Genomic DNA, 144,179 nt, shown 5'->3' with positions numbered 1-144,179 from the left:
GAATTTCTTACTTAAACTCCTAAGTTAATATTTCCCTGTAATAACCTGGGAGTGTAACATGTTTCTGAATTATATTTCTGATAGGCAGACAGTGCAGAATAATGGGAAGGTCAAGACTTGGTAGCAGAAAGATCTAAGTTTCAGTGTTGCCTCTGCCAATTTTTTTAATAACTTTTGGCAAGCTGCTTAAACTCCCTCGATTTGTCATCTGTAAAACAGTGATATGAATACATTCTTCCAGGTTGGTGTGAGGATAAATAAAGTAGGAAAAGTGGCTGGTATGAAGTGAGCACCCACTAATCCATTTTTCCTCCATCATTTCCCTAATTCCCATGACTACATACCCAGCCATCTTGATGGTTTTAAAATGCTCTTTACCTGAAATACAGTCAAAGAACTCATTCAATTGTTTGATTTTAATAAGACTATAGGACTCGATTGGTCAAAATGATTAAACTGATAGCCTAATCAAAAAGGCTTAAAGTTAGGACACTGAAGTAGATTTTATGGAGGATTACGATGCTTTCTGTCCTTCTCTTTGAAGAGCAAAGATGACATGACTGAACACAAACCCTCCTGAGGCTCCTGGGAGCTGTGCAACTGGAAAATTGCTGAAGGTGATCGCTTCACTGTACTTCACTGCGTAAATTCTACACCAGCTTCAAGGTGGGAGCTCTGTTATTCTTGCAGCCATACTCCTTTTCTGGAATACTGAAGTTTCAGGAAGAAAGCAGCAATAATTTATTGTCTATAGAGAAAACGTACGTATGATATTTTAATCTCATAACTTATCCCTCTCGTTTAGCATAGCCCAAAGCCTATAGAAATGCATATTAAAATCCAAAGCTGAAGTCTCTGACTTCCCTGTCTTTTCCTAAGAGCCCTGACATGAATGGCTAAAGAGGGCTTAGCCACGTCCACTTTTGATGGATGGAAGCACCACTTCAGTACATCTAAGGGGCTGCCTGTAAGTGTATGAAGTTAGGACTTGTGAGCTATCACTCTCTCCTGCCTCATGCCTGCTGATCCAAATCCAAGATCTCCCAATTACTTCCTCTCAGTGCTACTTGCCTTATCCACCTGGTAAACTGACTCTTCCATATCTCCTCCCACTTTCTAGATGCCCTGGTTGCCACTGTTGGTACTACAAAATGATTTGGCAATTTCTGCCAAATATCATATGAGATATTCCTGGTAGGACACACTATAGTGAGTAATTAACAGCATTAACACTTACCTACAGGTTATATGTATTTGTGTTATGAGCTTTTGAGCTTCATTTCTGATTCTGGCTCTCCTGTGACTTTGGACAGTTTACTCCCCTGGAGTCAGCCAAACTGCAAAGGTCAAGGATATAATCCTGCAGGCTTCCAAATCTGCACAAAGACTTCTGGCACAAACTGCAAGAAGTTAGAGTCTAACTACAAACTTAGAGGAGCAAGTCCATACAGGAACAAATTCACTTCTGACGCCACCTACAGGTTTGGAGGGGTTCCCAAAACTACCTCAAGTATGACAACTCATGAGAAGGATGCGGAACTCACCCAAACCTGTTATAGTTGTGCTTACGGTTTATTATAGGGGAAGGACACAAATTAAAATCAGCAAAGCAGGGATGCCCGGGTGGCTCAGTCGGTTAAGCATCTGCCTTCCCTTCAGCTCGGGTCATGATCAGAGAGTCCTGAGATCAAGTCCCACACTGAGCTCCTTGCTCAGTGGGGAGTCTGCTTCTCCCTCTGCCTGCCACTCCACCTGTTTGTGCTCTCTTTCCTTCTCTCTCTCTCTGACAAATAAATAAATAAATATAAATAATAAATAAAATAAAATCAGCAAAGCAATTGATTAATAGGCAGAATCCAGAAGAATTCCAGGTGGGAGGTTTCCATTGTCCTCAGGACAGGTTGCCCTCTCAGCCTCAACATGTGAAAATTTACATGGCGTTCTGCCACCAGGGAAGCTAAGTCAAGCTTCCATGTTCAGATATTTTATTGAGGCCCCATTGCATAGACAGGATTAAACTGATTGACCTTATGACTGGATTCAACCTACAGGCTGACTAACCGTTTGTAAACCCATGACGTCCACCCTAAACCACGTGGTTTGTCTCTTTGGCCTGAGCAGCCATTACTCTAAGAATATCAGGTCTGAGCAGCCTCCACCCTAAACAAAAACATTCTATCAAGTATAATATAGATCACTTCCTGGAAGTCAAGGACAAAAACCAGACCTCTCTTTGGGCAAGGTCAAATTCTTTACTACACATTACTTAACATCTCTGAGAGCCAGTTTTCTCATCTATAAAATGAGAATAATGATATCTGCCCCATGATTTATAAGCTTTAATTCATTTTAAAAAAAATGCAACTATTCCCTAAATTTAAAAACCCTACTTCATAAAAGAATCCTTTGAGTTTTCTACTCAACCGGAGTAATTTTTCTATGTCTGGCTGTCAAATGGCTCCTGCCTTTAAAGCCTACTTCCCAAAGATCTTTGGTAATTCTAATTGCACAGTGTTCTCAGGAGCATACACTCTCTCCACTGTCAGAGGAAAGAGTACACCATAATGAGAAGTGCACTGGGCCAAGCACTGGTGATGAAGAGCTTGGTTTGAGACTCATTAGCTGTATGATTTAACATCTTTGAGTCTCAACATCCTCATCTAAAACTGTAGATGTCAGGACACCTGGGTGACTCAGTTGGTTAAGCATCCAACTCTTGATTTAGCTCAGCTCATCAGCATTGTGAGATCAAGATCCTCCTCAGGTTCTGTGCTGGGCAAGGAGCCTGCTTAAGATTATCTCTCTCCCTGGCCCTCTGTACCCTGCCTCTTTCTCTAATAAAATAAAATAAAATAAAATATTTTAAAATAGAGATGTCATAACTGGTCTATCTTAAGGGTTTTTATAAAATAAAATGAATTTATATATGAAAATGCTTGTTCAGCAAACTTTATTGGATGTAATGGTGAAGTCGAGCCCTCGGGTGCTGGAACTTCTATCCTCCAGGAGATTGGACATAAAGAGCTGAACAAAGTGGTTGATGTGTCAGTGTGAAGTGTCTTTTAGGTCACATCCAGCTAAATAGAACAGTTTGTAAATGGATTGCTGAATTTTCTCCTCCATCTCCTCATAGTACTTGTAAGTGTTCTCCATTCCTCGATTAAGTAGCATTTGAGATAGTTTGCTCCTACACTCTCTCTTTGGCACTTATTCAATCATAAACACCCAACTGAACAGTAAAAGCCTCAAAGATTTTTTTTACAATGTATAATACTTTGACAGATGAGAGTGTGGTTCCACTTCCCTCATACCTTTTTGTCCTATCAGGATCTCTGAGGCCCCTATGTTTATGAAAACTGATGCTGTGCTGAGCCACCCTTCCTTACTCCCTGGAATCATAGGAGACAGCCCAGCCCCAGTCAAGGCACAGTGCCATCAAGCTCTGCTTCCTTTCTTGCTCTGGTGAGCCAGCTGAGCAATCAGGAGAGAAAGATTCCCCCAGAATCTTAGCAGCCAGCCCCTGCTTCTATTCCACCAGGCCCTGTCTGGCACCTCACACATCCTCAGAGCCAAATAGACAGAAGGAGGGTGCACTCAAAGGTTCCCCAGATACTATCAAACCAAAAGTCTACAATCAAACATTCCCTAGCCAACAAAGCTTCAGCAAAGCTCCCCATTTCCATCCCTCCCTTCTCCATCTCCAAGGTCTATGATGATTTCTCTCTTCCTTTCAAAGTTTCCCCCATTTCATCTCTGCCCCAGCTCCCTTCTCTCACTTGCTTTTAAAATTAGGGAAGGGGAAGTGCAAGATGGCAGAGGGGTAGGAGACCTAAATATCATGGGGTCCCCAGGAACTCGAATAGATAGCTATCAAACCATTTGGAACACCTACAAACTCAATAGGAGATCAAAGAGAAGAATAGCTGCAATCCTATGAACAGAAGAGTGCTACTTTCTGGAAGGTAGGACTTTCAGAGAAGTGACTCCAAGGTGATATATGGGAAGAGAGACTGTGGGGGGTGGGGGGCAGCTCCCGGCAAGTTAGAGAGCAGCAGAGCACAAAATCTAAACTTTTAGAAGTCTGCTCCACTGATGGACATCACTCCAAAGGCTAAGGGTGGGGGCGGGGAGTCCTTGCAGAGACAGTGTAGTCTCTAGACCTGTGGGGTCACTAAAATACCGAATGTGTCAGAGTGTGGCAGAGTGCCCAGGCATTGGAGAAGGGAAGCCAGCTGCAGAGATGAAACCGAGGAGTGCGCTCTCAGCTCAGGGTTACCTTAAACCATGATCCAAGGCACAGTTGGGCCACTGCTCTTTGAGCAGGGATCCCACAAGTGACATATCTGGGGAGATTCACCTTCCTCCTCCAGGATGAGGGGCGCAGGAGTGTGCAGCACAAATCTGCTGGGTTTGGAGACTCCAAATGGGGCCGTGACAGCAGGAAACCAGGGAGACAGGAGGGATTGACTGCTTTTCTCTGAGGGCACACTGAGAAGTGGGGCCCTGAGCTCTCAGCTCCCCTGGCTAGAGATTAGGAGGCCACCATCCTCATTCCCATCCTCCAAAGCTGTACGGAAAGCATTCAGGGAACAAAAGCTCCCAAGAGTGAACCTGAGCAGATTACTTAGCCTGGCCCATGGCAAGGGTGGTGCAACTCCTACTCGGGCAAAGACATTTGAGAATCACTGCAACAGGCCTCTCCCCCAGAAGATCAGAAAGAACATCCACCCAAGACAAAGTTCACCGATCAATGAGAACTGCAAGACTTCAGAGCTACAGGAAAACAGCACAGAGAATTCACAGCTTTTTACCCCCATGATTCTTTAGTTTTTCAAAATTAAATTTTTAAAATTTTATTTCTTTTTCTTTTTTTTTAATTTTTTCTCTTTCCTACTTTAACTTTTTTAAACTATTTTATCCTATCAATAATTTTTTTTAAATCTTTTTAAATTTTCGGGCACCTGGGTGGCTCAGTGGGTTAAGCCGTTGCCTTCGGCTCAGGTCATGATCTCGCGTCCCGGGATCGAGTCCCGCATCGGGCTCGCTGCTCGGCAGGGAGCCTGCTTCCTCCTCTCTCTCTCTCTGCCTGCCTCTCTGCCTACTTGTGATCTCTCTCTGTCAAATAAATAAAAATCTTAAAAAAAAAAAATCTTTTTAAATTTTCATTGGTATAGTCCTATCCCTTCATTGCATTTAACCATATTTTTTGTATACATATAAGTTTTTCTTTCTTTAAAATTTTGGGATACAGTTTCTTCTAACAGATCAAAATATACCCTAAATATAATGTATGACTTTGTTCTAGTCTCCAGCCTGATCACATTCTCTTTTTTTTTCCTTTTTTTTCTTTCTTTTCTCTTTTTTCAACCAACTTCTTATCTCATCAATTCCTTTTTTAGAATCTTCTTTAATTTTCATCTTTACAGTCATATTCCAACCCTTCATCATGTTTGTTATTTTTGTTTCCATATACATTTTTTTTTCCTTAAAGTTTTGGGAGGCAGTTTCTCCTAAGAGACCATAATACACCCAAAGTCAAGTATGTGGCTCTGTTCTATTCATTTGTGTGTGTGTGTGTGTGTGTGTGTGTGTGTGTGTGTATACACACACACACATATATATATATATATATATACATATTTTCCCCCTCCTTTCTTATCCTCCTGGTTATGGGTCTCTTCTGATTTGGTTAGTTATATTTTTCTGGGGTCGTTGTTACTCTTTTAGTATTTTGTTCTCTCATTCACCTATACTTATCTGGATAAAATGACAAGGCAGAAAAACTCACCTCAAAAAAAAGAAGAAGTACCAGCTGCTAGGGACTGAATCAATATGGACTTTTAGTAAGATGTCAGAACCAGAGTTCAGAATGATGATTATCAAGATGCTAGCTGGGATTGAAAACAGCATAGAAGATACTAGAGAATCCCTTTCTGGAGAAATAAAATCTTTTTCCAGAGAAATAAAAGAACTAAAGTCTAAGTTTAAATCAAAAAAGCTATTAATGAGGTGCAATAAAAAATTGAGGCTCTTACTGCTAGGATAAATGAAGCAGAAGAGAGAAATTAGTGATATAGAAAGCTAAATTGTAGAGAATAAAGAAGCTGAGAAAAAGAGAGATAAACTACCAGACCACAATGGGAGAACCTGAGATATAATTGATACCATAAGACAAAACAATATTAGAATAATTGGGATTCCGAAAGAAAAAGAAAAAGAGAGAGAGGCAGGAGGTATATTGGAGCAAGTTATAGCAGAGAACTTCCCTAATTTGGGGAAAGATACAAACATCAAAATCCAGGAAGCACAGAGAACTTCCCTCAAAATCAATAAAAATAGGTCCCATCATCTAATAGTAAAACTTACAAGTCTCAGTGACAAAGAAAATCCTGAAATCAGCTCGGGACAAAAAGTTTGCAACATATAATGGCAGAAATATTAGATTGGCAGCAGACCTATCCACAAAGACCTGACAGGTCAGAAAGGACTGGCATGATATATTCAGAGCACTAAACAAGAAAAATATGCAGCCAAGAGTACTATATCCAGATAGGCTATCATTGAAAATAGAAAGAGATATAAAAAGCTTCCAGGACAAACAAAAACTAAAGAATTTGCAAACACTAAACCAGTCCTACAGGAAATACTGAAAGGGGTTCTTCTAAGCAAAGAGAGAACCTAAAAGTAACAGACCAGAAAGGAACAGAGACAATATACAGTACAGTCATCTTACAGGCAATAAAATGGCACTAAGTCCGTATCTAGTTACCTTGAATGTAAATGGGCTAAATGCTCCAATCAAAAGACACAAGTCATCAGAATAAATTAAAAAAAAAAACAAAAAACAAGATGCATCGATATGCTGTCTGCAAGAAACTCATTTTAGACCCAAATACACCTCCAGACTTAAAGTGAGAGAGTGGAGGGGCGCCTGGGTGGCTCAGTGGGTTAAAGCCTCTGCCTTCAGCTCAGGTCATGATCTCAGGGTCCTGGGATCGAGCCCCATATCGGGCTCTCTGCTCAGCAGGGAGCCTAATTCCCACCCCCCTCTCTCTGCCTGCCTCTGACTGCTTGTGATCTCTGCCAAATAAATAAATTAAATCTTTTTTTAAAAAATAAATAAAAAAATAAAGTGAGGGTGTGGAGAACAATTTACCATGCTAATGTTAAATCCAAAGAAACCTGGGGTGGCAATCCTTTTATCAGACAAATTAGATTTTAAGCCAAAGACTATAATAAGAGATGAGGAAGGACACTATATCATACTCAAAAGGTCTGTCCAACAGGAAGATCTAACAATTTTAAATATCTATGCCCCTAACATGGGAGCAGCTAATTATATAAACTAATTAATAACAAAATCAAAGAGACACATTGACAATAATACAATAATAGTAGGGGACTTTAACACCCTCCTCACTGAAATGGACAGATCATCCAAGCAAAAGATCAACAAGGAAATAAAGGCTTTAAGTGACACACTGGACCAGATGGACATCACAGATATATTCAGAACATTCCATCCCAAGGCAACAGAATACTCATTCTCCAATAGTGCACATGGAACATTCTCCAGAATAGATCACATCCTGGGTCACAAATCAGGTCTCAACCAGTACCAAAAGATTGGGATCATTCCACGCATATTTTCAGATCACAAAGCTAGAACTCAATCATAAGAGGAAATTTGGAAAGAACCCAAATACATGGAAACTAAACAGCATCCTTTTAAAGGATGAATGGATCAACCAGGAAATTAAAGAAGAATTGAAAAAATTCATGGAAACAAATGATAATGAACACACAATTGTTCAGAATCTTTGGGACACAGCAAAATCAGTCCTGAAAGGAAAGTATATAGCGATACAAGCCTTTCTCAAGAAACAAAAAGGTCTCAAGTACACAATCTAACCCTACACCTAAAGTAGCTGGAGAAAGAACAACAAAGAAAGCCCATACCCAGCAGGAGAAGAGAAATCATAAAGATCAGAACAGAAATCAGTGAAATAGAAACCAAAAGAACAAATCAATAGAACCAATAGAACAAATCAATGAAACTAGGAGATTTTTCTTTGAAAAAATTAATTAGATTGATAAACACCTGGCCATATTTATCAAAAAGAAAAGAGAAAGGACCCAAATTAATAAAATCATGAATAAAAGAGGAGAGATCACAACCAATACCAAAGAAATACAAATAATTATAAGAACATATTATGAGCAACTATATGCCAGCAAATTTGACAATCTGGAAGAAGTGGATGCATTCCTACAGATGTATAAACTACCCAAACTGAAAGGAAGAAATAGAAAACCTGAACAGACCCATAACCAGTAAGGAGATTGAAGCAGTCATCAAAAATCTCCCAAAAAACAAGAGCCCAGTGCCAGATGGCTTCCCAGGGGAATTCTACCAAACATTTAAAAAGAACCTATTATCCTGTTCCAAAAAATAGAAATGGAAGGAAAACTTGCAAACTCATTTTATGAAGCCAGCATTACCTTGATCCCAAAACCAAAGACCCCAACAAAAAGGAGAATTACAGACCAATATCCTTGAGGAACATAGATGCAAAAATTCTCACCAAAATACTAGACAATAGGATCCAACAGTACATTTAAAGGATTATTCACCACGACCAAATGGGATTTATTCCAGGGCTGCCAGGTTGGTTCAACAGCCGCAAATCAATCAATGTGATACAATACATTAATAAAAGAAAGAACAAGAACTACATGATACTCTCAATAGATGCTGAAAAAGAGTTTTACAAAATACAGCATCCTTTCTTGATCAAAACTCTTCACAGTGTAGGGATAAAGGGTGCATACCTCAATATCATAAAAGCCATCTATGAAAAACCCACAGAGAATATCATTTTCAATGGGGAAAAATTGAGAGCTTTCCCCCTAAGGTCAGGAACACGGCAGAGATGTCCACTATCCCCACTGCTATTCAACACAGTACTAGAAGTCCTAGCCTCAGCAATCAGACAACAACAACAAAAATAAATAAATAAATAAAAGGCATCCGAATTGACAAAGAAGAACCCAAACGCTCACTCTTTGCAGATGATATGATACTTTACGTGGAAAACCCAAAAGACTTCACTCCAAAACTTCTAGAACTCATACAGGAATTCAGTAAAGTTTCAGGATATAAAGTCAATGCTCAGAAATGAGTTGCATTTCTATGCACCAACAACAAGACGGAAGAAAGAAAAACGAAGGAGTTGATCCCATTTACAGTAGCGCCCAAAACCATAAGACACCTAGGAATAAACCTAATCAAAGAGACAAAGAATCTGTACTCAGAAAAATATAAAGTACTCATGAAAGAAATTGAGAAAGACACCAAGAAATGGAAAAACTTTCCATGCCCTTGGATTGGAAGAACAAATATTGTGAAAATGTCTATGCTACCTAGAGCAATCTACACATTAACGCAATCCCTATCAAAATGCAATCAATTTTATTCAAAGAAATGGAACAAATAATCCTAAATTTGTATGTAATCAGAGAAAACCCTAAATGCCAGAGGAATGTTGAAAAACAAAACCAAAGTTGGCGGCATCACAATTCCAGGCTTCAAGCTCTATTACAAAACACTAATCATCAAGACAGTATGGTACTGGCACAAAAACAGACACATAGATCAATGGAACAGAATAGAGAGCCCAGAAATGGCCCTTCAGTGCTAAGGTCAACTAATCTTTGACAAAGCAGGAAAGAATGTCTGATGGAAAAAAGATGGTCTCTTCAACAAATGGTGTTGGGAAAATTGGACAGCCACATGCAGAAGAATGAAACTGGACCATTTCCTTTTACTACACACAGAAATACTCAAAATGGATGAAAGACCTCAATGTGAGACAGGAATCCATCAAAATCCTTGAGGAGAACATGGGCAGCAGCCTCTTTGACCTCAGCCGCCTCAACTTTTTCCTAGAAACATGGCCAAAGGCAAGGGAAGCAAGGGCAAAAATGAACTTTTGGGACTTGATCAAGATAAAAAGTTTTTGCACAGCAAAGGAAACCAAAAGACAACCGACAGAATAGAAGATATTTACAAATGACATATCACATAAAGGCTAGTATCCAAAATCTATAAAGAACTTATCAAACTCGGGGTACCTGGGTGGCTCAGTGGGTTAAAGCCTCTGCCTTCAGCTAAGGTCATGATCCCAGGGTCCTGGGATCAAGCCCTGCATCGGGCTCTTTGCTCAGCAGGTAGCATGCTTCCTCCCCTCTCTCTGCCTACATGTGATCTCTGTCTGTCAAATAAATAAATAAAACCTTTAAAAAAGAAAAACTTATCAAGCTCAACACCCGAAGAACAGATAATTCAATCAAGAAACGGACAGAAGACATGAACAGACATTTCTGGAAAGAAGATATCCAGATGGCCAGCAGGCACATGAAAAAGTGCTCAACATCGCTCGGTATCAGGGAAATACAAATCAAAACCACAATGAGATACCACCTCACACTAGTCAGAATGGCTAAAATTAACTCGTCAGGAAATAACAGCTGTTGGAGAGGATATGGAGAAAGGGAACCCTCCTACATTGTTGGTGGGAATGAAAGCTGGTGCAGCCATTCTAGAAAACATTATGGAGGTTCCTCAAAAAGTTGAAAATAGATCTACCCTACGACTCAGCAATTGCACTACTGGGTATTTACTCTAAAGATATAAATGTAGTGACTCAAAGGGGCATGTGCACCCAAATGTTTATGATAGCAATGTCCACAATAGCCAAACTATGGAAGAAGCCTAGTCCATTCACAGAGGAAGGAATGTCCACCAGCAATGTCCATTCTTGGGGAAAGGGAGAGGGGGGAACCCCAAGCCCCATCTCTCAAATTACAGTATCTTCCATGGAGAGCTACTTCATGGCGAGCTACTTCATGGCACCTAACTTGGCTCAGGCCACAATAAGCCAACCTAGAAATCCAATTTCTTTCCATTGTAATGAATGATTTATAAGCTTTGAACAGTTTGGTTCCAGATTACAAGGAGACCAATTTTCCTCACCTGTGCCCTCCTGCAGCCAAGAGCAAATGAGATTTCACGAGTGAAAAAGAGGGGACAGATGCAAACAATGAATTGTTCCTGAAAGAGATGACTGTTCCCCTGCAAAGGCCAGTGCCGCTTTACTACAATTGTTCCAGAAGACTAAACAGAGAAGACTGTATGTCTTTATCTGATGTGGCCCAGAGCCAACCTGTTGGAAACTTCATCTGCTCATGTAAGAAGTAGGAAAAATATGAATTTGGAACATAGATTTGGTCTGTAACTTATAGAGGCAAGCATAGACACCATTTCTAAACAAATGATTGCTGTGTTTAGTATTGCAATCAGTCGGCCCTGGCAGAGACCAGAGGGCACACTCCCTCTGGCTCAGGGTGTGGGAGGGGGGAGTTAACAAAGGTAGAACATAGACTTGAGGGAAACCAACAAGCACGACTCAGCACTAGAGCCACTTATTATCATCAGCCCACACCCACAGCGAGGGGATGCACACATGAGAGAACAGTTAAGGCAAGGGCCACCTGACAAGATCTGAGGAATCTGGTAGAAGAACACAGCTAACCCACAATGCCAGGACAGGGAGACAGCCTGGGGAATAAGCACATTCCTCCTGACCTCCAACCTTGACATCTTCCATTGGTATCACCCAATCACAAGTCCAACGACAAAGGAGCACATGGATGTGGGCCAGGACGAAGAATGAAGAGTAAAGAGAGGAGCTGGAAGGAGAAGCAAAAAGTAGTTAATACAATAATCCTTTATATGTTCTATATTATGTGGGAATATATCATGAGTTCTGAATTGAACTGGGTCCTCCAAAAATATACGTATAAACCCTAATCCCTAATGACCTGTGGATGTGGCCTTATCCAGAAATAGGGTCTTTGTAGATGGAATCAAGTTACAATGATGTCCTACTGGATTAGGGTGAGCCCTAATCCAACGACTGGTATCCTTGTAAGAGGAGAAAAATTTGGACACAGGCCCAGGGAAAATGTTATGGGACTGCAAAGGCAGAGATGGAAGTGACTGGTCTTCAAATCAAGAAATGCCAAGCAGTGTCAGTAACCACCAGATGCCAGGAACAGGTAAGGAGGGATCCTCCCCTAAAGACTTTGAAGACACCAGGGCCCTATCACTTTACTGATTTTGGACTTCCAGTCCTCAGAATTGTGACTCAGTCAATATCTACCATTTTAAGCCATGCAAATTTGTGGTAATTTATTATAGCAGCCCTAAAAAACTAGTAGACCATGTAGACCATTGATAATAGACCCTGTATCAGCATCAACAATGTAAATGTTACTGCACTTCAGGGAAAACGGGACAAATGAAAAACTAATCCCAGAAGCAGTAATTTCAGGATGGATGAGTTGTCTTTTGAAAATGGAAGGGGCAGTGTCACTAGCATTCCCCAGGGTTCATAAACCCTGTAGGTGACCTACAGTCTAGTCACCATTCTAGATATCCAGTGATATCTGAGTGATAGAAGATGTTCCTATAATTACCCTCTATGTGACATTTTTGTGGTTATCTTAGAAGCTTTTCTAAAGACTATAAAGCTCTGGTTCTCAGCCAGAGCTTCTTTTGTCCCCCAGGAGCCATTCAGCAAGTCCAGGAACATTTCCGGTTGTCACAATTGAGGGACTCTACTTGTATCAAGGGCATAGAGGTCAGGGAGCCTCCTAATCCCCTTGCAGTACACCAGCCAGTCTGCCACAACAAAGAATTATCCACTGCTATGTCAATAGTGTTGAGGTTGGGAAGCCCTCACCCAAAGGAATATTCCAGCATTGTAAAATTGGAAAATGATTTGTACCTACAGAAGCCATGACCAAATCCATGTTAATCCTAATGAAGATTATTAGTGGAAAACTTATAAGGGCACATGTCAGAGATGCTAACCCACCAGTAACTGCAAATACAGACTTCACGATTTACCCCTCATTCATTTTTAATTCTTCTTTGGTTTCCTCATCTGTGAAATGGGGACCCAACATAGAATCTAGATTTGCTAGGGAGAGTAAAGGGGAAAATGTAGGAAATGTGCTATTGCACAGTAACTTCTCCAATAATGCCAGCCATTATTATTATCATCATCACTAACACCATCATGATTATTATTAGCATCCATCCCACCAGAGTCCCAGAGACCACGTCCCACCACCACTTTGTCCCATCTCACTTCTGAGTTGTCTCTGTTTTGACATGACCTGACTCCATGAAATCTCTGGAAAAACAATTTGCTGATCTTTGTCAAAAATTATAAAATCAAACTGCAACTAAATGCTAAATGGAAATCTCCTTTTCTTTGAATGACTCCATATCATTATCAAGACAGACTCAAGCTTCTGTGCACCATTTCCTTATTTTGTAAATAAAAAGAAAAATACCTCTACTCTATATTTGTTTCTTTCTTGGTTTGTCAGAACAATTCTAGCTTTTTCACTCAGCTATGTGTCTAAGAAATGTTTCTATAATTTTACATAAATTAAGCTGATTACATAGTTCTGTAAATATACTTAAGTTTGTTTGTACTTATCATCGTTCTTTTAAAAGGCAGAACATTGTTTTCCCTACATCCTGAATTTGTCCAGGAAAAAAAAAAAATTAATCGGTCTCTAGTAGCAGAGGTTTTGTATACTTTATCTCAAGTACTTCTCATAAAAACCAGGCAAAGTTGGTGTTTTTATTTTTGGTTTTGGATTATAAAACTAAGTCTCTAAGCAATTAAATAACTGGCTAAACATCACACAGTTTCTAGAGAGTCAAGCCTGGATTTGAACCCAGAGATGTCCTACTCCAAAGCCTGTGCCCTTCCCAGGACTCACCGTGCTCCCAATCAGCAGTCTGCCCCTGAGCCCTCCCTCATGATGGAGAGAACAACCAGAGATCATTGTAGGGCACTCAGGAAAGGGATTATAATGAATGGCCTCCACCCATCTATGTTCACTAGGGAAGGCTTCCACCTAACACTTCTGTAGTTAGATCATGTCTATTGATCTCATCAAAGTCTCTCTAACAGCTTTAGAAACAATTTTGAAACATCCCAGTCCTTGCCAGGCTACCAAATCTATAACCCTTTTGCCCCTTTATTTCACATGCAATTTGTTTCTTGCACCCACCCTTCAGTCCAGTTACTGTTTGGAGCTCAGAGGGCCTAAATGCTTGTTAGAGCAAAAGGACTCTGGTTCTCCAAAAACAGATTCCAAAGAAAACAGTGCCAAACCAAACCCAGAAGGAATGGGGAAAGAATATAGGAAAGTCCATTTTCCTTCCATCGTGCTCTCAGACAACCTCAACCCGAGTGCATCCTGCCCCATCATAATTTCTTCTAGACCTTGGATATACAGCCAAAGCTCGTTTTCCTGACAGATTCTGTGATGCTTTCTTTCACACATACTAGAACTCACCAGTAAAGGAAGCCAAAAATTAATGGGAGGCAAATTTAAGAGGTAGGCTTTGTTGAGCACTTATGATGACCCAGGCACTGTGCTAAGTGGCTCTTCTGTGGTATATCCATACGGAGGGAAAAGAAAAGAGTAGAAGGAACTCTTCTGAAGTGTGACTTCCAGTAAATGTGAAGCACCAAGCGCCACCTAGAGGCCCTGGAGATCCGCTCTCAGTTTGGGTTAACACTGGCATCCCAAAATATTTAGTCACTAGCTAGCCAGCATGCCCTGGTCTCATTCTTGTATCCTAAGTGATGGTTTTTAAAGAGGGGAAGATGAAGGAGAAGGAGAGGGGGAGGAGAAGGAGAAGAGGAAGAAAGAAAGAGGAGGAGGAGGGAAGGAGGAAGACGAAGAAGGAGAAGAGGAAGCGGAAAGAGGAGGGGGAGAAGGGGAAGGAGGAGTGTGAGGGGGAGGAAGAGAAGGGGCAAAATGGGGAGGAGGGGGAGGTACAAAAGATATGCCGGACCAGGACAAAGTTTGACATTCAATAATTAACAGACGTTCACATAGATGCAATATTTTAAAACCAAAAGTCTGTGTGATCTGAATTCTACAAAGCGGGTTTATACCTGAGGAGTATTTGTGGCTACATGACCCCAAAGCAGCTTGCGGCCAAGTGTCTTTTTCTCACTTGGACACGGTTACGTACTTGCTTTTGTCTTTTAGCAAAACAACCTCCTGCAAGAAAAAAGTAATATGCCTTTTAAAACTCAGAAATACTTTTTTTTTTCCCAGAAATTATGCACAATTTGTCCACAGTGACAACTTGACAACTTTGCTATTACCGGGCACACACACATATAGTGATACAAACGTCATCATAATCGCATACGGGCCCATAGCACAGCGGCTTTGCCATACAAGCTCAGTGTTTTCTTCAACACTATTCTGATAATGAAGCAAGAAGACTTTTTCAAAATGCCCTCTGAGCTGTGGAGAGAAGTTTAAAGACAACTTTTCTCAGCTCACTTTAAGAAGTGGGCATTTTACCCTGAGGTTCTTTTTTTTTTTCCTCTCTCTCTCTTTTAAGATTTTATTTATTTAACAGAGATCACAAGCAGGTAGAGAGGTAGGCAGAGAATGAGGAAGGGAAGCAGGCCCCCTGCTGAGCAGAGAACCTGATGCAGGGCTTGATGCCAGGACCCCGGGACCATGACCTGAGCTGAAGGCAGAGGATTTAACCCACTGAGCCACCCAGGCACCCCTAGCCGGGGTTCTTAAAAATGAAAGAGAGACAGGTCTGTTGAATACAGAGAGTGTCTCTTCTCCCACGTCTCAGGTTCCAGGACAGAATCCGCTCAGAGTTCTGGTACCCCTCATCCACCCAGTGGACGTGGCTGATCCTGAATGAGGTGCTGATGGCTCCTGGGCACAGCTGGCTATAGAGGTAGAGATCGGGATGGAGAGGAAGAGGATGAGGGGAGGGGAGAGGCAGGGAGAGAAAGAGAGGATGATACAAGTCCTATGTCAGAAGGATGGAGAGGGGGGCACCTAGGTGGCTCAGTTGGTTAAGCAACTGCCTTCTGCTCAGGTCATGATCCTGGAGTCCCGGGATCGAGTCTCACATCAGGTTCTCGGCTCCATGGGGATTCTGCTTCTCCCTCTGACCTTCTCTGCTCTCAAGCTCTCTTTCACTTTCTCTCTCTCAAATAAATAAATTATTTATTTTTAAAGAAAGATGGACAGGAAGAGGGTGAGGGGAGGGGAGAGGGAAAGAGAGAGGGAGAGGATGAGACAGGTCCTGTATCAGAAGGCGATGGGTAGAGTGAGACCATCCTTCCACACTTCAGATTTGAGCCCAGCTGCAGCCTCCCTGACAACCACCCCCAACTCCCAACCTTCCAGCCTTGCTCCCTCTTGCCCTGGTTCCTGTGCCCCATTATCAGCGCCAGTGCTGGCTGAGTCCTCCAACTCAGGCTTCTGGGCATTCCTTAGCTTCACTCTGTGAGGGTGTGGTGGTGCACGGAGTCGGTCTGGGGACTGGAGGGCTTGTCTTGCTCAGGGAGTCAACATTATCAACAGCTAGGGGTCATCATATTTTATGGCCATATTTTATCGCTTTCCAGTTCAAAGCTATTTCTGGACCATGGCACATTTTAATCACAACCTAAAGATTTTTGTGTACTTTCCATTTTTGACCTTCCCTTATATGCTACAGGAAATTTTCTAGCCACAGACTTATGAAATCAGTAGGAAAAGAACTTTACTAAATGTCTAAAAAGCAACTAGACTGTCTTCCAGCTCAATATGGGGAGACCGAGGTTCTCAGAGGTGCCCGCTCCCTGAGACTATCATTTAACAAGCTGTGGCTGCTGCTCAGGGAGGAGCTGAGTCCAGGGCTCTGTCTTCTCCGCCACACTGTCCTCGCTTGAGTTCATCCTTCCCAGTGTCCAGTGAGTCTGTTTGTGGCTTCTCATATATGTCAATAGCGAAGGAAGCAATGTAACTCTTCATGGAATTTCGGCGTCACCCAGGAGACCGGTTTCAGATAAGCCAGGACAGACTCCAAAATTAGGATGTAGGCTCCTTGGGTCAGGGCTGGGCTCGGGGGAGTTAGTTATATAGTGATAGAGAAGGTCAAGGGCGGTTCTCTAGATGCCAAGCTGCCCTGGGAGGAGCTCAGGCTAAGGAAGGCCTTTTCAGAGGACAGCCCCTTCCAAAGGGAAGGCTGACAGTTAGGGGGAGGAAGGAGACAGCCTAAGCAGTTTGCTCCCAGTGGCTTCCTGGACGAATGCAGTCCTGAGCCTCAGAGGTCTAGAAAGAAGGGAGAGAGAGCAAAGAAGGAGGGATAGAGGAGGCAGGGGAGAAAGAAAGACAACAGGCAAAGGGAAATTATGAATGTCTGTGACAGAAAATGTATCTGGGAGACAGGAGATCAGGAAAACAGAAAAGTATGAGAAACGGGCACCATATTTTAGGCTGCAAAAACTCAAAAATGGTAGTGGGTTTGAAGGTGAGTCATAAATGGGGGGAAAAAATTACTTTTGGACCTACTATTTTTTGTTTCTTGAGCTACCGTCCCAGAGGATCCATCCATAATGAGCAGCTACCCGAGCACCTAAGATGGCCACGTGCAGGGTCTACGGACAGTTGGTTGGGTGGTTAGGTGGTTAGCTGCCTCAGTGAGGAAGTTAGGCAACCCCCCACCTCCACCCCCATTGCACTCCAGGATAGCACAAGGTCCTATTCTCACTTCCGCCTGGGTGAATAAGAGGAAGAGGAGATAACACGACCAGGTTCGTGCAGGCAGGAGCCTGCACGCCTGTTCAGCTTGGCGAAGGACCCAACCAAGAATCCAGCATCTAATCCCTCTTTTCAGGATCTGTCCGCGCCTCCCCAGTTCTGACAAAGAGCAAGTGTGGCGGTCGGGACCTTGAGGTGTACAGAAAGCGGGCGTTTTCTTACTTTAATTACACACATACTTGGCTTTGAAATACCTCTGTGTATTTAATGTGCAAGAAAATATATTTTAAGGTTTAAAGCAAAGAATGCTGCACCGCCCACCGTTTTAATCTTCCCTCACCAGACCCCAAATCCCACAGCAGTGGTTCGTGCAGCCAGAGAAGCCGTGGCAACAAATTTATGATGCTCTGGTTAGACTCACTGCTGTTTCCTTGCCATCTTGCTCTTCAAATGTAAGGCTTAAAATAAACACCGAGGAAAAGCTGCTGCGAAGTTTCTGGAGCAAAGGGTAGCTGCAGGCAAGTGACTGTGGCCAGCTGCTTTGAGACTGTTTCATTGCAAGGGCAGGGAATGGAAGTGTGCCTGGTGGCGTCAGGGCTGATTTTTTTAAGGAACTTCTAGAATAAATATTAGTGTAAATGTGGGTAAGAAGAAATAGCAGTTTTAGCCAGAGGGTTCACTGAAAAAATTCTAAGTCATGTAATCAGGACATTCAGAAGAATGTATTATTATAATATTCAAATTCATGAAATTTTTGGTTTACAGATTTTATACATGTGTTATGTTTTATCTTCTAATAATCAACTGTGCTGTTTTAGCAATTGGTCAAATATCCTATTCACGTGTCAGTTTTCTTAAGTCTATGAACAGGATTCCAACCAGATCAACTTCAAGACACAGAGCCAGTAAGTTAAATTTTGAGAAACTGTATAGAAAAAAAGTATGAGGGGCGCCTGGTTTTGAGCCTCTGCCTTCTGCTCAGGTTATGAACTCAGGGTCCTAGGATCCAGCCTGGCATGGGGCTCTCTGCTCAGTGGGAGTCTGCTTCCACCTCTCTCTGCCTGCTTCTCTGCCTACTTGTGATCTCTCTCTCTCACTCTCTCTCAATGTCAAATAAATAAATAAAATCTTTGAAAAAAAAAGTATGAGAAAAATACTTTCTTCCTGTTTTGTAGCAACTGCCGTAGGTAATTGGTAAGTGTTTATAAAGTTTACAGAGTAAAGGGGCAGGGTTATTCGTGTGGATGTCTTTCACGAAGTGTTTTCTTCCTGCTACATTTCTAACAGTTTCAGGTTGCTTGCTGTTGACAATGCTCTGGTTTTATTTTTAGGTTAATGTTGGAACATCTTAGTTCAAGTGTATGCTGCCCACCTTGTCTCTGAGCATATGCTCATTCCTCAGACAAGTCCCTGTAGATAGAAGTGCACATCCGATCACCCAGAACTTCTGGGCAGTCTCTCCAGCTTCCGTCACTCTCATCACCAGATGACACTTGGATGGTAACATTTCGGAAACACTAAGTTTTCACAGAGCACGTTGGGCACTAGCCTCACAAATCCTGAAGAATAAATTCACTATAGTTTTATCTTTCTCATTGGATCATCTGACCTTCATATTGCTCACAGCTATAAGTACAAACAATACAAGTAATTCTTTAAATTATTTTTCAGTTAGTCAAACACTTTAGAGTTGATACTAATATTATTACTTTTGCAAGCGGTCCAGCCAATTTTATGCCTCTTTATTTGTGCTCTCGACTGAATACCATCAGCAGACTTGCGTGAACTGTGAGCGCCGAGACCGATCTTGATGTCACATAGGTATATTTTTATCTTATCTACCCCCCTATGTTACATCATCACTCTTACAATAACTGGATTTCCACCTCATTTCCAAGCACTGGTCCCACCGTGGGTCTTCTACCTGGGTTTCTCCCACGGTCCCAGTTTCCAAGTAGCAAATCTCATAACTTAATCTTGCAACAATAGTAATAGTAATAAAAATAACCACCCTTTTTTTTTTTTTAAGATTTGTTTATTTGAAAGAAAGAGAAAGAGAGAGACAGAGTCAGAGTAGGAGAAGGGGCAGAGGGAGATAATCTATCAAGTAGGCTCCCGCTGAGCACGGAGTCCAACATGGGACTGGATCCCCCAAACCATGAGATCCTGACCTGATCCAAGAATTGGATCCTCCACTGACTGAGCCACCCAGGCATTCCTAACCACACATTTTTGAATAATAATAAAGTGTTGCTGAGTACAAGTAACTACATTTTTGACCACTTGCTACATACCACTTGCCGTTTTCTAAGTGCTTTACATATATTAATTAATATGTGCACCACAGCCCCCTTCTTGCCAGGATTACAGACTGGCCAGGAACCATGTCCCGGAGCAGAAGCCTCACTATCCACGAAGAGCCTCCTTGAACCTAAGGGCCTGTGTCCCTTAATATATTCCTTTATTAAAGCATTGTCTTCATCAATTTTCTGTCTGATTTCAGGAACCCTAATACTTCACTTTATACCCTCCCTCTCCATCTCACTGTAGTCCGCTCTGACTACAACTTCAAGACGGACCGAACTTCTGCAACCAGAGCCTGCTCTGATCAGCTTCTCAGGAATTCTCTGCCCCCAAGGAGGAAGTGAGGGACAAGGAAGCAGGTGTCATGCCACATCCTCTCTTCACCTGTCATGTTCTTCTGTAGGTTACTGGACATGCCGTGTGTCTCTTTGCAGCATTAATTTGTGGTCAAGCATAATATCAGTGCCAAACATCACCAGGTCCACTGGGAATCGGATCACACTAACTGGATTCATAGTAATTCCACCTAGCAAGAAGCTATAAAACAGGAGCTGGTTGTATTTATTTGCAGAATGTTTTAAAATTATCTTTAAAGGGTAGGTAATAAACCTGCCCAGAAACCCCAAGTATAGCGATCAGCGTATGTGAAGTAGTCAAAGGAATTTAAAACAAAGGTATGTTTAATCAAGAATATAACCCTTTTGGGATCATGTTAAAGAAGTGAGGTGAGGTAAAAACAGATAGACTTGAGGTCAGGCAGACATGAGTTTTAATCCTAGTCTACCACTTACTCTTAGCTCTGTGAGGTATGGAATTTAACTTAAATTCTGAATCTGTTTCTTCATCTGTTAGACAGGAATGCTGCAACACTTCCTGTCTCACAGCTTCATGGTGGGGTTTCAAAATACTGCATTTCATTCAAATGCCCAGCACAAGGTGTGGTACAAGATATATGCTTGATAATGGTAGCGACTACCATGGTAATGGCCATGGCTACAGACCATGGAGATATGTTATTACAATCTCTGGTCAAGATCACAGAATGAGCATTTAGTACTTGCTGAATGAATCTTCAAAGGAAAAGAATGGATAAAGGAAAAGGAGGGAAAATGGAAAAAAGAGAGCTAAGATAGGTTAAAAATTAGGAGGAATAGAAGAAAATACAGCAACCTACAAAATTAACCTTGTAGGCCCTGGCATCGTGAAAATTTTCAATAAGGTGATTTTTCTTTTCTGAGCCACTACAGGCCATAGTCACTGATGACTCTTAACCCAGGAAAGTTTTTTTTTTTTCTATTTTTTTTATTAACATATAATGTATTAGCCCCAGGGGTACAGGTCTGTGACTCGCCAGGTTTACACACTTCACAGCACTCACCATGGTACATACCTTCCCCAATGTCCATAATCCAACCACCCTCTCCCTACCCCTCCCCTGTCAGCCCTCAGTTTGTTTTGTGAGATTAAGAGTCTCCCTCCCAATCCCATCTTGTTTCATTTATTCCTTTCCTACCCCCCAACACCCCCACATTGCCTCTCAACTTCCTCATATCAGGGAGATCATATGATAGTTGTCTTTCTCTGATTGACTTATTTCACTAAGCATAATACCCTCTAGATCCATCCAGATCATCACAAATGGCAAGATTTCATTTCTGATTCTCAGGGAATTTTGCAATGACTTAAATAAATCACATAAGACTAAAGTGATGTACTATGCTAGAAACCCAGGTTATGATTGAATTGATTCACTGGCTGACTGTCTAGTAGAAAAAAAGAAAGGGTACAGAATTAGAACATTGATAAGTACCTAGAATGATGTTTTTGTTTGTTTGTTTGTTTTTAAAGATTTTATTTATTTGACAGAGAAAACATAAGTAGGCAGAGAGGCAGGCAGAGAGAGAGGAGGAAGCAGACTCCCTGCCGAGCAGAGAGCCCGATGCCGGGCTCGATCCTAGGACTCTGGGATCATGACCTGAGCCCACTGAGCTACCCAGGCGCCCCTGTTTGTTTGTTTTTTAAGATTATATTTATTGGGCGCCTGGGTGGCTCAGTGGGTTAAGCCATTGCCTTCGGCTCAGGTCATGATCTCAGGGTCCTGGGATCGAGCCCCGCATCGGGCTCTCTGCTCAGCAGGGAGCCTGCTTCCCTCTCTCTCTCTCTCTCTGCCTGCCTCTCTGCCTACTTGTTATCTCTCTCTGTCAAATAAATAAATTAAAATCTTTTTTAAAAAAAAAGATTATATTTATTTATTTCATAGAGAGGGACACAGTGAGAGAGGGAGCACAGGCAGGGGAAGTGGGAGATGGAGAAGCAGGCTCCCCACTGAGAAGGGAGCCCAATTCAGGACTCGATCCCAGGGCCCTGGGATCATGACCTGAACGGAAGGCAGATGCTTAACGACTGAGCCACTCAGGTGCCCTCCTAGAATGATGTTTACCTAAGAATAGCAAAACCAGGATAGAGTATATTTATAAGTGAGTTCATTCCATCTTGACATTTCTGAGGCAGAACCTCCAAATGCTGTCCAGTTCTATCCAGAGAAGAATTCCTCATGAGAATTTTGAGAAGAGAAGTTGAGTCATGTTGGAACAAATGATGATTTTTTAGCCTCCCACAACACCAAATCATGGAAAGATTTCAAAGGTTGGGCAAATAAAATATGAATATCAAAGTTCATGTTTCCCTTCCTACAAAAATGTTTATCTTTGTTTATGCAAAGAATTGAAAACCAAAATGTGAGTGGAGATTAGCTTCCATAATAATGTGCCTGATTTTTCATTGTCAATGGGGGGGGGGAACAAAGTTTAAAATGTGTTCATCACCACCACCCACCACCACCACCACCACCCCACCACCACCAACACCACCACCACCACAAAAAAAAAAAAAAAAAAGGAAAATAAAAATAAAAATAAAAAAATAAAATGTGTTCATTATTTCATAAAAATCAACTCCCAGTCCCCTCCCTTTCTGATTTTTGTTACCTACAACAATTTAGCCCTGTTGTTCAGAACACAAACCTGTTTAATTCTCAACCTTCAGATGCTCCACATTCATGCCTATTCTAACATTTACTTTCAAACCAAATAAAAAACTTTAATGCAGAGGGGCACCTGGGTGGCTCAGTGGGTTAAGCCGCTGCCTTAGGTTCAGGTCATGATCTCAGGGTCCTGGGATCAAGCCCCACATCGGGCTCTCTGCTCAGCAGCTAGCCTGCTTCCCTTCCTCTCTCTCTGCCCGCCTCTCTGCCTACTTGTGATCTCTCACTGTCAAATAAATAAATAAAATATTTAAATAAAAAAAAAACTTTAATGCAGAATTTTCATTTATGCCAAATTTATATGAGGCAACAATGTGACATGAAACCTCCAAAAAATGTCAGTCCATCTTAGTTTGTATTAAGAGAAGTTCGATAGTCAAAATGAGAGAGGGACTGGTCCCACTTGACCTTTGGGGGAAAAAAAACACCTAATGTATTAAAGTATTATACTTTTTTGAGGATTTTAGGGATTCAACATATAATCCCCATTTCTTCCATTCCTGAGCTCAGGACCCCTTGAAAAGTAAAACATGGGAGATCAACGGACAGAGGTTAAACAGTCAGCTTTATCATTGATAAACTAACTGGAGAAAGTGATGTGAGATCTGTGGAACAAAGAGTCTGTTAATATTCTAGGCCCACGAGCCCTTCCTCTGTCCCTGCACACATACCCAAAGTCTGTACACTCGGTACCCCAGAGAGACTCTGGAGCTGCCTCTACCTAGGGTACGGAAGAAAGTGAAAGGAAGCTTACCATCATTTCATGGATTTGTCCCACCCAATTAGATTAGCTCGCCTGTCATAACCTAACAATTAAGTGACTGACTTCTCTGCAGGAAAGAGTAAGTGAGAAGTAGGACTAGAGGCCAGGAGTTTTATTCCAGTGGAGGTCTTTGAGTACGGAAACACTGACCAGGAGGACTTTCCCTACCAACAGCACTCCATTCCAGACCCTTCGTTTGATAAAATCAGAGCATGCTGAGAGCAGGACCAGGAAAGCAGGGACCTTTGAAACCCTGCATCATGACAAATGGATGCAAAGGCAAGACTACATGGAGTTGCGTTCCCACAGTTGTGTGCACAGCCAACTTGGTGTGTATAGTCTTCTGGCAGAGGCAGATATTTTACTTGCTCCCCCATATTTCCTGCATCCTGTTCAATTAGGCAAACCCACATGACTAGCTTCGGCCAACAGATTGTGAGAAGAGCGGACACCATGTCACTCGCAGGCTAAGTCAATAAAAGGTCCATTCTGGATTCTTCAGTCTCTCCTTTGGTCTGCTGCAATGACCAGGGAGCTCCCACATTCCCAATGATGCACCTCCATCCACCCACATCCTGAGTGAAGAACAGGGGAGTTCAAGAGCACCATGTCATGGCCTTGCAGAATGCACCATGTCATGGCCTTGCAGAATGAGAACAGGAAGCATTTTTCAGAGTCCAGAATCAATTCTGGAACCAGGACCACTCTCTATGCCCAGAAGAGGAGGCTATAGAATAGCCACTTGGCAAGATTTCAGAATTGCTGCAAACCAGCGAATACTGTGCATCTCTCGTTTCTCACCATTCTAAGGAGGAGTGTTTACTGACCTTATTCTATTTTATGTTGGGTGAGAAAGATTCCTATAAACTGTCTTTTTGGTTTGTAGATTTGGACAGCAAGAGGGGCCACTTGCTGATCTAATAGAGAGGTCATTGTGAGATCCCTCAAAAATCCCAGACTTGAGGCTCCAAGCTTTGATATAAGTTACCTCACTCACGCACGAAGAGGTCAAGTGAATTCTATATTTGGAAAAAAGGGAGCAAACCTATGTTGCAACCAGAAAGGAGAACTATAGTAGTAACAGTACGACCCACGAAAGATGGTGATTCAATAAGCTATGTGACTAGCTCTGGGCAATGAGCCATGGGCAGAAGTGACTTCAGGTATGTCTTACAGATATCGGAGTCAAAAATTGACTTTTAGTGTGCTTAAGGCAATATATATTTGGAGGTGGCAATATATATTTGGAGGTTTGCTATTACAACAGTTAACATGACATTAACAAAAACCTACCTGGATAGTAATCAGCCACACCATCACACCACCACCACCACCACCACTAACACACACTCACACACACACACACACACCCCTACACTGCATTGCCCACACCTGCTCCTATTTTAGGCGTAGGCTTACATGCATCAAGAGGCTATTTCTGAGTCCCCTCAGCCAGTCTAATTTAAGTTTCTCGGTCATTCTCTTTTTCTGAACACCCTATTCTTTCCTGCCATCTTACTCATCATGAGAGACAGTTACATACTCATTTCTGTGTACATTTATTTAAAATCTGATTCATAAGATCCATGGAGTCAGAAACTTCTGTCCACCAACACGCACAGGGTCTGCTCTGTGCTTGGCAAACAGCAGCCACTGGATAAATTTTTAAATGGTAATAAAGATAGGGGTGCCTGGCTTGTTCAGTCAGTTAAGCAGCTAACTTTAGCTCACATTGTGATCTCATGGTCTGGGACTCAAGCCCTGTGTCAGGCTCCCTGCTCAGCGAGGAGTCTGCTTCTCCCTCTCCCTCTGCCCTGCTGCTCCCCCAGCTCATGCATGTTTTTGCTCTCCTGCTCTCTCTCTCTCAAATAAATAAATGCCATCTTATTTAATGAATTAATTTTAAAATGGCGAGGATTAGCAAGTAAGAAACCATTACAGAAAAAAGACTTTTCATCCCAAGACCACAACTCTACACTAAAAATCATAGAGAACTAAAATAAAATAAAGACCGTGGGGATATTTTTTTTTACCTTTATTCATTCAGAATGCAATTCTAGACCAATCAACAACCAAGAGAAAACCCTTAAGCTTTTAAGTGGCGTTAACAGGTTGAATAATATAACAGTATAGCTCCCATATGTACAAGCAAGAAGTCGATTTCCATTCTCATGAGATCTCTTCCTAAACATTTGCATTTCCTTACCATCCAAAAAATGCATTAACATGATCATGTTTATATAGCTAGTCGGCACGAGACGAATGACAATTTATACTGAACTACTGAAATCGTGTGGTATAGTGCCCACCACTCCATGCTGTAGCCCTTGACCTTTTCAGCGGCATTTACTATGTGGCATCGTCGCCAATGACAATGAAAGCACTTCATTAATTTTGAAAAGCTAGAGTTACTCAGAAAGTTTCCGTATCGTAAATAACACGTGGAATATTGCATTTAAGTCTAAAATAGCAAGATCGCGTAAACATTTGCTACAGTCCTCCTTGTAATATATGTAGGAAAATGAATGCTATATGAGAAGAAACAGATCAAGTTCTTATATTTTCACCTAAAAGTCTAGTTATTTAGTTTAAGTAGTGTCTATTAATATTGAAATGATTACAAAATAAATCAGTGTTAAATACTGCACAAAATCTAAAAGAAAATGGTCACGTTACATCATACTATATTGTAGAGATAATGATTAAAAGCAGCTAGTTAGAAGCCTCTTTTAAAAATTTAAAGTTTCTGACATCATTTTCCACCATTCCATCAATTCTTCCTTCTCCTCTTCTTTCCTTTGAGAAAATGACTCCAGTTCAAAATCAACCTAAAAGAGGAAATCAAGAATATATTGTTACCAAACTGCATGTGTATTTTTAAAAGCTGAAGTTTTAAAAATGAGCACAGTTCTAGAGCTTATAGAATAAGCTCAGGATAGCCACCTAAATTAAAGTATATCCTACAAATCTCTTGTGATAAACAAGATACTTTCAGAAAGGGGGAAAAAAAAAAACAATCAAAAGCCATTATGTTTGAAATGTGCTTTGATCTTACAGTCTTGTAGGATTATTTAAAAGCAGATTATTCAAAAGCCGCTTATTTAAAGGCAATCTTTAACCTGAATAAGAAGATGTAATTTATAATTAATTTTTTCCCTTTGAGTATTCACTGAACGTCCCTAAACCTTGAATTTTCTCCTAAGAACTGGGGAAAGATGGCAGAATGTAGTTCAGTGTCCTGGTGTCCCAAACCATAGGTACTGCTTTCCAGAATCTTGAATCTGCTAAGGAAACTGACAGAGACATACACATCTCCAAACCACCAGAGAGGCCAGTGGCGCAGGAACTCAACTCTGTGCAAACTGCAAGTTCTCAGCAGGTCTATGAAAATCCACAGACTTCAGCATAAAAGGCTATTCAAAACCTGTACTTCCCAACCTCCGTCCTCCTCAGTCCCTCTAGATACCCCTGCTTTCATTGCAAATAGAAGTAAGGTTCCTTGATCTGGCCACTAAGTCCCTGGTTATTTAGGAATATAACACTCACTACCTTCTTCAAGCAACACTGGCCAGAAAGGCTAAGATCCACATAACTGAACATTTAACAATCTGTTTCTGGGGCTACTTTTTCCCAGGTTTCACTTGCCCAAAATTATCTCTTGATTTTAATACATATACAGCCTAATGTACATAGACACGCAATGAAAACCAAAGCACCAGGTAACAACTAAGATATTCTATTTGTGAAGCCAAGTACTTATAGTCCAAACTTTGGCTGTATGCACAAAAATGCAATAAACTCCTCTTAAGTAAACCTTTCAATTGGAAATCCTGCCAGCCATTCCCTGGTTACAAAAATGTAATGCAAAGATTGCAGAATGCCGTAGAACCCTGCCAAGAGGAGTTCTGGTCTCACCACCACCACCTTCCCAGCAAAATAAGTAACACCGACTTAAATAAGATGTACTTTTTGATAGCTTTTAGCAGAGGGTCTCTCTCATAATACATACTTATTACATATTTGGTTAATGCCTAAGATCACCTGACAGACATAATTATTTTTTCCAAATGCTTACTGAGTATTATACTGGATTCTAGAAATAAAAAGATAAATGGAACAGAAATCTCATTTTCTAAATTTCTAAAATGAGATTTTAGATTGACATCAATGCGTCAAATAAAAGTTTGATTTTGTTAAGTTGCATTTGATTTTCTTGTGGAGGTCTTCAAAAAAACTGAGAAATAATAAGGGAGCTTTGCACTAAGTAGCATAAAATCAAGCAAGGAGCCTTTGGTCACCTGCCTTTGCTTGGCCACGATTTTCTCATCTGTTAAATGGAGGTTAATAGTGGTACCTACCTCACAGGGTCATTATGAAGACTAAACATACATCATTTGAATATGTGTGACACACACGGAGAGCTCAATAAATCCTAGCCATTACAATTTCTTACCCCAACAGCAGGGCTATAAGGAACTGCTACTTTCTTTGTTATTGCCAGATACCCCGGAGCAGAGGCTGTGAGTTTATAGTTCCCAGGAACAAGCAATCTCCAGTAATCACCATCCTTCGCTGTAGGGAAACAAAATATCCACTCACATAATTATGCCATTTTAGGAATACCCACTATACCTCAGTTCAACTTCTCTGATTCCCTGTTTTTAAAATACATGTTTAGAAATTTGATAAAATGCCATTGAAATGAATGTTACACTCTCTTAGAGAAATACATACTTCTTTTTTTTTTTTTAACATTTTTTACTTATTCATTTGAAAGAGACAGAGCAAGCAAGAGAACAAGCGGGGGGAAGGGCTGGAGGGAGAAGCAGACTCCCCACTGAGCAGGGCGCCCCATGTGGACATCATGACCTGAGCTGAAGGCAGATGCTTAACTGACTGAGTTATCCAGGTGCCCCTAGAGGAATTAATTTCTAATGACAATTTTACAGATATTAATGTCAAATTTTCAATAAATCTTCGAAGACAATGGATTCTCATAATCATGTCAGGAGTGACACAGTTAAAAAGATAAATAAAGCCCCCAATCCTGGAGTCAGAACATCTGGTGCTGTGTTTCGAGTCTGGCCAAGCATCTTGCCGTGATCTCCTGATGGACTGAAGCTAATCAGTGTGTCACAAAGTGTGACCCAGGACAGCCTCATCCAAAACCAGGCACTTGCTAGAAATTTCTATTTCTGAAGATTCAGAATATGTTGGTCTAGAGTGCTGGTGTGGAGGGACCTCATTTTCAACAAGTTCCCTGGAGAATTCTTTTTTTTTTTCCCCCCTGGAGAATTCTTAAGCAAAGGCAGGGGTCATACTCTTTCTCACCCTACATGTCCACAGCTCCCTCCTCATCTCGTTAGGATCCCTGGCCACTCCTACATCATCAGTCTCACACATGTGCCTTCAACCCATCACCTGCTTTTCCCTCTTGGTTATCCATGCCTGACAAGCCACCAGCCCTGGCTCATTTCCAGAGCTGCACCTGCTCCCATGGAGCTGGAGGAAACACACCACCATGCTCCTCGGTCTCTGACACATATACACGGACATAACCGAGGGCACAGAACCACTCTGTATCCCTTCTCGTCCCTTCTTCCCTGGTCCTTCCACACTCTCATCTTCCTAGACCAGTGAAGATCAATCACCTAGGAAACTGGTCAAGTGCAAATTCTAATTCACTAGCCCTGGGGTGAGGCCTGAGATTCTGCATTCCTAACCAGCTCCAAGGCTGTGCTGACTTCAGGGGCCGGTCAGGGCCACACTTTGAGTAGCAAGGACTTAGCAGACATTTCACACTTTCTGCTTCTTCCTAACACCCCTGACATATCCTCTTCATCCTCCCTCTCAGTTGATGCTTTCCATCTTATTTCACTGTGAAAATAAAACCAGAAAAAGAAAAGCCCCTGTGACCATCTCTTCCAATCTTCCTCTGACTCCCACATCTCCTTTCAACTGGGGCGTCACTGATCACCTTGCTTTTGTCTGAAGAGATCTGTCAGTACTCTCTATCTCTAATGTCTCTCCTGTTCTCTCTTAGACCCTCCAAGGAGGCTCCCACTGTCCCACGGAAACAGATTCTGTCGGGATCCTCCATGCTGGTTCATTCACAAGGGTCATCTTTCTTGGCACTCCTAATCACTCCCTCCTTCTTGAAACCCTTCTGGGTTTCCAGGGCAATTCATTTTGTTCTTTCACTACCTCGGGCTCCATTCCCCCTTCCTACCCTGCCCTCAAAAAGACGGAGTGTCTCCTCAGATTTCATGCCTTCCTGCCTGTGTGTATTTCCCATGTTAGAGTTCCATAAAATGCCTGAGTCATGGAATGCAGAGAAAATCGTATCTCTCTGGCACTCAGGGTAACAGACAGAAGAGGCTCCCTTTGGCCAGAGAGGATGGATGCCTGGGTGCCTTCTCCAAGCTCCCCCGAGGGCTAAGGGGGCAATGTCTTGGCACAAATTCTAGTATAGTGGTTGGCAAGATGTGCTGGCACTTAGGGGGGTGTTGATAAATATTTGTTGAATAGATAAATAAATGGAGCTTTAGATAGGCAAATGTTAAGGATTTTTTTAAATACCCAAGTCATAAATGAGGAGGTTAAGAAAGAGGTTATGGTATAGAGTGATTTGGGAAATAAGGTAAATGCTCATTAATTATAAGGTATAAAAACATGCCAGTAGTTCCTCCCTAAAAACATATTGTTGTTGTTGAAAAGGCCCCAACAAATGACAGCTAAACTAGAACGAGCTGCATAAATGTTGATTAACAGGGGCAGGCAGGTTTGCCAGGAAAATATATCCTCGTCCCCAAACAGGGAAAACGGAAATGGGGCTTTGAACTCAGAAATAACTAATATCCACCTCCACGCTGTTAACACCTGGTTTAACCCTGAGAAAGTCTGGATTTTTTGTACAGATTAAATGAAGAAAACAGGAGAGAAATCCTAGACACGTCCTGATACACTGGCATTGTTCTTTCCTATCCTTCCCACTCTCTCCCCGAGGTCCTGCAATTAACAGCCTGTCAGCACCTCAGAGGCATCAGAAAGGCGCTGATACTTCAGCTCCAGCCAGTTCATTTGCCTTTGCCTCAAGAGCTACACAGACTCTCCAGTGGAGGCTTCCCAGGGGCAGCTCCAGGCCAAGACAGTGAGGAAAGGGCGCCACCTGCTGCATGCCAAGTTCTAAACCAGCAACCGTCCTAGTAACTGCCTGACTGTGCTCCCACAAAGGAAATGTAACTTATCAAAGCGGGCAGAGGGCGGAGGTAAAGAGACACTAGTCATTCGATTGTTTTGTTTAGAACAAGGTAGGAACTGTAACTAGGATGACAAGTAATCACGCTCTGTGTGTTACACTAGAGCCTCCAGATCATGGCAGAAAACACCCACCGGATGTAACATCATGGTCAATTCCCTCCACGGAGATAGTGGCGTTGGCAATCGGGTTCCCTTGAAGGTCTCGGACAAAGCCTTTAACTCCTCGGTGTATCTGTGAAGATCAAGAACAAGCAAAAAAAAAAATCAAATTCAAAATGCTCTAAGAACACGTTTCATGCCAAGAATCTCCTTCTTTTCGAGCAAAAGACTGTAGATCCTCAGTGTTTAAGGATCAAAATATGCTCAAAAGGCTGCTCAATTTTTTTTTTTTTAACATCCTCTACACTGTTCTTTCTCAAGTGGACAAATGAGAAGTAATCCCCTGAAAACTGACATCTTATTCTGTCAGATAAAGACAATGAAGTAACTTCCAAACCACCAAAATAAAACAAAAGTCTGTCCTAAGCAGTTCTGGTCATTGGCAGATTTCATGACTTTCTCCCTCTTACACTGGGTCACCTGGGTATAGGGGTATGGCCCCCGCCAGCTAGCAAGAATTACATTACAGCCTTTTTAGCACTTGTTCATGTTGAGGAAAAAGATAGATTGTGATTACTCTTGTAGTGAACCCATTAACAATATTCTTTTGGCTGAAAATAAGTGACCTGAAAGATCTGTGGACTTTAAAACTGAAGACTGGGTTTAGAAAGGAAACGGAAGAATAACGCCCCTCCATTAAGCCACAGTCGACAACTACGGTGCAAACTACAAAAGCAGCTTTTTCCTTCATTTTTAAACAGAATTCAACTAAGTCAGTATGTTTCAAGTAAGAGAGAGTCACTTCAGGTCCCCGAGAAAGTGCTGCTTCTGGAAACACCAAAGGGTGATACACTAAGCTTAATTAATTAACAGAAGTTGCCCAGATTCCCAAAGGCTCAGCTCGCTCCTCACTCCATCTAGCCTTAGCAAGTGAATTTGCTTTTGCTACTGAGGACACTGGAATATTTCCCACAGAAGGTAGAATAAGTCTCAGGCCTGCCTTTGTCATCAGAGAATAAATCTGGCAGCAGTACAATGTTTTATCAAACAGATGTCCTGGATTATCAATCAGCAAATCTTTTTGCATTTGCTATTAGTTTTAAAAAAACAGAATCTCTACAACTCTACAAAAATAACATGTACTTCCTTCCTCTAAAGGCACTTTGGGGATCAGAAAAATTTTAGAGAAAAGGAAGAGCGATACACATAGAAAAAAAATGCAAACCTTAAATATCTTAATATGAGGGCTCTTCAAAGAAATTTAGAAAGCTTGCAAACAAACCATTATTTACCCACATGTACTTTATGCTCATTGAGGCACCATAATCTGGATATTGTCAATATTATAAACCTTAGAGAGATGAAAGTTTTAAATTTCCTTACCATTCAAAAATAAGTCAAACAATCACTTCAAAAACATATATAGTTCGCCTGCATTGGGCAAAAATATACCCAGTTAATATTCATGACTTTACTTTTTCTCTGCCTCTGCAACCCAAGACTTAGAGTATGCCATTTAAGAAATAGTGAAATAGGGGCGCCTGGGTGGCTCAGTGGGTTAAAGCCTCTGCCTTCAGCTCAGGTCATGATCTCAGGGTTTTGGGATCGAGCCCCACATCGGGCTCTCTGCTCAGCAGGGAGCTGACTTCTTCCTCTCTCTCTGCCTACTTGTGATCTCTCTCTGTCAAATAAATAAATAAAGTCTTTAAAAAAAAATAGTGAAATAAGTAGATATCTATCTCTGATACGACAATTTTGAAGAAAATTTCTCTGAAAAATTACACAGTAGTAATAAATCTCAGTGAAAGTGTTACAGACTTTCACAACTCCACATGAATGCAGATCAGAAAATGCTGTCATTTTATGGCTTTTGCAAAGGAAATCACAGAAGTTCAAATTTCACTCATGCCTGAAGCAACTATTTACTACCATTGTCCCTCCTATAATGCTCTCTCCTCAGATTCCAGGACATCAACCAACCAAGCCTGGAAAAAAAAAAAAAAAAAATCCAGAGATTCTCCAATGTCACCAGAACTGTTCATATCAGTAACCTTTAAGCCCTCCCCCAAAGAGCTTGCTGAAATGGACTTACTCTGGGATCCTACCATGCAAGCAGTGGGGTTCACTGATGGGACAGGAAACTCATTTTTAACAAGAACCTAGGTGATTCTGATGCCAGTGCCCACGAAGCATTCTTTGAGAATTTCTTTGGGAATTCTGAGAACTAGACCGTTGCAAAGCTACTGAGTGAGAGGCTCTCCACCACAGCAAACTATTTATCCTAATTAACTTTGCAATTCCAGCTCCTACAAACATCCCTTTAAAGCCCTGCAAGAGATTTCTTTTCAACCAATTACAGAATTAGACCTCCTAATCACCTATTTTCCATGAATTCTAAACTAGTCCACACTTAGACGTTAGGTCCAGGTGTTCAGTTACTATACCCCACTGTACTCTGTCCCATCATCAATAAAATAATTTCAACACAGAACTTCTGGCAGTCTTCACTGACCTGTCATCAGCCGTTGATACCCTAAACTCAGTGTTCTATGAAGCAAGCTGGAGGAGCCCATTGTAAATATCACTGTCACCGCCTCTCCACAGCTCGTACCATAACACTGAGGTTCTATCACGGTGGATCCTATGGGTCTTTGGACAAATCAAATTCTGATTCCAAGTGGCATAAAACAGGATGGTATGACCTGTTCCCTCTTCTTTCCAGCTTATGTCTATATAAATTGATGAGTTGATACATGCCTACTTACCACCATAAATACAACACATATTCTTCTCTTTCCTGATGGTACATATTTGTGGGTTTTGTTCTGTCTAGAATTTTTTCTTAAGAACTAAGGCTCAAGCAGCAGCTGAACCTGTTGTTTTAACTGATGAGCAGGACCAGGTTATGGACCCAGCGCGCTGCCATGGCTCTTTGTAACTGACCTTTATTTGAGCAGTTATCATGCTCTCACGTGATTCAGTTCTGACATTTCTGAACTCACTGATAATCAGACTTCTATCCCCAGCACTTCACAGCATGCCTAAGACACTAGAGTAGCTGAATAAATTTTTGTGGAAAGAACTATGTAAATAGAATGAAAAGCACTGCGTTAAGTAGGCATTATTTGACATCTAAGAGGAGGAGGACACACCAAATAGCCCCGTCTTACTTTCTCTACCCCAAAAATATAATTACAGCTCTCCTCGAAGGAGAAACTATTCAGGGGTTCTTATCAAGGTTGTTCTAGGGTCAACATGGCTAATTATCTTTACCTTTTGCTGTTGAAAATGCCTTTTTTATATTAACATGCAGAGGATTCCACTGATTGAAAACATCCTGTGTCATGAGTAATTTTTAATCTTTGTAATTAGCGCATCAATTCCATGAGAATCACTTTTAGTAAGGTATTCTATGGATATCTGACACGTGTAAAAGAACACTTAAGCTGATTTTACATCTTTTTAAATGCATCAGTTTCCTACGTACATGTTGTCCACATATATGAAAATAGCTTCATGTTTATTTAACATAATTTGTTCATATCAAATTAGTTTTTAAATTAGTCTGGACCATCTGCTGGCATGTGAAACTGACATCACTCTACCTAGCTTTGGGTGTAAATAGCCACATACAGAATGGAGTTTGAAGACCATCAAGGCACTGCAGGCAAGGATCAGAGTCTTTGGGTCTTCTTCCCCACCGAAGCCCTCAGAGCCCATGTCCACATAGTATAGAGGTGTGGGGTTGGCAGGGTATCAGTAGGTAAGGTATCTTACTCCCTCAGGCGGTGAGATTCCCCCCAAATTCTGTATAGACCGTACTGGAATGGCTCCATTAAGTGCTTCTCTAGCACAGATATGGGACTGTGTCATCAGAGGCAATGTGGCATGGTGATTCTGGAAGGACACAGCCTGGATTTAAACTGTGCCTGAGTGACTTCAGGCAAGCTGTTTGACTTGTCTGTGTCTCTGATCCCTCATTTTTAATTCAGGGATGATGATGATGATGATGAAGATACAACTTCCCTTATGAGGTTGTTGTGAAGATTAAATGTGTTTATGATCACATGTAAGGCATTCAGAACAATGCCTGGGAAACAGTAAATGCCCAGGAAAGGTAAGCTATAGTTATTATGATTACCTCAGATACCGCTGAGTCGAGGGTGAAACAAGTGGGGCACGTTAGGGCACAGAAATTAAGGAGGCACTCACACTCGGGTACAGATCCTATACCTGCATGCCCCTGAGAGTAAGTGCCTCCCTCGGTTTTGGATCCTCGATGCTTCACTTACCTCACCCTTGTCCTGATCCTGTCTGGGATGCCTGACAGGCCCAAGACAATCAGGGTAGAGGAGGGTCCTAAGACTGCCTGGCTTAGAGCAATATGAATGAACACAGGGTGTCAACTCACTTTACCACAAATCTCAGTTTAGTCGGTTCTCAGTGAATATCATGAGGCACAAAACCTATGACAAATGAAAGCCTGTTTGGACCACTGTTGACATGTTTTCCAAATGTAGCGGCCTCATTCTGAGTCAGATGGACTTCCCTGACTCCTGAGATGGGCTCAGTATGCCTGGATTAAATGCTCTTAGATCTCCCATTTTATGCTGGAGACAGTGTTTACCTGCTCGAGGTAGCTAACAAGGGAGTTTTTGTTATCCTCCCAGTAGCTCTTCAGAGTGTCTTCAGGTGGAAACTTTTCACAGCTAAGCTCCACGGTGATCTCGAAACAGTTGCTGCTGAGGTAATTGAAGTCTTGCATTCCTGCCAAGGTACCAAATGGAAAGTCAGAATTTACATGTGGAGACGAAAACCCTACACAAACCGTTCTGCTGAATTGAGAGCCAAGCAAAAAATACACCAACCGCTGCATTTTAAGTAGTCTGTGGGAAACCACAAGGAAAATCACCTACCATAAGGGACATAACAACAGAACTGGGAGGCTGTTATTGCTTTAGAGCAGAAATTCTCTTGGGTTCTTAAGCAATCACTTAGCTGAATGCATTGCGGCTGCTGGGTGCTAAAGCAGGCAACAACAGTGTTCCGCGTTGCTGGAATTGTCTTCAAAGAAGATAACTGGGCATCAAAATGACAGAAGAGGAGTTTTCTACCATCTTCCTCGAAAAAGACCCAATTTTGACAATCATGCATGGAACAGAGCGCCTTTGTGGAAAGCCAGGAGTCCAGAGCAAAAATTCCAGCACACCATTGAAAGAAAAAAATCAGAGACCAGATGCACTTAAGAAAGTAAGAGTAATGGTTTTGCCTTCCTTGCATCACCCCTTCCCTAAGGTGGTACAGCTCAGTGACAACAGAGAACTTTTTGGTCCATGATTTCTCTCAGGAGGCAAAGTGGGAACATGTGAGTGAGTTTACTGGACACAGCTTCTTTCTCACTCCATCCAGAAAACTTAAGTATGCTATATGACTGGGGGCAGGGAATGGCTAGGAGAACAGTAGGCAAGACTTTCAGAATGTATCAAAGGAATATGGATCTTACTAACCTTGTCAGAGAATCCATCAGAAAGCCTACCCATAAGCCACTGGGGACACCTTGCCAGCAGACCCCTCGACTGGCCCACAGGCACCCCTAAGGTTCTACACACCCCATCCACACACCCCGCCCTGTAGCAAGCTCCCCCTGCATGCCACTGATGGTAGCAACAGTGAGTCTTTGCAGATGACTGATGAGCACTCACAGAAAGCTGGCCCAACACTGCATGGCTGAGAGAAAGGACACAAATTTGAGCATTTAGCACTGCCCTAGGGAAAGCAAAGAGGAGGCTATCAGCAATTGGCCTGACTTTGCAGGATCAAAAGAAGGCATACAATTTTAAGAATATTCCCCTTAACAAGTAAGGAGGAGGCATATCATAGAAAAGGTCTGGGAAAGCCTTGGAATTCCTAACAGGACTAAGAGAAGTTATCATTCTACCAAAGCCAGTCGGTAAAGAAAGGAGGTGGCTCCTTCTTTAGATGGGAAGGAGGCAACAGAAACCTTCAAGGAACATGAAAAATCAAGGAAACATGACACCATCAAAGGAACACAATCATTTTCCAGTAACCAAACCTGAAGAAATGGAGATCTATGACTTTCCTAGTAAAAAATTTGAAATAGTTGTTTAAGGAAGCTCAATGACCTACAATAAAAAACACAATTCACGAAATCAGGGAAATTATATATGAGCAAAATGAGAAGTTTAACAGAAAGATAGAAATCATAACAAGAACCAAACAGAAGTTCAAGAGCTAAAATAACAATAACAACAATTACAAAGAATTAAAAGGGGTAAAATGCAGTAGGAAGCATTAATAGCAGACTGGATCAAGCAGAAAAAAAAAAAATCAGGAGGCAGAAACAGGTCATCTGAAATTACCCAGTAATAGGAAAACAAAGAAAAAGGAATGAAAAAGAGTGAAGAAAGCCTACATGACTATGGGATACCATTAAGAAAACAATCTATACATCACTAAATTCCCAGAAGAAGAGAGAGAGAGAAGAGGCAGAAAGTAAATATCAAGAAATAATGGCTGAGAACCTCTTAAATTTAGGAAGAAATTTGGACATCCAAGTTCAGAGGTCACCCAAAAATTTCAATTCAAAAAGATCTTCTCCAGGACGTATTAGAAAAAAGTAATCAAAAAAATCAAAGACAAAAAGATAATTTTAAAAGGAGCTAACGGGGGTGGGGGGAAGCTTATAACTTACAAAAGAACCACCCCCACCCCCACACATGAGGCTATCAGGAGATTTCTCAGCAGTAACCTCATAGGCCAGGGAGAGAGTGGGATGATATATTCAAAGTGAAAGAAAAAAACTGCCAACCAAGAAAACTTTACTCAGCAAAGTTGTCCTTCAGATATAAGGCAATAAAGACTTTCTCAAACAAAAGCTGAAGGATCTCATTACCATTAGAACTGTCTTACAAGAAATGCTGCGAAGTGTTTTTTTTGTTTTTTGGGGTTTTTTTTAAGATTTTTATTTATTTGCTTGACAGACAGAAATCACAAGCAGGCAGAGAGGCAGGCAGAGAGAGAAAGGGAAGCAGGCTCCCTGCTGAGCAGAGAGTCCGATGCAGGGCTCGATCCCAGGACCCTGGGATCATGACCTGAGCCAAAGGCAGAGGCTTTAACCCACTGAGCCACCCAGGCACCCTGAAAAGTGTTCCTGAAGCTGAAATGAAATAATTCTAATTTTTAACATGGAAACATATAAAAAATGCAACACACTGGTAAAAATAGGTATAGAGTTAAATCCAAAATACTCTAACACTGTTATGGTAGTCTTAGTCACTTAACTCTAGTATGAAAATTAAAGGACAGAAGTATTAAAAATAACTATAGCCACAATAATTTATTAATGAATATATAACATAAAAGAATGTAAACTGTGACATCAAAAACACATTATTGGTGGGGCATGGTATAAAATGTCTTTTTGTAAATGATCAAAATTAAGTTATTGTCAGCTTAAAATGGACTGTTATGTCTATAGGATGTAAGTTTCATGCTAACCACAAAGTAAAAACTTAATACTTCACAAAAGACAAATATATAAGAACTAAAGCACATCACTAAGGAAAATGATCAATTCACAAAGAAGGTCAGAAAGAGAGGAAGAAAGGAACAAGGGAACTACGAAAACAGAAAACAATAAGATGGTATTAATATGTCTTTTAAATGTTAATGGTTTAAATTCTCCATTAAGACATAGAGTATCTGAACAGATTTAAAAACAGGAAAGAAAAAAAAAATCAGGATCGAACTATATGGTGCCTACCAGAGCCTCAGAGCCTCACATCATCTTCAAGGACAAGGAAAGCTTAGAGTGAAGGAATGGAAAAAGATATTCCATGCAAGAGGAAACCTAAAAAGAGTAGGGGTAGCTATACTTTTATCAGACAAATACACTTTAAGACAAAAAGCTCTAACAAGAGACAAAAAACAGTCATTATAAAATGATAGAAGGGTAAATTTCTCAAAGGACATAACTCTTGAAAATTATATATGCATTCAACACTGGAGCATCTAAATATATTAAGCCAAATATACTAACAGACCTGAAGGGAAAAATAAACAACAATGCAATAATAATAGAAGACTTAATTATCCTAGTTTCAACAATGGATAGATTATCCAGTCAAAACTCAATAAATAAAAACTGCCCTTGAACTATATGTTAGACCAAATGTACCTAACAGACATATATGGAACATTACACCCAACAGCAGAATTACACATTCTTCTCAAACCCACATGGAATATTATGCAGGATATATTCACAATTCTGTAGAAAATTAAAACAACAGACCTCTGAACAACCAATGGGTCAAAAAGGAAATCAAAGGGTGAGTGCTGTGAAGTGTGTAAACCTGGCGATTCACAGACTTGTACCCCTGGGGATAAAAATACATGTTTATAAAAAAAAAAATTAAAAATAAATTAATTAATTAATTTTAAAGAAAGGAAATCAAAGGAAAACCAAAATCTCATGAAACAAACAAAAATAGAAACACGGCATAACAAAATTTACAGGATGCAGTAAAAGCAGCTATAAAAGGAAAGTTTATTATAATAAATGCCTGCATTAAGAAAAAAGAAAGATCTTGAATAAACAATCTAATTTGATACATGAAAGAGCTAGAAAAAGAAGAACAAACTAAGTCCAAAGTTAGCAAAAAGAAGGAAATAAGAAAGATCAGAGCAGATACAAATGAAATACAGACAAGAAAAACAAAAGGAAAGATCAACAAATCTAGCAGCTGTTTTTTTTTTTTTAAGGTAAGCAAAGCTCACAAACATTTAACTAGAGTAAGAATTAAGAGAGTGAAAACTCAAAAAATAATCAGAAATGGAAGAGGAGACATTACTACAACTGATATGACAGAAATACAAAGGATCCTAAGAGACTACTATAAATGATTATAGAAAAACAGCTGGATAACCTAGAAGAAACGGATAAATTTCTAGAGACATACAGCCCACCAAGACTGAATTATAAATTATGAAGAAATGGAAAATCGGAAACAGATCAGTTACTAGTAAGAAGACTGAACCAGCAATCAAAAACTTCCCAAAAAAGAAAAGCCCAAAACAATATTGTTTCACTTGTGAATTCTACCAAACATTTAAAGAAGAATTAACACCAATCCTTCTAAAACTCTTCCTAAAAATTGAAGAGAAGGAAACACTCCCAAACTCATTTTACAGGCCAGCATCACCCTGATACCAAAGCCAGAAAAGGACATTACAAGAAAAGAAAACTACAGGCCAATATTCCTGATGAATATAGTTGCAAAAATTCTCAATAAAATACTAGCAAACTGTATTCAACAGCACATTGAAAGGATCATACAGAATGATCATGTAAAGTGTATATTTAGGGCATAATGATGGTTCAACATAAGCAAATCAACAAATGAGAAACACCACATTGATAGAATGAAACATAAATATAATGATAATCTCAAAAGCTGCATAAAGAGATTTTGACAAAATTCAGATTCTTCTCATGATTAGAACTCAACAAATTGGATGTAAAAGAAATGTAGCACAACGTAATAAAGGCTATATATGACAAGTTCACAGCTAACATCCTACTTGATGGTGAAAGGCTGAAAGCTTTTTCTCCAAGATCAGGAACAAGAAAACGGTGCCCACTCTCACCATTCCTATTCAACAGAGTATTAGAAGTCCTAGTCAAAGCAATCAGGCAAGAAAAAGAAGTAAGACATCCAAATTGGAAAAAAATGAAGTAAAACTGTCTGTTTGCTGATGATATGACCTTATATATAGACAGTCCTAAAGAATGCACCAAAAAACTCTTGGAACTAATAAATGAATTCATTAAAGTTGCAGGCTGCAAAACCAAAATACAAAAATCAGTTGCATTTCTATAACTAACAATGAACTATCCAAAAAACAAACAAAGAAAACCATCCGATTTACAACAGTATCAAAAACAATAAAATACTCAGGAATAAATTTAACCAAGGAGGTAAAAGATCTCTAAACTGAACACTGTAAAACACTGATGAAAAAAACTGAAGAAGACACAAGTAAGTGAAAAAATATCCTGTGTACATAGGTCAGAATTAATATTACCAAAATGCCCATACGACTCAAAACACAGATTCAATGTACAGATTCTATCGATGCAATGTAATCTACAGATTCAATGTAATCCCTATCAAAATTCCAAAGGCATTCTTTATATATAGAAAAGAAATCCTAAAATTTATATGGAACCACAAAAGACACCAAAGAACCAAAGTATCTTGAGAAATAAGAATAAACATGGAGACATTACACTTTCTGACTTCAGTCTATACTACAAAGATATAATAATCAAAATGGTATGATACTGGCATAAAAACAGACACATAGATCAAAAGTCCAGAATCAAGAGCCCAGAAATAAATTCTGGCACATTCAGTTTACTAATATTTGACAAGGATACAGGGAATACTCAATGGGGAGAGGTTAATCTCTTTAATAAAATGCATTGGGGGAAAAAAGAAACACAAACGACACACAAAAGGAAGACACTGGAATGTTTTCTTAAACCATACACAAAAATTAAAATGATTTGGAAATCATATGGGCCATATGATTTCAGGTCCATTGATTTGCAATGGACCTGAAATCATAAATCCCTAGAAGAAAACATAGAGGAAAAACCTCCCTTGGCAACAACATTTGGATATGGCAACAAAACACATAGTTAAAAAAAAACAAAAATAAATAAGCAGGACTACATCAAACTGAAAACTTCAGTACAGAAAAAGAAAGTCAAAAAAATGAAAAGGCAATCAATCTATAGAATGGGAGAAAATATTTATGAACTATCTGATGAGGTGTTAATATAAAAAATAAACAAGGAACTCATACAACTCAATAGCAAAAAAACAAATAATCCAATTAAAAATGGACAAAGAACCTGTCTAGACATTTTTCCAAGGAAGACATACCCATAGCCCACAGACATCCAAGAAGATGCTCAACATCACTAATCATCCAGGAAATGCAAATCAAAGCCACAATGAGATATCACCTCATACCAGTTAGAATAGCTATTATCAAAAAGATAAAAGACAATAAGTGCTGGCAAAAATGCAAAGAAAAGAGAACTTTTGTGCACTGTTGATAAGAATGCAAATTGGTACATTCACTATGGAAAATGGTAGGTTCAGAGGCTCCCCAAAAAATTAAAAATAGAATTACCATATGATCTAGCAATCCTAATTCTGGGTATATATATCTAAAGAAAATGAAATCATTATCTAAAAGATAGTGATCTGCACTCCCATGTTCACTGCAGCATTATTCACAGTAGCGAAGACACGGAAACAACCTAAGTGTCCATGGACAGATGAATGGATAAAGAAAATGTGGTATATATAAACAATAGGATATTACTCGGCCATAAAAATTAAGGAAATCCTGACATTGCTAACAACATGGACGGACCCTGAAGGCATTACGCGAAGTGAAATAATTCAGCCAGAGAAAAATACTGAGTGATCTCCCTTACATATAAATTTTAAAAGCCAAACCTGTAAAAAATAGGAGTAGAGTAGTGATTGCCAAGAGGGGGACGAGGAAATAAGATGTTTGTCAACAAGCACACACTGCCAGTTACAAGATAAGAAAGTTCTGGGGAGCTGATGTATAGCATGGCGACTATAGTTAACAATACTGTGTAATATATTTGAAAACTGCGAAGAGAGTAAATATTAAATGTTTTCACCACAAGAAAAGAAAAAAGAAAAATGGTAACTATGTCAAGTGATGGATGTCTTAACTAGCCTTATTAGGTAATCATTTATGCAATACATTCATGAAATAAATCACATCATACACCTGAAATTTACATGATTTTATACACAACTATAGGTCCATAAAGCTGGGGGGAAATAAAATTTTTAAATAGTAATTTTTTTTGTAAGTGACAATAGGGCCAAACCTTCAATCCTAACTGGGCTGCTAAAGAAATGTGCATCTGTCTAAACCGACCTCTCTATCATGGAAGAGCTTGGACGGTCATATAAGATAGTCTGACATACTATTTTGTTCCTTAAGTCCAACCAAGAGCACAGTAGATTCCTAAGGGCTTGGGAGTCTTACTAATATACTCCATACTAATTTAACAGTCACTGAGTATCTACTACAGATGAGGCATAAGAAGAACACTGCAAACAGCACTGAGAGAAGATTCTGCATCCAGAACAATTTTACTTTGAAGCTGAATCAATCTAGTAGTGAATGCTGTCGCTACCCACAAGATTGCTTTTACTAAGCCAGGGGGTCCATCCCCAAATTGCTGTTTGAGTGTTGGCTGTTCAGAGTTCAGAGCTGACCCCTGTTTTCTACGAGAGCTGCTTGCTGATAGAAACTACCTGGCTTGGGAGGTCACACCCTCCTATCCTCCATTCCAAAATCCTCCTCTGCAATCCCCAACCAAAGACTGACTGAAGCCACCAAAGGCTGGTCGCCTTGCCTCAGGGCGCGATAACCCCCCTGCGGTTTACACTTGAGGACTTCCTCCCAATGGCTCAGGCCAAGGCTATCGCTGTCTCTGTGACCACATCCTCCTTCAGCTCTATCCATCTCCCTACCCTGCCTCCCTCACTTCCGTGCAGGGTTTTTTCTAAAGAGCACTTCCTCAATAAATTACAAGCAACCAAATCCCTATTTCAGATTCCACTTCTGGAAAACATGGACCTAAGACACTGATTTCATTCACTATCTAGGGAGCTAAAGGAAGTCAAAACTTTCGTAGACTGATTATTGTGGTTTATAATCACTGATAAAGATCAGTATTATTATTATTATTAATATTATTGTCATTATTTTGCAGATCTAGATCTCTTGGTATTCTGTAGACAACACATTGTTTGTCCATAAATGTAATTCCAAAGGTATCATTAATTTTTTTATAAAAATTGAATTATGAAATTACTTCCCATCTGATGTATGATGCATTTAATATAGTCTAACTCCTAAATCTGACTTTATTTCTCAGGCTATGGGAGGAAAAAAAGTGCTGAATCTGATCTGGTCTGATGCGAAATACAAATCAAAACAGAACAAACAAACAAACAAACAAACAAAAACAGAACACACATATATCAGAAAGAAAAATGTCAGGAAAAATGGTTTTCTCCAGGCATAATTCAATAAAAGAAGCATAATAAACAAACCCAAACCCTATAATTCGCTAGTGCTGCGACTGGCCTAATTCTCTAGCATTTACAGGTGGATCATAGAAAATCATTTTTGGTCAAAGAGGGAAAACAAAATCAGTTATCTTTACATTTCATTCTTCAAACTGGGCAGAGTGAGTGTTACATAACTGTTGGTGGTCCAGCTAGCCATGACAATAAGAGTTCTATGAAGTCTACTTGGGCAAAGGGAGCCAGGACTGCTGCGGTGGTTGCCTAGAAAATGGCTTCCTCCGGTGGCTGTGCTGCCTTTTCCCTTTTCAGACCCCATAAAAGGTAAAGATCTTCATGATCTAAGAGTGCTTTTTACAGTAGTGAATATCAACTAATATTCCACATCAAACAGTCCCCATTATCCCATCATTTAAAAGAAAAATAAAAGGTATATGGATGAAGATACACTGCCCTCCAATATATTCTTCTGCCTAAAAACTTAACTAACATATAACAAGGAAGCTCTTATTCCCTAAGGTCAGAATTTGAAAAGTAGGATATTTCACAATACTCAGTCTATATTTTCCCTATGGACATCTTTAGTTCATTCTTATGTCTTCTCTTAGCATCTTAATTTTTAAAAATCCACACAAACGAAACTATACATAGCAACCATTCATTCTGAAAACTAATTTTAATGGGTGAATTATAGGTTCCATCGATTTCTTAACGTCTGAGGACTGAAAGCTCCCCACATCTAAATGGTAATTATAAATAATTCAGTACCTCCGAAGCACAAGGTGAAATGGACACTCACCGCCAGGAACACTGTACCAAGCAGCACCATTGGTTGTTCCATCTATGAAGCTGCTGTCATCATCGTTCTTGCGACACGGTGGCCGATTGGGATCAGACATGGGTGGGTTAAAAGAGGAATATGCCCGAGCCAAGCTTTGGAAAATGGCATCATCTGGGCAGGAGCTATATTCATGAGCACTCCCTAGAAAACAAACCCACAGGATTAAAGAAATCAATATAGACCAAAGAGCTCTGCGTGTTTTCCAAAGAGTGATTCAGTGTTGTCTCTTGCTGATATATTTTCTTTCTAGAAGAGTTTATTTATTTATTTATTTATTTATTTGACGGATTGAGAGAGAGAGCAGCAGAGGGAGAAGGAGAAGCAGACTCCCCGCTGAGCAGGAAGGCCCATGCAGGACTCCAGCCCAGGATTTGCGATCATGACCCTGAGCAGAAAGTAGACACTTAACTGACGAGCCACCCAAACACCCTCTTGCTGGCTTTTTTTTAATTTTTAAGCAACATCACTATGGAAAATAAGTGATGGTCTAAGTGCTCAACAATTACACTTAGTATGTAAGTGCTATATGATTCCATTCCATACCACAATGTAGAAATTGGGTAGAATAGGACATCCTACTTAGTATCTGAAAGCTTCACAAGAAAAGGTGAAAGTTCATCATAAACTAGACCTGAGAAAACAGAAAGGAGATTTCCACTGTCAGAATTTTTAATTTTAAAAAATGTGACCTCTGAGTGCCTGGGTGGCTCAGTCAGTTAAGTGGCTGCCTTCTGCTCAGGCCATGATCCTGGGTGGGGCTTCCCTGCTTAGCTGGGAGTCTGCTTCTCACTCTGCTTATGCTCACACGTGCTCTCTCTCTCAAATAAATAAATAAAATCTTTTAAAAAATAATAATAAAATAAAAATAAAGTAAAAAAATAAAAATGTGGGTGCCTGGGTGGCTCAGTGGGTTAAGCCTCTGCCTTCAGCTCAGGTCATGATCCCAGGGTCCTGGAATCGAGCCCCGCATCGCATCGGGCTCTTTGCTCAGCAGGGAGCCTGCTTCCTCCTCTCTTCTGCCTGCCTCTCTGCCTACTTATGATCTCTGTCTGTCAAATAAATAAAACCTTAAAAAAATAAAATAAAATAAAATAAAATAAATAAAAAATGTAACCCCGGGGCGCCTGGGTGGCTCAGTGGGTTAAGCCGCTGCCTTCGGCTCAGGTCATGATCTCAGGGTCCTGGGATCGAGTCCCGCATCGGGCTCTCTGCTCAGCGGGGGGCCTGCTTCCCTCTCTCTCTCTCTGCCTGCCTCTCCATCTACTTGTGATTTCTCTCTGTCAAATAAATAAATAAAATCTTTAAAAAAAAAAAAAAATGTAACCCCATAGTCACCATGCATCATTTTCACACATACTTTTTGGTATTCAAGTTTTAAAGTTTAAAAAGAATCCCCCAGGGGCGCCTGGGTGGCTCAGTGGGTTAAGCCTCTGCCTTTGTTCAGCTCAGGTCATGATCTCAGGGTCCTGGGATCGAACCCCACATCAGGCTCTCTGCTCAGCGGGGAGCTTGCCTCCCCCCCTCTCTGCCTGCTGCTCGGCCTGCTTGTGATCTGTCAAATAAATAAATAAAATCTTAAAAAAAAAAAATCTCCCATGTGTAATATGGAAATAAATTATATTTTGATACACTGTAGTCTTCTTCATATATGATAAAATATGCTAGGTTTTTAAATTTCCTAGGTATTGACAAAGTACAAAATCTCTAAATTTTAATGATGTTTCACCAAAGACTTTTTTCAAGGCTCAAAGTTTCCAATATCTAAAATTATCATCATGTGCTTGCAAAGAATGAATTCTTCAAAGGCCCCCTGAGAACCCATCCAAAGTGGGAAATTCGCTGGAGCAACAAAAAGTAAGTTGAAAATAACTATCTGGCTAAAGCTTGCTGTGCCTGAAATTTAACTAAAACGAGTTCAAGAAAGTCAAAGCACCAGTTCCTCTCCCTGACACCACTAAAAAGAGTCCCAAATGCAAAAGCAGGAGTGCATGGTAAGACACAGAGAGACCACACAGGCCCTGATCAAGCTCCAAAAAGACCGCTTTCATTTTTAAGCCCTCTTGTACACAAACTGCATAATTTCCATTATCTCTTGATTCTACCTGGGTTCACGAGTGACCAAGTTCATGACCTCTGTTTTCTCCCTTTCTCTTACATTCCATCACAATCATATTCCTCGTCCACTAAACTTACTAAAAAGTTATAGTCTTTTTCTGCCAAATATTATTATTATAATATTTATATATACATATATAATATTTATAATAACCAATGCCACATGAAATAAACTTACGTCCTTCTCTAGGCAAAATCGTTTAATGGCCAGTTCCTTAAAAGAGTATTATAGAAATCATCCTATAAACCAGCACAAAGCAATTATAAACCTTGAACCATTAGAGAAGCAGGAAGGACACCTACCAGTCCTCGTCTCGTCATAGGGGTAATTGGCCACAAGGTCTCCTCCGTGGAGATTGGCTGAGAGCACAAAAGGAATATCCATAATCCAGTGAATAACCGCCTTAGTCTCAGGAGCGAGCTGTATTAAAGATTAGAGAGTAGAAGGGTTATACACTTGGTTATCACTGGTGGGAGCGCTCAGCAGGAAAGACAGAAAAGAAAAAAACAACAATAAGGTGAAAGCTGGTCATAGGTCTTCTCTCAAATGCTTTGTGGTTGTTGTCATAAAAATAAAAAAGCTTCCAGTAAGAGCAGCATTTCCATCTCTATCTTTCTCACTTACAATAAAACATATTTCAATAGTGTTTGAATTTCCTTAAATGTTTTACTTTTGTGAGCTGCCAGATTTTCTCTCTCTCTCTCTCTCTCTCTCTCTCTCTCTTTTTTTCTAGCTTTTTTCTCTTTGAAACTTAAAAACCATCATGCAAATCACTTACAAATTCTGGGACACTTCCATCTGATCTTTGTTAATAACAGCTAAGAGTAAGACAAAGAGGAAAGAAAATAGTTGGGACTGAAGAACAAGGTTCTTTCTCCACAGTGGTTGAGCTCTAGAAATGTATGACAGATTTTATTTCTTTTGTTACTAATTATTATTATTATTTATTATCTTCTTTTGTGGCTTACTATTTTTCCAATTCCCTCCAAGTACCTCTAACATTGTCCCTACAAAAAAATACTAGGGCGCCTGGGTGGCTCAGTGGGTTAAGCCACTGCCTTCGGCTCAGGTCATGATCTCAGGGTCCTGGGATCAAGTCCCGCATCGGGCTCGCTGCTCAGCAGGGAGCCTGCTTCCTCCTCTCTCTCTCTGCCTACTTGTGATCTCTCTCTGTCAAATAAATAAATAAAATCTTTAAAAAAAAAAATACTAAATTGGGTCTCTTTGAAAACTCAATATAAAACAACACCTTACTTTGGGAAAGCCATCTTAAACAAAGGCAGAAGTTTCAGAAATTCATTTTGCCTTAATCTAATGACTCACAGCACTTCATATCCTGGTAGCAAAACAAAAGAGGAAAGAAATTTATACCAAAGAATCCATCTGGAGCCAGACACGTGATTCATATGATGAGGTTTTAATAGTAACTAGAAAGACTCTTAATCCCCCAAGTACCTTATTGATCTTAAAAAAAAAAAAATTCCTGGAGCTGTGATTCATATTCTTCTTTGGGATGGAAAATTTAACAGCAGCAGAAGGGTGTGATGGTTACGAGATCTTGTATTTCTGTACCCCTATTCAGTTTCAGTTGTGAGCTTCACAATATCCCCATTGGCTAGGCAATGATTTCATGCCCTTTTCACAGGAAAGAATCTAGGGATTCACCATGTTAATAACATGTCCAAGTTCACACAACTGAGAACTCAAATCCAGTCTATAAAACTATAAAGTCCATGTTTTTTTCAGTTGATATATAGTTTGATACATTAATGTATAAAATCTATTTTTCATGTAAGGGAACTTATAATCGTGAAAAAGTGTGATTTAGAATACGGTGTTGTTTTTATTATTTATTTGATTGGTTTATCTCATTCTTCCTATAAAAAAATGTCTACTGTTGAAAATGTAAAGGAGACAAACACAAAGAAAGAAGATTAAAGTGACCCATAAGTGTACCATCTAAAGATATAAACTGCTAACATTTATATGTATCCTTTTCAGTCTTTTCCCAATGCACTAATGTAATTTTTTAAATGTGATAATTTATGTATAATTTGTATGAGAACCTTTTTCATTTCATAATGGGTAACAAATACTTTTTCATGCTGTCAAACAGCCTTCTAAGTTAATAGGTTAATGGCTGAATAGTATCCAATATATGGATATATCTTTTTTTGTTTTTAAGATTTTATTTATTTATTTGACAGAGAGAGATCACAAGTAGGCAGAGAGGCAGGCAGAGAGAGAGAAGAGGAAGCAGGCTCCCTGCTGAGCAGAGAGCCTGATGCGGGACTCGATCCCAAGACCCTGAGATCATGACCTGAGCTAAAGGCAGCGGCTTAACCCACTGAGACACCCAAGCGCCCTGAATATATCATTCTTAATCATGAAAAAATAATAGCCAATACTTACTAAACATTTTCTGTGGTTTTTTTTTAAATCTGTCATGTTGACACATGACAAATTAGTATTTTTTAACTGTGCATTCTTTGATTAACCAATAAAACTAGAACCATTTTTGTATGTTTAGTAACCATTTATGTTTAGTCTTCAGTGACATATTTATACATGGTTTAATTGATTTTTCTATTGAAATGTTGATCTCTTGCTAATTTGCAAGGGTTGCTTACTTAGTAAAAACACTAACCCTCTATATTATAGATATTTTCTGAGTTTGTCATTTGTCTTTCAAATTCAGTTCTTTTCAATTTAATAACAATAATAATTAAAATACAAAATATTAAGATATTTATGTTGTCAAATCTACTGATCTTTTCTTTATGGTCTCATTTGCTTTCGTATTTTATTCATTCATTCAATAACTATTAAGTGGCCACCAGGTGCCAATTTTTCTATATAAGGGATTCAGAAAGTTCTATCTCCCTCCCAAAATTATATATTTACCAAAGTTTTCTTTTTGTAAGTTCAGACTTTTTATATATAGATTTTATGTTGCTCTAGGCTGATATTTGTGAGATGAATTTATCTCAATTTCATTTATTGAATTATCCTTTCTTTCCACAATGAGCTGAAAAACTCCCTTATGTTATACTAAATTCTTATACATACTTAAATTTGTTTCTAGAATTCAAATTAATTTAAATTAAATCCAGCTTAAGTTTTGATTTAAATCAACCTTAAAATAACTAATACAGAACATTTAATCAGAAACAGTCTTTAATCCAAAAAATGCATATGCTTTTCTTCGTAATGAATTTATGATTTATTAGGCTCAACTGATAAAAAAAATGGCAATAATATTATATGATATGAGTTTAATACATTCTTTTATATTCTGTTCAAAGTTTTCCTTGTAGTATTGAATTTCTTTCCAATCCTCTTCCTTGTACATCCCCTTCTTTCCTCCTATTTACTCAAACCTATGGTAGGTACTGGTAAGTATCTCAATGAGTTCAGAAGAGACAGAAATCTCTGTGGTTTGGAAGATCATGGAAGATTTTTGGAAGGAAGTGAAACTCCACTAGGCCTTGGGAGAAAAATCAGGTAGGCTTTGGATAAGTGGAAAAGAGAGGAGAAGAAAGAAAGACAGAAAGAAAGACAGAAAGACAGAAAGAAAGAAAGAAAGAAAGGAAGGAAGGAAGAAAGAAAGGAAGAAAAGGAAGGAAAGGAAGGAAAGAAAGGAAAGAAAGAAAAGAAAGAAAGAAGGCTTCGGGGAAAGCAAGCAAGCACTGCCTCGGGCAAAGGATTGGTTTGAGTGGGAGCTCACAGGCAAAGCCCTTACAGGGGCAGACTGTGCTTTTGGATTTATTATTCACCTAAAAGTGTTCAGAACAGTGTGCATGTATGCTCCCACATGTTTATAGATTAATACATGCCTTAAAAAAATAATTCTAAAGGAAACATTCCAAGATGTGAATGGTGGTCATTTAAGACTACAGGATAATGTATTCTTTTTCTCATCATCTATATTTACTTTATCTTTTTGTTCATAATAGCATAATAATTTTGTAATATAACATTTTTTTAAAAACTCTTTTGGAACAAAGATCCAGTCCTGAATACACGAAGTCATATTCAGCTATTAGGTTTAGCCTACTGCTAATTCTTATATATACACTTCCTAATATACATATTACCGATATATTCAAAAGCAAGCAAGTAAATTCCACAATTTGACAAATTAAATACAGTTTGTCTCTAGCTACTAAAAGAACTTTTTAGGCTGACTAAATGCTGAGATCCCCTAGGTACTGTAATTATATATTTAAGTAATCTATAGAGAAGCCTCTGGAACATCTCAAGATTGAGCTCCAAGAGAATCTAGAGCTAATTATGACCTATCTTTTTTTTTTTTATATTTTATTTATTTGACAGACAGAGATCACAAGCAGGCAGAGAGGCAGGCAGAGAGAGAGGGGGAAGCAGGCTCCCCGCTGAGCAGAGAGCCCGGTGCGGCGCTCGATCCCAGGACCCTGGGATCATGACCTGAGCCTAAGGCAGAGGCTTTAACCCCCTGAGCCACCCAGGTGCCCCTATGACCTATCTTTAAAATTTCCATTTAAAGACTGTAAATATAGCTTAAATTTATTTTCTATAACTAGATGGCTTTGGCTCTTAAAATATATTAAAGCCATGTTTATTTCCATTTCTTCACAAGACAAGCATAAGTAGTTTAATAAGTTGTTTGACTCATTTTAATCGACTCCATTTTCAAGCAATCCAGGCCAAGGAGCCCAAGAACAGATGAGAAAAGACAGCAGGAAAAACTCCAGGACAGCAAGGGAGAGCTTTTATTCAGAGGTTCAGAAGAATAAGGAAAGTCTCTGGAACACGTGGTAGAAATGCAGATGCCATTTTATCACCCATTGTCACAGCGTACACACCCCAGACTTCCTGAATCTACATTCATAAGTCTGCATTTTTAGCCCCAAATTCCTACAAAGCTTGAAATTTTAAAAACCACTCTCAGGACAGATTGGTGGTGGCCAGAGACAGTTGGGGGGTGGGGGCAGCAATGGGGAGGGAAAGGAGTAAAGGTGGTCAAAAGGTATACACTTCCGGTTATAAAAGAAGTCATGGGGATGTGATGTACAACATGGTGACTACAGTTAAAAATACTGTAGTCTATATTTGAAGTTACTAAGAGAGTAGACCTTAAATGTTCTGTCATGGGCGCCTGGGTGGCTCAGTGGGTTAAGCCGCTGCCTTCGGCTCCGGTCATGATCTCAGGGTCCTGGGATCGAGTCCCGCATGGGGCTCTCTGCTAAGCAGGGAGCCTGCTTCCTCCTCTCTCTCTCTCTGCCTGCCTCTCTGCCTACTTGTGATCTCTCTGTCAAATAAATAAATAAAATCTTTAAAAAAAAAAATGTTCTGTCACAAGAAAAAAATTACAACTATGTATGGTGACTGATGGTAACTACACTTAAGATGGTGATCATTTCACAATATATACAAATACCAAATCATTACGCTGTACATCTGAAATTAATTGTATTTTATATGTCAACTGTATCTCCATAAAAATAAAACAAATATAGAAGCTACAGAAAGGGATATAGAAACTGAGAAGGGGGAGCAAGAAAAGGCAAGATGTGTGATAACATTCCCGAAATGCCTGCGACATGTCTCCTACTGGGCAGCACCTAAACACAGTCTCAGTCTTAATGACAAAGATGGAAAAAGGAGAAGATAAACCAGACATGAATAATACCATTCCAGGATTATTATGCAGGTTTACTGAAGATTTAGTCTAATGTAAACAAACATTGATTCTGTTCCAGAAAAGAGACTTAACTTAAATTTTTATGTATTTCTCTTTAGTTTACCTTCACCCAGAAAAAGTATTGGCATTGAGATATTTTTATATCTCTAATTAAAGCTCTAATTTGGGGGGTGCATATGGGTGGCTCAGTCAGTTAAGCAGCAGAATCTTGATCTTTTTATTTTTATTAGTATTATTTTTTTTTTAAGATTTATTTATTTGACAGAGAGAAATCACAAGTAGACAGAGAGGCAGGCAGAGAGAGAGAGGGAAGCAAGCTCCCTGCTGAGCAGAGAGCTCGATGGGGGACCCGATCCCAGGACCCTGAGATCATGACCTGAGCCGAAGGCAGCAGCTTAACCCACTGAGCCACCCAGGCGCCCCTTATTAGTATTATTTTTAAAGGTTAAAAATTAAATTAAAATTTTAAAAAATTAAAAGATTATTTGTATTATTATTTTAATTTATTTTGTTTATTTATTTGAGAGAGACAGTAAGACAGGGAGTGGGAGAGGAAGAAGCAGGTTCCCCGCTGAACAGAAAGCCCTATGCAGGGCACGATCCCAGGACTCTGGGATCATGACCTGAGCCAAAACAGACACTTAATGACTGAGCCACCTAGGAGCCCCCAGAATCTTGACTTTGGCTCAGGTCATGATCTCAGGGTCCTGGGATAGAGCCCTGCTTCAAGCTCTGTGATCAGTGGGGAGTCTGCTGGAGATTCTCTCCCTCTCCCTTTGCCCCTCCCCCACATGCTCCCTTGCACACACTCTCTCTCTAAAATAAATAGATCTCTAAAAAAGTTCTAATTGTTTTAAGTACCATGAGCATATGTCTTTTTTAATTTTATTTTTTTCAGTGTTCCAAGATTCACTGTTTATGTACCACACCAGTGCTCCATGCAATACATGCCCTCCTTAATACCCACCACCAGCATATATCTTTTAAATAAGTGTTGCTTACCCTAGAAATAAGAAAACACCTAACACCACGGTTCTGCAAATATTACACAGGTTCTGCTGGGGAAGAAGAAAGTGGTGCAGATGGAAAGTGTATGGCACTGCACAAAGGCTACCCAACAGATGTCCCCTGAACATGAGTTTATTCCATAGATTCTTCTATGCAAGGTAGCAGGCATTATTTGTCCCATTTCTTGGAATTAATGGAGAAGCATAGACAGCTTAATGTAAGCAACGGGGAGCGCCTGCCTGCTGATATCAGCACTGGGCTTCCACAGTGGTTTTTCATTTCTGCCTTATCCCTCACAGCTTACCACATAGGACTGCCCTCTCTTTACCTCTGGTTAAGAAAAAAAAAAGACCGTCTTCTCTCCTTCCAGCTCTCCCTTCATCCAAGAAAACTGCACCAGAGGCTGAGAAATTACAAATGTGTCTGTGACTCAGAAGCAGAAATGTTTAAGTCACTCACTAATCAGGTTCTACTAGAATCCTCAGCCCCTGGCAGCCCTTTTCTGAGACCAGTTTCCACTTGTTGGCTTAGCCGAAGTTTCTGGAAGGAATCCTAAATATAGGCAGGAAAGTTATAGGAACCTTACACAGATAATCCAGGACCCTCCCTATCTCCTGGATCCTCTATCTAGTCCCCAACCGCATGATGAATGCTTGTCTGGAACTCCAGCTGTGGATCTTCAGATACTGTGACTTGCTTGCCAGGCTGGACTGCATTCATTCATAACAGGTTTTCAGCCTACTATGTGTCAGACTCAAATATAAACCATAATTCTTGCAACCAAAAAACTGAATTCTAGAACTAAAAGAGAAAATAGCTATAGAAATAATAATAACAAGCACAGTTCTATATAGCTATAAGCACCAGACTGGAAATATTTTTAAAGAATGGAAGGGAAGCTTAACAGGATCTGTCTGGAAGAGCAGAAGGCTTCACAGAGGAGATGACATGGAAGCAAAGGGAAGAACATTCTAGATGGTTGGAACAACACATATGAAGACATAAAATTACTAGAAAATGCTTTGCTTAGGGAGCAAAAAGGAGTTGGTGGACTGGAGTCCACAGACTATCAGAGCCAGATTAAGGAGTAGGTCAGCCAGCAGCTGCCAGGGGCCAAGGGAAACTTGAATGGCGTTAGCACTATAATAAAATGGAGAAATGGTACTTTCCACATCCTCACTTGGGAAAGGTACAAAAAGGAGTTGATGAACCAGAGCCGAATTGCCTGGAAACACAGAAGAGGAATGGAGAGCTGCCAACAGCAGTTCTTCTCCACCTTTCCTCCATGATGGCTCTAGATCTCTCCAAGTAATTGAAAACAGTGTTCAAACAATATTGGTTTGAAGGGGCATGAAATGTTTAGTGGATATGTCAATGCACCCATCTAACTCTAAGGTACATAACACAGAGTCCCGAGCAATTTTGCCAAAATGGTAATAATAGTTGTAGGTCCTGACTTCAAACACTTTATATATATTCACTCACTCAAGCCTTACCCCAAGGGGGTAGATCGTCATTGAGTATTATCATCTCCATACTGCAGCAGAAGCAGCAGAAGCATACAGTGGTTAAATAACTTTCCAAAACTCAGGTAGCAAATATGGAGCCAGGCTGCCCCCAGAGTCTCCAGACGACTAAACCATCACATAATTCTGACATACTGAGTTTTCACTTTATCCTCTGGGCAGTGGAGAACTGGCAAGGTTTTTTTAAGCAACGGAGCAGTAATTTGTGCAGGAAGATCACTCTCAAGGGATTCGAGAAGATTGAACAGAGTTGGGAAAGGCTGAACCCAAAACAAGAAGAGGGAACTGCTGGTACTCAGGAGCAAGAGACAGTGGGGGCCTGAACCAAGCAGTGGAATGAGTTTGCAGAAGAGGAGAGATTGAAGAAGCTTTAGAGCCTTCAGATCACTGAGATCCTCCAACTGATTGCTGGTGGTGATGACAGTAATGGAAAAACCAAGGCTTTGATCATAGAATAAGAGAAAACACTCTTTTCTTATGGAAAATGTTTGGTTTTGAGGCCCTGCATGTCCTCGCCAGATGAAGAGACTCAGTGAGCCAGTAAAATAGAGAAAGAACTCCACAGGAGATCCGGAGCTGGAGAGATGGATCTGTAGAGAAAGAGATAAGGGTAACAAATGGGATCTTGAAGGCCAGCACTTAGCCAAGGTAGGGGAAGCAGGGAAAGAAGCTGAGCAGTAACTGGAAAGGCAGTAGAAGGATCAGGAGAAAGTAGAATTGTGCAAAGCAAAGAAAGAGAAGGTTCTAGAAAAGAAGAAAAAAAATCAACAATGTGAAATGCTGTGATGTGCTGATATAGGTCCTCTGAAAGGGCCATGAAGACATTCAAAGACACAACTAGGTTCCTTCCTCCCATCCCCTCCCCTCCTCCCGTTCTCTTGACAGCCCCTGCCCAATTCCAGGGTGTCCAGCCATGACTTTCTAGGTGCGAGCTAACTATCCCACACAAGCTTAACATTACTGCTACGTCCTCCATTATGATGAAGATATTAGAACATACTTCCTTAGGCTAGAGGATGGAACCCAAGAAAACAATGTATTTTCCCTACCTTTGTGTTTTGATCCACAATCTTCTTCAGATTTTTCAACAGATGATTATTTGGACCACCTTCTTTCTCATTAACATAAACTATCCTATCCAGGTCTGGAAAGTTCCGATTCAGATCTATTCCCTGGGCATTGCTGCGACCCACAAACCAGTCCTTGAGCTCACCAGGCTAAAAAAAATCAAGAAAAAAAATAATAAGTTACGTATTATTATTGTTACTATCTAGTTAAGGTCTTCATTAATAAATTTTAAAATTGGAATTAATCATTTATTTTAATAATATCCTCTCAAAACTGAATTTTCACTCTTACTAACAAACACATGAAGGTATCAGGCTTAAAGTATTTGTTATGGTAATTTCAAAAATATTTTCAATGAATAATATCTGGAATTTTAATAATAATTATATTTGAAAGATAATTATCATCAAACTACAAAAAAGATCTATATATATATCAGTAATAGATGATGCCTTTCAAAGCATATATCAGTCTATAGTTGGGTTTAAGTGAAATATTCACTGGCTCTGTAAATCACAGGAATCTATTTCTTAAATATTCAAAAGAATAAACTACTAAAGAAAATTGGAGGTTTAGAATGAGTTTAACATGAATTATGTACATATTAGTAAGATACCTTCCTCTTACAGTCTTTATGAAAAAATATGAGCTCTAGAACAAAGTTCAAGAGCTTTGTAAGTTGAGAAATTTCTGTTCAATTTTAAATCCTTCATTTCAGTAATGGTATAACCTAGATTTCCAAGACATTTAGCTACATTCCATAATGAATATTTTCTTGTTTTACTATTAAATTTTACATAATCTATGATATAGAGCTAATTCCCATATTCTTGAAGTTATATAAGCTCAGACCCTTTAGACTCCAAGAAATAAAAATCTACTACAGAAAATAACAATGATAGTTTTTTGTCCATTGATCTTACAGATCAGAATATCACCTTAAAATAGTAAACAATTTAATTTTCTATGTTATTAGAATTTTTCTAACTTTAGGAATTTTATCAGTGTTATTTACAGAAATCCTGTTTGGGTTTCTTACAATGTCAAACTGTCACATCACTGGATGTTTTATTTTTAAGGTAAAAATCAACTTCCTAACTATATATAAACATACCAATACCCCCATAAAATAAGAAAATCACTTCACGCTGTAGAAAACAACTAATGTTCTCCATGCCTGTGCAAACAAAAAGGGAACACACAGCACTAATCTTCTCTTAAAGTGTCAGTACTTTCCAGCTTCTCTAACAGTTAAAATGTATGCACTTCATTTTAGAGGTAGGAGAGGATTTTGTTGGTGGCGGGGGTTTTTTGTTTTGTGTTCTTTCCTTTTTTTTTTTTTTTTTTTAAACTTTACTGATCATACATAGACAAGAATTAAACACCAGTGCAACATTGATCCGGCCAAAATTTTTCTTCATTGCTGTCAGTAGAGGGCGCTATGACATCATCTCTTTCAAAGACAGCACTAGCCTTACTCTTCAACACTTGGCAGTAGTCCTTTCAGTTTTTTAGAAGGAAATTTACCTAGTCACAAACGTGGGTAAATTCAATATGATTTATTTAACAACAAAACAAAACATTACTTAAACATTGGCTGAACCAAATTTCTCATTCGCAATCTGCTTAAGAAACTCTCACCCACCACCTCTTACCTTCTGAACTTTTTTCTTAGCAGCAAGGTGAATAGCGTATCACTTATATCCTCCCAGGCCTTGTCCGCAAGATTGATGTGAGTGCAGCATTACTTACCGACAAGCACACATGTTCAAACACAGAGTGAAGAGAGTGCTCCCTGCTCCGGGCTGGCTGGAACTCACCTGAGAGGCAGCCTTCTCAAAGCCGTCCGGGTTGAGGGAAGGCATGATGTGGATACGAGTGCTGTGGATCAGTTTAACAATTGTCTCGTTGCCCTTTTGGTACTCGTTGCACAGGTATTGGGCCAGGAAAATGAGCAGTTCCCGTCCAACAGCCTCATTGCCGTGCATATTGCCAATGTATTTAAATTCAGGCTCACCTAAAAGAGCAAAAATAAATAGTATGGAGACATTTTCTAGAGCTCCGAGTAGAAGACAAATGGCATCCAGTTACAAGTGTGTTGTACATCTACTAATTTACTAAACAGAGCTGACAGCTACTTCTCCCTCCGAATTGACATCCAAGAAATCTACTTCATTTATTTTTTTAAAGATTTTATTTACTTATTTAAGAGTGAGAGAGAGCACGAGGGAGTGAGAGAGAATGAGAGAGAAGGACAGAGGGAGAAGACGACCTGCCATGGAGCAGGGAGCCCGATGCGGGACTTGATCCCAGGACTCCAGGATCATGACCTGAGCCAAAGGCAGTTGCTTAACCAACTGAGCCACCTAAGAAATCTACTTTCAACGTCAAACTACTCCAGGGCACCTGGGTGGCTCAGTCAGTTAAGTGACTGCCTTTTGCTCAGGTCATGATCCCAAGGTCTTGGGATCAAGTCCTATGTCAAACTGCCTTTTTCAGCGGGTAACCTGCTTCTTCCTCTCCCTCTGTCCCTTCTCCTGGCTTGTGACCTCTCTCCCTCGCTCACTCTCTCAAAAATATAAAGAAAAATCTTTTTTAAATAATAGACTAATAAATAAATAAATAAATGTATGCCAAAATATTCCAAACACTTTTATCTTTCCGATTCTCCCTCCCCAGCTACCCACTTGTTAAGGACTGGATTGTGTCTCCCCCAAATTGATATATTGAAGCCCTAATTTCTGATGTGACTGCATTTGAAGAATAGGGCCTTATAAGGAGATAATTAAAGTTAAATGAGATCATAAGGGTGGGACCCTAATTCTTACAAGATGAGAAAGAGACACCAGCAATATCTCTCCACACCTGGGTGGAGACCACCTATAAGCCAGGAAAATGGGGTCTCAGAAAACTGCTGTACTGGTACCTGGATCTTGGACTTCCAGCTTTCAGAACTGTGAAAAAATACATTTATTTTGTTTAAGTCACCCAGTTGGTGGTATTTTTGTTAGGACAGCCTGAGCAGACAAACATACCATCTCATCGTGAATAAATAATAATAATAATAATAATAATAATAATAATGCGTTGCATGCCTTCTATTGATTAAACACTGAACTTCACATTTTCCCTTATTTAGTCCTCACCAAACATCTGTAAGTGGGTATTATTTTATGATGAGCAAACTGAAGTTCAGACTGCTTAAGGCATCTTACCACAGGGGTGCCTGGGTGGCTCAGTCGTTAAGCATCTGCCTTCGGCTCAGGTCAGGATCCCAGGGTCCTGGGATCCAGACCCACATTAGGCTCCCTGGGAGCCTGCTTCTCCCTCTAGCACTCCCCCTGCCTGTGTTCCCTCTCTTGCTGTGTCTCTCTCTCTCAAGTAAATTTTAAAAATCTTTAAAAAAAAAAAAAAAGAGAGAGAGAGAGAGAATGAGATCTGACTATGGTAACACAGTCCATGATGCCATATTTTTTTAAAAATTTTATTTATTTATTTGACACAGAGGGAGAGAGAGAGAGAGAGAGTGAACACAACCAGGGGGAGTGGCAGGCAGAGGGAGAAGCAGGTTCGCTGCAGAGCTGGGGAAGCCTGATAGGGTACTTGATCCCAGTACTCTGGGAACATGACCCAAGCAGCAGGCAGTGGTTTAACCAACTGAGCCACCCAGGCACCCATCCCCCCTTTTTTTAATCCTAGTGATTAAAAGCATGAACTTCTGGAGCCAGACTGCATGGGTTCAAATCCTTGCACCAAGTCTTACTGGCCGGCCTTGAGCAAGTTACTTCCACTCTCTGGCTCTCTTTTACCACCCATAAAATGAGAGAACTATAAAATTATCCTCAGTGGGTTAAAGCCTCTGCCTTCAGCTCAGGTCATGATCCCAGGGTCCTGGGATCGAGCCCCGCATCGGGCTCTTTGCTCAGCAGGGAGCCTGCTTCCTCCCCTCTCTCTCTGTCTGCCTCTCTGCCCACTTGTAATCTCTGTCTGTCAAATAAAATAAAAATAAAAAAAATCTTTTAAAAAAAAATTATCCTACCTATAAAATTATTGTAAGAACTAAGTGAAGGAATAAGTATAAATGCTTAGAATGGTGCCTGACAAAGAACAAGAGCTATGTGTTTGCTATGAGGATGATGTCACATTATCTTATCAGTGTGACAAGCTTTACTACATATAATCTAATTTTCTCAACGTCCACTAAAATGGGGAGGACAGATATTTGTATTGTCATTATTATACAAATACAGCCCCAAGAAGATATGTTTTACTAAAGGGCTCAGAATTCGGACATAAATCACTGTTGCCTATTTCTGCTGTGGTCCGTTGCATTTAGGAATCATAAAATTGCAGAGGGCATAGCAGCAGATGCCCTCAATTAATCCTGTTGTTCTGCTCCCTTCTGCTTCATCCATTCCCCAGGCCCGATTTCTACCACAGGAAGGATTCTCCCACTTACAAAATCACTAGGACTGCTCCCCCCTGGTGAAAAATTTAAATTTATTAAATTTTTTTTTAAAAAGCACAACAAAACTGGAATTCTTTTTCTCTTGGAAATATGTTATGAAAATATCCTTTGCAGGAGATTCTTGAGCATGTGATTTAAATGACTGCTAACCCCTCCGAACCACGTCCTTGTGTGACCTTTCAGCCTGCATCTAAGCTAATCTTAATCTAAGGATCAGGTAGGAGCAGGATCAGGGGCTACTTATCTGCCCCTCATTTTTCACTTTGAGGGCAAGTCGCTCACAAAACTATGCCTAGGGACTTGCCCAGAAGGTACGTGAAAAGAGATGTTTTCTTTGCTTCTGATTTCAAAAATCTTAATAACCTTCCTTTCTGTCAAATTCACAAGCTTTACACCTGCCCCTCACTGGATATGAATTTGTTTGAGGCACAGTAGGGAGGGTAGCCAGAGGAGTATTACGAGCCTATTCTGCGAAGTTCTGTGAGGAGACTATACTGGGGGAGGCAGGCTGGTCCGGCCCCTGACCACAGCACAGTTCTGTGTACTGCTTCAGTCATTCCAAAGTGCTTGCTTGGCCCGCAACCCATAAGAGTAGGTAAGCTCACTGACATTTTGTATTACTTCCCCGGATTTAGAAAATACACTCATAATCATTTAAAGGAAAAACAGCAAACTCATACTCACTTAGCCCCGCAGTGTGTGTTTGGTGGTCACAGTAAATTTTGTATTGGAATCCAAATGTTCTCCTGATTCTGCCACAAACCACACCACTCCCTAACGCTGCAACACCTGATTTTCCAAGTCAGAAATTGCCAAATTTCCAACATGGTTTTGTTTCTTCAACTCTATAGGGAATTGCTCTCAGAAGCAAATCTCCCCCAAAATGTCTATTCTATCTGTGAGGAGATGGTAATAATAGTAACAATAGCAAAGCTTTCGTTTGACATGAAGATAGAAATATAAAGGTCATTTTATAGAAGACATTAATGTATGGAAATGAAATTCAAGGCACATACGACTTAGCGAAAGAAAAGGCAAGTGTATTTTTATCTTCCTCTGCTTTCTAGAATAAATTAGATTGCTAGATAACGCTCTCATCAGAATACAGGAGAGCTGCTGCTAAGCCTACTGACGTGTCTTGTAAGATGAAGAAGAGCCACAGTGTTGTTGGATGTGCACATGAAAACCTTGGTGTCTGACACTACAGGAGACCAGAAGCCAAGAGAGCAGGATTCTTAAACTCAAGGAACGTGGGGTCTGGAGGAAGACACAGACATGCACACGAACAGTGTTCGGCAGTTAGGCGATAACGAGGGAATGTCAGATACATTAACCAACCAGCTTCAGGCTTCTAAAGTGCAACAGTCCTACCACCCAGATGGCCCTTCTCCAGCCCTGTGCCTTCCCAAAGACAAATTTATTTTTACAACACAGCCCCCACTGGGTCCCCTCTGCCTAAAACCCATCAGCTGACTACCTTCCCATTTGCTTTCACCATAAAGGCCCAAGTTCTCTCCAAGAGCTTTAATCCCCTGGTGGTCCAGTCTTGTCCACCTCCCCAGTCTCCTGAGGCACCACCTTCACTCCCAGTCTTTCCACCACAGGGCCTGGCCTAAGATGGAAGCTCTTTACTTGTCGCGCACACACACAGTTTGCCCTCATGGTCTCCTAACCGTGGACCACTCTGGTTTCCTCAGAGTACTTGGAGTCTCAGTCCAGTTCTTTTTTCTTTTTAATACCTCAGGGTGAATATATACATTCATCAGCGTGACTGTTTGCTCTTCCAGCCGACTGCGTGGTCTGTCAGTGTTGGGATGGTATCCACTAGAGTTCACTAGTGCCTCACTTCTGCCCAAAGGAGAGCCAGAAACACAGTGAGAACACAATAAATATCGATTAACTATAGTCCCGAGTCAATGAAGAAACAATGGGTTGTGCTTCTCGCTCCCAGCCTCCCAGCGCGTGACTGACAGCACAAAGTGCCCCTGACATGCCGGTGTAGCTGTGGGCACCTGGAAACTTCCTGGCACAGTAAGGGGGACAAAAGGATAAACTGAAGGGGACTTGAGTCAGGGTCAGGGAGTCCATACCCCAGGGGCAATATTTAGAGACTTCCATGCTTGTCTCTGTATCCGACATTCAAAGGGAAGAAATGGAAATTCTTCTTCGGGAAGGAAAGCAGTCGAGTTGTGTGAACAGCTGATTTGCCAGGAAGAAAATTAATTTCCATGGTCACAAGAGAACCACGAAACCTCTAGGCAAGGACTCCCTAGGGCTCTCTTTGTCGTGAAGTCTAAACAAAGGAATCTGAAGAGACTTTGCCTGCCGAATCCTTAATTTAGAAAGAGAAGATGGAAGCTTTCGGGCTTTGGATAAGCCTCTGTCAGTTCACCTTCCATTTATTTTAATGGAGGATTGACTGCTTTTCGTCAACACTGAATTTTCTTCTCTGATTCTCTGACGCTGGAGTTGCCACAAACTGTGCAAAGGATGACATGTGAGTGTCTATTTACAGTGTCGATACAGAACAAATCCCAGGTTAGCAGGTGTGTCATCTCTTGTGGACACAGCTGCTAATGCACATATGCCCAGGCTCAAGCTCCTCTCTCCCCTAGCAACGGGAAGAAAAGGTGGCCTGAACCGCTCTAAGCGCACCTGGGAATGGTTGGCTTTGCCTTCATCTTATGCTCTGCACTCACCATCTTGTTCATTTTCCTTTTTACACAGTGATGAGCCTGAGCTCCTGATCCTGCAGCCGAGGCATTGTGTTTGCACGGGTGGCCAAAATGTCAATGGCATTGGCTCGGAAAGTACACTTCCCCTGTTGCACCCATTTTCCCACAATTTCATGTAACCATCTGTCTTCCAGTTACTTTGCATAGCACTCGATCATCTGTCAAGGTACCATTAAAAGATAATCACCCGAAAACCAAACGCAGCCTGGCTGGACAGCGTTTCCATCTTCTTCATCTGCGTCACAGAACAATCAATGCGCCTCACTGGATTTGTGTTTGCATCAGAACTATATAAGAATAACAGATGTTATTCTGTTAAAATCAGACCAAGGCTTTACTGAAGTCAGAAATAAAAAATTCCAAACTGAGGAAGCAAATGATTTTAAATTCCATACCTGTAACTCTTCATTTGCTCCAAATGTTTATTAATATGATTTGAAGTACCTAATCACTAAAAAAAGAAAAAGAACAAAAGAAAGAAAAGAAGAAAAGGGTGCCTGGGTGATTCAGTCAGTGTCTGCCTTCAGCTCAGGTCATGATCCTGGGGTTCTGGGATCGAGCCCCACATCCGGTCCCTCCTCCCCAGGAAGTCTGCTTCTCACTCTCCTCTGACCCTCCCTTGCCATTTGTGCATGCTTTCTCTCTCTCAAATAAATAAATAAAATCTTAACAAAAAAAAAAAAAAAAAAAAGGAAGGAAGGAAGGAAGAAAAAAAAGTTTTAAAGAAACATCTACTGCTTCAAAATTAAAACATACGTATTGTATACCCCCAGAAACTCATACCCCCTTGGGCTTAGTACATGGGTGAAGTTTAAAGTTGAGAGCAGACTGGCAAAGCCCCCAAAGGGTAGGAATTAATGGATTTTATTAAAGTGACCAGATAGCTCCTAAAGCAGAAGTTCACAGGCCCAATAGGCTGAGCCTTAAGAAAAGAAAGAAGTAAAAGTAAAAATAGTAAAAAAAAAATTTCCTTCTCGCAAAAAGGAAATTTTACTTTCACTACCTTATTTGACCCAAGGGTCATCCTATCTGTCTCTAATATTTTTTCCTCTTGGAAATAGCTGACAGGTTGACCATTGGATTGAGGTCTTGATCAGAATGAAGGTCCTTCCCAATCATAGAGTCAATTATTCAGTGCCCTCTACATGGGAAGAAAAGAACAGAGGGAAAATACCAAATGGAAAATGAGATAAACGTGAAAATAGGTTGTAAGCTGTGAAACTCTGGGTAAGTGTAGCATCATTATTTAGAAAAAAGTAACTAGGTTAAGGGTATTATAATAAAGAACTTGATTATAGTATCAGAACCTTTTCATCTTTCATTCTGTAAATAGAGACGAAACTCCTACTGAGATGAACGTATTCTTCTTCCAATATCAAATTATTGCCAAAATATAAGTTCACTAACTCATTCAAAAGGTATGTTTTACTCATTGATTTCACAGTTCTTAGAGCTGGGGTAATTTCAAGAGGCATGTTCCTGCTACGTGTAATATACTAACCACATCGCTGAATAACCAGAGCATCCAAAAATAAAATGCTATTTCTCAAAAAAAGCATGGCAAAATGTGCACCTCACCAAAGATTTTGAGAAATGGTCACATAAATAGCTACCAAAGCAGCAAAATCACTGAACCAATCCGATTTACAAAAGGCTATGCAAGCAAGTTGGAAACCTCTCAGGAACAGATGGGCCTTCCCATCAATGATCTCCCTCTCTCGGCGGTAAACCTGGGGTTAAGACATTAGTGCTACTAATTGTTTCCACTTGTTCGACATTCTAACATCTTAGAGCTTGTAAATCACTCTTGCAGAATGAACCCTGCAAGTTTCCAAAAACTTGTCAATAAATGCGTCATTAATTGGCTCATGTTTTAGCAGATTTTAGCAGCCTAAAATGCTGAGTGCATTCCTAAAAGAAATCCAAATCTCCAAGGGCCAAATAGATACTAGAAGAGGGTGGATATGGATATGAAAATAGATTCTTCTTCTACAGAAGAGATGAGGAGAGAATAAAAAGAAAAAAAAAAGAGAAACAAGGAAAGGTGAAAGAATAAAAAGCAGCCGTAAAAGACAATACAGAGTGTAAAAGATTATCTTACCTCCCCTTGCTTCCTCCTTCATAGTCATATCTTAAAATAACTAAATTTACATGTCATCTTGAAAGGAAAATCTCACTTCATCTGATTTTTAATGGACAGCCAACACGGAATACATTACAGAATTATTCTGCAGAAATCCATTCCAGAAGTTTTCAAACTATTAATTATGAATTAGCCATAACATAGCACTTTAAAGTTCTCTTACAAATAATGTCTAGCGGGCGCCTGGGTGGCTCAGTGGGTTAAGCCGCTGCCTTCGGCTCAGGTCATGATCTCAGGGTCCTGGGATCGAGGCCCGCATCGGGCTCTCTGCTCGGCAGGGAGCCTGCTTCTTCCTCTCTCTCTTTCAGCCTGCCTCTCTGCCTACTTGTGATCTCTGTCTGTCAAATAATTAAATAAAATCTTAAAAAAAAAAAAGAAAAAAGAAAAGAAACCCAACTTCAGGGGCACCTGGGTGGCTCAGTGGGCTAAGTCTCTGCCTTCAGCTTAGGTCATGATTTCAGGGTCCTAGGATTGAGTCCCACATCAGGCTCTCTGCTCAGCGGGGAGCCTGCTTCCTCCTCTCTCTCTTTCAGCCTGCCTCTCTGCCTACTTGTGATCTCTGTCTGTCAAATAAATAAATAAAATCTTTACCAAAAAAAAAAAATAATAATGTCTAGCATGTACCTAGTAAGATCCTAATTGAAGTAAGAGGGATAAGCAAAAAAGCAGAAGTTATTTCTAACCTTGGAAGTCTATAAAAACAATGTCAAAGGTCCAATATCAATAAATACCTTTAATTTTTTTAATTAAAGTATTTGTTTTTAACACTAGTATCCTAGAAACTTTATACAAATACCCCTATTCGATGATGAGTACATAAATGTTTAACAACTAGCTCTGAGCTGCTGGCCGATTTCCGTGGTGCAAATGTGCCCACTCTGGAAATCTGGAATTACCAATGCAAAGTCAGTCAGCTCACAAATTTCCCGAAAATTAAAAAGAGTTCTCTTGGGACACCTGGGTGGTTCAGTGGGTTAAGCCTCTGCCTTTGGCTCAGGTCATGATCTCAGGGTGCTGGGATCAAGTCCCACATAAGGACTTGCTCCTTGCTCCGCAGGGAGCCTGCTTCACCCTCTCTCTCTGCCTGCCTCTCTGCCTACTTGCGATCTCTCTCTCTGTGACAAATAAATAAATAAAATCTTTAAAAAAAAAAATAGTTCTCTTAAACCAGTACAACCCTACTCCAACACACCTCCACATTTGAAGCAACTATTTGAAATATGTAGCTTCTAGTTTCTTCACAGATTCTCCAGAAGGTAAATCTGAGGTCTAAGAAATCCAAAGGATTTTCAAACATGTTATGAAAAGTATAACCAGGGGATGCCTGCGTGGCTCAGTCGGTTGAGCATGTGCCTTTGGTTCTGGTCATGATCCCACTCGACCCTGGGATCGAGTCCCACATCAGGCTCCTTGTTCAGCAGGGAGTCTGCTTCTCCCTCTACCTGCTCTGCTTGCTGATCCCCCTGCTTGCACTCTCTCTGACAAATAAATAAATAAAATCTTTAATAAAAAAAAAAAAAAGAAGAAGAAGAAGAGGAAAGAAAGAGTAATCAGGCTAGCCTCTACCGTACTGCCCTTTTTATGTTTTGTTTTATGAAGTAAGAATTAAAAGATATTTGGTTTGGGGTTTTGTTTTGTTTTTATTGTTTTGAGATAGAGCTGTTTTCCAAAGCGTTGCACCATTATCCATCCATTCTAGGGAGAAAGAAAGGAAGACCCCTCTTTTTTTCTTTTGACTAAGTGAATTATTCTAGCAGTTACTGATTGACTGGATTACATCACTTTTACTCTAAAGCTGATTATAAATAAATCAATGAAAAAATTTTACTTTAACCTCTTAAGTAGTTTTTCTAAAATAATTATCATTTCAGATATTCAAAATTCTTTCTGTTCTTTCTACCATCTTGACCTACAAGGCTATCTCCACAATGAAAAAGGCAGTAGAATTTCTGTGCCCAGTCCCAGAAATTCATAGTTTAAAAATCACAGGAATTAGTTACTTAAAGTTCATAACATGAAACACGTTATAGCTACTATCCAAGGAGAGGCTGCTACAAAAGCCCTAGACTCAGAAAAACCTTTGACTTGTTTAAGAATTCCGTGACATGAACACGGTATAAGCTTTAATATAGAAATCAGATAAGGCAGAGATTGTTTTAATGATGTAGTTTCATGATTTGAAATCCTTCTGTACACATGAATCACCAGGAAAGACATAATTATTTTTAAAGTACTCTAATAGCTATAGATCACATCAAATTGTTATCAGGATGACTTTGTGCAAGTATTTACTGAAGATGAATTCTGGACATCAAAGTATCTTTTGAAAGTATTGATTTTATTTTAGATAACTCTCTTAAAAGACTTTGGTGTTTTTCACCAGTATTTGGATCATATAAAATAAAATGTGAAGACAAATGTACCTACAGGGCCAAGAACAGAACAGAGTTAAATGAACTGGCACCAGAAGAGGGGGAAAGAAAACATGAAAGAAAGAAAACATGACAGGGGATTATGATACCCTCTTTGCTGGCTCTCGCATTACCAGATTTGGTTGTCAATGGTATGTATCTCTGGGAAAACAATGCCCATGAGGAGTCATGTCATAGTTCTGGAAAAGAACTTAGGTGCTACATTAATTTCCCAGAGGTGGTTGTAGGAAGAAAGGTTTGGCTAATTCTGCAAAATTCCAGAAGACAAAACTAGAATCCTGACTAGAAGTTCCAGAGACAGAGTGTTTACCACAGCTGAAGAACAAATTTTCTTTCAGCGAAAGCTGTTGAAAGCCAGAGCAGCTCTTGTGAAGTCATCAACTCCCCTAGAAGACACAGCGGTATCTCGTAGCCATGCCGTAGATACAGGGCTGGATGACCTCAAACATCCTAGCATTCCACAGAAATAGAACCTGACAGCTTTTCTTTGACAAATTATTGTTATTCAAGTTCCTCAACTTGCCCTACACAAATCATAGCTCTCAATAAATGTTAGCTGACAGTTTTGACAGTTCTCTGGAACAAAGAGAAAATGGTACATCATCATCGTGAACTAAGGAATGATTACAACAAGTAATGGAAAAACACAAGTCCATTTCCACCAGTCATCACTCTGTATGCCCATGAAAAACAGCCTATCTTACTCCAAAGGTGAACAGATGAGGGGACGAGTGAAAGCTATGGCCTCAGAACCTACATGGGCCGAAAAGGTCAAGCATTTCTAGGAATGGAGAAAAACTTCCGTTTACAATGAAGCAGGTGAAGTGGTAGCGATATCAATGACCTAAAGCGATATCAGCAACGTCAGACTTAATTGAACAATCTCTTCCCAAAAACTCTTTGGGAGTTTTTCTTTCTTCTCTCAGGAAGAAGAGAACTCAAAAGTCAAACGGATTTGTCAAAACATCTTCAGGTTGCTATTCCCTCGACATCAGAATAAAGCCAGGCAGTGCAAAACGTCCACCACCAGTCTCAGAAGTAGTGGGCAATACAACAGAATCTTTTCCAGGAGAGTAGAGGGCAAAATGGAGGCCCCTGGGTCTTTTGCATGCCTCAGCACCTTGGAAATTCTAGCCCCTGTGATCTGGTGATGATTCCTTTGTAAAAGGGTTGCAGCCACCCTCCATCTCCTGCCAGGAGATTATTCCATACTGGGGCATGCAGGAAGTATCCTCTTTTGTTCAAAGTCGTTAAAAAAAAACTGTGTTGACTTACTGCACTCTAGGTCAGGATCAGTTGTGGGCTTCTTACAAATACAGATTTTTTTAGCTCAATTCCCAAAGATCATACTTCAAAAGGTCTGAGGAAAGGATACAAGCACCTGAATTTTTTGAAAGATTTAGAGGTGGGAGCCCCTGGCTGGCTCAGTTGTTAAGATTCTGCCTTCAGCTCAGGGCATTATCCCGGGGTTCTAGGATCAAGTCCACGTCGGGTTCCCTGCTCGGTGGAAAGGATACTTCTCCCTTCCCCACACCCTCTGCTTGTGTTCCCGCTCTTGCTCTCTCTCTGTGTGTCAATTAAATAAATAAAATCTTTTAAAAATAAAAAATAAAAGATCTAGAGGTGATTCTAAATAACAATGATTTGGGAATAGCTACGGAGAAAGTCTGGTGATGGAGAGGAGTTCAATGATGCCAGCAGACAGGTGGGAATTCCAATGGCCAATGGTCAGTGGGATACAGATGAGAAGGGTGATAGTTCTTAATTTATGGGACATTGGCTTTTTTGAGAATTTGATTTAAAAGAAAGTAAGAATTCTCTTCCCTCACATTTACAAAAGAAATTCCACAAAATTATGGAAAGATCTTATGGACGTAAGGAAATTGTACCAGACATTTAGAAGTCAGAATCCGGAAACAGAGAAATCACCAGCCTCCATAAATATCAATATACATTGCTTACATACACTTGTTTCCTGATCCAGATGAGCGGACTATTCCATGCTCTTCCTTACTGCAAATAGAATACAGCAACGTGGCAGCAATAGAGAAAGAAGGTCAGGGGAGTGGGGAGCATGGGCTTCGGTAAGACAGACTTGGGTTTGAATTTCAGCTCTAAAATCCTATATCTACCTTTTGCAAATCAACTCTTCCCCAAGCCTCAGGATTCTTTTCCCTATAAACTGACTCCCTAAAACTTCTTTTGTTGCATTGCTGAGAAGAGTAAAATGAGAAAATGAGACGTTTTCTGCCAAGCTCGACCACTAAATGGTTGCCCATGACTCATGGAGTTGACATAATATGAATAATCCTCCATACTGGAAATATAGAAGCTAGAAGCTAGAAGATTCTGACGGTAATATGAGGCGATCCTGAATCTTTCAAAGTGAGTTGAGAAAACTGACCAATCCTTCCAGAATTATAGATAAACATATCAGCTTGGGGTTGAGCTATCCCATAGAGCAGGTTCCTCAGACTTGGATGTGCATGGGAACCACCTGAAGATCCTGTTAAAAGGCAGACTCCAGTTTGGCAGCTCTGGAGAGGGGCCTGAGAGCCTGAAACTCTAATAAGCCCCCAGGGGACATCTGGTGCTGGTCTGTGGACCACTGTGAACACAGAAATGTTATTTGGCACTTCCAAAATAAAGAGTATGGGACAGAGAGAAAGAGAAAGAGCAAAAGACTGCCTTTCAAATAATAAAAAAAAGACTCTTGAGAAACCTAAGTGCTTTGTCTTAACATTGGCTCACTCCAAACAGGGTTGAGTGCCTACCCTGCCAAAGGCACACAGCATAATTCTGAGAGCCACTACATGGCTTCAGGCCTAAGGCGCACTATGAATGCTAAACCGCACAGACAAAAAAGTATCCGCTAATGTATAATGAGCCCAATGTTAGATGCAAGATGGTGGTAGAATATTATGAGGCTTTATTGATACATCCTTATAATGCCCCAGAACCATTCAGATTACAGGAAAGTATTTCACTCTTCTCAATTTTAAATTCAATATTTAAATTTTTAAAATACATTAAATAATTACACACAGTTCTACATTTTAAATGTCATTATAAATAAATTATGAATGATCATGGATTCTTACAGGCTATTACTATATTTTGTTTATAATTCTCTCACTATTTTCAAGATTTTTACTTATTGCAATTATTCCAATTTTATCTCCCACTCCATCTCACCCATCTTCTGCTAGTCTTTTATTTATTTCTTTGGGGACTAAGATAAGAACTTTAGGGACTTTTTTTGCTTTGCAATGAAGAGGAGAAAGCAGTACAATGAATGACAAATCTCATACAAGGACAAGTAGGCAACTAACGAGATATGCACAGCCCCAAACAACGACTAGAGATTTCTGATCTTATAATACATTTTATAAATTTGTATTAGTATTTCACCTGACCCTTCCCTTAGGGATGTTTTTGGTGGGGAGAGGCAGAAGGAGAGAGAAAGAGAGAGTCTTAAGCAGGCTCCACATCCAGCATGGAGCCAAACATGGAGTTTGATCTCACGACTCTGAGATCATGACCTGAGCCAAAATCAAGAGTTGGACACTTAACAGACTGAGCCACACCAGCGCCCCTCCCCTAAAGATTCTTTAATGTTGACTTAAATATTCTACAAGAATTCTAAAGTAGAAATAATATTGAAATGTTTTAAGAAAATAAAACCACCTGGTTTCAATAAAAAGCTAATGACAGTTATTAATATTAACTAATTATCTTGAATTTCATTTGTCCCAAGTAAATAATATCTACAATCCCAAAACATCAACAAAAAATATTATACTGAACCTTGTCATTTTTCTTGCAATAAGTTCGTGATTCTTTTAACATTATCTAAGATTCTCTATTTGGATGGTTTGAGTTATCGTGCCCAAAACATTCTTATTAAAACATTTCTTGTTAATAAAATAAAGGGCTACCTGTTTCCAAAGTTAATGATAAAAATCACCATGTATATCAAAAGTTGCCATTAAAAAAATGACTTCTAACTGCTTAACAGCTCAGAAAAAGATAAATAACTATATCCCAAGCCCAGCAAGAGAAGAATTTCTTTTCTGATAATAACAACAACAACAACAAAAAAAAAAGCCAAAAAAATCTCTCATGAAATTGCATGACACCAAAAGAAACAAGCTCTATTTTCACAGTTTCATCACATATCTCAACTTTGAGGTAGGAAGTACAGTTATTTCCTTCATATATCTGCCACTCTCTTTTCATTATTCACCAATCACTTTCCTGTCTTTCCACTCACTTCTCTGACCTGTGGATGGTCTCATCCCCACAATACATAAAATGTGAAACAACATACCCAATTGAGCAATAAGAACAGTCATGAAAATTAACAAACAGAAGTCACAAAAAGAATTAAATCCCTCCTGGGGCGCCTGGGTGGCTCAGTGGGTTAAAGCCTCTGCCTTCGGCTCAGGTCATGAACCCAGGGTCTTGGGAATGAGCCCCGCTTTGGCGGGGGGGGGTCTCCACTCAGCGGGGAGCCTGCTTCCTCCTCTCTCTGCTTACCTCTCTGCCTGCTTGTGATCTCTCTCTGTGTGTCAAATAAATAAATAAAATCTTAAAAAAAAACAAAAGAATTAGATCCCTCCTTAAATAAACCAGTATTCTTTTCTTTTTTAAGATTTATTTATGTATTTGTGAGAGAGAGAGAGCATAAGCAGAAGGGACACAGGGAGAGGGAGAGAGAATCTCAAGCAGACTCTATGCTGAGCGTGGAGCCCAATGTGGGGCTGGATCCCATGACCCTGAGTTCATGACCTGAGCTGAAATCATAAGTCTGATGTTTAACCAACTGTACTTCCCAGGTGCCCCAAACTGGTATTTTTTTTTAAGATTTTATTTATTTATTTGACAGAGAGAGAGAGAAAACAAGTCAGGGGAGCAGCAGACAGAGGAAGAAGAAGAAACAGGCTCCTTGCCAAGCAGGGAGCTGGATGCAGGGCTTGATCCCAGCACCCTGAAATCATGACCTGAGCTGAAGGCAGCCACTTAACTGACTGAGTCACCCAGGTGCACCATAAACAGTCAATTTTTAATAAATGTTGAACTCCACTGATCGTGGGTCTTTTTCTTGGCAGCCAGATTGGTATTCTTGAAAACAAAATGGCAACTCAATATTTCTGGTGTCACATATGAACACATTAACATACATGGCAGTGTTCAAATGTTTACTAACCTCTATCTCATCTTATTCCTCTTTAACCTCATGGTATACATGTAGGCATTATCATTATGACATTGGTAAGCACAGACTAATCATATCACAACTACACCATCTTATTAGACCTAGAATCTGAAGTTTGGTGATATTAACAATGGTGTGCATGTATTAAGGGCCTACCCTTTAGCAGAGGCTATTCCAAGGGCTTTTTGTTTATTAATTCATAATGCACACACACACACCCTATGAGATAAGAACTATTTTCATCTACATTTTACAGATGATGAAACCAAAGGCATTGAGAATCTAAATAATGTCCTCAATATCACACAACTTACTAAGAGTAGTACTGGGATTCAACACCCTTGACCTACCACCATAGCCAAGTTATTTAACTACCCTGCTACCTGCCTCACTTAATCAAATTTTGATATTCCATTCTGCTTTGCCTTGGATATCCAAATTCTAGTTTACCAATATGCAATAATCACTGAACAGTAGATGAAAGATCAAAAATGTCTTGGTGTGTCAGCCCGTTATTACAGGTGTGGTAGAGTAAAGGGGTCAGTTAGGAATGATTATGGTGCCCCCAGTAATAAAAGAGATTGGGTCTTTTGTTTTACTCTTTGTTGGTTGCTACCAGGGCCACAGCCAGCAGTGTCTTCTTATGGCTCCCTTTCCCAAACAGAAGAAAGGCAATTCCTGTCCCACACATCAGAAGACGCAGCTATGGTATGGCCTATAAGAAAGAGACATTTGCACTCCCGTGTTCATTGGAGCACCATTCACAATAACCAAAGGTGGAAACAAGGTAAGTGAACGCTGACAAATGAATGGATAAAGAAAATGTAGTATAGGGGCGCCTAGGTGGCTCAGTGGGTTAAGCCTCTGCCTTCAGCTCAGGTCATGATCTCAGGGTCCTGGGATCGAGCCCAGCATCGGGCTCTCTGCTCAGCAGGGAGCCTATTTCCTCCTCTCTCTCTCTCTGCTTGCCCCTCTGCCTACTTGTGATTTCTCTCTGTCAAAAAAATAAATAAATCTTTAAAATAAAAAATGTAGTGTACACATACAATGGAACATTATTTGGCCTCGAAAAGGCAGGAAATCCTGCAATCTGTGACAGCATAGATGAACCTTGAGGACATTATGCTAAGTGAAATACGTCAGTCTCAGAAGGACAAATATTGCATAATTCCACTGGTATATATACATGGTATCCAAAATGGTCTAACTGAATAGAAGCAAAGAGAACTACAGTTGCCAGGGCTGGGGTAGGGGAAATGGGGAGTTGCATATCAATGTGTATAAAATTTCAAAATGAGTATATTCTAGAGCTCTATTGTCCAACACCGTACCTGTGGTGAACAATACCCTACACTGAAAAATCTGCCAAGAGGATAGAACTTGTGTCGTGTTCTTACACAATAACAAAGACAAAAAGCAATGTAACCAAAGAATGTCATCCAATTGTTCATAACGAAGATCTTGTTCTTCAGTCACTACAGCCATCCTGTAATTCATGTGGGTGGTACAAATGAACACTGGTGCAGCCCAAGATGAATCCCTCTACTCTCCAAATAAAACTCCAAAAACACAATGAGGGTAGGAGAGAGGATATGGCTGGAGTAGCAGGACCTCTGTAGGAAGTAGAGTTGGTAAGTATTACAAAAAATAACAGTGGCAACAATGACTGTACCCTATCTCTCCCGCTTGGCTGTCATCACCCACTATACTCGACCTCAATCAGCAGTTATGTCTTTTCCTAATTAGGTTCAAACCCCAGTGGGTGGCCAACTTCGGAAGAACCAGACACTCTCCCTAGGGGTTCAACGTGCAAGCTCTGGAGTCAGGCTGGGTGTCTGTCTGTGTTCCATCATTTACCAGCTGTCAGACTCGGGCAAGTTCTTAACCCTGTGTACCTTGATTTCCTCAACTCGGATGTGGGCACAACAAGAATACCTACTTGATGGAATTCTTGGGAGGATTACATTTTTAAAATCTATGGAAAGCATTTAGATTAGTGGCTTGCATGTCATAAGTGTTCAAAAAGGTTAGCTACTTGATCATGATGACAGTGACAGTGAGGGAAGGGGAAAGAGAAGGCAGAGAAGGAAAAGAAGAACCACTCAGAAAATGTTCTTTGCTCTATTCTTTGTTCTTACTTCTACGCAGAAGACTTTTCCAATGACTCTGACTTAGTCCCCCTCATAATTGCTGGAGAGCACTTGACGTGTGGTGTGGCGTGCGCAGTTTAGAACCAGATTTCTAATTATATTTAATTGTAATTAAATTTAATAGCTGTATGTTGAACAGCACAGTACTAACTCCTTATTTTTTTCCCCTGTTACAACTCAGAAACATAATTTGACTCTTTTGTATCTATTGCTTATATGATAAGTATATTTACTTGGCCAAAAGACAAGTTTGAAGAATGCCAGAAGGAAATCAGAAGCAGTACTATGGACCACCAGCACAATTCCATTTTGGGATGAAATTATTTTGGAATAAAATAATTCTATGTTGGAATAAAAACTCATTGTTGTGATATAGAAAAAAAAAAAAAAAAGACTTTCCTGAGTGGGAAAATTTTTAGAAGGTCCTGCCAAACCAGAAATGTGATTTAAATAATAAGAATTTACAAAAAGAATGCTATATTTTGTACAAAATATGGAATGCATTCCTTACTCCCCTTTTTTGGCAGAAAAGATGATAGATCATGATTAGAACCGTGTAGAAGAGGCACTTCAAATGCATCTGCGTACACAACCTGAGGCCGCAGCAAGAGAACTGTAGTAACGGCAGTCATTTTCAGTTTCATCAAAATGTCTATGGCTCCTCAACCATAACCCATGGCCTCCAGCCAAGGATGAAAGGCCAACCCAAAATTCCGAGTGGACTTAAAGCCAAGGGAAAATTAAAAAGATCTGTAAAGGAAGCACCAATATGATGGTTTACGTGATTGGGAGTAACTGAAACCAGGATCTCATGGGAAATGCCCACCTTGAAAACTTTAATGATTGGTCCAAGACTGCTACCTGGAAAACAGGCTAATGAGCCTAGGCAGCTGACTTGAGAGTGCCCTGAAAACTCAAGGACCACACTGGTCTGCTCCAGAGACAGGCATTGACAGCACATTCAAACGATGGTGCCATTCTTTAGCAAAATGGGGCTGGGTCATTGTGCTATCCTTTCCTGTCATGGACAGGAAAGGTCCACCAAGTGCTGCCCATCAGGTCTCTTGAGGGGCTCAGGATATATATGAGCCCCCTCTTTTCCAAGTTGTTTCAATTCTCCAGATACCCAATACTCATAAGTTTCCTTACGCTATTCAAGCCATTAAAAACAATCTCACTATTCATCAGATCACCAACCAAATCAGGACTCTTGAGAGTGCAAGGGATCCCAGCAATTAATTACTCCAGGAAAACAGTTACAAACTGGGCCATCGCGAACAAGCCAGATCACGTGGTCACCCTGGCAATCCTGGTAACTGGCTCAAAGGCCCCAGGTTTGCAGCCAAAAGATGTTTCAGCACATGCATCTCCCCTAGTTTGTGTTTCCCTTGGGATGTGTCTTTGTACTGAGGAGTTTTCCTTCCAGAGATATCCCACAGTCCCTTTAAAGTAACAATATTTTATATTCTGTTTTTATGGTTGAGATTAAACTGTCAGGGTTGCATTTTTAAGATTTATGTCCTACTGACATTTGCTGATGCTGTCCATGAGATAAGGAGCACCGTGGCCTCTCTAAGTACCTACAGGTCCCAATCTCAGAGGGAATTTTCAAGCACTAATTAACCAATCCTTTTCAAGGTCTCACATGACACTGAGGAAAATCCCTCTGGGCAAATATTTCCCCATTTGAGAGATAGTAATCTCTTGTGCACTCCTCAGAATTCGCCCAGCACTGATGTTCATGATTACTAAGGGCTATGGGTTGTCATGATCTGAGCTGAAATCAAGAGGACATCATGATACCATATGGGAATGCAACTGGGAGGGAGATATTTTATAAGTGGGTAAGGCTTCAAGTATAGAAGTCATTATGGACGTTTACTCTTGTTTATTCCCTCATGCTCATATGAATCACGAAATCAGTGACATTTCCAAAAACACTGACAATCATACCATCGCTCCAGAAATTGTATCTTGGGAGGGCCATGGCAGTAGTAGCTGGGGAATTCTGAAACAAGTGCTTGGTTCATTTCTGCCACGAATGAATATCTTGGTAACCTTCCATTTGCCAACATCTGGCAAATTATGGAGAGGTGTGGCTTAAACTGATCTGACTTCTGGATTAGAGACAAGGTTATTTTTTTTTTTAACATATAATATATTATTAGCCCCAGGGGTACAGGTCTGTGAATCACCAGGTTTACACAACTTCACAGCACTCACCATTGCACATACCTACCCCAATGTCCATAACCCCACCACCCTCTCCCTAGCCCCCTCTCCCCAGCAACCCTCAGTTTGTTTTGTGAGATTTAAGAGTCTCTTATGGTTGAGACAAGGTTATTTTTATAATGACAAAGATTAACTTTAAAACTACCATTCTTTCTGCCTCCCAGTGATTCAGCACTGACAAAAACACTGAGCCTTTCTGGTTAAAGACGTCATAGCATGAGAGGCATGTTGAAAAGTTGAAGAGGATACACAGAGAGTGAAAATAGAAAAACAAACACACACACAGTGGTTTTAGTAGGAAAAACTAAAGAAAGCAAGAAAGGCTGGTGTAGAAGTATTATGTGAAGCTATGTAACAGCATAATTGTATTATATGAAAGACAAGCTTTGAGCTAAGGTATTAAAATCTAAAAAATTCTAGAAAATAGAAAAACAAACTGCATTCTGTTCATTTATCAAGCTATGAGCTAATCTGGGGAATGGTTTCACTCTCATTATTCTCCCAGTTACCATAATGTCAATGATTTTTTTTTTAAGATGTTATTTATCTATTTTAGAGAGAAAGAGAGGCAGCACAGCAGGAGGGGAAGAGGGAGTTGGAGAGAGAGAATCTCAGGTAGACCCCACACTGAGCAGGGAGCCTGACTGTGGCTTGATCCCAGGACCCCGAGATCATGACCTGAGCCGAAACCAAGAGTTGGAGGCCTAACCGACTGAGTACACCACCCAGGTGCCCCTCAACACTCTTTTATCCAGAACACTAACATGTACAACTTAAGAAAGCTGCTTCCCTTTTCTAATCAGATGGCTGCCCCAATCTCTTGGTATATAGAAAGTTCTAGAGTGAACTATAAAAATATATTCTCTCTAGTAATGGTATCCTTTGTTAGTAGTCTCTGAATTTTTTAGAATTTTTTGAGAAATAGGGGCGCCTAGGTGGCTCAGTGGGTTAAAGCCTCTGCCTTCGGCTCAGGTTGTGATCCCAGAGTCCTGGGATCGAGTCCTGCATCTGGCTCTTTGCTCCAAGGAAAGCCTGCTTCCCCCCCCCCCTCTCTCTCCACCTGCTTCTCTGCCTACTTGTGATCTCTGTCAAATAAATAAATAAATATCTTAAAAAAAAAAAAGAATTAGAAGAAGAAGAGTAAGAAATATAGCATGAACCTCCTGTCACAGGGAGATAGAAGATAAAAGTTTGAAAATGAAGTAAATCTTCAGAGTGTTATGAGTCACATAAAAAAAAAATATTGCTTCAGCAGACTTCTGCCACAACATATTGTTCCCTCTGTGTGAATAAGTTGGCAACAGAGAACACAGATGGCTCCTCCATGAATAATTTATTTCTAACAATTTAACTAGGAAATGAATTCCTCTTGACTTATAAATCAGAATGATGAACACCAAAGACATGGTCTACTATCCTTCCCCCAGCTAATTCTACGGTTTTTTTCCTCATCTTTTACCTTATCCATTTCCCTTTTTACATGTTCTGTTGCCTTACCCAGTTTTAAAGTCGCCTCAACACAAAGCTACCTTCTGGCAATTACCAGACAACTGGTATTTACGGTGTTATTTGGGATTTGGGCATTTGCTTTTGGTTTTGGCAGGGCTGTTTTTGTTGTTGTTGTTCATATTGCATTGGTTGGATGATTCGTTAGTTTTTTCAAACATAAAGCTAGACTGTTTATCCAGAAACACATTTTATGAACCAGGCAAATGAAATGTTCCCCATTATTCCCTTTTTTCTAAGTCGGAAATATAAGAGCCAGATTCTCCGAAGGTATTTAAATCTCTTCCTGAATCCCAGACATCTTTGAAAATTACACACACTCTTTTAAAGTACTAATTAGTAGTAAAGAATTCATCAGGAGGGCCTTGCACAAAATCTGCCCCGTGTTAAAGGGATCAGTTTTCACACTATGGGTCAGTCTAAGGATCCCCACCTCTGCCTTTGGCTGGCCTTGCTCATCCTTAGAGCAAGTGCTCCTTGAAACTCTGATAGGAACTCTGCCTTCCATGAGTTTCAAGAAATCCTAAATCAGTTCCATAAATTGCCCCTGTTGCAACCACTGGCATGAACCTTTACATTTCTTCTTTTCTTTTTCTTTTTTTTTTTTTTTTTTTTTTATTTAACAGACAGAGATCACAAGTAGGCAGAGAGGCAGGCAGAGAGAGGAGGAAGCAGGCTCCCCACTGAGCAGACAGCCCGATGTGGGGCTGGATCCCAGGACCCTGGGATCATGACCCGAGCCGAAGGCAGAGGTTTTAATCCACTGAGCCACCCAGGTGCCCCTGAACCTTTACATTTCTTAATACACATTAGCCTTAAAGCCAGAATGAACGCTTTCACTGCATTTTTAAAACCATACTTATTTTAGTGACTTTGTAACACTAATGTTTGAAATTGCCTGTTCAAGTTATCTATTTGTCTTCCGCACTAGACTATAGGGTACAGGGGAGCAGGGATTATGACTGTTGTGCTCACTATTAGGATCCCAGCACAATGACCATCATAAAAGAAAATACTCAATAAATACATGCGGATAAAATGATCAATAGAGGGGGGAACGTGATGCAGCATAACTGTGTCTCAAATAAAGAACAGATGTCCAATTATTCCCCTCCTCCTTCCTCAGAAGCTTTTTTGGACTTCCAAGTGTACCTGTTGCTTTGACTAAATCAAAATGGTCTCCCTGACATGAGGACTAGTGTCTGGAGGAGACATGTACCACAAAACAACTCCCACACCGGCCACACACACACACATAGATCCAATTACCCAGCTTTGCCAATATTTCCTATATCCCTTCCCTTCTGAATACTCTTCCATTCACTATCCTCATTATCTCCCACTAAGTCTATTAAAATAGTCTTCTGTGGTGACTTCCTAACCAGAACAAACCCTCCCCTCATTCCCCTTCCACACAAGCGATCTGAAATGCACATCGTGCAATCCTTTCCCTAACTAAGCTCCCTTAAGATCTCCTTAACCCTCATAGGATAGAGTTCAAATTATTTTGTATTTGATTAATCTAAACTCTAGGTGGCTTATGTTGACATCCAACACCCGGCCCTCATCTGCCCATTTAGCCTCACTCTGCCTCATCCTTCACCCTCAGGTAACATTAAATCATTTGTAGTTCATCACATATAAAACTTGGCTCTATCACATGTCCATATGTGTGCACATTATGTTCCGTCTGCCCAGATATCTCTCATCCAAAAGCTCTTACTCAGACTTCAAGATTCAACTCAGATGTTAGCTCCTCCAGAAAACCTTGACTAAATTCTTTCCATATCCCACTCCCTGCTTCCAGACTGACTGTGTGCCTTTCCTCCCATGAAACCCAGTGCATGATGACATCATAAGTCTTATATTGTCTTGAATTCATATGTTTACATGTCTTTTATTAGACATAATGATTTCAAGAGCCACAACAGTGCCTTCTCTATTTATAAATTCAGGATCCAGCAGACTGCCTAAATTATTATTTAACAAGTACTGACCAAGAAGGTTTCACTTTAAGCCTCTCCCCATCTCCCATCCCTTAGAAAACAATAAACTCAGATGCAGGGAGGTTGGCAGAATAGGACCAATTCATTCAAGGTCCAGCCCCTCAATAAATATCCCTGAAAAAATTACTGAAATGGCATCTAAAATGGACCTCTGATGGATTTCCTGATCCAGAATTATTATCTCTTTTGTTATGTAATAGCATCATGATTTCCTTTACTTTCAATCCACGTGAACCAGACCTAGCCAGTGTCAGCACACTCCACGTCTGTGACTACAGCAACTGTTTCAGGTATGAATATGCGACACAAGTCAGACCAATAAGACCCAATTAAGAATTGGGAACTTCTCCTTCTTAGAGAAATGCCTGTCTAAGAAACAAAACAACACAGAGAAGAGCATTCCCCCTAACCAAGCGCTTGAGATCTCACTTCCTCTCTGATCCAATGATGCCTATTCTAGTTTGTCATTTCTGTAAACCAATATACTCTCTTTTTCCCTGAAGTTGAGCTATCATTTGCTATAAGAATCTCCATACAGGGACGCCTGGGTGGCTCAGTTGGTTAAGCAGCTGCCTTCGGCTCAGGTCATGATCCCAGCATCCTGGGATCGAGTCCCACATCGGGCTCCTTGCTCGGCGGGGAGCCTGCTTCTCCCTCTGCCTCTGCCTGCCATTCTGTCTGCCTGTGCTCGCTCTCTCCCCCTCTCTCTCTCTGATAAATAAATAAAATCTTAAAAAAAAAAAAAAAGAATCTCCATACAGTGTCCAACTTAAATAACCACTTGAGATACCAAAGTTCCAAAACCAGACCGATTTTGAATACAACAATAATAAAGAATATAACTAGTGAAGGTTAATTTCTTCTATATGTCAAAATTAAAGGTTTTGTTTAAATCCCTGAATTTCTCTAAAAAACACTTCAGTTGAGGTGCAAAAAAGACCATTAAATAAATTATTAAAATCTGTTTTACATTGGACTGTCTCTAAAATAGACTAAAAAAGAAATTGTCTGGTCTTTGGAAAATTCTGGTCCAATAATAACATAATGTTATTTTTTTAATGTGTTTTGATAGAAAACAGACTAAACGTCTAGGGGCATTTTAAGCAGAGCAAAAGCATCACACACTAACCTGAGGAAAAACTGTGTGATGGCAGAGCTTTAAAGGTAACATTACATAATGATACAAAATTTCCAAATACAAGGGGAAATCTTTCTTGATGCCAAGAATTAGAGGCACCTTTGTTGGCAGGGACTGTAGAGGTCAGTGGTTTAAGGTCCATCCCCAGCCTCTATCCACAAATGGGCAGGGATCTGGGCAGAAAGTCAAGGGGGTGCATCTCACACTCAGCTTAAGAAAATGTACTGTCCTGGGACGCCTGGGTGGCTCAGTTGGTTAAGCAGCTGCCTTCGGCTCAAGTCATGATCCCAGCGTCCTGGGATGGAGTCCCACATCGGGCTCCTTGCTCAGCAGGGAGCCTGCTTCTCCCTCTGCCTCTGCCTGCCATTCTGTCTGCCTGTGCTCGCTCTCTCCCCCTCTCTCTCTCTCTGATAAATAAATAAAATCTTTAAAAAAAAAAAAAGAAAGAAAGAAAGAAAAAAGAAAATGTACTGTCCTAAGGTTCTCAACAGTAACCGGGGCAGCCATTCCCAACTGGAGAACAGACATGAAGGGGAGCAAGTCTCCTATTGAGGGAGCAGGCATGAGGTAGGCCCCTCATGGAGGGTGAGCCCTTGGGACACATGAAAGTCCAGACCCAGAATCAGCGTTATGTGGTGACCATGCCATCCAACTTGGCACACAGGACTGACCACAGGCAACGGTAGAGTCCTCACCCCTCACAAATGTGGTTCACACTGAACAAAGTAGTTGAACTGGTTTTACTCAGAATGCAAGTTGGCAGTTGTTAGGATATTGGTAAACTGCAAAAAAATACAAAATAGCAATTTTTGTACACCAAGCCTATAGCACACATAGATTAAAGGAAGCAAGTAGGAAGAAAACACATTAAAGTCACGTAGTGCTCTTCAGTTTATGGAGTGTTTTTTATATATTATTGTTATTGTTGATCATCACTTTACCTTACCATAAACCTCTGAGATTGTGTAGACCTGGTATTAATAATCTCACTTAATAGATGGGAAAACAGAAACCCAGCATAGTGACTTGCTCAAGATCACTTTGCCAGCAAGTTGCATTATTAGAATCCAGATTTGTACCCTTCTATCCCAAAAGTAGATACCCTCACCACACCATGCTGTTGCTCTGAAAAATACCAAGCATCCAAACAACTAAAAAGTCTTTATTCTGGCTCTATACAAAAGCACCCCTTTCATCCATGATATGCAGATATTATTACCATCTCAATTGCTACATAACCAAGGTTACAAAATCAAAGAACACTGCAGGAATTTAAAATCAGGAAAAGTCAAAAAGCATATTTTAGTTTGGAAAAAAAGAATGCCACAATAGAAGAACACAATTTCTTTTTTTTTCCTTCAGGACAAAAGCCAGGATTCTGACTTAATAATATCCATTACAATGTCAGGAAATATTAAGCAAAAGTTAATAACCAGATCTTTCCTAGCTCCACCAAAAGGGCATAAACAGAAATGGGTTTCCACTGTATCTGCGGGATATGTGTGACAAATATAGATGATCATAGGGCTGGTAAAATTAGGGTAGATATTTTCTAGAAATATCATAGAAAACATATTTTTTATGTCTAAGATGATTCAAGAATGATTCTGCCAAAAAGTCTTTGGAACAGTCTAGATCAGGGCTTAGCAAACTACAGTCCATGATTTGGCCACCTGTTTTTGGTAAATAAAGTTTTATGGGAAAAAGCCACATCTATTCACTTATGTATTGTCTACAGCTGCTTTTGCACTACAAGACTAAAAATAGTTATTATCTGTTCCTTTAGAAGTAAAGCAAACGAGACCATTAGAGGAATGAAAGTGACCCAAATTGAATATTAGGTACCTCTCTTTAGGACTGACTAGTCAATCTCTGTTCCTCAGAGATTCTGTTTTAGACAACTTGAGTTTAAACTACCTAAAAGAAATTAGTTAAGGGGCGCCTGGGTGGCTTAGTGGGTTAAGCCTCTGCCTTCAACCCAGGTCATGATCTCAGGGTCCTGGGATCGAGCCCTACGTCGGGCTCTCTGTTCAGTAGAGACCCCGCTTCCCCCTCCCTCTGCCTGCCTCTCTGCCCACTTGTGATCACTCTGTCAAATAAATAAATAAAATCTTTAAAAAAAAAAAAAAAAAGAAAAGAAAAAAGAAATTAAAGTTAAGATATATTACGCTGGAACTCCAAGAGAAGTCCCAGCTGGGGTTAGACATGCAGTCTAAGATAAAATTGCACCAAAGATATGGGAAGTAATGATGCAGAAAGTAAAATTCAAATTGAACTCCAATGGAGTTTTTTTGTTTTTTAAATATTTATTTATTTATTTATTTATTTTAGAGAAAGAGTGCCCACAGGAATAGGGGGAAGGACAGAGGTAGAAAGAGAAGCAGACTGAGCTGAGTATGGAACCCAACATGAGGTTTGATCTCACAACCCTGAGATCATGACCTAAGCTGAAATCAGGAGTCAGACACTCAGCCAACTGAGCCACCCAGGCACCCCTGAATTCCCATGGAGTTCTGGAAGAAATAGATAATAGTGGGAATATTGACACTGCTACCATCTGAGAGACTCTAGATATGCAGTCACAGGAATAATATTAAGCTTACTATTTTGCCTTTCCCTATATATTTATAATCAGAGGTAAGAGTTTTTCACGTTTTAACAAAAACGTTTCAAAGACTGTGACTTGTCTTTTATTATGAAGATTCCTTTACATGTTTTCAGTTGGCACATTTTTATGATCCTACACCCCCATGCACATGTATTACAACATCATCTGCATAAAAGTGGCAACTAAAACCCTGAGACTATGAGACTATGAGACTCTATGAGACCTACTTAGAAAAATGTCTTTTCAACTGTAAGTTGTGACTCACTGAGTGGGTGGTGAAATCAAGTTAGGGAGTATGAAGAGGACTTTTTAATTAAATAGAAAAGATTAGAAAAAAGAAGAAATCAAAATGAATTGTTTTGTGAAGACTTTGATTCAGTGCATGTGTGTGTATGTGGTACATCCAGCAATGTTCTAAATTGTGTTTTTTACTGCATAGGGATCAAAATAAGTTTGAAAGTCACAGACCTAGGAAATGTGTGCAGACAAAGAAGAGATCAAACACAAAGTCCTAGAGTATTCTAAATATTTGAGTTTGGGAACTGGAGAGGAAACTATATAAAGGGTAGAGAAGAATCAGCCATTCAGGGGAGAAGAGTACTATGAAACCACCAAGTCCTGGAAACCAAGTAAAAAAGTGTTTGTTTGGAGCACCTGGGTGGCTCAGTGGGTTAAGCCTCTGCCTTCAGCTCAGGTCATGATCTCAGGGTCCTGGGATTGAGACCTGCATCAGGTTCTCTGCTCAGCAGGGAGCCTGCTTCCCCCTCTCCATCGGCCTGCCTCTCTGCCTACTTGTGATCTCTCTCTCTCTCTGTCAAATAAATAAATAAAATCTTTAAAGAAAAAAAAGTGCCTGTTTTTAAGAAGAAAGGAATGACCAATGGACTCAATTGCTAATTCAATTACTCTTATATTTAACAACCTGGGCACAGATGAGCTTGACGGTGATGAAGATGGTAACCTTCAATTGAGCTGTAGGAACAAAAACTTGATAGGAATTTATTCAAAACAGCAAGGAGAGTGAAGACTGACAGACAAAAGTTTTGGAGTAAAATGGCACAGACTGCTATTTAAAATTTGTGAGGAACATAATATCAAAGTGAATAAATGTTAGCACACATAATATCACATTTGTATACAATGTGTTTGAATTATTACTTTTTGCTCCTCTTCTACACCTTCCATGAATCATAAACCCAAAAGGTCACATGAAAAATTACAGTCTTTGTATTCCCAAAACTTTCAAGGATTATTAATATTTTACATATGTATAATTATCTACTATGATTAAACAACCCGATATGTGTTCCACTAATTGGTTAATTAACTAGTCGATTAATCAATTATCTACTCTTTGTAAGCACAGACTCAAGCTTTCATCCTTTCTTCTTCAGCTCCTCTGGATTATTTTCCAGGGATGATTTCTCCTATAGCCTGAAAAGCATTAGCATCTCAATTCTCCTGGGAAGTCATACATGCAAAATCATGGTCCCTTTTCATTCCACTGTTTGTATAAATTATTGGAGACTATAGTTATCTCTTTTTTTTTTCCTACCGTTTTGGCCAACTCATTCCAAAGACATTTTGTTATCATGAACTCAATGACCAGGTGTCACTGCCATTCTTGCTGACACTTATTGGCAGATCCCCCCATTCTTACTTCACCAAGAGCTTATGAAATACAACGTCCCAGGCAACATAAGCCAGGTGGGCACTGTGACCCCCAGGTTGGTGTTCATGGGTTCCACTGAGTTTTTTAGGTGCTGGAAGTAAGTAGCTCTAAGAAAGAGGGTACACAAAATATTTAGTATTTGATTGAGACACATGAAATTGCCTTTTCTGTAGGCCAAGCATCATCAAAAGTAGGCAGGTTCATGTGGTCAGACCTAAAAGGTTTTCATGCAAGACCTGTGGGTCCTCCTCGGCTACTATCCAAATACTACAACATTTCTGTCTCCCTTTGATTCTCCAGCTGACAACAGCTTCTCTAATATCTGTGTATCAGTGTTCGCACAGCAGATAGAAAGGATAGATTGAGATGTACTCATTTAGCAAATATTTGCTAGGTGCCTACTATACAAGGCACAAGATCCGAGGCTGAGAATTCAGAGTCGAGACTGGGCCCTCCAGCTTCACAGTCTTGCAAGGAGCTGAATGTCAGACAAACAATCACACAAGGATTCAAATAAGTTCGGATATAGCAGAAAGAATCTAAGTTAGTCTGGGTGTATAGGGAAGGCTTCCCTGAAACCTTTGAAGCTGAGAACAGAAGGTTGAGTGGGAGTCAGGACTAAGTGAAGTTTTCTAGGGAGAGGAAAACAGCTTGTGGAAAGGCCCCAAGTCAGGAAGGAACTGGAAGCTTCCATGGGTCTGAATGAAATAGGGCCAATAGGACTGGCCCAAAATGATCAAGAAGGAAGGGGCTCAAAAACAAGCAGAAAAAGGAAGTAACACTTTGCCAATTTATTCCCCTAGCAGTGAAGCAATTAAAGAGCTTCAAGCAAGGGTCTGACACGTCTGAATTTGCATTTAAGAAGAATTACTAGCCACCCTGGAGACCTGGAGAGCCGGACTGTGGCTAGCACACCAACGCCAGCAGCTATCTATCTGTTTGGTAAATAAGGTTTTACTGGAATACCACCACTGTTTGTTTGTTTGTTTGTTTGTTTGTGTACTATCTCTGACCACTTCCCTTCAGTGGCAGACTGAGTGGTTGAGGCCAAAACTGTATGGCCAAAAAGCTAGAAATATTTATGATCTGGGGCCCTTTACAGAAAAAGTCTGTCGACCTCCGGTGTGGAGATAATGAACTGGAAAGACAGAGAAGGTAATAAGGAAATAAGTCAGGAGACACTGTGGTGGCCCCAGCAGGAGATGCTATTGGCTTGGACTAGGACGGCGGGGAGGGGGGGGGGGTCATCGGGAGCGTGGACAGACTGGAGAAAAGATTAGGATCACGATTAGAACTGGCAGGGCTTGGCAGTGGCCTGGGAGAAGCAAAGGAGGCATCCAGAGTAAACTGCCCCCACCCAGGTTTCTGGTAGAAGCTGCTAGGGGCATGGTGATGCCATTTAGAACCACCTGAGTTTAAAGGGGGGGAGGCAGATGAGGAACTGGCCTTGAAGTATACCTATAAATAAGAATGATCCATCTGGAACATGGGAATCTTTGGTGAATCTGTCATCTGTGCCCAGCACAAGGACTAGAATATAGCTCCACTGGACAGAAGCCAGGCACAAACAAATCTGCCTACGCCAATCAGCTTCTCGTTTTTTAAGTGCCTACAATATTTGGGAAGTGTATTTGTCTTCCCGGACCTTCTTCTCTGGCATCAGTCTGAATGTCGGGCTTACACGGTCTACCTTACATTGATTGTTTCTTTCTTTTTTTAGCAGGGTGGGTGTGTCAACAGGAGAGAAAGATGATGCATTTTATTTTGTTTTTCTATTACATTCATCTCTCTTACTTTTGTTAGCTGTGTTCTCGATTAGCCACTGGAATGGAGAGGAAAGTGTACTACTTGACTCTATAAAGCCTTCAATGTACTCCCTTCCCTTTAGATCTCTTCTCATATATGTAAACATTTTTATTACTCTCTGGGACCCTTATCACCCTCTTCCATATTTTAGTGTTTTCATGTTCAAACAGAAATCTAATCAGTGTTCACATATCTCTGCTCCAAATTCCAAGTTCTTTAGTATTTATTTCCAGTTACTGCTCTTGGATGGTATACAGAAAAAGCAGACTCTCCATTTCAGATGTTTCAAAGTTGTAGGGAAGCAGCATCTTGAGCTGAAAAAAGCTTGGCCTTTGTCAGAAAAACTCCCCCTATTAATAACTATGGGTTCTTACTTAATGGGGATATTAACATCTCTTCATAGAGAGCTATGGGAATTCAATATAGAGTTATATATGGAAAGTACCTAGCCTAGCACCCTCAACGTATTTTCTTCCCCGTCTCCCTTTCTCTTTCCTTCTCTTATTTACCAACAGAAAGATGGTTGTCCTGCTAGCCTTTCCCCTTTTTTGCAAGGGTGATTTTGTAGCCCTGACATACCTGAACTATAGCCAGGCTGCTTCGGAACAGATACGAAAACAAATGCTGACGCTACCCATGTGGCATAGTGTATGTGTCAACAGTGGAAGACAGAGGTACCACATTTGGGCAGGAAGTCCCACCAGAGGACATGAGAAATACGGAGACAACTCAACACCACAACTCCTAAAGCTTGGTGGAAATATGACTCATAGCTCAACATAAGGACATTTAAGGTAAGGAAGCCAGGAGGCTGGGAAAAGACAGGATACACATTGGAAACACCAGGAATAGGGCTCAGGCTCCATTCCAGATTAAGCAATCTCAGCAGGGAGGTGGGGCTAGATGCTGAAGAACCGTCTTTAGAATGAACATGACGTCTCCACTCAGGTGAGGCAGGTTCATGGGAAAAGACCAGAGCTGATCATGAGCAACCAGGAAGGCCAGAGCTTTTTTCTAGTCAGGCAAGGGGCTGCATTTGCAGTAAAAAGATGGTGGCTCACTCGGGCCTTTGCTGTAGTTCCATTCAGTCCTTGGTTTCCTCTGCACTGTAACAGCATTCTTCAACCTCGGTGTCCAAATATTTAACTCAAATCATTTTCTGATTGTTCTTTTTGCCTTTTCTCAGATGTAACTACCTCACTCTAACTTCTATTCTCTCTTACTAGGCCTGGAAAGTATATATCCTTTTTCTTTTCGTAACTTTTTTTTTACTATCATCTAATTTCAACCATCAATCATACTGCGCAGAAAGTCCTTATCTTCCTTTGGGGATTTGTGCTAGAAATGATGAGGCTTGAATATTAATTTACAACATTTTTAGTCTGTTACCTCCAAATTTCACTAAAATGGGATCCTGCAGTATACATCTTAAACATCATTCTGAAATCCCACACAAGTACTTAAGTTTGTAATCAAGCCAAAAAAAATTTTTTTAATGTTATTTTTGTCACATGTTGTTTTGCACTACTTTAAAAAATCTTCATGCAAACTTCCTGATGTGACATTTTCCTCAGAGAGCAAGAAGGTCTTGTAGTTAGTATGGTTGAGAATACTTCTTCCAAAAATGAGTCAAGTGCTCGCTTCGGCAGCACATATACAAAAATGAGTCAACACATGCAATCAATTTGGCCACATATGGTTACTTGCAAGCAGTAATTCTTTTTTTAATGAAAACTACCTCTAGGCTATGTGATTTCTGAAGCTATTAAAATCTGGTAAGAAAATAAAGACTACACTCAATGCATTTTTAAAAGTACAGTAGCAATAATAATAACATTATTTCTATTTTTCCTTGCTATTTCCACTCAGCTTTCAAACAATCAGATTCTCCAGGTATATAAAAATTACCTGCAGAATGACTCCCAACATAGTCATGGCTGGCCTTATACCAGCTGAAGTTATGACGTTCCTGGGGATTAGATAGTAGGCATAAAATTTTTCTTACCTAAGTATGAGTCATATATACAGCACAGAAAAAACAACTCCAAAACATAAGCAGAGCATAAACAAGGACTTATGATAATTCCTTATAATTTATCTTGGTTATTTATTCGTGCTTTTATATTATATATATATGTATATTTTATTTTTCTTATAAATTTGAAGTGTTATTAACATGACAGAAGCTAAATCATCTCTAAAGTGTATGTAAAAAGATTTAACTATAGAGAACAAACTGATGGTTCCCAGAGGGGGGTGGGTGGGATGATGGGTTAAATAGATGGTGGATATTCAGGAGAGCACTTGTGATGAGCACTGGGTGTTCTGTGAAAGTGTTCAATTGCTACATTGTACACCTGAAACTAATATTACACTGCATGTTAACTAGAATCTGAATTAAAACTTTAGAAAATAAAATAAAATAAATAAAATAAAATGTGTGTAAAAGAACAAAGATTCTTCCCACTATACTTATTCCGGGAATTCTTTTGTACAGACTTGGGTTTTTAAAATCATTAAAAATAGGAGTTGCTGGGAATTACAAATTATTAAATTAATGGTCCTCAGAGTCACAAGTCCCTGAGCCCACACCCATGGATGGTCCCCTCTGGCCTGCTGGTTCTCCAGAACTTGAACAGACAGGTATAATTAAAGTCATTTGAACCAACCAGCTTAAGTAAACTACAGCAAGCTAGCAGAACTGCCCAGATGACCCCAGCCTAAATTGCCGACCCACAGATTTATGAAAAAAGCCAATGACTGTCTTTAAGCTACTGAGTTTTGGGGGTGGTTTGCTATGTAACAATAGATGACTAATATAGGAGAGAGGAGTGACAAGATTGGTTAAGAGTAAGAGTAAAGACCGGTGTTGCTTGGAGCGCCTGGGTCACTCAGTGGGTTAAAGCCTCTGCCTTCGGCTCAGGTCATGATCTCAGGGTCCTGGGACGGAGCCCCGCATCGGGCTCTCTGCTTAGTGGGGTGCCTGCTTCCTCCTCTCTCTCTGCCTGCCTCTCTGCCTACTTGTGATCTGTCTGTCAAATAAATAAATAAAATCTTAAAAAAAAAATTGGTGTTGCTAAAAGATAAACTGACGTACATTAAAAAATTTAAGAGTTCATAGGAACAAAAATCAATTTGAATCTAGTGGATAGAGAGCAGCTCTAAAGGAGTTCTACAAAATGACAGATTTTTATAGGCAGAAGGGAGCAGGAGGAAAGAAGTTAAACTGGGGGAGGGTGGGAAGTGGGCTGGTTACTTCAAGGTTATTTTCCTTTAGGGGATGGCAGGGGCCTTTCAAGCAGATTACCTAACTAGTGCTGATCTGGTGATTCCTGATTGGCTGGTTTAACAGATTCCATTTCTGGAAGAGGTAAAACTGTAATTGGTTGTGAAAACCAAAAATGTCTCCATATGTTGCCCAGTGTTCCCTGAGGAGCAAAATCTCCCCCGTTGAAACCACTAATCTAAAACATCTACTTGGATTTTATTGGTATTAAGTGACTTTTACGAGAAATATTTTGTTTTCAAACAGATCTGACCTAAACCTTTGTATGATTTGACTCTATTGTCAATATATTAGTAACTCCGGCAGATTATTTTTTATTTCCTGCTCATCTTTACCCAACTAATACATAGGCCTATTTCCCAAATAAGTAGGCAAACCTTTCATCCTATCTTCTGTCTCTAGGTACATACAGGGAATATTGATCCAAAATACTGCTTGAGCAAGGGGTCCCATAAATTCCTTAGACTCAAGAAATTAATTTAAGAACTAGAAGTATTAGTAAAGAAGGACATATCACTTTTTTAACAATTTAAAAACCTAGGGGCTTAAAAATCAGAATTAAAACTCCTCAGTTAGGGACTCCTGGGTGGCTCAGTAGGTTAGGCATCTGCCTTCAGCTCAGGTCAGGATCCCAGGGTCATGGGATTGAGTCCCACAATAGGCTCCTTGCTCAGCAGGGAGAGTGCTTCTCCCTTTACCTGCTTGAGTACTCTTTCTTTCTCTGACAAATGAATAAATAAAATCTTTTTTTAAAAATGTCCTCGTTAAATACAAAGAATGAACAAATGTTGAAAGACAAATAATATAGATTTATAATCTCTATTATTATGAAAATACAAATCTATGTTATCTTTACAGTAAGCAACAGTGGAATTAAAGAGGTTTCTACTTTTTAAATCATTACAGAAACTAAAAGTAAAGAAGAAGGCATTCATTGAAAGATGCAAAATAGGGACGCCTGGGTGGCTCAGTTGGTTAAGTGGCTGCCTTCGGCTCACATCATGATCCCAGCATCGTGGGATCGAGTCCCACATTGGGTTCCTTGCTTGGTGGGGAAGCCTGCTTCTCCCTCTGCCTTTGCCTGCCATTCTGTCTGCCTGTGCTCACTCTTTCGCTCTGTCGCTCTCTTCTTAAAAAAAAAAAAGTAAAAAAGAAAGATGCAAAATAGTAATAAAAAATAAAAGCATAAAAAAGGATCAAACATAATAATCATGACAATCAGTATAAATCTTTTATATTTAACTGTCAAAAGGAAAAGAAGTCTAAGACATGATAAAAAAAAAAAATACCTGATTCTACAGTATCAGGTAAGTATACCTAAAATAAAATGACAGGGAAAGACTGAATAAAAACAAAAACAGAAAACCAGACTATGTAATCATATCAAGATAACCCAAAAATAAAAGGAAAAGAAAACTAAATTCGTATGCCAAGTTTACTTTAACTTTCTTTTAAAAGAAGTAAGTCGGGGCGCCTGGGTGGCTCAGTGGGTTAAAGCCTCTGCCTTCGGCTCAGGCCATGATCCCAGGGTCCTGGGATCGAGCCCCGCATCAGGCTCTCTGCTCAGCAGGGAGCCTGCTTCCCCCCTCTCTTTCTGCCTACTTGTGATCTCTGTCAAATAAATGAAATCATTTTTAAAAATAAATAAATAAATAAAAGAAGTAAGTGGTATTTTGAAGTTACAATATTTACTGAATATGTAACTCTGAATAATGCATCAACAAAAACCCTTGGAAATACAAGCAGAAAATAGTCAAAGCACAATTACATAAGAGACCAACACGCCTTCACCAGTTTATAGTACGTCAAGTAGATAAAAAGAAGGATAGTGGAGATTTTTAGGGCAGATAAAATTAACCAAAAAAATGTTCAACTCGATAATCTAGAAATGGGGAATTCACTTTCTAACATGCATATAAAACATAAGGGCTAATTACATAACTGCTCATAAACAAATATTTAATACATCTTGAAAAAGAAAATTTTACAAATAAGATCACATTCTCAACAACCATACAATGAAACTCTTAACAAATGAGATGAAAGGGAAAAATTAAAAATTAAAAAAGCTTATTTATAAGAAAACAATAATGAGGTTGCTAAATATCAAAACCTATAGGATGGTGGGACGCCTGGGTGGCTCAGTTGGTTAAGCAGCTGCCTTCAGCTCAGGTCATGTTCCCAGCGTCCTGGGATCGAGTCCCACATCAGGCTCCTTGCTCGGCGGGGAGCCTGCTTCTCCCTCTGCCTCTGCCTGCCATTCTGTCTGCCTATGCTCGCTCTCTCCCCCTCTCTCTCTCTGATAAATAAATAAAATCTTTAAAAAAAAAAAAAGAAAGGAGCAGAACTGTTTAAAAAAAAAAAAAAACCTATAGGATGGGTCAAATGTATACTCAGAGATATTGTCATAGCTTTAATTTTTATTCATGCTTAAATATTTTTTAAAAAATGAACAAGACTACTTTTAAGTTGTAAAAAAGATGGGAAGATTTCTTTAAGAAGTAAAAAGTAACTTAAAAATAAGTAGAGAATAATAAGAAAGAAAAGCAACAAATTGAATAAACAAATTCCAAAACTCCTTATTTGAAGTGATAATACTGATGGAATAGGCTAGCACTTCTCAAAGCGGTGTTAAAAAAAAATAATAATAACTAGCTGTGCCAAGAAAAAGTCTTCCTCTGCACAAGTAAGTTCTTTATTTTAAGTTCTTTAAAACATTAAATAGACTTCACAAGTTTTCTTTTTTACTTTAAAACTTCTCAGATCTTTTCTTATGTTAATATGTACTCTGAATCCTCAAGAAGGGTATTTAGTACAATTTCCCAAGCTCATTGCCATTTTTTAGTATTCTGAGAAGAGCTTTGCAAAAATGCTGAAACAGACAAAACTCTAGCAAAGCTATTAGGGAAAAAAGTAGAAATAGATCAGAAACAATAAAGTGGAAATAATGCGTTAAGTGGAATGTTATGCACAATCACACTTTAAAACGGGAGAACATGTTTAAGAACGTGATTTAAGAAAGCACTCACTGTCAAGATATGTCTTCTCGTTTATATAACTTGTGCTTTAAATCAGGATGTGATTTTAACTAAAATCATGAAATGGATGAAAATCTAAGCACAAAATGTTCACTTATATTAAATTTTAAGCAAGCATTCTATAACTACAGTACACATTATCCTTTCCTGGGTGCAGAGCTATAGACTATGTGAGGGGAGACAAAGAAACTTCAAGAGGCCATGTTGTTAAAGCAGGAAGGAAAGGGGGTGTGTGAGGCAAATGTGAATTCGCTGGGCAAACCTGGAGAAGAACAAACCCGCACTCTGGGAATGAACCCTACCTTATCCCTGTAAGACACAGAGGATCACCGCTATAAATTGCCAAGCCCAGGAGGTGGCATAGAAGCAGAGGTAATTTGCTGACCAAACATACAAGGGACATCAAATTTAAGATTCAGGACATTCCCTGCCCACTGGAGGACACATTGCTATAGCCAGGCATGTAGGTCCTAAAAGTACACCTTTCAGTACATCTGTTATTTACTGCAATGAAAAGTCTCCAGAGATCTGAGGGGGACTGGAAAATACTTTCTACTTTACTACGGTATAGCCTTAAGAGAATGCTCCATTTGGCCAGTCCTAGGCAGTTAAAAATAATCATCTGGCAGGGTGTTAAAAACTATAATTTTGCTGTATGATGCAGACCTAAATAGAGCCAGCTGTTCCTTATTACATTAATAAATAGGTAGACCTCAATGAAATAATTTTCTCAAAATAAATTACACCTCTAACTCCAAGTCTGGGAAAAATTATATAAAGTAAAAAAAGTACAGGCCCATCTCTTTTATGAACGTAAATACTAACAGGTAAATAAAAAATCAGAAGATAGAAATACATTAAAAGAATAATCTGTCCCTAGCAGTTTATTCCTAGAATCCCTTAAATAAAAATTCATTTCCAAACAGCATGGAGGTTCCTCAAAAAGTTGAAAACAGAGCTACCCTATGACCCAGCAATTGCACTACTGGGTATTTACCCTAAAGATAAAAATGTAGTGATCCAAAGGGACATGTGCACCCAAATGTTTATAGCAGCAATGTCCACAGTAGCCAAATTATGGAAAGAACCTAGATGTCCATCAACAGATGAATGGATAAAGAAGATGTGGTATATATATATATACAATGTAATACTATGCAACCATCAAAAGAAATGAAATTTTGCCATTTGCGACGACGTCTACGGAACTAGAGGGTATTATGCTGAGTGAAATAAGTCAATCAAAGAAAGGCAACTATCATATGTTCTCCCTGATATGAGGAAATGGAGATGCAACGTGGGGGGTTTGGTGGGTAGGAAAAGAATAAATGAAACAAGATGGGATCGGGAGGGAGACAAACCATAAGAGACTCTTAATCTCACAGAACAAACTCAGAGTTGCTGGGGGAGGGGGCTATGGAGAGGGGGGTGGGGTTATGGACATTGAGGAGGGTATGTGCTATGGTGAGTGCTGTGAAGTGTGTAAACATGGAGATTCACAGACCTGTACCCCTGGGGCTAAAAATACATTATATGTTTATTTAAAATTAATTAATTAATTGATTGATTGATTGATTGATTGATTAATAGGGAAAAATTCATTTCCAATCAAAATTACATTTGATGAAACTAATTAATTATTGCAAAGGCATAATGTATCTAATCTGCAACTACAGAAGCATGGTCATTCACGTCCTCTCAAGTGTGCAAATTGGCCTTCCTACACACCGAGCAGAAAGGAGAGATGGCTATTGGTGTTATTATGTAACAATGTACTAGAAATTCTGCACTTTTAATACACGTGTGTAAATAAATTGGGATATATAAACTTTGACAAATAATGCAAACATTGTGTACAAATTATACAGTATACTCAGAAGAACTGAAAGGAATCAACTGGACAACCAGTACAAATGAAGTCTCAACTATGGCCAAAAGAAGATATAGAAATATAGACATATGAAAATACTGTCAAGGGGCGCCTGGGTGGCTCAGTGGGTTAAGCCTCTACCTTTGGCTCAGGTTATGATCTCAGTGTCCTAGGATCAAGCCCTGCATCAGGCTCTCTGCTTAGTGGGGAGCCTGCTTCCTTCTCTCTCTCTGCCTGCCTCTCTGCCTATTTGTGATCTCTCTGTCAAATAAATAAATAAAATCTTTAAAAAAAGAAAAGAAAATACTGTCAATAGTTCTTTCACTTCAGAAATTACAAGTTACAAATGTAATGAAAGAGAATTCATCCAATCTAGCAAGAAAAATATTATTGGTATAGTATATTACCAATAATAGTAAATCTGCTAAAATTTTCTGAAAAAAAGATGTAAAATATTTTCATTTTTCCCAGTTCATACTTTGATGTATTTTCAAAATAAAAAAGGATGTTTTTGTTACACGATAAAATGACTCTTCAGATCTTTTAGAAAACAAAAATGGTGAGAATAATGAAAAAAGAAAATCATTAAAAGATGAGATCTGAGAATAAGGATGAGGGTAGCACTAATCCTTTGAGATACTAAGAGATACTCATACATATAAAACCATAAAAGTGAAAAATCCATGTATAAGCATAAGAAGAGAAAAACAATTATGTGTGTATGTCTACATAGCTCCCAGAAATAACCTATTATATTTTTTAATCACTGATAAAGACATTCTAAATCTGGACTTCAAAAATATTTTTCAATGAAGACTGGATCAACTGGCTGGCAACTTAACAAATAATAATGTTTCAGATTTTCCCCTAACATGATACAATAGAGCAGGTGGGGGAGCTGGTTGGTTGGCTGGTTGGTTGGTTGGCTGGCTGGTTTTTGAAATGTTGCATACAGCAGTTGCCAACTAAAGGCTGAAATCAGAACCTCCTCTGAAAGTTTTTCAGAATACATATGCCTAGGCACTACCCTTGGACAGGTGCAAGAGACAAGTAGTCTAATGCATAATAGAATTAAGTAACGTGATGTGAAACAGCCTTCCCTTATTAAGAAGCACCGACATAATGGCAAGAGTTGGAAGACCTAAAGAACTGAGCTCAAATCCACTCCATTATTTATTAGGTATGTGACTTTAGGACACTGACTAGGTTTATATGATCCTCCGCTTCCCCAATTATAAAATGAGGATGATAATACCTATGTTCAAATGTTATTTTGAGGATTAAATAAAATTGCTTATGTAAACTGTCTAGATGCCATGATTTGAGTTCATTTAAATCGAGTCCCACATCAGGCTCTCTGCTCAGCGGGAAGCCTGCTTCTCCCCCTCCCACTCCCCCAACCCCGCTTGTCTTCCCTCTCTCGATGTCTCTGTCAAATAGATACATAAATAAATCTTTAAAAAATATTATTTTGTTACCTTAGTAGTCTATTAATTTTCTTAGGAGAATCCTTTCTTACATTAAAAAATGTGAAGAGAACAACTCTTTTCATGAGAAACAAAATACTTTTTATAATTTTGGTCACAATCTCTAAATAAACAAAACTTCTGTTCTAATAAAATAATGCATCTCACATTTCTATTATCCTGACACAAATGCACACTTACTTAATATTCTGCTTCTGTACAATCATCCTTTCTTGTAACAGTAGCAAAGAGTTTTCATTTTTCCCAAAAATCTCAAACTACCGATAGATAATTTTACATTCTTTGTGATTTTTAGCACAATCACCGCTCACTGAATACTTCCTGTCACCATCTGCCTCTTTTAAGGCCAAATAAGACATTTCTTGGCTTGTTTATTTTTCTCCACAGTCTGTTGTCTGGCATTTTTCTCACCACCTTCTGGCCTTCTGTGTTTTTGGATAGCTGCTCCAATCTGATTGACTCTGGGCTCTTTCCACTCTTGTGTTTCCTGATTTTTCCAAAGGGCCTTGAATGTCAATCAGTGGGCTAAGTTCTCATTCACACAAAATCTGTTTGCCTCCCTGCTGGCTGATGATATTTGTGTTTTAAACCAACACATTTATTAACTTCTTGAATTTCCTCTTCTTCATGACTACCTACATTGGTGTCATTTGTCTTAGGTAGGTGCTTTAGAGGATGAGAAATTCTCATATCCCTTCAGAATTCATTTCTAATGTGAATGTGAGTAGTAACAGTGACACATACATGAATTTGATCCTTGAAGTCCTTCATAATGTACTACATAATTATGAAGTCCTTCATAATTGGTGAAATGCCTCTTATACAGGACCAAACCAAAACACAGATACCAAAAGGAAATATGCCAGACATCATTAACTCTGAACAGAAAATGATCTGTGGATCCGACTTCTCTCACCCACTATCAATTATATGCTAATGACCCACCATGTCCCAGGCACAGTTTCATAGTTACACTGATGTGATCTATTTAATTTCATGTATCTTGTTTATATAACTCTCTCTGGGCTAAAATCATGGTTCCAAGTGAAATGCAATTGTTACCACTGAGAAAGACAAAAACCAATGATGAAAAACATTTACTGCCAAAAACTATTTGTTTACGAATGAAAGAATAAATGAAAGCTCCAGCTCTACTGTTGGTGTTACAATTCTGAAGTTAATGAATCCCCTTCAACTCGTTTCCTCACCTATAAAATTAAAGTACAATTTCCACTTCATCCGACTGTTCTATTAAAGGAGATAATCCATATGAAGGCCTGGTCTGTAGATACTGCTCAAAAATGGCTCTGTCTCTAAATCAGGTATCGGACACAAGAATATCAAAGGAATCATATTTAACTTAGTCCAAATATTTTTATAGGGCTACATCTGATTTTAAGGAAATTCATTCATTAAGAAAAAAAAAGTCCAAACTAAGGAGAACTGGACAGTTTCCTAATTTCCATAACCATCAATACCACACCTGCTCCTGATTTTCTACCCCGTACTCCATTCCATCTTATTTTCTAGTTTGAGACAATGGCCCTATTAGGCTAAGTGAGAGAAGTCAGACAGAGAAAGACAAATACCGTATGATCTCACTCATACGTAGAAATCTAAAACAAATAAGCAAATCAAACTCATAGATCCAGAGCACAGAGTGGTAGTTGCTGGAGGCAAGGTGCGGGGTGGCAGGGGGGCAAACAGACGAAGGGCGTCAAAGGTACAAACTTCCAGTTATAAAATAAATAACTCACAGGGATGGGATGTACGTCATGGAGACTACAGTGAATGACACTAGAGTGTATATTTGAGGGTTATTATGAGCGTAAATCTTAAAAGCTCTCATCAGAAGAAAAAGAATTTTGTAGCTATGTGCGATGATGGATGTTAATTGGACTTACTACTGTGATCATTCTGCAATAAACACAAATATCAAATCATCATATTGTATACCTGAAACTAATAGAATGTTCTATGGAAAGTAGCTCTCAATTAAAAAAAAAAAAAAAGACAAAGGAAAAGAAAATGGACTACTCTCTCTACCTCTTAAATTCAGTGGTTGATTTTGCACTTTTTGTAAGGAAGCCCACCAGTTTTCTAAATAAAACCCCACTCCCATCCTGCAGCATTGCAGGGAGGGAAGCATCCCATCTAGCGAAGGGAAGGGAAACGCCAGAGAATGGACTCTTTTTCTCTGAGATCTCAAACGTTCATTCACTGACTCATTCAAAAATACCCGTTGAGTGCCACTGTGTGCCAAGCACTGCGCAGAGGATACCGTGCCGAGAAGACAGAGTTCCCACCTCACTGAGTTTTGGCCCCAAAAGGACATACACCCACAGAACAGGGCGATGAGTCATGTGTCAGGTTGCCGGAGCATCTGGAGCAAACAAACCCGGGCCAGACCTGGAGAATCAGGGGGACGTCATCACACAGACACTAAAATCTAGTGAATGAGACAGCCAGACAGCACGAGAGAAGGGCAGTCTCAGCAAAGGACAGGCATATGCAAAACCCAGCAAGGAACAGAGGGCTGGGGCTCTGGAGATCAAGTTACATGGTGGGGTCCAAACTGTCTCCTGCATCTTCTCCCCTTGCTGGTTTCCATTCTGTTACCACAAGGCCTCTAGCTCCATTACATATTGGTACTTCAACCTGCATTCACTACGCTACTGGAGATTTGAAACAGTATTTTGTGTCCCTACTGGGGGACAGAGCATTAGCAAGAGAAATGCAGCTGAGCAGAGGGCCAGAGCAGCAGGTGGATGGAGGTGAGCAGAGTCAAGGGCAGGAGCTCGGCTAAATCCTTCCCAGGCACCCTCCCTGCTCTGGATCAGACAAGGGAGTACAGGTGGAAATATCCCTTACCTTGCCCAGCACCTACATGTCCCAAAAAGCATGAATGCCATGTCTAGAACTAAAAAGAACCAAAGCCAAGTTCAAAATCTTTAGTTTTCATGTAGTGTTTACCTCTGGTGGGTCTAAATCCTAAACAAAACTAAACAAGCAACCAGAGAAGATCGACTTCCTTTGAAGAGTGTATATAATGGCATTAACAATGCTTCTTACTCTCTCCAGCTCTTACTTACAAAGCAGATGAAGGCCTATGTGTGACAAAGATAACATGTAATATGCCACTAACTGCGTTTGTATTAATTTTGATCTATACATTCTACATAACTGAAGTTACACACTTGCAATTTATAAAATAAGTGAGTGCTGGTAGGGGACAAGAGAGAGACACAGAGACACCAGTGAACCCATACTCACGGCAAAAGTTTAAATACCAGTTCATTGTTAATTATCCCAAAGCATACCTTCTTTTTTTTTTTTTTATTTGTTTGTTTGTTTATTTATTTGACAGAGAGACAGTGAGAGAGGGAATATAAGCAAGGAGAGTGGGAGAGGGAGAAGCAGGCTTTCCACTGAGCAGGGAGTCCCAAAATATACTTTCATGGAAAATACTAAGAATTGCAGTGACTGCTACCCTGAATACTGCTGCTTTCGTTTGGTTATATTTAATCCACATAATAAAAAAATTTATTAATATTACCCTCCAGGTAGCAGTAGCTGTAAAAGATAATTCAAGTCAGTGCTTACACAATAGCGCTCCAGAGAACAACAGAATCCTACAAAGTAACATAGGAAGAAACACAGGTCTGCTGTCCCCATACTGGGAGAAGTAGATTAGGCCCCTGCTGTGGAAAGCTGTAAGAACCTTTCTTTGAAGGTTCTTCCTCAAATCAGATAGTTTCAAGTTTGGCACTGTTCCTTTCTTTGAAGGTTTTTCCTCAAATCAGATAGTTTCAGGTTTGGCACTGTTGACGTCTTCACTCATTACCTGTTTATGATTTGTAAGTCGAAGGGCTAAGAATGAAATAAAGACTCCAGGCCAATGTCTCATTCAACATATTCATTTGAAATTCATTTATAATAATTAGGTGGTTATAGGAAAACTCAGCCTTCTAGTGTTAATTATGTATTTTTTTTAAATGGTCTTCTTCTCTCCCAATCTGGCACTTTGCTGTCACTAGAGTTCACTTCAAAATGTAAATATTATTCTAAGCAAATAACCAGCTATCCCTCCTTCATGTGAGGTGATACTTTTTAAGTTCAGTTTTATTTCTGGATGCGTTCTTCTGAGTGATTCTGTGTGTGTGTGTGTGTGTGTGTGTGTGTGTGTGTGTGTGTGTTTGTCCAACATTTCTCTGGACAAACTGTGTAAACCAGTTGATTTTCACCAAATACTGTAATGATGGAGCCGGGTAACCTGCAAGTGAACACTGTTCAGAACGTTAACCCACACACACAGACACACACACACATACACACAATTTATTTAAGAAAATGTTCTTAGTTTCCTGAATGCATCACTGTTTTCGTTTTTCTCCCATAAAAAGTATTCTTAGAAGCATAACAAATTTTGTTTTTCTAGGGAGAACATCTGGCTTTAAGTTGCATACAAATACACTAAGATTATTTAAACTCACCCTTCTTAAAAGCGGATCATCCTCTTCGTCATAAGAATCTTAAATATTTATAGCTTTGCTTTTATTTGTCATTAAAAAAAGCTTTCTTTGAAATGAAACAGATTTTATCCAAACATGCAGAACTATTTTCAAGATGCATTCATCTGGTCAATTCCATAGATTAAGACTCTCCTCAAGTATTAACCCCTCAAGTTACTTCAGGAAAACTACTAAAACAATAAAAGCTGAAAATGTGAATTACATAAGCTTTAAATATTCCACATCCTTGGTGGATTTTATTTTGCTATTATACTGCAGGGAAAATACATAAATATCTCAAGAAATACAACAAAGCTAAGGCATTTTTTTCTCAGCATGCCATAAGCAAGCTCAGGACATGTTTCAAACTGAACATTCCTCTTGTCTATATTAAAAATAGAATAGTTCTCCAAATGCCATTAATAATTTAACTTAGAATAGAATCATAAATATGCATGAATGGAAGATCACTTGCTCTGTCCCCATGCTCAAAAGACCTTGGACTACACTTTTCCATACAGATGAAGAGCTCGCCATGCTGGAATGCTGGAAGCTCTGAGGAAGACAAGGAAAGGCTTCACTGGTATCTGCCCTGATCCCTGGGGCTGTGCTGGCTGTCCCTACCCTGAGTTCCCACAGCACTCTGCCCATGTTTAAACCATATGTGCCATAATTACCTGTGGACAGGTCAGTTTCCCACACAAAAGTTCCCAACCCATTTTAGTGATCCTCACTTTCTATTTAAGAAGACAGCCCAGAGAAGTCAGTAACTGGTTTAAATTCTCAAAAGTAGCAAGTGATAAACCTAGAATTCAATTAAGACCTACCCAATTCCTAACTCCTTCACCCTCCATTCTCCATTATATTACACTTTTGCTCACCACTTAGCATCGTACCTGCCAAGCTGGTGTTCAGAAGATGTCCACTACACTGTGAGGACAGGGTTGTTTTTAAGATTAAGTGCACGGACAGAGCTGACATGAGATAGGACAGTGTGGTGGTGGACACAGGCTCTGGAGTAAGAGACTGTGGGTTTCATCCTGAGTCCTCTACTACCTAACTGAAACTTGGGGGCAAGTCCTGTAACCTGTCTGTGACTCTGTTTCTCACCGCATGAAAGAGAGATAATAATGGAATCTGACTTGTAGGGTTTATTGAGAGGATTTCATTGAACAATACTTGTTTTATCTATTGTCTTATCTCCATCATCTAGAATTCTGCCTGATAAGTAGAAAATGCTTATTAATATTAGTAATTATTTGAAAAGTATAAAGGACTACATCATTGTAAGGTGTCCCCATAACTGTAAATTATAACTGCTTAAAAGTTTCCCACCACCAAACAAACTTTATTTTTAAAAATCCACAGTCTCTCCACTAACCACACATCTGTTTTTTCAAACATTGAAGTTAGTTTACATTCTCTTTTGTTTCTTTCTTACGTTTTCCATAATGTGTTTTACTCTTTCCAAACAAAACCTCTTCTGTTGAGTGAGTTTGTAAACCTTAACTTTCAGGCTGGCAAGGGCCCAAGTGCCCTGTAAGGTCACCAAAGCCTGCTCTGCATATAGACAGATGCTATTCCACTGGAAAAGCTGTCCCTTGGGTGGAGGTTCAACACGTTTAAAAGCCATATTAGCTCAGCCAACGGGACCTCCAAAGCAGCACTTGGCTGTACTAACAGTAACAAATGATTCCAAAAAAGAGGGTTCCCTTGTGTTCAGAAAAAGCTTTCATATTTAAAGAGATGATTTCATCCTCATGGACTGAAGAGACACTGGGGCCCCACTCTCTTCCCCACACAAGTCTTGCCCCCACTTCTGGTAAAGAAAGGTCTGCTCCTCAAATCATCAGCAAGAGGTGTAGGGTTTCAACTTGCAGAACTAGAATTCACTGAACAATTTACCATATACTATATGAGTGCATAGAGTTACCATATACTATAGTGAGTGCACACCCTTTAATTTTGAATAAAATTATTGCATTAACTGATCAGATAAACAGACTGTTTGCCATGTAGCCTACACTATTCAGGTATCTAGACACCCATGAGAAAACCGCTGTAAGCACATCATAAGTTTTCCAGTGTGTATCATAAAGAACTAGAATTCAAGTGGCCAAAAGAGGAGAAAGCTGGTTTCCACCTTCATTCAACAGAGACGAGCAGGGGAAGTATACTCACCGACCAAGGCTGTGCGTGGCCAGTGATTTAGCAAGTATATGGCACTCATTTACCAACTGTGTAGAATGTCAAGTATACTCCCCCTCGATGGACTGGGAGTTCCACAGAATGAGATAAACCAAGTAAAACAAGGAATCAAGGGAAACTGGAAGGAAAGAAGGGGGAAAAAAGAGCAGGACAGAGAGGAGATGGAAGGGAGGGAGAGGAAAGACAACAAAGAAAGGGAAGGAGGAAAGAGAAACAGTTGTCCAAAAAGTCCATTTTGAAATAAACAAGAACTGACAGCACTCTCTTATACTACTTTAAAAAAAAAAAAAAAAGAAAGAAAGAAAGAAAAACTTCATTTTCCAATAGTGTTTTTTGTTTTAATAATTTCTCTACATAGAGGAGATAAAAGGGGGGAAATATTCTTTCTAGAGAGGAGAAAGGGACCAACGCTCGGGAAAAAAATGAGCTAGATTTTGATCTTAAATAATACTGGGTTCATGATCCTATGAGATAATATCGAAAAAATCACTTCCCTATTTCCCTAAAGATTGGAAAGATGATATAATGTCCTACCTTCGCCATTCTCTCTGGCCCTGGATCCTTCTACTAGTGCCGCCAGAAAGGGACCTTTGACATCCCCCAATGCCAAAGGGTTTCTGCAGAACTGTTGTCCCTTAGCCCCAGATCCTACAGCATCCACAGAAACCCCAACACATACACCTACAGAGGCACACACACACTCACAACATACATAAGACATGGCAGCACCTTCGATGAAAAGAAAATTAATTCTGAGCAAGATTTGCCCATTCTCTAAACTAATTCCAGGTTTTCTGTTAGGCCTTTAAAATACCCTCTAAAAAATTATTTCACCTTCCATTATGGGAAAGGAGCAAATGCAAAGACAAATGTGATCCCCTCCCCTTTTTTTCCTTTTTTTTTTTTTTTTTTAGTAACTACACATATAAAACCTCTGCCTCTTACATCAAAAAGTACTGAGATTCTATTTCAGCACCCTCTGGGATGACAAGATTCCAAATGTGCAATAAAAATAAATCTCCATTAATAGCTGGGTCTTTAGCAGCTGAGAGAGTCACTGGTCCCTTTGGTTTACTCATCAGGTCGGGTGTGATTTTCTACTTTGGGCACAGCTGTGAACAGGTCCATTAATAATCAGTCTGCCTCAAAAAAGTATCAGCTCTAGGTCTCAATGATTATTTTTTGACCCTTTATAAACTAAAGTTGTTCTTCTCTATCAATTGTTCATACTGTCCAAAATTGACCCATAAGGTCTCCGAACTAACAGAAAAGCTTTGTGTCATTGACAGACAACACTCCTTCAGGAAGAGGGGCAACTGGTACATAATCCTGAGATTATGTATATCCCATTAATACTGCATTATTATATTATTACATTAATTCAGCAATATGAAGGTTATGGAGGTTTTACCTCCAACTGCTGAAATCACAGAGCAGCAACTGACCCTTCTTTTTTTTTTTTTTTTTTTTAAGATTTTATTCATTTATTTGACAGACAGAGATCACAAGTAGGCAGAGAGGCAGGCAGAGAGAGAGGAAGGGAAGCAGGCTCCCTGCTGAGCAGAGAGCCCGATGCGGGGCTCGATCTCAGGACCCTGAGATCATGACCTGAGCCGAAGGCAGAGGCCTTAACCCTCTGAGCCACCCAGGCGCCCCGCAACTGACCCTTCTTGCGGTGTTTGTTTTGTCACAAACATGCCTAGAGCAGCTCAGTGCATGAATACGTGAGTGAGCTCATCGTGGAGGTGGCGGAGGTTCTGGAGAATTACAGGAAGCAGCCAGATCATGAAACTGAATACTGAAAGTGGGGAGGCTGAGTGTGACACAGTAAAAGTAAATTTAATTTGATGATCTCTTTGGCTCTGAGTCTTTCAACGTACAAATGAAATCTTATTTTTTTTAAATTCAACTAACCAATGTATAGTACATCATCGGTTTCAGATGTAGCATTCAATAATTCATTAATTGCAAATAACACCCAGTGCCCATCACATCACATGCTTCCTTAATGCCCATCAAATGAATCTTGATAAAGAAAATCTCAGGGCCCTCTGGGTGGTTCAGTTTGTTAAACATTTGCCTTTGGCTCAGGTCATGATCCCAGGGTCCTGGGATCAAGTGCCGCATTGGACTCTCTGTTCAACGGGAATTTGCTTGTCCCTGTCCCTCTGCCTCCTGCTCCCCCTGATTGTGCTCTCTCTCTTTCTGTCAAATAAATAAATAAAAATCTTAAAACAACAACAACAAAAAAGAACACCTTGAAAATAGCAGTGGAGCAATGCTTTTCTAAGAAGCTATGAAATACTATGATGGTCTCTTGCAGTGAACAGGGATAGGGTGGTCTTTATTGAATCATTTTATGTTATTGTCTCTCTAGGTGTATTTGCCTTCAGCTCAGCTCATGATCTCAGGGTCCTGGGATCAAGCCCCACATCGGGCTCTCCGCTCAGCAGGGAGCCTGCTTCCCCCTCTCTCTCTCTCTCTGCCTGCCTCTCTGCCTACTTGTGATCTCTGTCTGTCAAATAAATAAATAAAATCTTTAAGAAACAAAAAACCTTGAGATTAACATAAATGAATGCATTCCCATAACGTCTCCTGCAGAAACTTGTTCGCACTCCCTGATCAGAATTGATGTTTTTTTTTTCCTCTTTGCCCTTTTAACTATTATGGAGTTTATATTACCTTCTCTGAAGTCTCCTTCCACCCCAAATAATAGCCCTATGAGTATTAGAAATCACATACACCTACGGGAATCATGAGAGTGTATTACAATGACTCTCAAGTGATCCCTGGACCAGCAACATCAGCATCCCTGGAAACTTGTTAGAAAAGCAAATTTTCAGACCTTACATCAGACATATTAAGTCAGAAACTCTAGGGGTGAGCTCTAGCAACCCATGTTTTAACAAGTCCTCCAGGTGATTCTGACACAGGCTCCAGTTTGAGAGCCTCTGGTGTATTTGAACCACTCTGCGTTTTGGAAGCACATAATCTAAGTTGTTCCTTTTTTATTATTATTATTCCTACTCTACCACTGATGACATTAAGCAAGTGATTTGACACCTCCAAGTTGCCCCTCCTCATCTATGAAATGGAAAGAACATTAAACAATGCCTGATAAATAGCATCTGTCTTTATATTTACACTACGGTCTTTGTATTTTATAACATCAACCCCGGATATCTAGTCAACACTGAAGATACTTTGTCCTTCACATTTATTTACTTAATTGAAGCAAATGAACTGAATGAAGTGAGAAGAAAAGGCACAGTCATTGGGAACCAAACCGTAATATGTTTGCAAGCAACATCATTGATAGATAAAGGTAATGGGGGAGGAGGAAAGTACTTAAAACACTACTAGGGAGGGCGCCAGGGTGACTCAGCCAGTTAAGCATCTGACTCTTTAATTTGTGTTTAGGTCATGATCTCAGGGCCATCAGTTTGAGCCCATGTCCAGCTCCCTGCTGGGCAGTGGAGCCTACTTATGATTCCTTCCCCCTCTCTCCCTCTTCCCCTCCCCTACCAAAGCTCAAATTTGCATGCATGCATCTAGTGATTGTCTACTCTAGCTCCCAAATTTTACAAAAGTAGACTTCTCTAATATTTTCCATTCCATTTCACACTTCTTCCCCACCACAATGCAAACAGTTTTTATTTAATTCAATTCTAATAAACTGTCTTCTGGAACAGAGGTTTCATTACCCCAAGAGTGTAGGGGGTTTTTAGCTTTATTTATTTATTGGAGAGAGAGAGAGAGAGAAAGGGGGAGTGAAAATGAGGGGAGGTACAGAAGGAGAGAGAAAATCTCCAGCAGACTCCTCTCTGAGCATGGAGCCCATTGCAGGACTAAGTCCCACAATCCTGAGACCAGGACCCAAGACAAAACCAATCGTTGGACACCCAACCAACTGAACCACCCAGGTGCCCCTAGATTTTTTTTTATCTTAAATTTCTTACACTGCCTTTTCCTCACACTTGGTTGACTTGAACCTTTGTTGCAATGATTTCTTTTGTAAAATAAATGAAATATAAACCATCCACAGCACAAATTTTTCCTTTTTATACCTTGTCTGGACAGTTAGGCAGAGCTATGTAAGAATCAAGTAGTCATCTAAATACTCTTCATAATCACCATTAATTTTTAGTTGTTTCCGAGAGCCGGCTTTTTAAATCTGAGCTCCAATTTGGGCTGTCCTCTCTTCAGTTCAGAACCAAATACTTCCTATTGTTTGGGTCGTTCAAATCCCGAAAAGGAGAGGAAAGATTTCAAAGCAGTAATTATGAAAGAAAGAAAGACTGAGAGAGATGGAGAGAGAAAGGAAGGAAGGAAGGAAGGAAGGAAGGAAGGAAGGAAGGAAGGAAGGAAGGAAGGAAGGAAGGAAGGAGGAAAATAGGAAGAAAGAGGGAAGGAGGAAGGAAGGGGGCAGAAATTTTAAATATTTTTAAAGACATGGCTATGTTTCTCCTTTCTATTTTACGACTTGCTAAATTTCTGACGTTCTCATATTGACTCTTTCCTCTTCACTGGAGAGTAATAATCATGGGACACATTTGGAAGTTTATATTTTAATTCACACGGTGTCAAGAAACAGGCCAGAATCACCTGAAGTACAAACATCCTCCAAGACTAAGCAATGCATCATGAGCAGGCTCTGTAACGAGGAGAATAATGAACCTATCACGAATGGGACGAGTCCTTTACAAAATTCATTCAAAGAGCTGAAGAGGTACGTCAATAAATATCTAAGTTAACTCTGAGTGAATCAGGCTGAAAATGTCTGCCATCATGATTATTGGCGCAATTTCCTTTTCTATCACAAAGAGATTGGCTCGAAAGAGTAGACATACATTGATCTATAAAAAAATTACTCAGTCTTTATTAAAATATCTTGTGAATAAAAATAAAATGGCAGTCTTCTGAAGAAAAGCTAATAGGAAAAAATGATCTCTGGATTTATCACCTTTCCTTGACTATCTTTTCCTCCTCAAATTATCCTCCTCTTACTTCAACAGCCTCCTGGCCAGCCTCCCTACCACACCCCCACTTTTAAGACATCTGGATTAATATTAAAATAACTAATTTTACAAACACACCACTTTTCATAGATTAACCCTTAGCTTAAAAGCTTCCAGAAGCCCTTGTTACTGCCATCACATCGGAACTCCTCTGTCCAGCTTTCAGGGTCTCCCATATTACCCAATCTTTCAAAAAATATTTTTGTTCCTCCAAACATGGGCCCTCCTCCACTTAAATAGGTGTTCCACATCAAAGCAGGAAATACGGGAGAAGAATAAGGTTTGGGGAATAAAAACAATCCCTATTATTTATAAAATACACATTGTGTACTATGAACCATGTAAAGCACTTCACATGTGCTCTCTTGTTTTATCCCCACATAAATCTCATGTGATGGGTTTTCTGATTTTACAGAATGAAAATTGAGCCACAGAGAGATTAAAGATCTTCTTCCAGTTCTCTAAAATACTAGATGGCAGAGCCGGCAACCCTCGTGTTTCATACACCAATGCTCAAGCTCTTGCCCATAGGTTGAGTTTCCCTTACAGTAAAGGTGTTCACAAGACAGATAAATATGCCAACCTGAAGGCCAGGGGGAGAGACTAGAGTTATGTTTTGCAGGCACTGTCTTGTAGACAGCTGCACCTATTTTTGTGAATGAGCTTGTCCAAGGAGAAGGTGTGTAATGCAAAGAGAAGAAACCAAGAACAGAAGTCTGGGCAATGCCACCACTTAAAGGGCAGAGAGAGGAGGAGACCTCAGAAAAGATTGAGAAGATAAAAAGAGAACGAGGTGACTTATCCAGCACAAGTCTAAGAGGAGTTGCAAGTCACAATAAACAAGGGTGATCAACTGTATCCTGCAAAAATAAATAAATAAGGTCGAGTATGATAAAGATTGAAGGCTGCTCAGTGGAATTGATGGTTAAGAGCTAGAGTGACTCAGAACTTACCATTGAAACCAGGATAGTCTTGAGAGTGAAAGGAGACTCTACTAACAAACACCCAAGGAGCACAGAATATGGCCCCAGCACAAACCAGGACACAAGGTGACCCAGTGAGGAGATCATTAGTGTCCTTCATGAGAACAGCTTCAACAGCATCATGCCATGGAAGCCACACTTGCTGTGAATCCTGAACGAGTATGATGAGGATGTAGAGACTAATCCTTACAGAAGCTTGTTGTGATGGATGAGTAAGAAAAGGTTAGTGGGGCGCCTGGGTGGCTCAGTGGGTTAAGCCGCTGCCTTCGGCTCAGGTCATGATCTCAGGGTCCTGGGATCGAGTCCCACGTCGGGCTCTCTGCTCAGCAGGGAGCCTGCTTCCTTCTCTCTCTCTCTCTCTGACTGCCTCTCAGTGTACTTGTAATTTCTCTCTGTCAAATAAATAAATAAAATCTTTAAAAAAAAAAAAAAAAGAAAAGTTTAGTGTTCAAAGGGAATCAACTCTCCATTTACTCCCTATTCCTTGGTCTGGCTCCTTTCTCTCAGTTCTACTGAGCCTGCCCAACCCCCCACACACGTCAAAGTGATTTCTTGCCAGTCCAGGAAGTGAGTGACATTTACCGAGACCTCTGTTTCATCAACTTCTGCAGCCCATGGCATTGCCTGCTGCCCCTGGCCCCTGAAACTCTCTTCCCCTGATTTCTAGCGCCCTGAATTTCATCGACAGTCTCCACCTCTCTGCTCTATCTACCTCCTCTAATCTTAAAAATGTTGATATATCCTAAGGCTCTGCCCAGGGACACCTTCTTTCCTCTGCCTATTCTCTCTCCTTCAGTGGTCTCACCCACAATTACAGTTTCCACCTTCTCCAGTCCTGCAAATGAGTCTGAAAACTCTTCCTCTGTCCTCAAACTCTCCCTGAAATAAAGGTCCTCATTTCAAACTAAGGACCATACATCTCTCTCCTGGTGGTTGGTCCACCACACCTCACTAAACCTGTCAAAAGCACATTACCTTTTTCTTAAATGAGCAGCTCATATATTTTCTACTCAAGGACATCCTAATACAACTAAAGCCTGTCTGTTAAGATTTTGCTTCCTTCACAAGTGCAATAAGTGCTGAACACAAAGTCTGATGTTGTTATTCGTTGAACATCAGTTACCTTGGAACCCATTCTTAGAGAGCTTGGGGTGATAATTTTAATGAGTGGTACCGCTTTTCTTCTAGAATCTTCTCTTTAACTTCACTTGCTAGGATCCAAGTCAGTCAGGCATCACTTCTCTCACAGAGATTTCTTGGTATCCTTACTGAATATATCTTCCTCTTTTAATCTCAAACTTCACTTTGTATTTCTCTTAAGGTACTTGCCATATTCTGTCTTGATTATCTCATATATACATCTTATCCCTTCCTAGTGTGTCTCTCCTTTTTTTTAACATTTCCTCATTTTTCCAGTTTTTTAATTTAAATTCAATTAACCAACCTATAATACATAATTAGTTTCAGATATAGAGTTCAGTAATTCAACAGTTACTTATTACACCCAGTGCGTATTACATCCCGTGTCCTCCTTAATGCCATCACTCAGTTAGCCCATCCCCCACCCACCACCCCTGCAGCAATCCTCAGTTTGTTTCCTATAGTCCAGAGTTTCTCATGGCTTGTCTCTCTCTCTGATTTCTTCCCATTCAGCTTTCCCTCCCTTCCCCTATGAGCCTCTACGCTATTCTTATATTCCACTTACGAGTGAAACCATATGATAATTGTCTTTTCCTGACTGACTTATTTTGCTCAGCACAATACCCTCCAGTTCCATCCACGTCAATGTAAATGGTAAGTTTCATCCTTTTTGATGGCTGAGTAATATTCCATTGTGTATATATCCCACATCTTTTTTATCCATTCATCTGTCAGTGGACATCAGGGCTTTCTCCAGTTTGGCCAATGTGGACACTGCTGCTTTAAACATTGGGGTACATGTACTCCTACCCCTTCAGTATATTTGTATCTTTGGGGTAAATACCTAGTAGTGCAATTGCTGGATCACAGGGTAGCTCTATTTTTAACTTCTTGAGGAACCTCATAATCCTGAAATTTGTATGGAATCAGAAAAGACCACGAATAGCCAGAGGAATATTGAAAAAGAAAAACCAAATCTGGTGGCATCACAATTCCAGACCTCAAGCTCTATTACAAAGCTGTATTCATCAAGACAGTATGGTACTGGCACAAAAACAGACACATAGATCAATGGAACAGAATAGAGAGCCCAGAAATAGACCCTCAACTCTATGGTCAACTAATCTTCAACAAAGCAGGAAAGAATATCCAACAGAAAAAAAAGACAGTATCTTCAACAAATGGTGTTGGGAAAAATGGACAGCCACATGCAGAAGAATGAAAAAGAATGAAACTAGACCACTTTCTTATACCATACACAAAGATAAACTCAAAATGAACGAGAGATCTAAATGTGAGACAGGAATCCATCAAAATCCTAGAGGAGAACACAACCACTGTGACCTTGGCTGCAGCGACAACTTCTTGCTAGACATGTTTCCAAAGGCAAGGGAAACAAAGGCAAAAATAAACTATTAGGACCTCATCAAGATAAAATCTTTTTCACAGAAAAGGAAACATTCAACAAAACTAAAAGGTTATGTCTTTTAGTATATACAAAACAGATTTTTTTTTAAGATTTTATTTATTTATTTGACAGGCAGAGATCACAAGTAGGCAGAGAGGCAGAGAGAGAGAGGAGGAAGCAGGCTCCCTGCTGAGCAGAGAGCTTGATGCGGGGCTCGATCCCAGGACCCTGAGACCATGACCTGAGCCAAAGGCAGAGGCTTAACCCACTAAGCCACCCAGGTGCCCCACAAAACAGATACTTACTATTCAGAATGGATTGTTATCATTTAGATAACAGATGCATTTGCCATCTTTGCACTTCCTACTTGAAAATCCATTATTTTTATCACCCTTAAATACAAAAAGAAAACTGACAACTATTCATGTTCTAATGTTAAATATCTCCAGTTATCATTATTTTTACAAAATAGCTCTAACTATGTAGCTTATGGAGATACACTGTAAGAGAACACTTTATCAAGTGGGTTCATTTTTAGGCACATGGAGATTAATATGATCATGTTAAAGGTGTATATTTAGGCAATTAAATTGGTATAACATAAGCCAGCTCGAAAGCAAAGCCTTTAATTCCTAGTGTCAAAGCCTAGAATTATGAATTAATAAAAATTGCTACAATAGGCAGTGATCTGAAGTGGAACTTCTTAGTCACCAATTAGTTAAAAGGGCCAATTCCTGCAAAACCTATTTTTAACACCTCAGTGTACGTCACCCAGTATTCTTTGTCTAACAGAACTGGACCTTTAAATACAGCTTAAAGCCAGATGGTCTCCTCAATAAAAAAACAGCAGGAGGCAACATATTAATGTTACTCAACAGGCAAGTCTGCAGACACTCAACCAATGAAATTAATCTTCAGTGGCTAAGCCACTCTGTTACCATGGCAACACCTACTTCAGAAAAAAATACTGGATTTTCGAATGAAATGAGCCACCCATCTTAAAACTCCAATATGATCCAAGCTACAATGATCAAATTAGCTAAAGTAACTGGCGAGATCTTTTGAGTCACCTCACATCAGGTTTACCTATGAAAAGTCCTTTGCCCTTCTATTTTAAAATATTCATCTATGCTCAGTTTCTAACTGTCTTGATTTCCTAGATAAACATATTCCATTTAAAGGTGTGTGTATATTTGTGTGCACACACTTATAGGCCAAGTCCTAAATATAATGGAAAATGTTAATGTCTTAGAAAACTTACACTGGTACCTACTCTTACGAGACTGTTATTAATACTATGCCTGATTAAAGAGATTAATCAAGGAAATAAATGTAGAAAAGACCAGAATGATATTATTATGTGAAGATTTAAGTTAAAATTACACTTAAATCTTATTTTTAATATAGTTCCATTTTTAAGTTGAAATGATAATTTGTCCAAGGCAGATGATCTTGTTTTTCCTAATGAAAATGCAGAGAACCTAATGTTTGGAAATATCTTGTAAAATCAGATATGATGATGGGGTAGTGAGCTGACTTTGGAAGCAAGGAGAGAGGATGTTTAAGAACATCTCACAGAGGTGCTGGGTTGCTTGATAGGTCAAGCACCTGCCCTCTACTCAGGTGATGATCCTGGGGTGCTGGGATGGGGCTCCCTGCTCAGAAGGAGGCTGCTTCTCCCTCTCCCTCTACCACTCTCCCTGCTTGTGCTTTTTTTTTCTCTCTATCAGATAAATAAAATCTTTTTTTTTTAAATGGCATCAGCTTCCACTCAAATCACGTAATAACAAGGAAAATTTCTCCAAAAAGGAAAGAGAGAGAGGCAAGAAGAGAGGAACTGTCTCAGAAGAAAAGAAGGAGATGCAGCAAACAGGTCTTAATGTACTGATTTTGTGTCTTTGTTTAACAATGTACCTATCTATCCATGTGCATTCTAATCTTGATTTTGCCACTCACAAGCTTGTGATATTAAATGTTACCTCTCTGTACATCTGTTTCCAAATTTGAAGAATGGGGATAATAATAGTACCAATCCCATAGGAGTTCAGGATTAGATGAGTTAAGCCTCTAAACAGTGTTTGGCACATACTAAGCATTATATAAGTATGAGCAAAAATATAAAATAAATTTCTATTCTTTTCACAACATTTCAGTATTTTTGCTTATGTTTTCTATTTCAGTCTACCTTGTTTATACTGTGTAGTGCTTTTGTTTTCAACTTTGCTCACCTTTCTTCTTTTATTTTAAATGCAATGTCTCAGCCTGTCATAATCTTTTTAACCCTCTTCACTATCTTCTTATCTGACATGTCGAGCATTTGATGGCTCACTTTCTCTGAGCTACCTCAAAGCCAGGCTGTAGAAGCTATAGCAGTGAGACCCTAGTCCATACACCATGATGAGTCTGACACCAGCCGTTCCCCTGACAGATTCCTCAGCCCAGTTAAAGATGACGCCAGAAACTAATTCAGAAAGGGGATGTAATATATCTCCCAGGAACCGAAAACCTCAGTACAAAGAATACACTTGATTAACTGAAAAGTATTTTTTCATGAAAACTCGGCCAAATTGAAAATTTCAACATACATGAACACATAAACACACAAACACACACACACACAACACACACACACACACAACACAACACACTTTTTTCCCTTTGAAGGGAGGAGAAAATAGAAGCAAAAAAAAAAAGTTGCAACAGTCTTAGAATAACTGACTGGATACTGGATAAAAAGTCAGTCTAGTCTTGATTTACTTAAGACAAGGGAGGACTCCTCTTTATATTGGAATTAGCCCAGTCCCAGTGCCATACATGCAAGACTGGGTTGCCACAAACCTTTCACTACAGATTTGTTTAGTCATTCTGCTACAGAAACACTTCTGTCATCAGTAGACCTTGTGTGTGCCCAGTTACCATTCTCTGAAAAAAACATTTCCCAAGAACCTGTACAACTGTCTATGTGAAATAACATGTAAAACCTTTGAACTACATAAAATACACAACATTTAGGATTTCCAGTTTAATCCTGACCTTCTAAGCTCAGCTTCTAATTCAGCTTCTAAGCAGAATATAGCCTTAACAGATAAGAAACAAGAGGAAATTTAGTCCACACAACTTTCATTCTAACCCATTTGTATAGGAAAACTTGGAAAACAACCCTAAAAAGTCACTTTTTTACTAATTTGACAAAGAAATAGCTACTATCAAAACTGCCCCAGCAAGGGCACCTGGGTCGCTCAGTGGGTTGGGCCTCTGCCTCCAGCTCAGGTCATGGTCTCAGGGTTCTGGAATCCGGCCCCGCATCGGGCTCTCTGCTCAGGAGGGAGCTTGCTTCACCCTCTCTTTCTGCCTGCCTCTCTGCCTACTTGTGATCACTCTCTGTGTCAAATAAATAAAATAACATCTTAAAATTTAAAAAAAAAAAACTGCCCCAGCAAATCATAAGCAGTATATTCACTGACCCCTGACACACAGAGAACTGTCCATCCACTGCCCCCTTCTTCTTGGCCTCACACCCAACGGGCTCTGGACTCCCACTCTTAACAACACCCAATGACCATGCACAAATCAAATGGGGAATTACAGCAGATGTCTAAATAATTCAGACCAAATACTTTCACCTGAAACAATACGATAATCAAAAGAAAAGTATTTCACCCTGAGTTTACTACAAAATTATCTCAAGCCTTTTCATTGTATTATTGGCCCATTTCCTGCCCATGAGAACCCACCCTCTCACTCAAACATGGCCCTAAAGATTCCGGTATTTTTACTGCTTATCCAAATGCTGCCTCTAAATTACCAACTGAATCTATCATCTAATCATCTTAGTAGTGTCTCACAAATGGCAAAGAACAAAACAAAAAAGTTTCACCCATATATATTTCATATATATTCTTAACTTCTTACAATAATGTACACCACTATTTTCTGTACAAAAATTTAAGGGGGCACTTTTTTTCTAGGTATAATTCCGATGAATATTTATTATTTTAATATAGCTTAGTTTTAGTATAGCTGAGTTATTAGATATGCAATATAATGTCAATAATTCTTCTACCCCTGTAATGTTTTAAATAAAACACTCACAAATAAAGAAATAAAGTTCTTTAAGAAACTCTGTACTGACTGTTGGTTTGAGAAAACTTCCAAAAAACATGTCCTTCTCTTTAGCACAAGTAACTTTTTTCACATTAAAATTTAATGTAGACACCCGAACAGGCCAACACAAGTACTATTTTTAAAAGGAAACCTCACCCAATATCAGTTATTTATATTCCATACTCCTAACCTCCAACAACATATGATTCATTCTGCACACGGCGCACAAACCTGGAGCTGGCCTTGGGAACCACAATGCCCTCACATAGTCCCCCTCCCCCGCCGCGAAATGCTTACACTCTCCCAGGACTAGGGGTTCTGATTTGGAATATATAACTTAGGAATCGTAAGACTTTACTGTAAATGGGCAGTGAGTTGAGAGATGTCTGGATCACATTCCCAAATAACAGCCTTTATGTATTCTAGGAAGCACAGTGCATATCCGACCTTTGTTAATAAATTCTCGTAAGTATTTTAACGAATACGTAACTGTCCTTCCTTGGACAACTTCGGTTTTGCCAGTGCTCGTCTTGAAGCAAGATTAAGTACCTCATCTCATCCTCCAAAGTAAACTCCTCCACAAAGCATCACGGGGCATAGTGGATTCGGCTGACTTTCCCATTTGACATTTTTGCCATTCCCAAAGGTTTTCTAAAGCCACCGGCCATTAAGTCTTTCTCTCCCTGATTGTCCACACAGTCGCTGAAAGTGTGCCTCTCCTTTTTATCCCATTTAGCCCATTCCTCAGCACAGGAAGGCCCAACTCTTCTAGAATTCATCAGAGCAGTCTTCTAAGAGAATCTTGTTTCTTCCTAAAGAGTGGGTTCTACTGTCCCCCCAAAATAACATTTTCTACATATACTTGGAGTATGCTAAAGTGATTTATTTCAATCCTTTCCTGATTTTGCCACTTAACACACCCTCTGGCCCTCCCAGGCCCTGTCCATCCACCTTCAGCACACCCATACCCATTTAACAGCACACAGACAGGAAACTGTTCTAAGAAACTGAAAACACTGATAAGTTACATTGCTATAAACTCCCTCCCAGACTTCAGTCCATGCAGATAGCTCTAGACTCTCAATGGCCACATAAGAAATAGTTACATTGATTCATTGCTATGGGAAATACTCTAAAAAGGAAGACAGCCTAATTGTCTATCAGGAAATGGGTTCGAGGCCTCCTAGGCTAAAAAAGCTTGGGGAGGTGGTTTAATCTCTCTCTGGAGACAACAGAATCAGAGTATTCCTTCCAGATAGGAAAAAAAAAAGAAATTATATGATTCCGTTTCACAATTCTATGTAACACTAATAAAGATTGGGTTTAACATTAGGAGCAATTTAAAATAATTTTACTCTAATTAAAAACCTATAATTTGAAAAATTAGCTAAACAGTAAATATTTCTGCATAGTGAATTTCTCTCCCAAAAGCATCTGACAAACTACATGATCATTATTCAAATGTTACACAAATGCATCTGGATGAAAGTTCTAGAATGTCTGCCAATGCAAAAGAAAAGGTATGGGCTGAAGTATCTTTCAATATCAAGCTACATCATTTTTTTGGTGTTGCTTTTATTTTGTTGTTAAGGATAGCTTTTCAAAGTATAGTCAAATATAACTGAGCTATATCTAACAGCAGAAAATTAGCCTAACAAAATCAGAATTACTTAACATCTTTTACCCCCATAACTTTTAGAGTATCCAATAATAGCTACAGAGAGATGAAAAAAGGAAATCAATTGTTGCTTATTACACTATAAATTTTACATGCTTAATATAATTAAATTATATCTAATATAATAACATTTTATTCATATGCTTAATTTTATGAAATGTTATATATAATGTAAATATATATATATACATAATATGTTACATCTTATCTATGTTATATTATGTACACATGCATTGTGTTGTAATATATAATGTTAGCATAAGATCCAACCCAAAAAGTTTTATCCTCCTGAAGAGGGAAAAATTGACCCCAAAGGACAACACCCTAAGCATTATATTCTCTCCAACAAGGTGGAAATTATTGAAGACATACATATCACCACTAACAGGGGCAGTGAAGAAAAAGACACAAGAATAATCTTATATCTTCTACTTTCCAGATGTGATTCACTTTAAGACCTGCTCAAATCCCCTCCTTCTGAAAGTCCTTCATGCTCTCTCTCTCAACCCCTTGTAGAATTTGAGTCAATATCTTCACATTAAGTATTTGGTAAAATACTGTTGTTTCTTGTTCCCTTTTGTAAGTATCTCTTCAATTTGCAGAATGTCAGTCATAGAGCAAGTACCTGCTTTTAATTAACTAGGCCCATTAGAAATACAAATATAATAAAGCACAGTAATAAAAGATGCATATCATTTACTTACCCCTATTACCCACAGTTTGACTCCCAAACATGAAGTGGTTTGAAAGCACTTCTATCAGGTATTTCTAAATGCCTAGTGAATGAATGTCATTAGTTGTCCAATTAGGGTGATTTATACCTCAAAGTTGTTAGTAGGGTCTTTTTTAATAATAAAGTTCTTATTACCTAGGTCTGGGAACTGAGATCATGGAAAATATGGTATGGTCTAAACTGAGAGCCTTCTTGGCGTCTTGGAAATGTTGGCAGAGGTATAAATGCTTTGCTTATGCTACTGTCTTTACAGAGTCCATAAATATATTAACTCTATTCTATGAATTCTGGGGGAAATACCAGCTCGTCTCACCCTTCTGTACATTCATTTAGGAAACACACTCTCATTCATTCCCTCTCCCCATATACACAGGTCATTGAAATTACAGCCATCATTGGCTAATTTCAACATTAAAATATCAACAGCACCAATGATAAGATTCTTAAAACTATTCAGGAAAAAATACTTCATGTTCCCAAAAGTTACATGTAATTTTTTAGGATAGAGTTTTTGCAAACTGAAGGAGAGTCAAAAGAGAAGGAGAATTGTTTATTAGAACGGTATCAAGTACCCCCAACTCCCATCTATCCAGCAATATGAATCGATAATAAAAAAGCATACCAAGAAGGTGGCTCAGTGGGTTAAGCCGCTGCCTTCGGCTCAGGTCATGATCTCAGGGTTCTGGGATCGAGTCCCGCATCGGGCTCTCTGCTCAGCAGGGAGCCTGCTTCCTCCTCTCTCTCTCTCTGCCTGCCTCTCTGCCTACTTGTGATCTCTCTCTGTCAAATAAATAAATAAAATCTTTAAAAACAAAACAAAAAAATGGGAAAAATGGGTCTTAGAAATATTTAAAATAATTGACACATAGTTCAGTTCTTACAGCTAGTGCAAAGCTTAGATTTGTCCTCAATATACAACCAACAATTTAGACACAGGAGTAAAATTATTACACTCTTTTAATGAAGATTCTCCAGTCCAGTCCACAGTGATCAGTAAAGAGAAAATCAGTTGTTGAAATGGACTTGAGAGGTACAGTAAAATTGCGTACCACTCACATATATGAAAACGTGGAACTCTTTTAATCTCAGACACGATAGTGAACAGTGGAACACTGAAATCAACTGAAAACCAAGTATATATGGGGAAGACTCTTCCAAGCAACACTTAGCCTAGAGGTTGTTCTATTGGGAAAAAGTAAATTTAAGGACAGCTTAGAGAATCCTTCCCATGCATTAACACATAGAAGGAAGCATTTCATCAGGTATTTTGCAAATGCTCAATGCCTCCAAAGTCTCCTGTAGCTCCTGAATTTGGAAGCAAAAATTCTTTCGGGGGACTGAGATCTGAGTCACTGCATGCAGAAACTAATGTTAAATGCATGCTTTCTGATGCCCTAGAGAGAGTGACTTATATGAACAGAAAAGATTTAGAATTTAATTAGGTTTTCAAAATTCAACATTCAACTTAGTAGAGGTACAAATTATAAATTCAAGATCCTAGTTATTCTATAAGCATTTAAGTTCAGTTTACAAATCATATTGATGCAGATTCTATACTCTTACCTTAAGGGGAAATTTGTTCACTTCATTAAATTGTCTTAAAAATTTCAAACTGTAAAAATAAATTTAATATGTTCAATTTCCTTTTTAAGTCCCTTGTTCGACTGACCGACAAATGTTCATAACTTTTTAAATAATGTGGTAAATCTACTATAGTAAACATACATGGTCTTTCTTTCTTTTAATTTTATTTAAATTAAACAAAAACAAAACAAAACAGTTCACTCCTTTGTCCCACACACCCTCCCCATACACGGTTACTCTTAAGTTCTCTAAGTGCTCTAATACAGTTTACAAACTTGTTAAGATTTCAGCTTAAAAATCATAATTCGCATATTTTCCTATTAGCATTACAAGGTTAATCTTTAGACATCACAATCTACCAAATTTTACAAAACATTTTAAGTTTCAAAAGCACTTAAAACCCCAATAATATATAAATTATTTCTCAATCTCCTTAGTGGGGGCGCCTTGGTGGCCCAGTGGGTTAAAGCCTCTGCCTTCAGCTCCGGTCATGATCCTGGAGTCCTGGGATCGAGCCCTGCATCGGGCTCTCTGCTCAGCAGGGAGCCTGCTTCCCTCTCTCTCTGCCTGCTTCTCTGCCTATTTGTGATTTCTCTCTCTCTGTCAAATAAATAAATAAAATATTTTTTAAAAATAAAATAAAATAAATCTCCTTAGGGTTTAAAATTCTTACCCCAGGGGCGCCTGGGTGGCTCAGTGGGTTAAGCCTCTGCCTTCAGCTCAGGTCATGATCTCAGGGTCCTGGGATCAAGCCCCGCATCAGGCTGTCTGCTCAGCAGGGAGCCTGCTTCCCCCCTCTGTCTCTGCCTGCCTCTCTGCCTACTTGTGATCTCTGTCTGTCAAAAAAAATGAATAAAAAATCTTTAAAAAAAATAAATAAATAAAATAAAATTCTTACCCCAAAGGGAAAACAGCTATGTCAAGCCACATGGTTTTGGGGGTTACCTTCCCAAAGAAATGTAGGCAATGTTGGGGGTTATCACCTTCAGTTGACTTAAGTGTCAAAGCTGCAGATGTTTGGGGCAATTTTTCTCAGCATATTGAGCCACTGTAATAATTTCTATTTCATGAACTGCAAAACTTAGAGAAGAGAGCAATGATGACCTACCCACATCCCTAGCTTTATGACCTATCCTCATCTAATTTTCAAGACAAGTTGGACTTGGTAATTCCCTCCCAGATGATTATACTGCTAATTTGACTATGTATTTCCTTGACTCTTGAAATAATTAAATAATTTCCATCCTGTTTCAGAGACAGTTTCCTTCCTTTCATAATCACCTATTTGATAGAACCACACAGCTCTTACAAATATTGAAATGGTATCCAACTGCATGCTTAATATTGCTCATGGCTTTGTTTGATAGTTTGGTCACAACTTCCATGGTCATGCTCCTGATGACTAAGAGCCCTTTGTAATTAGCCCTTTGGTTCTGATACAAGCAAGCAGCCAGAGTGGTGTGGCTCAACACAGCATGGACAGCATCTTACTAAGAAGCAGATCAGGAGGCAACATAAAGTCAAGTCTTTATAGAGAAAGGACCAGAACAAGAAAAAAGACCAGCCTAGAATGGAGCATTAACATCAAATCAGCCTGTGATCAGATGCACATGCCAGGTTCTGTGGATACAGCAGTAAACCTGGCAGAGATATCCTCAAGGTCACAGAGAAGGCAAAACTGTGCATTGCTATCTCATATGCCCTGCCGTGGAGAACAGGACGTACTTCCATGGTCACAGTTAACAGTTTGGTAAAGGGCATAAAACTGTATCTAATACGTTATTCATTCTGAAGTATTCACTCATTCATCATTTTCAACACTGCACTGAGAAACTACTATAGACCCAACACACACCAAATAGTCCCCACTGAAATGTGCAGTCATTATCCTGGTTCCAGAAGAAGACAGCTTAGTTAGTCTCTTTTAAAAAGGGGAGGACAGGGACACCTGGGTGGCTCAGTTGGTTAAGCAGCTGCCTTCGACTCAGGTCATGATCCCAGCGTCCTGGGATCGAGTCCCACATCGGGCTCCTTGCTCCGTGAGGAGCCTGCTTCTCCCTCTGCCTCTGCCTGCCACTCTGTCTGCCTGTGTTTGCTCTCGCTCGCTCTCTCTCTGACAAATAAATAAATAAAATCTTTTAAATAAATAAATAAATAAAAAGGGGAGGACACATCACTTTATAATTTGGCTTCTTTGAAAATTAGCACTGACATTATGCGATGGGCCCTAAATTTGATTAAATTATGATTTTCATTAGATGTTGGATTTGTTTGTTTATATTTGACATTTTAATAATGTTTACATGCCAGATAACTTTATATAATTTAATTTATAAATGGCTATACATCACCACAACCTTCTAACATTTTTAGTGTATTTGTCAATTAAGAATTAGCAAAAAAGAAAAAAAGAAATTAGCAAGAAGTATGGTTCTCTATAGAGAAGGAAAACTTCAGCACAAGCAATGATTTATATTACTAACTTGTAACTGAATATACACTATATTTTTGAGGCTTCATTTTATAACTCTTATTTTTGTCATAAATGAACTAAAGAGTGATAAGGACGTGACAATTTGGCTTTTTTGTATAGGTGAAAATAGGCTGTCCCTGTTTGATAAACAAAGGCAGTATAGACAAAACCAAATGTGCCTATTAAGGACTCAGAATTTTCCTTCTGCAGCCCCATTACACTTCCTAAAAATAACCCCCTCAAGGGGTTCCTGGCTGGCTCAGTCTAGAGATGTGACTCTTGATCTCAGGGTCTTGATCTTAAATAAACTCCTCAAGTTACCAGTCCTTTTTATAGTGTAACTATTCCTAACATATTTGTTAAGTCTTTCCTCATGCATAAATAACAGCAGTTTATGTGTATTTTTACAGGGGATTAATTAAGATCACATGTGACAAGATCTTTAAAAAATTTACTTTTTTTATTTTTCTTTAAATTTTTTTTTCAACAATAGTCAGACTCTTTCTGCATCTTCAAGTTCCCACAAAGATATTCTCCAATTCGTCACGTGTAGCAGGTATGGGAAATCAGTTCAAGTAAGACTAAACTGGAAGTTGTTTATAAAAAGATGGATGGGGAGCTATCTCAGGAATAAATGCTTGGCAGTAAATGAGCCTGTACACATCCCTGCGTTCACACAACCCAAAGTTCACGGACAAAATCCTCTCAGTTGTTATTCAGATTACTACTCTATTTTAATATCCATGGAAGAAAGAAAAAGCCAAAGGTGGAAGAGGAGAAAATGTGGGACCACACTAACCAGTAAGGTTCTCCAAACCTACCTCGGAGGGCATCTAGTTAGAATCCTCACAAAAGTAAAAGCAAATTTGGCCAATTTTTTAGAACCCTGGCAGAATATCTGACCAGATTTAGAGAAAGGAGCAATAACTCAAAAAAACTTCTTGAAAGAAGAAAGCTTTTGAGAAAAGACTTCTTAAGATTTCATTTTTAAGTAACCTTTACCCCAAAACATGGGGCTCAAACTCAACAACTGCATTGCCAACTGAGCAAGCAAGGCACCTCAAGAGTTTTTTTTTTTTAATAAGCCACTTAGATAAAAGAGAAGACTCTTTATTTCCTATAGTAGCTATGGGTAGGAGTAAAAACAAGGAAAATGAAGGCTCTTTTACAGATGCAACTGAAATCTATAAATACAAATAAGCCAATTTTAAAGTTAAAATAATTTAAAGTGATTGCTCCACTCATGATTATCTTGCCATCGTCCAGATAAAACGTAACTGTCTATATAGTATTTTAGTCTATTTATCTCTAGAGTATCATTCACTATATATCCATATAATATCCACATGAGACTCATTTATCTATATTTTGTACTGCTTTCGTGTTTTCCAAAGACTGACTTTGATTCTTGAGGAAATACAAGCAGATTTCTCCTCGGGTGAGCACTATAAAGGTCCTGTTGCCTGTGTGGACTTAGCGCAGTTTCCCAAAAGTTCATTAACTTAATTCCCATAAAGCTGATTATGGGAAGAATCTGGCTTAACATTTACTGAGTTCCCACAATGAATGAGACTGGCTTCTTCTAGTAAACGTCAAAAAAAAAAAAAAGAAAAGAAAAGAAAAAGAAAGATCTGTGCTGAACAATGTCACAGTTTGAGACAAATGAAACTGTTTCGGTAAGACTGTACTTATATGTCCCACACTGCACCTAAAACACACACACAAATTAGGACAGAAGACGTTTTATTTTGCAAATGTCTAACGTTTCCAGCAGTTTCCCCTGCAGATCCGTTTTTACACTTGCTAGGTCAAGAACAGACAGGGGAACTCTTTGATCCCTGCATGTCTATGCAGCACACATTTTATATGGAATAAAGTAACATGGCCACTGGTTATACAGCATGTAAGTTAAGCTCAACATGTGTGAAAGAGTGAACCCGGGTCAGGGCCGGGGGGTGGGGGGGAGGCCTGGATGGCTCAGTGGGTTAAGTGTCTGACTCTTGGTTTTGGATCAGCTTATGATCTCAGGTTCATGGGACCAAGCCCTGAGTCAGGCTCTAAGGGGCTTTTGTCTGTTAACTTTGGGTTATAAATAAATAAACCTTTTTTTTTTTTTTTTTTTTTTTTTTAGTAAATCCAAGTCAAGAAACTAAATAATTCATTTCAAGATATGCAACAGCACTGCCTAAAAGTGTGACCAGCAGAGAAAATAAAATAGCATATACATACTGGGTATTCAGTAAATATTCTCCAAATTAAATTAAAAATATTAGCTACACTGACAAAAGCCTACATTCTCTTTTCATCTTGGAAAGTTGCCTTTATCCTGGAATGCCATTTTTAAAACTATCCCTTGGCTAGAAAAGGAAAAAGAAGAAAGGTATTCAGAATTTTGGTCAGGGAGGTGACAGCCTAACATTTATATAGAACTTTTCCTATCCTGAACTCATGGTCAAGCTTATGATTTGTGCAAGCTGTTGAGCTGAGCTCTAGAAACAAAATATTTTGTGGGGGGAAAAATGGACAATGGCAATGAATGGCAGCTGTGTAGTAAAGAGAAGATTTTCTAGTTTTGAATAATTTAATGTAGTAAGAGAAAATGGGTATTCCAATCAGACAGCATCATTCTTGGATGTGAATATCTGAGTGTTTGCCTGCATATGCAAATACATGAGATAATTGTTGTTTTTCTCAATTCCCTGAACACACATAATCACAGCAAAGCATGCTTTTAGGAACCTGAATTTAAGTTAAAGGTTATATTTAGTCTCATTTTTAAAAATGAGTGATCTGCATCCATTTTTTAAATAGTCTTCGGTTGAAAGCAAATGTCTTAAAAATGAAAGGTATTATTGTTGTTATTAGGACAGAACTATAATGTTCAGCAGTGACTTTAGAGTAAACAGATTTCTATTTAACAAAACACACAGAAGGGGCGCCTGGGTGGCTCAGTGAGTTAAGCGTCTGCCTTCGGCTCAGGTCATGATCTCAGGATGCTGGAATGGAGCCCCGCATCGGGCTCTCTGCTCAGCAGGGAGCCTGCTTCCCCCACCCCCCTCTCCCCCCCCACCCCCGCCCTGCCTGCCTCTCTGACTACTTGTGGTATCTGTGTCAAACAAATAAATAAAATCTTTTAACACACACACACACACACACACACAGAATATTTACTTGCAGTGGAGAATTGCTGCTGAGTTTATTATAATTCATTCATTTCTCATTTAAGAGTCAGCTCCACAACACTCTACGCGAGCCACCTTATCCTTCAAGGATTACTGTTTGAAGACATTTAAATATGTAGGTAATCATCTGGAAATAATAAAAGGCAGTGTAACACAGACTGGATCTTCTCTAAAGCCACATTTCATCAGAAAGATCTGGCTGCTGGATTGCCTGCAAAACACAATATCTTGAATTTTGAAAGAGAAACCTTCAGAGGAGTGGACCAGCAACAATTCCAGTAATTAACAGGAAGGGAAGGGAAGAGTAAATTTAAATGTATTTCGAATTTGAGTTCTTGTGGCCCATCAGCTGGCTTTCAGATAAACCTCCTCCTCTAGAGCATTTTCAGGGGCATGATTTGAATGCCATTTCACGAGGGAAGGGAAAAGTACAACCTGGGATGTATGCCTCTGACATTCAAAAGAGCACACAGCTCTTAGTACACAACACTCAAGGGTTCATGGTTTAAAGGTCAAAAATTTTACTAAGTACATTTTTACTGGTTATCTTTAGAACTTTAACTTAATGCTTAAAAATCCAACTAATTTTTAAAATGTCTCAGGAGGAAGAGTCCGGTTATAGCAGACAACAAATGTAGCAAGCTATCAATGATATTTGGGCAGATTTCTCTCCATTATGCAAAACTAGATGCATCACAATATAATAGAAGTATATACATAAGAAAAATACCAGTTCTATCCTCTTGTTATCATACCTCTGGTCTGCTAACAGGCATAAAATCAACATTGCTGGGGCGCCTGGGTGGCTCAGTGGGTTAAGCCGCTGCCTTCGGCTCAGGTCATGATCTCAGGGTCCTGGGATCGAGTCCCGCATCGGGCTCTCTGCTCAGTGGGGAGCCTGCTTCCTCCTCTCTCTCTCTCTCTCTCTGCCTGCCTCCCTGCCTACTTGTGATCTCTCTCTGTCAAATAAATAAATAAATAATCTTAAAAAAAAAATCAACATTGCTCTTCAATACAGCTTTGTTTTGTGATGCATATTTTTGGCATTTTTGAGAAACTTCATTTATTCCACAAACATTCCCTGAGTGGTCACTATGTCCTACACAGAGTACTGAACGTTTGGGATAAATACCACCCCCGAACACAAAAAGCTCACAGTCTACCGGGGAGCACTCGGACCAACACTGGGAAAGACCTTAATGAAGGTAATAGTAATTGTTGACACATGCTGAACTAAGGACCTTATATTTACTACTTCACTTAATCATTACATTATCGTCATTTCATAGGTGAAAAATTTAGGACCTACAGAGCAGTAATTAATTCGCAATTAAAAATTGGAAAAGACAGGGTTTGAACAAAAGCCCCCTGACATTGATGGATACAGTGGAGACCTTTATGTGACAGCTCATCAAAGAACTCTGGAAAACAAAGAAATGGGAGTAAGAAAATTGGGGAGGGGTGAGGAAGGAGGTTTTGAAGAGCTTTCACTTACACTGAGGCTGTGAAAGAATAAAGTAGTCAGGACCTGAGCAGTTTCTTTACAAATTTTTTTGGAAAAATAAGTTAGTTTGCCAAAGTAAATCTTCGAATTGCCCTGGATTTATTTAGCTCCGTGAAGAAACAACCATAGAGACGTTCTCAAACACCGATGAACATGTTCACTGTTTCTACTGAATGAAGCAAATTAAGATGTAGAACTGAAGAGAAGCAGGAACACCTCGTGTTTTAAAAATCGAGAGAAGGCAAACATTTGTGAACAAGAAACAGTGATATGGGAGAAGAGGTCCTTTGGGGCCATTGGTTGGAACAGGCGAGCCTCTGCAGCTCTCATGTGAGGACACAGACAAGGAAGCCCCCTCCAAGTGGGCAAAGTCAATGGAGCACATTTTCCAGATTGATTGAAAGTGCAGAAAATTTTTTAACAAATTAGCCCATCTTCTTAGTAACTAGAAGCGAGCAACTTCATGGAATTATTTTTTGTAGACTATACAGTTTCAGCCCCACCGCAATCCTGGGAGGTGGGAGTTTTTAAGTACTCCTATTTTATAGATAAGAAGCGCAGGTAAACAAGTTAAAAGTGTAAAACTACTTACGAATAAAGTAACTGGGATGCACTTGGTACTTTAATCTTTCCTATCAAAATGATCTATCCTATGCCTGATTGCCTCAGGATCATGTTCTCAATTCAAAAAGCATATCTTTAAGATTTTACACAAATCGCTATGCTAGCTGTTTACTGGGGCGGGAGAGGGGGGAGAGGGAAACCATATGCTCTCCACCCGCCCCCCCAGGAACTCCTTGTATGAGACTCTCTGCTACAGAATTGCCCAAGTAATCCTGCATAATACATTAATGAATGATAATATGCTAATGCTCTTTTTCTCAAACAAAATACTAGTTCCAAAATAAGTTTTTTGGAAAATAAAGGGGAGTTCCACGGGGAAAAAAGATTGGGAAATACTGTATAAATGTATTATACTGTATATATAATACTATATCTAACTAAGGTCAGATATTCTGCCAGGGTTCTAAAAAATTGGCCAAATTTGCTTTTACTTTTGTGAGGATTCTAACTAGATGCCCTCCGAGGTAGGTTTGGAGAACCTTACTGGTTAGTGTGGTCCCACATTTTCTCCTCTTCCACCTTTGGCTTTTCCTTTCTTCCGTGGATATTAAAATAGAGTAGTAATCTAAATAAGTTTTTTGGAAAATAAAAGGGAGTTCCACGGGGAAAAAAGATTGGGAAATACTGTATATATGTATTATACTGTATATATAATACTATATCTAACTTGGAGATTTAAAATATACGTTTGCTTATTTAAGGACTCTGAGAAGGTATGTAACAAACAAGCCTATTTATTTTCATTTACCTAATATTTCTCAAGTCAAGCTGAACTAATGTTCCAATGAATATACTTTGGGAAAGACTGGGTTATATGTCACTCCTTATAAGAGTTATTTTTGTATTTGTCAAAAATATCTTGGAGCGCCTGGGTGGCTCAGTGGGTTAAGCCTCTGCCTTCGGCTCAGGTCATGATCTCAGGGTCTTGGGATCAAGCCCCGCATCCGGCTCCAGCCCCGAGCCCCGCATCGGGCTCCCTCGTCAGCAGGGAGCCTGTTTCCCCCTCTCCCTCTGTCTGCCTCTCTGCCTACTTGTGATCTCTGTCTGTCAAATAAATAAATAAAATCTTAAAAAAAAAAATCTTTCCCAAAAGAAAAAAATCTTTCCCAAAGGAAGTGACTGCAAAGGTGGGGATTTCACCCCCATGCTATGCCAATAAAGGAGATGATGGTTGGCAGATGATTCCTTTGCCATCTCTCAAATCGGTTTCCATAGAAAGCTGGTACTTTGCCTAAGCACAGGATATAATGTTAGAGGCCAGTCCCATTTCCTCTCTTCCAAAAGCCAATCACAAGTCAATCAAATACACAATTTCTGGCAAGAACTGCAATGACTCACTCAGGTCTAAAAATAATTCTTGACCATATGTGGTACACATCTAGATCTTTCTCCAGAATCTAACATCTATGTTCACCAACTGTAAGGTCTTACTCAGTTATAAGCATTTCCCACTAATATATAACATACTAATCTGGTATAAAAAAGGTCATACAAAATAATCAAAATCTCTACTTTTTTTTTATTTGTGTAGAAATTCTGCCAACATTAAATGTTCCATCACAATATTTGGCAAATACGTACTGACATTCATACACTTTAAATTTTAACAGATTTTGGAAGGAATAGGTCCAAAATAATCATTCCAACCTTTGAAAGAGAAAAATCTATGCTCTAAAGAATGTTTCTAAGATAGCATTTTAGCTATAAATCAGATTTGCCTCCCAAGAGCAATCTTAAACTACATGTAAAAGAATTCATGTTTTAAATAAACTGATCTTAACTCCTGTTTAATTCTGGGAAGAGTGGTCGGGGAAAACAGATTCCATTGTTTAGACATAAATTAATAAAGGTTTCTTTTACGAGTACTGCAATGATGGATATGCATTCCAGAGAGATTATGTTTGGGTTTGAGAACTTGAATCCTTAGATACAGAAATATCTTTAAAGTATAAGATATAGGGAACCTGGGTGGCTCAGTGGGTTGAGCCGCTGCCTTCGGCTCAGGTCATGATCTCAGGGTCCTGGGATCGAGTCCCGCATCGGGCTCTCTGCTCGGCGGGGAGCCTGCTTCCTCCTCTCTATCTCTGCCTCCTCTGCCTACTTGTGATCTCTGTCTGTCAAATAAATAAAATCTTTAAAAAAAAAAAAAAAGTATAAGATATAAGCAAACAGGAAGAAAAATAACGACACGATGAGTCTTGGCACGTATCATATGTAAGAGAACTCATCTGAGCATCTAGAGTCAGCCAACAGCACAGTTCGACAGAGACCCAGTCTTGGCCCAGCCTTCATCCTACTCCTGCATCTGGGATCCAGACTAACGGAGTGTGAGTAGATGAGACTGGTTCCAAGACCACGTGTGGCTCTTCTAACTGAAGATGGAGGCCACCCTCAACCCTCCTGTCACCCAGCTTTGCAGATCTCGAAGTCATACAAAGTAATAACGGAGACCCAACATTCAGCGAGCCCGGAATCAAGTCGCTTCCTGCGGTGCCATAAGAGAATAGGCACGGTATTTCCTTGCTGATCAATTCAAAACGGAATTTTCTTTCCCTTGGGGTGAATTCAAATGTAGATTATTTGACAGAATGAATCATTTTCAGTAGATGAGTTTCAGCTCAGACCACAGCCAAGTACCACGCAAGTATCATGGTCACTTCTTTCCACTCAGGAAGAGAGCTGGGGGTGTGAATTAATACCTTGCATCCCTAACCTGTTAACCAAGTAAACCTCTCACTTGCCAGGAAAGTATTATGGATAGAGGTTTCGTTTTGGGAGAGCTCTTTGATTATACTAACTAAATACTAAGATATTAGTACCTTTTTTTAAAGCCCAGAAAAAGAACTTTTTTATGAAGAGTTTATTTATTTGTTTATTTGAAAGAACAAGAGTGAGGGAGCACAACATGGGGGAGGGAGCAAGGTGGAGAGTACAGGGAGAGGGAGAAGCAAGGAGCGCAAGGCAGGGCTGGATCTCAGGACCCGGGGATCCTGACCTGAGCTGAAGACAGGCGCTTAACCAACTGAGCCACCCAGATACCCCCAGTAAAAGAATTTTTGATTAAGAAAACTAATAAAGGGGCACCTCGGTGGCTCAGTGGTTTAAGCCACTGCCTTCAGCTCAGGTCATGATCTCAGGATCCTAGGATCGGGTCCCGCATCGGGCTCTCTGCTCAGCAGGGAGCCTGCTTCCCTCTCTCTCTCTCTGCCTGCCTCTCCATCTACTTGTGATTTCTCTCTGTCAAATAAATAAATAAAATATTTAAAAAAAAAAAAACTAATAAACTTGACACCTCTCTCCTACTAGAAGGTAAAATGAATTTGGGCAAGTTGATCAAAGTTTTAATCAGGTAAATGATTTTGCTAAGGCCAATATTATTTCCTACCAGCTTAATCAGAAATATTTCAAACAAATAAGCATAAAACAGATATTCACAAGGCGAGAAAAATAGTTAAAACACTACCCTTAGATGCAGGGACCTCTGTCAAAACATACATCTGTACAAGAGACACTCCACTGGTCAATTCCACTGCACATATCCTGCCTTCTTGTCATCCAGTCTCCAATAACCGAATGTCCCCAGTGTACTATCTCCAGTCCTGCCACACTGCCCTTGCAGCCTTCATACTGCCCTTCCAACTCCGACTTCTCAGTTCCCCAGAGGGCAAGGACTAGCTTGTGCATCACTGCACAGCCTATAGAACTTGGCCACCTAGAGTGTGGGGTGCTCAAAAAAACACTGAGCGCATCCATCTCTACCTCAGAATAAGCGTAGACATTCTCTTTTCGTTTCTCAAAATATTTTACTCTACAAGGAATCTGAAAATCATTTAGGAATGATTTTTATATTTTTTATATTCTATATGGTTTTATATTTTCAAATAACTTTCCTAAAAAGTTAACTCATAGAGTACTATCAATCTTATATACTAATCAGACTTCCCTGTTTACTAGTGTTAGAAATAAGAGAACAGGCCCAGAGTGGAGTCACTTAGGCTAACGTCCACATCACCAAACCGAGACTGAACTTACTTCCAGTTTTATCTGTCCCAGAGGTGGAATCTTATATGAGTCAATTAAGAGTCACCTGATCAACACTAGTTAGGGATTCTGCCTGATAGATCCCTGCCATCCCCTAAAGAAAGGTGAGCTTACAATAATCAGTTTGCTTTTTTGCCTAGTATAACATCCTTGTTCCCACTCTCTTCTGCCTATTGAAGTCTTTCATTTTGTACAGCTCTCAGAAGTCCTTTCTGTATGCTAGATTGGATGCTGACCCATTCATGAATGGGTGCATACAACCAGTAAGATCTTTGAAATTTACTCAGTTGAATTTTGCTTGTTAACACTAGTTCACTGAAAATTTCTAACGGATTTATCTCCTCTTATAAAGGGATGGAGAGAAAAATCACCCTTGTGGTTTTTTAGGGTTGATTCATAACAGTTTATTTTTCCTTTTAAAAATACAATGGATAGGGACACCTGGGTGGCTCAGTTGGTTAAGCCAATGCCTTCAGCTCAGGTCATGATCCCAGCGTCCTGGGATCGAGTCCCACATCAGGCTCCTTGCTCAGCGGGGAGCCTGCTCCTCTCTCTGCCTCTGCCTACTACTCTGCCTGCTTATGACAAATAAATAAATAAATAAATAAATAAATAAAATCTTTTTTAAAAAAAATACAATGGATGGGGGCACGTGGCTGGCTCAGTAGTGTCTGCCTTCTGCTCAGGTCATGATCTTGGGGTCCTGGGATCAAGCCCCACATAGTGCTCCTTGCTCATCAGAAATTCTGCTTCTCCCTCTTCCTCGGTCTCTCTGCTCATGCTTTCTCTCGTTCTCTCTTTCTCTCAAATAAATTAAAAAAAAAAAAAAAAACTTAAAAAAAAAATACAATGGTTAGGTGTGCCTGGCTGGCTCAGTCAGTGGAGCACGAAACTCTTGATCTTGAAATCATAAGTTCAAGCCCCAAATTAGGCATGGAGCCTACTTAAAAATAATAATAAATAATAAAAATACAATGAATAGACACTTGTATTTTGTTAAGTAACCATGAATTTAAAGTTCCTTTCATTTAACAAGAACTATAAAACACATAATGTAAAACATTTGAGTTTACTTTTGCATGATGAATTAAATTGGGGGGGTGTCTTTATAAGGATTAAAACATTTTGCTTTAAAACGCTGTTTTATTCAACTAGTGACGGATTTCATTTTTTTCATTATGTGTATTGATTGCCTGATTCAGGCCAGGTGCTGGAGGCACAGTCCCCCCTCATAGAGTTTGTAATCTAAAAAAGAAACCTGCAAATCTTAAAAGACTATTCATTCCAGGTATTGAAGTAAAAGAACTATTGTTTTCATCATCAGAAGCATATTGCATTCTAACAGTTATATCACTTTAGAATTGCATTTAACTTGAAACAAAACAACAAAAAAGTTAACATTAGCTTTCATATAATCTTAAAGAAACAGTGTAACACATTCTGAGGAACAATCTCTCATAGTAGAATAACAAAAGGTTCTAGGCAAGCAGGCAAGAGGAGAATCCCAAATACTTAGATTTACTTGTGCAGGATGTCATGGTTTTAGGGTATTTGAAATAATTGAAATGGAGTCATCACATTTTTAATTGTTCCTTATCTTCAGAGAACAGTATAAAACTAATCTTCAAACTTTTTAACTCTACATGCTGAGTCCTGCTAGACCCTCACTACATAAAATGTTTTCTAGATCTCATTTTAGGGTTTTGACAGCAAGATTATACCCTTTCCCTCATATTAGTTGAAGGTAAGAAAAGCTTCCTCTTTGAAGATTCATTATTGATCAAGCCCATACACTCAGCATTTTAAGACCAAAGTGTCTCTATTAATCACTTATTTTAATACTTTTCAGTTTGATTCCTAAATATCATAAAACTATTCTGGCCCTACCGTGAGAATTTTTTGCCTATTTTCTAGTTTCCTCTGTCATTTAAAAAAAAAAAAAATCAAGCATTCTATGCTAATGTTATTAGTCCAGATTATTTTAACATTACCTTTGCTATCAGAAGACCAGGACTTATATCATTTCAAGAGTTACATCATTTCTAAAGAACAGAAGCGTAATGAAAAATAGCCCCAAGAACATTATTTAAATCCATTTATTAATACCAAACTAATCACATTTAACATAAATAAAACGTGCCTTACATATGCATAAGATGGCTATATAGAACATAAACTGAAATAAAAACCTGGTAACAAACTACTCATCTCAACCGGCTAAAGCAGAGAAAATGGGATATTCCTGTTTTCCTTAGGCCGTATGCAGTTTCAGAACAGCAATGCCTGTCAGAGGCCACTTGTCCACCCTGGAAGAAACCCTGTGTGTCTGCATACACCACCTCCCAGTGATGCCAGTATCTCTCCCTCCTGGAACCCCCACAGCAGCGCGCCTCCCTAATACGCACATACAGGTAGGGATGGGTACGCAGAACCTGCAGGACCCAATAAGCTTGTCCTCTGGAAAGGAGGAAACAAATGAAGGACTCTTCCTCGTTTCCTCTAAGTCCTTGATTTCTGCACGGTATCTTTCTGCTCTCGTCTGCAAGGAAGGTCGACCTCCTCTCGGAGGACTCTGAATCTTTCTCCGGTCTTTGATACAGCAAAGTGAGAGTGACCGCCCGGTTTTTGCTGGCGTGTGGATCTGCGTGCTCCACGCTCCTACCTCCAGCCCTCCCGCCTTCCCGGCCCAAGCTCACGGAGGGGTGAACTAAGGGCTGGGGGGAGGGGGAGGTGCAGGAAGGACCGCAGAGATGGGGAACCCCGCAACCCACAACGCTCTAGGTCAGGTTCACGACGTCTGCATCCCTCCCTCCACTTGCCGCCTTCCACCCCAGGCGCCCTTTCCCATGAGGCACCCGTGGGCCCACCTTTTTTTCCTCCCGCTCCACACCGCCCCTCGTCCAAGCCTCTGCGGCCCTCCGAGACGCCCCGAGAGATAGCGGGGTGCAGCGCCCTTACCAGGCTCATGGACACCGGGGTTGTCGGACAGCTCGATGACCAGGAGCTCCCGGCCCTCGAAGCTGCGCCCCACCGTGTAGATCCTGCTGATGGCGGTGCACTGCAGCCACACGGACACCAGCGCCTCGCGCAGCTCGGGGTAACGGTGGTACTCGAAGGAGATGCCGTCCTCTTGCTGCAGCCGCCGGCGCCGCCTCATGCCCGCCGCGGGCGCCCCGGGCTCCTGGGCTCCGGCGCCCAGCAGCCACCCGCAGGCGACCAGTGCCCCGCACAGCGCCAGCAGCGCCCGGCCTCCTTGCGCGGCCATCGCCCCGCGCCGCCGCTGCTCGTGCCTTCCTGCGCCCGCGGCTTCTTTTGTCTGGGCTCCCGGACTCTGGCGGGCCGGCGCGGTTGGGGGCGCCGAGTGCCGCAGGAGACTCCGCTTGCTTCACCTCTCGCGGGCCGACTGAGCGCCGCGCGCGGGGGCCACCCGGAGCACAGCGGCTAAGAGGCGGCGCGCCGGGCCGCAAGACTGGCCGCCCAGCCCAGGGGAGCTGCAGGACAAACCACTGCGAGGAGGGGGCCGGCGCGCGCGCGCGCGCGGGATTCGGGAGGGATCCGGGAGGGCGGCTTGCGTGCTTGGCTGGGAACCACGTCAAAAGCCAAATGGCGCCGGGGGCGACGCAGGTGAAGTGACAACTAAGGACTGCTGCGTCGGAGAACGTTGTTGTCATTGAGGGACCCGTGACACTGCGTGTGGAAAAATATTCTTGGATAGCTGGAGGGAGGCTTTTAAAGAAACATCTGTTCTCAGCCAACCAGGGTTTCCATCTTGATACACAATAATTAGAGAATATTCCAGAAAAAAAAAAAAAAAAGGAAGTATTGGCAGCCACTTGCCCTTTCCCTATGATGTATCTTTAATGACTGCATTGATAGTCCAAACAGAAACCCAAAAGTTGGATTTGCATTTATTGCAAGGTCTGGCTGGAAAACAGAAAACTGTGCACTTTGATTTGGAGGTTTAAGAGAATAAAAATGCATTCTATAATTTTGCAGATTCTGTCTTTAATTGTATTAAATGCCCGTTCCTGGATTCTTTCAGGGGGGGGAAAAAAAAGCAAAAAGCGATTAGGCCTTCATTTGGCAGTGCCTGTGCCGACCCCATTCTGTAGCAACCCTCGGAAAAACAAAATACAACACTGGGTGTGCACCAGACAGAGGATTTAGTTTGAATTAAGATTAAGTGTTTCAAGGGCGCCTGGGTGGCTCAGTGGTTAAGCCGCTGCCTTTGGCTCAGGTCATGATCTCAGGGTCCTGGGATCGAGTCCTGCATCGGGCTCTCTGCTCAGCAGGGAGCCTGCTTCCTCCTCTCTCTCTCTCTGCCTGCCTCTCTGCCTACTTGTGATTTCTCTCTGTCAAATAAATAAATAAAATCTTAAAAAAAAAAAAAAAGATTAAGTGTTTCAGGAGAAGTTTATCTGGGTAGTTCTGGCTTAGAGTTTCTTATTAGATCGTAACCAGGGTATTGGCCAGGACCGCAGTCATCTGAATGCTTGATTGGGGCTGGAGCACCTTTTCCAAGAAAAATTAAAAAATAAAAAGATTACGTTCTGTTATAGAAAGAAAACTCTGATCATGAGAGATAAGGGCTCATAACACTCCCAAAGCTATTGTAAAAATATCAGCTTTAAATGCCCAGCCTTAGTCAAGATATATATTCCTGGAGCAACTCTGAAACAGATGTTATTCTGAAAAGGTTGCCATTTGGATTTAAGAATAGTGCAAATATATAAATAAATAAATAATCCCCTGGACACTGTGAGGGTAATTTTTCATGTTAGACGTTTTTTCCTATCTTAACTTGCTCTTTCTCCACCTGTCTAGCAATGCATGCAGCTGAAAAAAAGCTTTCTCCTGGAAAAGGACATTTAGATGATTTTATTGGATCAAAAGAAAAATGTTTCTGGAAAAACTGGTTCCACACCCCTCTGTCTACATTTCCCATAGCATCATTTTGGATTTTCGCTGTGGGCGGTGGCAGGGCGGGGGCGGGGGCGGGGCGGGCGAGCCTGCCACTAGGAAGACATACCACTCAAATTTGAATCCCGCCACGCTCTTTGTCAATGTAGCAAGGCTAAGAATTGTCTATTTTCCACTATGACCAGTCTGTGTTTGATTACATGGTCCAGAACTATAAAACCAGAGTTATAATTACATTTCTAAAATCAGGTCCAAAAGAGCAACCTTGGAAACTAGAAAAAGAAAACAGAGTAGCTAAAACCAATAACTTCAGAAGTGGAGCCTTGAGATTTTCATGTTAGCAATTTAAAGTAACCACACTAATTTGTGGCTAGGTGGGGCATATGGACTAGTAACTACACACATGAACAACATGTCCACTGAAGTCCTGTGTTGCTCTTCAGCTATCTTTTAAACAAAAGATGTGCTTTCTGTTTTTTCCCAAATTCAATTTTATGGGTCGCTTTTCCTTTTTTTTTTTTTTTTTTAAGATTTTATTTATTTGTCAGAGAGAGCGAGTGAGAGCGAGCACAGGCAGACAGAGTGGAAGGCAGAGTCAGACGGAGAAGCAGGCTCCCTGTGGAGCAAGGAGCCCGATATGGGACTCGATCCCAGGACGCTGGGATCATGACCTGAGCCGAAGGCAGCTGCCTAACCAACTGAGCCACCCAGGCATCCCTTTTCCTTTTTTTTTTTAAGTGGATGGAATCTTAATAGCTATGGGGAATCTCTTTGCATCTTAGAAGTTTGTTTCCTTTACATATAAAACAGAAGGCTTTGACTGGATTACTCACTTGAGTGCAGCAGAATCATGTAGAGAGTTTGCAAAATGCGCAGCTTCCCAAGACTCCGTCAATGTGGAGTTAATATGTCACACATATTAATGAGCTTCTAGGTTTTAAGAACAACGCCAGGTATTTCTGATTTTGATGTTTGACTGACAAACACACTTCAAGAAATACTGCCCTACATGTTTTCTAAGGTCATTTTCAGATCTAAAGTGCTATGGTTCCTGGGCTCCTGGGTGGCTCAGTGTGTTGGGCATCTGCCTTTGGCTCAGGTCATGACCTTGGGGTCCTGGGATTGAGCTCCGTGTGGAGCTCCCTGCTCAGGGAGGAGTCTGCCTCTCCCTCTGCCCCTCCTCCCCACTCATGCTCTCTCTTACTCTCTCTCTCTCTCAAATGGGTGAAATCTTTAAAATAAAGTAAAATAAAATGCTATGATTCTGGAAAGTTTTGCTTTAGGAAAAAAAAAAAATCCTGCTCATTTAATAGATGATAGAGCTCCTAGCTTATTTGGGGCCATAGCACATACACCCAGGAATCAGTTTAAAGGAATGAAAGCTTGGTCTTTGAACTTCTGGGTTATTTTAGGCGTAGGTCATCCCCACTGGAGTGCATATTACTTGTTTGTGGCTTCATAGGCAATTATATAAAAGGTCACATACTCATCTTGATGGCTAGATAGAAAATCCTGCATGCTAAGTCTCTAATGCATTTGACTTTGTGTCCCCAGAGTTCAATCTAGTATGAACCTACATTTAAAATTGTGTATTTGCAAGAGAGAGAGAGAGAGATTATTTCATGTCACTTTTGGACATCTGTATGGGCATAGTTAAGCTCCCCAAGCCTCCATTTCCTGCATTATTTCTACTCTTTTCAAATTCAGAAACTATCACGTCCTATACTCGGAACCTTTTATGGTCCCTTCCAAAGCCTCATCTAAACTCATCTACTGCACATCAGGTCTGTGAGCACATTGCTCTATATCCATCCAGCAGCGTGCTGGCTAATGTTTACCACTAGGGCTGGAAGCGGGGGTGGAGGACCCGGTTTAGAGTGTTTGCTGACTTCCACAGTGTAAATATTCCCACCACACTGATTTCAGATTATTGATGTGACATCACGAGCATGGGTGCTGAGAAGAGACGAGCATTAGCACACCTTTTAATATGGTGTGGTGGTGTGTGCAAATTCTTTATACTCCTCCCTTTCAGTAGGTGGAGCTGAATTCCCTACCACAGGACTGTAGACAGAACTTAGGGACTCACTTCTAAGGAACAAAATACAGCAGAAACGATGTATCTACCCGAATCAGGTTATACAGAGACTTCAACCTCCATCTTTCTCTCCCCCTCCAACCCGCTTCTCCTGCCATTCGTTCTGGGTCACCTTCTAGAGGAGCCAACATAGCAAGGACCTGAGGGGCGGGCAGCCTCTGTCAAACAGCCTGAGACGGATTGACCTCCTCAGGCCATCAGCCTGTGAAGTACTGAGACATCAAGTACATGAACAGGCTTAGAGGCACGTCCTTCTGTGCTGGCAATTTCGTAATGTTATTCAGTTTTCATGAACCTTCTATATCAGGATCACGTGGTAAGCATGGTCACATTCCAGACCAATTGGATTCAACTTTCTGGGGACAGGACTTGTAAATCTTCATTTGAATAAGCTTTCCTCACCCCACCCCACCCCCACCCTCTCATGGTGATTCTGATGCACAGTATGACGGCGGGAGGAACCCTCATGCTGGAGACTGCTTTTGAAACTTGACAGAACAGTGTTCTAATTCAGACCACTTGTTTTGGAAAACTTCTCAATGACTTCACCTGACACGATGAGCATTCCATGAAATAAGCCAAGCAAGGGGTTGGGCACAGGAAAACCGCTCCATAAATAGAAGCCTTCTGCTCCAGTGCACTCCTCACTGGGACAAACTGCCAACATGGTACCCTCTTACTGGCCAGTGGAGCATCCTATCCAGGCATGCCTGCTTCAGAAACCTTCCTCCAACCTTCTGAACTCCAAACACCAATGTCTGACTTTCTCTGTTAGTACTGAGGAAATTCTCTCAGCCTGCCTCCACTCAACCATCTCTCTATTCACACCTGACATGCTCTGGGGGATGCCCATGTCCCCGTCCAGGGCTGGAGTTGGTCTCACCTCTCCTTCCCTTGCTACTCATTCCTCACAGTCCTCTTACCACTGGCTTGCGTGTATATCAAGGTCAGTCAGCTGTGCCACCACAATGTTCATGCCACTTCCATGTGTGATTGTGTCCTTGATTAAAGAGGCAATCAGATAAACACAAGAGTAGAAAAAAGTTGAAAGCTTGGATGTACTTGAGTTTCCAAAGTGGAATTAGGCACAGATGAGGAAACAGTGAACAGTGGAAGAAAACTTACAAAAATCTCTAAAACTTCTGCTCTTAGATTGGTTCCCAAACCTGTCTCTTTACCATAAAGAACCTGACACTGTTACCGCATTATCGTGTAAACACTTTGTTCCTAAAACAACCAAGAACCAACCAATGGATGAGCATATGCTTATATTTTAAATTTAAACAGGCTATTTAAATTGTGCTTGTATGCTTCATTTTTAATGTTTTTCTTCTTTAACTGATTTTTTTCCCATTAACCAACCCAGTAAATGTTCCAGTTGTATTGGGTAGGACGGGAGAAGTGTACCATAGTAGACAGGTCAAACCAAATGCATTCTCGGTGGGCCACTTAAAACAGCGCTGACAGTCCTCCATCCACAACTATCACCACCTAAATAGCTAATTGCCTACTCAAATTGAAGGTGGTCCAAAGGGTTTATCAGTGTTTTTCTACGATTCCACCTTGTACCAATTTCACCGTATCCTAGAGGTCACCCTAGTATTACCAACCTCATAGTAGCATTGTCCAAAAACATGTAATATGAACCATATATGTAATTTTTAATTTTCTAGTAGCCATGTTTTTAAAAGTAAAAAGGAACAGGTGAAATTAATTTTAATAATACACTTTGTTTAACCCAACATATACCCCAAATATTATTATCTCATTTTGCAATCAATTTAGAATCTATTGATGAAATATTTTCCCATACTAAGTCTTCCAAATCAGTTGTGTGATTTACATCCCCGTCTTACAGCCCACCAGAGCAATTCAGACTAGCCATATTTAAAATGCTCAGTAGCCACTTGTGGCTAGTGACAACTGTACCAGATAGCTAACAGATCTTGCATTCTCATCTTCTAAAATTATTCCTTGTGACTTATCTTTATATTTAATGCTGTGATCCAAACACTCACTGGTTATTTATTTGTCCAGATATGGCAATGTCCTCCCCTGGAGAGGACTCTTCTCTATCACTGGTTAATCCGAGTTTTAAATCTTTCTGCTAAAACCCCCTTCTTCATCATTCATCTTGATGACACTATCTACCATTCTGTTATGTCCATCACTCACTGGCTCAAAACCAAAGCTGTGCTCCCCCTTGTTAAAATTTAATAAAAGGAAACCTTGCTTAGAATGGAGTCAGGAGGCCAGCAGAGGGAGCGCTCAGCCCTACTGCGCCTAGCCTGTTAACAGATCCAGCAGGAGGAAACAGACCTTGCCTGAAGATACTACCTTACTCTCCCCGCAGAAGGAAGGCAGATTTCCTCCTCCCTGGCAACAGCCCAGCCAATGAGAGACAGTTACAACCCAGGCATGAAAAGCCATTATACTTCCAGCTCCCAGTTGACTCCAATGAACTTTCAGTTTGTAACAGTCTCTCCCAACACCTCCCCTCTCCTCTCCATGAAAATGTTTTCCTCTCTTTAGTTCTCCAGACTCACCTATAGCTTTGCCCTAGCTTGCCTTTCCTGGATTCAAGTCCTTTGCTATTCCTGAATACACCAGTCTTGCACTGGTGAAACAACTAGCAGTTTTTATTTTTAAGGTTAACACCTTCTTCAGAAAATTTTACTGGAGAGCCCTGAGAAATCTCACTTCTTGTATCTCCTGCTGTTTCTTTCGCTACATTTTATCTCCCAAGTCATTACTTAAAATTCCTGCATCCCCATTCCCCAAATTATAACAATCATATTTATATCTTTACCTCCTATGCCGTCTTCCTCCCAAGGCCATCCCTATCCCCTAACCCTATTCCCGTCCTGCACTCCTCCACCAGGCAGTCCCCCTGTCCTATTCATCCAGGTCCTCCTTCCCTCCCTGCATTTCCCCTTTGCACCATTCTCTCCTATCCTCTTCTTAAAAAAAGCCCTGAAATTCTCACTTGAGTTCACTTTCCCCAGCTGGCACCCAAACACCTCAACTCTGTCACATCTCATTCACTCCTTCACTCCACTTCTACTCCGTAGGCTGTGCATCTAATAAGACTCAACATTCATTGACCTTTCCTAGGCTTCCGCAGGGACTTGCATTCAGCTTAGTGTTCTTCTCCCTCTTCACATGCTAAAGAGTGGCCTCATATCCATGCTCATGGCTTCACTTAGCACCTCCCTGCTCCCAAGATCCAGAGTCCCATACTCATACACTCCCTGTCAGAGATAGAGCCCGCCTTCCTTACGTGTTTGTCTCCATTGCCTCCCACAGTGGAGCCACAATCATAGGTCAGTATGTTCCCATGTGAATGAAGGAATTAGTAAATCTGCTAGCACCTTCCCAACTATGGCACTCAGACCTCTCCCCATGTTTGCAATGTTCCTCTTACTCAATAAGCTCCTGGATTCCTGCCTTTTCCTCCAGGAGCCCTTCCTCAATGTGACCCAAGCACCACAGCCTTCTTTTCACTCAGCAACCACAATTACCAAGTCGCTTGCACTTAACGTTAAGTCATTTGCCAGTTTTCACATTTGATCTGTGTACTTATTCCTGTAGTTTCTATTTCTCTCCCCGTTTTTATTGT

At 40.0% G+C, this 144,179-nt stretch overlaps 1 protein-coding gene across 1 annotated transcript; it reads right to left on the bottom strand.

Moving 5' to 3' along the window:
• Nucleotides 1–25,797: 25,797 nt before the first annotated feature.
• Nucleotides 25,798–137,049, bottom strand: CPE (carboxypeptidase E). Its single transcript, XM_082727245.1, has 9 exons — nt 136,501–137,049; nt 58,377–58,573; nt 56,538–56,705; nt 47,574–47,691; nt 45,114–45,296; nt 35,764–35,903; nt 31,170–31,269; nt 28,231–28,349; nt 25,798–26,605 (listed from the first exon to the last, which is right to left on the bottom strand). Exons 1-9 carry the CDS (start codon nt 136,805–136,807, stop codon nt 26,507–26,509), a joined length of 1,431 nt encoding a protein of 476 aa, XP_082583371.1. The 5' UTR covers nt 136,808–137,049; the 3' UTR covers nt 25,798–26,506.
• Between the last annotated feature and the right edge of the window lie 7,130 nt (nt 137,050–144,179).

Source organism: Mustela nivalis (assembly GCF_964662115.1).
Source record: "Mustela nivalis genome assembly, chromosome: 4".
Lineage (NCBI taxonomy): Eukaryota > Metazoa > Chordata > Mammalia > Carnivora > Mustelidae > Mustela > Mustela nivalis.
Note: the sequence above shows the minus strand (reverse complement) of the source record. Positions and strands in the feature narration are given on the sequence as shown.

Bases quoted from the DNA above. Each gene is read 5' to 3' on its own strand.
- CPE (XM_082727245.1), bottom strand. From the start codon at position 136,807: ATGGCCGCGCAAGGAGGCCGGGCGCTGCTGGCGCTGTGCGGGGCACTG. The intron at 58,574-136,500 runs GTAAGGGCGCTG...TTGCTCTTTTAG, and splicing joins CCCCGGTGTCCATGAGCCTG to GTGAGCCTGAATTTAAATAC. The intron at 47,692-56,537 runs GTAGGGAAAATA...TCTTTAATACAG, and splicing joins TTGTGGATCAAAACACAAAG to CTCGCTCCTGAGACTAAGGC.